This window comes from Antechinus flavipes, chromosome 2 (assembly GCF_016432865.1).
Source record: "Antechinus flavipes isolate AdamAnt ecotype Samford, QLD, Australia chromosome 2, AdamAnt_v2, whole genome shotgun sequence".
Taxonomy (NCBI): Eukaryota; Metazoa; Chordata; class Mammalia; order Dasyuromorphia; family Dasyuridae; genus Antechinus; species Antechinus flavipes.
This window is the reverse complement of record NC_067399.1, coordinates 578,266,430-578,391,727: the sequence shown is the minus strand read 5'-3', so window position 1 is coordinate 578,391,727 and position 125,298 is coordinate 578,266,430. Positions and strand designations below refer to the sequence as shown.

The following is a 125,298-nucleotide window of genomic DNA, read 5'->3' as shown; positions in this document are numbered from 1 at the left end:
AGGCAAATCATTTCTGTTGTCTAAGTCTGTTACCTCATGTGTAAAAATGAGAAAGTTGGAGCAGATATTTTCTAAGGTCCCTTTCAACTCTAAATCCTATGATCTATGAATGCCATGCATTTGTGAGCTGCGATTAAAAGTATAGACTGTCAATGGATAACAGAGTTTTCTTTGTGCAGAGCTAACTAGCTTTTTTAGGAGTTGAGTTTATGCTTTCACTGCACTGCACCCCTAAGTAAGCTAACAATCCAAAATGAAGGCTTAAACTTTGAAAGGGAAGAAGGGAGGGAATGTTGAGTTATCAAAGCCTAGAAAAACATCTGAGCCAAAGGAAAAAAAAACTGAAACAAGGGAGGTCAACAGGGAAAAAGGAAGAAAGGAAATTCTAAAGTTGTTGGCTTTGCTGTTGGAATATGTTTAAAGAATAATATTTTATCATTCCTTCCCCTCGACAGACCATCTCTGGTACATTGTGTTCAATTGTCAGGGCTCCAGTTGAGAAAAGACATTGATGAACTGTTTAAATCAAGAGAAAGATAATACAGGATGGTGAAGGGAGCTCAACATCAATCACATAAGCATTGTATCTGACCTTTGTATCTCTTCCTCCTCCCCTCAGGCAGCCTACTGCCCAGTACAGAGATCTTCATGGGCTGGCCTTTAATAAATATTCATTGATTTGAATGATGGCCAAAGGTATCCATGAGTTCACTTCCAACTTTGAGAGTCTACTGTGATGAGATTCTATTAATATTCCTGGCAAGAGAAGCTGGGGTTGTCCTTAGCATTTAATCTGACCTTTGGGCATAATTTCCTGACCTCTAATCTCCTGACTCGATGAGAAGTACTCTGTGTTCCATATCTGCTCAGTCATGAGAGGCCATGTGGTCAAATAGTCCTGTTCTTCACTTCTCATAAATCCATTCTTCCCTCTTAGCGTGACCTTCACTCTGCAGTGCTTTACCTGCCCATTATCCATGTTCGGGCTTCACTCTTCCCTTCTCAAACTTGAGCCTTTAGTTAATCAATTCAATTCTACAATGTCTTCTACTCTTGAATACTCTGTCCTCTTGACTTTTCCCTTCTTATATTTTGCTAAACCCCAATATGAATGATCTCTACCATTTGCCATTCTTTGCTTTATTCATATGCTACTAAATGTCATTAGTAGGTCTACTGTAAATTGGTGCTATTTAATCTTAACTGGGCATTAAGTGATACTAATGGACTATCTAGTGTATATATCCCATTGACTTTTCCAAACCTTCTTTCTCCCTAAACTTCCTGTATCACCTCTGTCCCTTGTTTTGTACTTTACTCTGAAAATAGTGGCCATTTCTATTAAATTTCCTCTTTTTCTCTATTTTATATCTTAAAACCCCTCAACACTACTCCATTATTTCAGTCTTTGATAAAGAAATGGTACTTCTCTTTACCAAAGTCAATTCCTTTCTTTGGGCCCTTGATCTTACAACTCTTGTGTGAACATGGTGGCATATGTATCATTTGGATCACAGCAGTAACGGCATTATGGTATAAGCAGCCTGAATTCAGAGAGGAAGGTAGTATGTCGCTGTATTAATTATCCAGATAGGCAAAGAATATGAACAGACAATTTTCAGATGGAGAAATTAAAATGATTTTTAGTCATATGAAAAAAATAATCTAAATCACTATTGATCAGAGAAATGCAAATTAAGACAACTCTGAGGTACAGCACTACACACTTCTCAGATTGGCTAAAATGACAGGAAAAAATAATGATTAATGTTGGAGGGACCGTGGAAAACTGGGACACTGATGCATTGTTGATGGAGTCATGAAGTGATCCAACCATTCTGAAGAACAATTTAGAATTATGCCCAAAGAGCTATCAAACTGTGCATACCCTTTGATCCAGCAGTGTTTCTACTAGGATTATGTCCCAAAGAGATCTTAAAAGAGGGAAAGGGACCCACATGTGCAAAAATGTTTGTGGCAGCCCTTTTTGTAGTAGCAAGAAACTGGAAGCTGAGTAGATGCCCATCAGTTGGAGAATGGCTGAATAAATTATAGTAGATGAATGTTATGGAACAGGATGATTTCAGAGAAGCTTGGAGAGACTTACATGAACTAATGCTAAGTGAAATGAGCGGAAACAGGAGATCATTGTACATGTCAACAAGATTATACGATGATCAATTCTGATGAACATGGCTCTTTTCAACAATGGTTTAGACCAGTTCCAGTGATCTTGTGATGAAGAGAGCCATCTATACCCAGAGAGAGGACTGTGGGCACTGAGTATGGATAACAACATAGCATTTTCACTCTTTTTGTTGTGGTTTGCTTGCATTTTATTTTCTTTCCTTTTTTCCCTTTTGATTTGATTTTTCTTATGCAACAAGATAATTGTATAAATAGGTATGCATATATTAGATTTAACATGTATTTTACCATGTTTAACATATATTGGATTACTTGCTATCTAAGGCGGGGGGAGAAGGGGAGAAATTGGAACAGAAGGTTTTACAAAGGTTAATGTTAAAAAATTATCTATGCATTTCTTTTAAAAATTAAAAATCTTTAACAAAATAAAAAAAATTTAAAGTAAAAGCAAAAAAAAATTATCCAGACAAGAAGTATAAAATTTGTCATCATGTGTCATATTTTTTGAGTCACCAATCAAGAACTTTTATCACAGTCTCATCAAAGGACTGAGTATTCTAATTCTCTGCATGGAAACTTTCAAATCCACCTCAAATTATGCAAAATTCTCTTAAGGAAATAGTAGTAGCCAGAGCAATCAACAGCTTCTGTCACCAGCCCAGATAAAAGGAAGTTCCAACTGAAGAGCAAACTACTGGAAAGGAGAACTCCAGATTCATGTCCATGTTCAGACTTTGTGCTTCTATAACCTTTCTTGATATTTCCTGCTCTAAAGAACACTTTTGAGTTTCCTGGTGAAGGAAAATAACAATTGCCAAAAATGTCATTTTTTTGCTTGAAAATTCCCTTAGTCTTACTGCCTTCTCAAAACTATTTTCCCATATCTTCCCTCCCTTCAATAAGTGAACTCTTAGAAAAAAATTATCTTTACTCATTGTCTCTATTTCTTCTCCTCTCATTTATATCTCAGCCTCTTGCAATCTGACTTGTGAACTCATCAAATAACTGAAATTATTCTCTCCAAGGCTAACAATATTTCTTATTTGCTAAAATGTTTTCCCTTTTCACATCTTTCTTGACCTCTCTGAAACGTTTGACTCTATCGGGCAGTTTTCATATTACTTCTCTGTCTTGATTCTCTTCCCACCTGTCTAATTGCTCTATTTAGTTCTTCTTTGCATTTCTATCCCCAATGCCTAGTACATATTAAGGACTTAAAATGCTTGTTAATTGATTGATTCAGTTACTAAATCATCATTCATGTCCCACTTGCTATGCTTAGGTGCTATGCTGTATTGGTTCTCTTTTTGCTTCCTTTACCCTCTTATTCAGTGTTCCCATCAGTTTCCATGGAGTCAAATATCATTTCTTTTTTTTGCTAGATCCTCAAGAATTTTTAATAGTATAAAAATACTGAGAACAAAAGTTTGAGGACCACTAGCATAGATTTAGGTTAGAGGTGAAAAACATCTTAGAATTTTAATTATTTTATTTTTTTATGGAAGCTTTTTATTTTCTAAATATATGCAAGGATAATTTTTCACCATTGACCCTTGCAAAATCTTGTGTTCCAATTTCTCCCCTTTCCTCCCATCCCCTTTCCTCAATGGCAAGTAATCCAATATGTGTTAAACATTGTAAAAATATATGTAAATCCAATATAAGCATACATATTTATACAATTATCTTGCTGCACAAGAAGAATCAGATCAAAAAAGAAAAATATAAGAAGGAAAATAAAAGGCTATGTTGTAACCACTCAGTTCCCACAGTCCTTTCTCTGGCTATAGATGGGTATAGATTACAAGATCATTGGAATTGGCCTGACTTGTCTCATTGTTGAGAAGAGCCATGTTCATCAGAATTGATCATCTTATAATCTTGTTGTTGCCGTGTACAATGATCTCCTGGTTCTGCTTATTTCACTTAGCATCACTTCATGTAAGTCTCTCCAGATCTCTCTGAAATCATGCTCCTGATCATTTTTTACAGAACAATAATATTCTATAACATTCATATACCACAATTTATTCAGCCATTCTCCAATTGATGGGCATCCCTTCAGTTTCCAGTTTCTAGCCACTATAAAAAGAGCTGCTACAAACATTTTTGCACATGTAGGTCTCTTTCTTTCCTTTAAGATCTCTTTGGGATATAAGCCCAGTAGTAACACTGCTGGATCAAAGGTATGCACAGTTTGATAACTTTTGGGGCATAGTTCCAGATTGCTCTCCAGAATAGTTGGATCATTTCACAATTCCACAAATCCAATGTATTTGTGTCTTAGTTTTCCCACTTCCCCTCCAATTTGTCATTATCTTTTCCTGTCATTTTAGCCAATCTGAGAGGTATGTAGAGGTATCTCAGAGTTGTCTTAATACAATATTATTTCTATACAGATGATATCTAGATCTTCATATCCAGCCTCATTTCTCTCCTGAGCTCTAGTCTTACATTATCAACTTTCTATTGAACATTTCCAATTACATGACCTGTAACTTGTAACAAATTGAACATGTCTCAAAGAATCCTCATTATCTTTCTCACAACACTAGTTCTCTTTAGTCAACAAACATTTAATAAGGGTCTACCATGTGTGAGCCACTGTGATGAGCACTGAGATCACAGAGAAAGGTAAAAATAAACAAACAAAAGTAGCCCCTGCTCTTGGAAGGGGGAGCATGGAATTTAATTTAATGGAAGAGACAACATGCAAACAATTATGGGAAACATACAGAATAAAATGGAAATAATCTTAAGGGAAGACACTAATGTGATACTGTAACCTTCACTGCCTTGGAAAAGACATATTTATTCCTCCCTAAGTGTTCTCCATCAGGATGCCAAGGTCACCTTGGCTAGAGCTAGTTCAAGTGAAGATTTCTACCAGTGCCAGAAATTGAAAAAGATAAATAAAGCAGAGCAGAAACAATTCCCCCTACTTCCCAATCCCATTTTTTTGGGAGCTGGATTAAAAGAGAGCTGGGGATGGAAGTCTTTCCCCTTTCACTTATTCAGTTCATGATACCTATGATGTAGGTGAACTGGGATCTTCATTTTCTGGACACAACAGGAAAGAGAAGAACATAGGAAAGGACTCTGACCAGAAACAGCAGCTGTTTTAGTCTCACCAGTTTTTAAAATGCAGTCTGTTTAAGTTAAGTCAAAAATGGCTACCCTGACCCGTGTAGTAGAGTTGAAATGTGGCTCCATTTTAGGATATCTCTGCATGCCCTTAGGGGTGCCACCATTAGAGGTAAACTGGGAGTGCTTCAAAGGCACCATTACACTAAAAATAAAGACTGAGAATGGCTTCTTGAAGAAGATGGAGCTTTAGCTAAGACTTAAGAGATGCTGGGGAAGGTAGATGCCATAAGAGTTCTAGATGTGGGAGATAGATAGCAGTCTGCCTGGTCTGTAGGAGGGGTATCATGTATTTGAGGACAGCAAGAATATATGGAGGTAAGCAGATGACTGGAAAGATAGGAAGGGGTCAGTTTATGAAGGGTTTTTTTTTATGTTATAATAGCTATTGCTTTTTTATTGAAGTTTTTTATTTTCAGAACATATGCAAGGATGATTTTTCAACATTGACTTTTGAAAAATATTGTGTTTCAATTTTCCCCCCTCTCACCCTCTCCCTTCTATGTCAAGTAATCTAATATATGTTAAACCTGGTAAAATATGTATATGTTTATGTCAAGAGGAGAGAAGAGGAGAGGACAGGAGAGAGAGGCGAGAGAGAGAGAGAGAGAGAGAGAGAGAGAGAGAGAGAGAGAGAGAGAGAGAGAGAGAGAGACGAGCCAAGAATGTTATCTAGGTTGTGATCCTAAGTGACTGGGGCAATAATACTAAATAGGAAGAGAGGGAAAGATAATGGGTTCACTTTTGGACATGTTGTGTTTAAGATGTGTACAGAACATCCAGTTCAATATATTCATTAGGGAGTTGAAGATATGAGACTGGAGGTCAGAAGAGAGGTTAAAACTGTTCAAGTAGATCCAAGAATTATCTGTAAAGATTTTATAATTGGATCTTTGGGAAAGAAAGAGAAGATGACCCGGGGCAGAATCATGCAGGACACTCATGGCTAGGGGGCATGACAAAGATGAATATATGGCAAAGAAGGCTAAAAAGTAGTCAGGTAGGAGGAGAACCAGGAAAGTGGTTCACTGCTTTTCGCAGGAGAATTAGTATCACTAAAACAGAGAGAGAAAAGAGTATTAAAAAGAAGAGTGTGCTCAATGGTGTCAAAGACAGCAGAGAGAGGTCAAAAGGGATAAGGATTGAGAATAATTTCCCTATTTTTGTCAAGGGCACCTCCATCTTTCCAGTAATCCAGATTTACCACCTTATTGTAACTCGATTCTTCACTCTCCTTCACTCCATATAGCCCATGGGTTGCCAAGTCTTGCCAGTCCAATCTCTACATCTCTCACCAGTCACCTCTCTGCATTTACCAGACCACCACCCTATTTCTAGCTCTTATCACCTCTCACCTGGACTGTAAAAATAATTTCCTCTATGCCTCCAATCTCTTCAGTGACTCTCTATTATCTCAAAGATAAAATTCACATTCCTCTCAGTACTTAAAGTCCTTTACAATCTGTTTCCAACCCATGAAACTCTATGTTTCAGGCAAATTGGCTTTCTTCCTATTCTTTATATGTATGTGATATCATGTCTGTCTTTGCACACTATTCTCCATGCTTGGAATGGATTCCCTTTCTAATTTTGTCTTTCGACATCTCTAAATTCCATTTGGAAAAATATTCCTTTCAGTTCAAATAAATTCTCATCTTGGAGGTTTTTGACATTTCCCTCTCCCTATTCTACCAGACAGTACTTTTTATTTAATTTATATATATTCCTTGTTTCCTTTTTATTTATTTATCTGCACACACTTGGATTTCCTATCCCACCCCCAGTAAAAATGCAAGCTCCTCGAGGGCAGGAACTAATTTTTTAAAGACTCTTGCCTTAGGATACAAAGATTGATATTTAATATATGTTTATGTCAACAAATGAATGAATGAACACTAAACTGGAAATAAACCTTGGGTTATTTCCCTAATTCTATCACTCATTAGCTGTGTTACTTTCAGCAAGTCATTTTACCCATCTCACCTTCCTCATCTGTAAAATGAGAGGATCTGACTAATTGTTGATTTCTAAAATCCCTTCCAAATCTGACATTATTTGACTTTTTGATAATACTGTTCTAGGAAGGGGCAGCCTAATGTAGCAGATAGTGGACTAGCCTTGAAGTAAAGGAAAACCTGAGTTCAAATTCTACATCTCGTTAAAAACTGTGATTGTGGCAAATCATATAACTGCTCAAGGCCTTTAGACACCTCTCTAAGATTCTGAAGCAGTTACCTAAATGGTGTCAGACTCCAATAGAAAAGGACTCTGCTACTCTCCTACTGACTTAGTAAATCATAAGTTAACACTACCTATGTTGTGTTGTATTTTTATTTATTTTGTTAAACAGGTTCTAGGCAGTTTTTCAGCAACTTTCAGAGTTTGACATCTCTGCTGTAAATTACTGGAGTAAATCCTTCATTCAGATTTCCTTACATTAATGGAACAAACCCAAAAGCCATGTCCTAGAATCTCCTGTTCACAATAATGAGCTGAAGCCCATCCATTCACTTCAAGAGCCTTCAGTATCAACCCAGAAGGAATTGCATTAAATATAGTTGAATGTTAAATGTATATTATAGTATTATAATTGTGTGAAACACTGACTGAGTGCTCTTAAACAATTGAATTCCACCAATCCACTTGAAAAAAGCACTGGCTATAAATAGCAAGTAAAAGGGACAATGGGATGTAAGGACACTCACTTTCAGATTTTGAGTTTTGGTATTTGCTGATTGTAAAGATGTGTCCTTTTTATATCTTGAGAGAACCATATTGATTCATACATAAAGTTTAGGAAATTGGGCTGAGAATTGGCAAAAGACAATGGACCTGCCTCATGCCCTTTTCCTGATCATAAGTGACTATAGAAGTAGAGCTATAGACACTGTGAAGAACAGAATCTCTTAGGAATACTTCAAGAAAAGTACAGCAAGTTGAGGAAAGGGATCTTTCTGTCTTCTCCACTCCACAACAGTGATTTTTTTCATTATTTGTAATTATGAGTGACTTGGAAACTTTCCCCATACCGCTGAAGAGCTGAAAAGACAAAGCAGGAGGTGGTTTGAAGAGGTAGTTAGAAATGGAAAATTCCATGTAAACATCCTTTTTTCATATTTTAAATTTAATCTGAATTATTAGCATTTTTCTTTATCTTCTTAAGCTAACCAATCAATAAAGCAGTAAATCAGACCTGATTTGTAGTATTTGCTGATTGCAGAGATGTAGATGCCCACACTGAAAACTTAACAATTATCTCTCATTTCAACTTGAAATAGCCTGAGAATTGATAGTATAATGTAAGTATATGAAAATTAAATTAAATGTACATATACCCTTCCAAAAAATTCTCAGTGGCAGCATTGAGTGGCAAAAATACCAAGTCAGTGGACTTGAGTTTGAATCACTTTATCTTTTCCTACTTATATTTTATAATCTTTCTGGGACTCAGTTTCCTGATCTAAAAAAATGAGAGTATTGGGATGGAAAATCTTTGAGGTCCTGTCAAATGTGAAATTTATGATCTCTGAATTAGAATTTTCTACTTCCATCTGTTGGACTGAATAATGGAAATGGAAATACCTCTTTTCCTAGGCACAGGGAAGGGAAGAAAAGGAAATAAACATTTATATAGCACCTCCTGTGTTCCAGGTGCCATGCTAAATGCTTTATAAGCATTAAGTAATTTCCTCTTCATTAGAACCGTGCTATTATTATCCTCATATTACAGTTAGGGAAACTTAGGAAAACAGAGATAAAGTGACTTGGCCAAAGTAGTGTCTGAGGCTGGATGTGAACTCCGATTTTCCTGACTTCGAATCGAGAGTTCTATTATGCAATCTGCAAACAGTCTTAATCTTTTTCCTTTCACTTTTCTTATATTTAACAAGCTATGTGAGTTTATTAAAATTAACGAGTTTATGGAATTAGGGAGGAACTGGGTTAACAATCTGTCAAGCACTTGTCTTCAGTGAATATAGGGGACATTAACATAAAAAAGAGATTCTACATGCGGAGTGGGTCCCTGGGACTATATATTTCCTATCATTAATAGTTTAAAGCAACATTTCCTATAGTTTCCTGATTAAAATCTAAATCTAGGCATATTGAATTTAAATGGCTTCCTAAGAATGACCACTTCAAGCTTTGAGCTTCATAGTCAGGGAGTATCATCAATGTATGCAGGCTGAGTGTCCTCTGGTGGCCAGTGGTGGTACTATAGCTTTTTGGGGGGAGGCTGCTTCTTGATTAACCAGATAAAAGTAAAGGCAGCTACTGGGCTAGTGATTCAAAGATAGCACTCCCTAATGGACAATTTGAATAATGCACCTCCTTTATGAAAAATTGATTGCCTTTCTATAGGCTTAGGGAAAATAACACATAAGCCAATTTTGACTTATTACTGTGTACACACAAAGCAACACATCCACACATCCACAATTACACATAAAAGTAGGATGGAGATGGGATCAGAATGCTTATTATGGAGATAGGAAGATCTGGATTCAAATCTCATTTATGACACTAGCTATGTGGACCCTGGACAAGTTACTTAATCTCTCTGCCTCAGGCAATTAAATCTTGGAAATCAAGAGATCCTTATGATGACAAAATTATAGATCCTAATATAAGGAGGATTGATTCCGTTGATCTCTCTTAGAAAGATCAGAAGTCTTTTGCAGAAACATATAGAGGAATAGGACATATATATACCCACTTAGCTTGAGAGAGTCATTTACAGACATTGTTTTTTAACTCCAAACTCCTATATGGAGACAAAATTTGATTTTCCTAGTTAGTGTGGGGTTAGTGAATCTAGCCTACTAGAGAGGTTCAGTATTGGCAGTGCTAACTTTTTCTGGACTTCCTAGAGAAAGAAAATGATTGTCTGATACAATATGTTCCTTTTGGGGATAGGTAGGGAAGGATACCCCTCCATATAGTTCCTGAACAGGATTGTACTTTGAATACAAAAGTCAGTGAATTATTTGACAATGCAAGTCTGATAGAGGAAAAATAATTATTCACCAACCTCAGAATAAACTTGTATTCTGGCGCAATCCGTATCAAAGGATGACACCAGGAGGCTAGGAAGAACTGTGTGGAATGTTGTGATAATTTTGAGAAGGAAACAAGTATTTATTAAGTACCTACTATATGCCTGGATCACTGTCTTGTCATAGTGAGCTGTACTGTGCAGGGTTACTTAAGATGGACAGGTTATAGTGGATAATATGGACAAAAGGTGATCCATGAAGAAGGAAATGAAAAACTACTCTAATATCTTTGGGAAAAAAATCTCCTGGACAATATTAAAATGACAAAAGATATAACAGTAGAAGATGAGCCCTGAGATCAGAAAGTGTCCAGCACTCTACTGGGGAAGAATGGAAGACAACTACAAATATCTCCAGAAAGATTGAAACAGCTGGGTAAAAATCAAATGGAAGAGTCTATAAAAGGATAATAAAAGCAGTGCTGGGCTATAATACAAAAAAAAAATCACACAATGACAAACTGTTCAAATATAAGGCAAATAATTTAATATCACAATACAAGTCTATGCTGAAGAGGCCAAAGTTGCTTAGTTCTATGAAGACCTATAACATCTTCTAGAAATAATACCAAAAAGATGGAATGCTAAAGTAGGCAATCAAAAACAGAATAACATACAGATTTGGCCTTGGTAGCAGGGAAGAGATGAATAGAGATTCATCAAGATAACTCATTAGTCATAGCAAACACTTTTTCAATAACCCAAAAGGTGATTTTACACATGGACATGTTCAATATTGAAGTAGAATTGACTAATATGTTTTGCAACCAAAGGCAAAGAAGCTCCATATAATAAGTTAAAACAAGATCTGGAGCTGACTATGGCTCAGATCATGAGTGTAGCTCAGATCATGAGCTTCTTTTTGCAAAATTCATACTTAAATTGATTAAAGTAGAGAAAACCATCAGACCATATAGGTATGACCTAATAAAACATACCTTATGAATATGGAGTGGAAGTGATAAAAAATGTAAGTGATCAGATTCGTTAGAGTACCTGAAGTTGGACAGAGGTTTACAATACTGTACAGAAGGCAGCAATCAAAAACATTCAAAAAAAAAAAGAAAAGAAAAGCAAGAATGCAGAAATGGCTGTCTGATGAGGCTTTACTGAGGAGAAAAAAGGAAAAAGGGAAAGCTATATCCAAATGCATACAGAATTCCAGAGAATAGCAAGGAGAGATAAGACGTACTCTTAAATAAAAAATGCAAAGAAAGATAGAATGGGAAAAACAATAGCACTCTAAAGAAAATTAAAGATGTTAAGAAAACATTTCATGCAAAAATGGAAATGATGAATTGCAAAAATGGTAGAGACTTAACAGAAATAAAACAGAACTTTTTTGCATCCCAATCTTAAAGAAGAATTATACCAAAAAATGTGCTAATTTCTGAACAATTGTACTCATTCCACATGCTATCAAGGTTATGATTAAGATTCTGCAGGCTAGGCTTCAACAATATATGAACTGAGAATCGCCAATTTTCAAAGAGGCAGAGGAACTAGAGGCCAAATTGCCAACATTTACTAAACTATGGTGAAAGCAAAGGAGTTTCAGGAAAAAAAACACTTCTGCTTCTTTGATTACAATCAATCTTTTGATTTTGGGGATCACCATTTTGTTGCCACAGCAGAATATGGCAAGTTTTCAAAGAGATGGGTTTACCAGATCATCTTACTTATTTCTTAAAGAACCTGTACATGGACCAAGAAGCAATAGTTAGAACCAAATGTCAAACAACTGGTTAGTTCAAGATTGGGAAAAGAGTACCATAAGGCTGTATATTGTCACTTTTTAAATTTAATTTACATGCAGAGTACATTATGCAAAATGTCAGGATGATTGAATCAAAAGCTAGGATTAAGTTTGCCAGGAGAAATATCAATAATTTTAGGTATGCAGACAATACCACTCTCAAGGCAGAAAGTGAAGAAGAATTAAGAAGCCTCTTGATGAGGGTGAAAGAGAAGAGGGTTAAAGTTGGCTTGAAGCTTAATATTAAAAGCAAACAAACAAACCAAGATTTTGTCAACTAGTTCTATCACTTTCTGGCAAATAGAGGGTGAATAAATGGAAATAAGGTCAGATTTTATATTCTTGGACTCAAAGATCGTGGCAGAAAGTGATTACAATCATGAAATTAAACGACACTTGAACCTTGGAAGGAAAGCTATAGCACATGTGGATTGCATACTAAAAAGAAGAGATCAATTTGCCAACAAAGGTATAGTTAAAGCTATATGTTTTCTTGTGGTAATGTATCGCTATGGGAATTGGAATATAAGAAAAGCTGAAAGCTGCAGAGTTGATGTTTTTGGATTGTGGTGTTAAAGAAATCTTTTGAGACTCCTTTAGGCAGGAAGGAAGTCAAATCAGATAATACTTAAAGAAATTAATTCAGACTGTTCCTTGAAAAATCAAATTCTGAAGTTGAAATTTAAATACTCTGGCCATGTAATGAGAAGATAGGACTCATTGAAAAAGATCTTGATGTTGTAAAAGACTGAAGGCAACAGGAAAAGGGGATGGCAGAGAATGAGATGGACAGTGTCACAGAAGCAACAAACATGAGTTTGGACAGACTTTGGGAGATAATGGAGCATAGAAGGGCCTGACATTTTGTAGTCCATGGGGTCATGAAGAATTAAACATATCTGAGCAACTGGACAACAAATATACCCGACACTATGTTAAGCATTTTACAATTATTTTCTCATTTGATCCTCAGGGTACGATAATTATTCTCCATTTGACAGTTGAAGAAAGCAGGGCAGGCATAGTTTAAGTGACTTGCCCAGGGTCACAAACTAGTAAATAACTGAGGCCAGATTTCAATTCAGGTCTTTCCAACTCCAGTCCAGTACCCTGTACCACCTTAACTACTTCTGTGCTTGAAGATCCAGCAGCATGCACAGAGGGTAGCTCTAAGGTCATTTTCTTTTTGAGGGGAATTGATGGGCTATTTGAGTCGTTTATGTGTTCCTATGTCTATTTGGAGACCCCATGAGGTCTTTGCATTTTCTGCATGGTGAAATAAATTCCTACCCATATACATTACTTCTTGGAATGCCTGTAGAGGGGATAGGACTCTGAGGGCCATACTAATAGTGGAACAAATGTAACAAATGTAAGCTATATTTAGAAATTTTCCTGGAGTACTTCCAGGTGGAAGAAATCAGCCAAAGAAAAAATTATCCACATGGATCAACTTCCAGGTTTCGATCTAGTCTGTGAGGGGGGACTAGAAGTGATAGGAAAGAGGAAATTTCTCAATCTCAGGGTCCTAAATTATGGGTTATATCATAAAAGACTGCTTAGTTAACTTGACCATTCAATTAATCAGAATAATCAATTCTTCTATTCCTCATTTGATAAATTGGAATCGACTGTAATACCATTTCACCTTAACATCTCTGTTGATTTCTTGAGCTCGTGTTACCCATATATCAATATAGAATTTCAACAAGAATATATATTCCTTTCCTGATATGTGGGTCTTTGTTCTTTTCCATCTTATATCATCAATTCTCCAATTCCTTCTGATTTGCTTAATTTATTCCCCAAAGAAGATTCCATATTCTGCATGACATGGCCCAGAGTCTGTAAAGTATTTTAAATAACCCTTTCAAAGCAAGGGGCCTTTGTGTCCAAAATAATGGATTGGTGCTTTGTTTGGGAAAGTTGCTATTGGAGAAGCATCACAAACTCACGTGATACAGTTCCACAGGGCTCTTGAAATGGTGCCCTCATTTGAAATCACTGATAATTTTTATCAATTATTTATGATTTATCTCCCTTCCAATCGCTTTATCATGTATTCCACCACAAATATAGAAATATGTCTGACAATAGAGTTATCTTGATAGGGTAAAAAATAGGGGTGCAAGCTCCCTTATTTCTAGGACAACAGGACTCATTGTACAAAGACATAAAAAATTAGCTTTTTACATTTATGGATATTACAAAGCTGAGAAGAAAAAAACCATAACAGATGACATAATAAGGATCTAAAGTAATCTTGACAGGCTGGGATGATAGGATATAGCTACTCAGAGGAAATTAAGTAAAACTAAAAACCAAGTTTTTAATAATCTATTGCAAAAATATGGGAGGGACCTATGATGTCATCAGTGGAAGAAATTCTCAGTATGGAGATCACCTCCAGTGATCAAAATCTACTCTGTCACACACAATCTTAGAAAGCTTCAGGGGAGCATGAAGTTGTTTAATGATTTGCCCAGAGTAAGACAGATAGGGTTTCAGTTCTATGAAATGAGATACCCCTCCAGGATAAGCTTCTCACCCCTATTCTTGCCACTATGCTGCTAACTCAAGTCCTGGTTGACATAGCCTCTCTCAGCCTCTTCTCTTGTCTGTCTTTATGAACTTCCTAGAATCCGAGGGCTGTAAGAGATTTCCTTAGGAATCCTTCACTAGAAGGTAAGTTAGCCGAGGACAGGAATTTTCTCCATCTTGTCTTTCAATTCTTGGGGCCTAGAGTAGCTCCTAATACAAGCCCATAGGAGGCATTTAATAAAAAAAATCCATCTAACCCAACTCCATCTCTTTATTGGTGAGAAAAGCAAAGATCCCAACAGCTGAAAAGCTTTACCCAATATTACACAGGTAGTAGTGAGTGGGGCAAGACCCTAACATATGTCTTCAGATTCCAAATTTAATATTCTATATTGCCTTCAGATGGGTCCTTGCACTAGGCAAGTACTTGACTTCTTTTAGAGCCTTACTTCGATGATTTATTTTCAGATAAATATGCTTTCATATACATGACTTTATGAAAGTCACAGAATTCTAGAGCCAAAAGGGACCTTTGAGACCATTCAGTCCAATACTTTCATTGTACTGATGAAATAAAGGGCTTGACTATGAGAAAGTAACATATTATGGTCTGCCCCTACTTGCTACATCACTGCCTTGTTGTAGCAGAGGGACTTAGTGGCTTAATAACTCTATGAACTAGGCCATTTGGAATTACCCAAGATGGACAAATCATTGCAGATCATTTGGGCAAAAGGTGATCTACTGGAGAAAGAAATTAAAAACTATTCCAGTATCTTTGCGAAGAAAACTCCTTAGATAATGTTAAAATGACAAAAGATATGACACTGGAAGATGAGCGCCTCAGGTCATAAAATGTCCAGCACTCTCCTAGGGAAGAATGGAAGACAACTACACATATTTTCAGAAAGAATGAAACAGTTGGGCTAAAACCAAATTGAAGCTCAGTCATGGATGTATCTTGTGATGACAGGAAAGTCTGACACTATAAAGATCAATATCACATAGGAATCTGGAATATAAAATCTATAAACCAAGGTAAGCTGGATGGAAATGGAAACAAGAAATGGAAAAATATCAACATCTTGGCTGTCAGTAATCTTAAATGGAGGAAAACGGGTGACTTTAATTCAGGTGATCACTACATCTACTACTGTGAGTAAGAATCCCTTAGAAGAAATGGAGTAGCCCTCAGAATCTTTAAAAAGGTGAAAAAAGTAGTGCTGGGAAAATCACAGAATGATAATCTGTTCAAAATTAAGGCAAACAATTTAACATCACAGTAATATAAGTCTATGCTCTAACCACTAATGTTTTCCCTAGATTATGGTTTTTCCCTTTTTGGTCAAAAATTTCTTGCGCAATATGACAAATGTAGAAATATATATTTTTTAAATTACACATAATTTAATTTATTATATTACCTGCTGTCTTGGGGTGAGGGAGATAAAGAAGTGAGGGAAAAATTTGGAATACAAAGTTTTACAAAAGCAAATGTTGAAAACTATCTTTACATATATTTGGAAAATAAAATACTATTGAAAATTTGAAAAAAAAACCCCTAAATTTTGTCAACTAGTCTTATCACTTTCTGACATGAGAGAAGAAATGGAAGGGTCAAATTTTGTGTTCTTAGGCTCAAAGGTCATGGCAGATCATGATTACATCCATGTAATTAAAAGATACTTGCTTTTGGAAGAAAGGAAGGGAAAGCTATGGCAAATTGGGCCATACCTAAAGGCAGAGATCATTTTGTCAACTAAGTTCTTATAGTCAAAGCTATGGTTTTTTCAGAGATGACATGTGTCTGTGAAAGTTGGACTATAAGGAAAACTGCATACTGCAGAACTAGTGTTTTTGAATTGTGGTGCTAGAGAAGACTATTGAGAGTTCCTTGGACAGCAAAGAGATTAAATCAATCAATATTTAATGAAATTGCCTATTTCTTGGAAGGACAAATACCAAAGCTAAAGCTTAGATACTTTAACCACATAATGAGAAGACAGGACTTATTGGAAAAGACCCAGATATTGTGAAAGACTGAAGGCAAAAGGAGAAGGGATAGCAGAGAATGAGATGGATAGTGTCATGGAAGCAGTGAACATGAGCTTAGATAAACTTCAAGGGAACAGACGTGCTTGACTATGGTTCCATTGAGTAACAAAGAGTTGGACATGACTGAACCACAATGATTACAGTCTAGGGCAGAGGAAAGAAAGGGTTAGACTTCCAGAAGGACATGGTTTCAAATTTCATTTCTAGCACTCCCTAACTGTGTGACCATGAGCACTCACACTTTTTGAGTTTGTGTTTCCTGATTTCTAAAATGGGGATGAAAATACCTGTAGTTACCCTCTTTGAGGGTTGCTGTGAGGCACAAATGGAGATAATTTTTCTTGAATGCTTTGCAAACTTGCAGCATGATATAAATGTCAGTTTTCATTATTATTGACCAAGGTCAGTCAACTAGTTAGGACAAGAACAATTTGTTTCAGCCTTTGTGGCCATGGTCATAATTATGTGTTTCTTCTCTTGGCTGAATTAAGCATGGCTCAGTGAGTCAAGCCTCAAGCCAAGCCCCAGAGTATGTTCTAAACCATCATTCTTGTCCTGGACCAGAATGGACAATGCCCAGTTACAGAACTTGCTGTTCCTCAGCTCATTTCTCTGAATAGCTTTTGTGTCACATAGTAGGCTTGACTGGGCAGACTCACTGGGCAGAAGACAAGCAGGAAAGAGAAGGAACAGTTCTATGAGAGAGAAACAGACAGAAAGACAGAGACAGAAAGAAAGAGAGACCGAGAGAGACAGCCAGAGAGAAAGAGATGCCTCCTTCAAAGGAGATCTGCTTGAAATTATTAGGATCTAGAGAAGAGGAAAAAAAAGATTCCATAGTCTTGACAAAACTGGAAACAGATATATTTTCAACTTCAATGAAGTCCAACAAACCTTTGTAGAGAATCTTCTGTAAACCTTTTAAAGCACTATGCAAGTGGAAGAACCTCGTGGGAGGACATGGATGACAACCAAACAACAAGCATTGATTAAGTATTTGCACTGTGTTCAGTGCTGGATAACAAAAGAGAATTCCAGATCTTAAGGACCTTACAATCTATTAGACAGATTGCTAATAAGAATAATGTAAAAGTATAATGAAGAGTTTTTTCATTACACCTTAGTTTGCAAAGCACTCCACAAACATCTTACTTGAATGTCATAATAACCCTGTGAATTTGGTACTATTTGTTTTTGGTATTTATAGGTAGATTTTTATTGATATTTATTGTTTTTATATCGTCTAGATTTCTCCGTGTTCCTCTCTTACTCTTTTCCAGAGAATCATCTCTTATCACAAAAAATCTAAAAGCAGAAAGCAAAACAAACCAACACAATGAAAAATATCTGACATCATGTGCAATGTTCCAAATCAAGCTAGGCAAACATGTCTTCTTCAAGGTCAGGCTTATTCTTAAGGATTTTGAAACATTCATTTTCAATAATTTTGTTGTATTGGTTCATCCCATTTACATTGTTTTGTCATTGTGTCTATTGTTTTCTTGGTCTTGCTTATTTAATTTTGCATCAGTTCATGTATATCTTGTCATAGTGATAGCATCAAATATTGATTGGAGTGAGGAGAGAGTGGAGATGGCTATTGTAGTAGTCTTATCATCAGAAATTAGTTTCCAGGGCTGGGTTTAAAGTCAGGTATAGCTTTCCCAACAATAATTTAACTTGAAATATTGTTAATTCCACAACAAAAAGATGTGTTCACAAAAAGAGAAAATAAAAGACGTTTCTCTTCCATCTTTGCAAAGATTAGAGAATATAAAGAGGACTATATACACTGTCCTTTATAGTTTTACTTTGAGTATCCACAGTACAACTCCCGTAGCAGAATAGACAACAGATGTTGCTTCCACATAATTTTGATTTACCCTAGGGCTCTGTGTTTTGAAAGCTTTTTGTTCTGTATACCTTGGAAATTATGAATATTTGATATGGAGACATCTATTAAAATATTGTTCTTAAGATACATAGATCAATGTTATATCCAAATGATTTGGGGCAATAGTTATTATTAATGACAGATGTACTATTATTATTACTGTTGTTATTATTAATGACAAGTCCCTAAATTCCATTAGTTTGCAATTCAGTGTGTGAAGGAATATTTAATTTTAATTTGGCTTGACACTTCTTCCTTCAAAATACAGGACTTACAGTTGATTGTGTGGTGCTATCTAGACCATCCCCACTAATCCAAATAATTGACTCAATTATTTAATTGGTTGCCCAATATTTGATCATGTAGAAACAGTCTACAAGCTAAGTAGTAATTATTACTGAAGCCTCATGAAACTTTGCCTTTTCTATTTCCTCTCTCCATAAGTCTCAGAAATTATTAAATATGAAGAGAAGGGAAATTGCCATGGGGTTTTATCTTTTCAATTAATTATGTCTGACCTCCTCACTCTTTATACTCCTGCCCCTCCCCTTTAGTTCTAACCAAACCTATAGAAAAAAAATCACTTACCCTCTTCTCTCAACTTTTTGTCAGCTCTAATTAGAAGCTACATTTTGTTAAGCAAATTAGGAGTTAAAATGAAGTGGAAGGAACGTGTGAAATGAATAATTAACATTGTATAGGCTTCAGCATCATAATTAAGATTAAACACCACATGTATTCAAACTAGATTAAGGCAACCGTCGAAAACTACAGTGTGCTCAAAGAGACTGTGCATTTGTTAAATAATGTTTTATGAAGAATGCTTTAAAAGCATCAAACATAAGGTTGTCATATATACAGTGATTAAAGTTTTATATAAAGATACTCTAATTCCATTAAATGACATTGTCTGTAGTCCGTTATTGTCTTCACCTTTAGAAATATAGTGTAAATGCAAAGTGGCTCAGTGGGAATTGCTTAATAAAGAGGATGTGAATAAAAAAAAAACAAACAGTACCTCCTTTAAAATTCAAGAAATATCTGTATTCTAGGATTTGTTGGGGTGGGGGTGGAAATCAACATTCTGTCAGGCTAAAAATATTTCTGTCAGTTTCACAAGCTCACAAAATGATAGAGCTGAAAGTGCCCTGAAGAAACTATATAGTTCAGCTACTTCATTTTACAAACAAGAGAACTGAGATCCAGAAATGTTCATTGACTTTTCCAAGGTCACACTCCCACTTAGTGGTGGAGCCAGGATCTGAAGCCAATCTGAACTCCCTGGATCCTCTTAATTGATTTTCACTCTCTGAATAGTTTCCAGCTCTGTTATCTCTTTTTTGAAGGTTTAGACACCAGGATGGCAAGCACCAAGTACAAATAATTATCCTCAGAAAGTGTGCTTTATTTGAGCTTCTGTCATTGACAAGTAATTGGTATATGTAAACTAATTGCAGGTTACTTTCCTTCACAGAGAAGATGGGACATGTTTCTGCTCTTTAGGTTATCCCAGAAAATCCCAGAAATGGAAGTGTTCCTTGAAATAATGAAAGAGAGACTTCAAAAGGTGTAGCACTAGGCTTCATTACTCTAGTCCCCTTTTCTGCTATATCTAGGGCACTGGTATCACTAGAATGTTTGTCTATTCACATCCATAGTTCATTAGCCTATATTGATATTTTTCTTATCACCAGATAACCAGAGATTCAAAGCAAAGATTTTTAATGAAAGAGAATAATAAAACAATAATGAGGAACTGAATCAGTTATTAATCACTCTCAACAGCCATTCCCAAGTGGCTGCAGTTCCAAAAAATGTCTACCAGTACTATTCTTGGCTTTCAGTTAGCTACTCTCTCTCTTTCCAACCCAAGGAGAAAGAGTTTCATCAGTCATTCATGGAAAGGTACTGGGGGAATACCATTCAGTTATAGGATAGTATGGCCTTCCTAGTAAAACCCTGGGAATACTAGCTGTCCAGTTACAGGGATGGCAGGCAAGGAAAAGTTGAATTTCAGATGGAAAATCCCAAGTCAAATTCTCCTCCTTGCCAGTCTCCTTGTCAGTGAGTTCCTTACTGAAAAATGCCATAGATTCTTGATATAAAGCAGCCACTGTGTCCTCTAGGGAGTCTTTTGTGTCCATGTGTAACACAAAGGTTTGCTAAGATCTACAAAAACCAATCTGGGTATAAGTATGAGATACTTAACCAAGTTCTTAAAAGCCTCATTCAGCAATCTCTAGATGACATGCCAGATTTTACCTCCTTTTTCTCATTCTCTCATTGTTGAGACTGCTGAAAGATTTAGAAATTTTGGCATCATTCCTTAGATTTCTGTAGTAGCTATAGAATCCTAGAATAGTTACTTCTCAAAGATTCTTCAAACATAGTCCAGTAAGCAGGGTTTTGCTCCCTAGGGTTCATACTCATAACCTGATGAGACAGTCTATGATTCAAATTAGAGGCTCTATAGAACTGATCTTCATTCAGGGATAAATTCTGACCAGTGGCTTCTAGAAACTTTTCTTTATATTCTTCTAATATATTTCAAATTCAATCAACTTGTGCAGTTTTATGAATTTTTCCAAATAAATCATGTTGCCAATAACTTGTGGATCAATCATATAAGCATCCTTCATAAGTGTATTGGAAAATAACTGTCACTTGAAAGACATTGCCCAATATAGCAAGACGTTCTAATTTTTCAAATCTCACTGTCTCTGGAACAGTAATTAAACACATTAACTTTTAATATAGCACTATTACTGCTAGAACTATACCTCAAAGAGATCAGAGAAGGAGGGGAAAGACCTATATATGCAACAATATCTATAGTAACTCTATTTGTTGGAGCAAAGAACTGGAAACTAAGGGGGTCCCCTCAATTAGGGAATGACAGATGAAATTATGGTATATGTATATAATGTAATAGTACTGTCCCATAAGAATAATGACAAGAAACTTGGGGAAATATTCATGAGATGATGCAAGACAAAGAGAGTAGAACCACAAAAACTATTTATAAAAACCTTTTAAGAAAAAACAACTTTGACAGAGTTAAGAAATTTGATCAATGAAATGACCAGTGATGATTATAGAAGATTAATGATAAACGTGCTTCCTACCTTTTGACTAAGAGGAATAGATTCAAGATGCCAAATGAGTCCTAAATTTCCCACTTGGTCAGTGTGGGAATTTGTTTTGCTTAATTATGAATATTTGTTACAAAGATTTTGCGTTTCCTTTTTTTTCAATTTGAGGGATAAACGAAGAAAAGGAAACTAGCAATAATAGTATCAAAAAAAGAAAGAAAAAAGGAAGAAAATGGGTCATTTAATAACTTTAAGGGATTTTTTTAAAGTAAAAGATTATAATTTTCAACCATTTTCTAATTGATAAGTAGCCAAGAAATATGAAAAGGCAGTTTTTAGAAGAAAAAAAATCAGTTATTAATAGTCATATAAAAATGCCCTAAATCTCTATTGATTAAAGAAATGTTATTAAATGTTATTAAAGAAATATTAAATGTTATTTACATAACACTTATATAATAAAAGAAAAATTAAATGTTATTAAAGGAATATTAAAGAATATGTTATTAATAAAATTATTAATAAATATTAAAGGCAATGTTATTAAAACAACTCTGAACATCAGTTGGCTAGTATGACAGAAAAGGAAAATGACAAATGTTGGAGGGGATGGAGAAAAACAAAAACACAAATGCACTTAGTGGAATTGTGAACTGAATCAACCATTCTGGGGATCAATTTGGAACTATGCCTAAAGGACTATAAACTGTGCATACCTTTTGATCCAGTTATACGCCTATTAAGTCAGTATCCCAAAGAGAGAAAAGAAAAAGGAAAATTATCTTTATATACAAAAATATTTATGGCATCTCTTTTTATGACAAAAAATTGGAATTTGAAGGGATGCCCATCAAATAGGGAATAGCTTAATAAGTTGTAGTATACAATTGTGTTGGAATGCTAAAAAGGATGCTCTAAAAAAGGATGACAAGTTTAGGTTCCAAAAACCCTTGGAAGATTTATATGAACTGATACAAAGTGAGCAGAACCCAGTAGAGCATTGTATACAATAACAGCAATATTATACAATGAAGAATTGTGAATGATTTAGTCTCAGCAATAAAACGAATCCAGACAATCCCAAAGAATTCGTAATGAAAAATGCCACCCCCCTTTAGAGAGAGAACTGGTAATCTCTGAATGCAGATAGAAGCATATTTTTTTCATATTATTATTCTTTTTTTGCAACATAGCTAATATGGAAATACGATTTGCATGACTTCACATATATAATGGGTATCATATTGCTTACTTTATTAATGGGTAGGAGAGGGCATGGAAAGGAGAGAATTTGTAACTCAAAATAAAAAAGAATGTACTCAAAAAAAGACTTTAATCTTCTCAACTTTGTTTGATCCAAAAGACTACACACTCATATTAAAGAGTACATTTACTAAATGAAACAAAAAATAAGAGATACATTAAAACTCTCAAGATGCTGAACTAAAGTTTGAAATCTCAACTTCCTTTCAGCAGTTGCAGCTGATTCTCATCTCCACTTTTGCCAAAAGAACAGCCCCCACCCAGAGGTGGCCTGCGGAAGAGAGTCATAAGCATCTCCATAATCAAAATAACAAAGAAGGTAGGTGATAATTTTCTCCCCAACTCTTACAGAGATAGCTTTACCAAGGGAAATGTGGAGTCAAGGGGTTAAAGAGTTCTTTAAAAGGTTTCTGAAATCACACTGTACTTTCCTCATGATCCCATGTTCCACATCTAGTCTCTCCACACTGCCATTTCAATGCCCATTCTAAAGCAAGGCACTTTACATATATAATTTCATTTGATTCTAATGTCCCTGCAAAATAGATAGTGTTATTATTCTTATTTTGCACATGAGGAAATTGAGCATAAGAGAGGTTAAGTAATTTACCCAGGGCTATACATAGGGTCATTGACATACAATGAAGAGAGGTGTTACATATATGTATATGTATATAAACACATATATTTATCTTCTGTGAACCAAGTAATCGTCTTTTTAAAAATATAAGCTGGTATATAACATCATTACATGACCTTTTTGGATGTTCCATTTATGCTAATTCCTTGAGGTTATATGAACCACATAATTTCCCTTTTGGGCATCTTCAGGACAGTAATGATACAACAGAATGCTAAGAAAATAAAAACCTGGAAAAACATAGTTTATACTACTTCTAGAATGTTGGCAATGAAATGGGAAACATGGATGACAGTTCAAGATGGACAGAAGGAAGGGAATGAAAAGAACTTACCATGTGTTCAGGCAGAAAGTGAAGGAGCCAATGGGAAGGAGAAAAGAGTAGAAAAATAATACTGAATGAATAACTATGAAACTAGAAAAAATAGCAAGTTCAGTAACTGGAATGATCAGGGAAGCCTTTAGATCCAGGTTTGTATATGGTCATCATTGTCTCTAAATGGGTTTGGTTTCATCCACAAAAGGACTCCTTAGTTTCAGGAGAAGAGAACCAAAATCTTGAGGAATTCAAAGAAATATGAGAAAACTTGTATGAACTGATATGGAATGAAGTGATGAGATATAGAAAAAGAATATTCATAATATTTATAATAAAACAGATAGAAAGAAACTACACTAAAAAGAACCCAACAATTGTCAATGGCCAATCTTGGCCCTGGAAAAGAAATGAGAAAATGTATTTCTTTCCTTTCAGTAGAGAGGACTATGGTTACCAGACGTTTCATTCACTATGTCCATTGATTTTACCTGTTTTTCCCTGTTATAACTAAATGACGAGATAGATAGGTATATCTAGAAATGATAGTGACATAAAAACAAAATGCTTGAATAAAACTTACTATTTTAAAAAATGAGTCAGTGATAGCGGCAACCTTTGCTAATGGGGGAGGTGAGATTGGGTGAATTCATTGAGTCCAGGGCATTCTGAGTTATAGTAGCTAACACAAATTTGACACCTCTTTAAGGTTTTTACCAGGCCAGTGAAGGACATATGAACAGTGCAAACTAGGCCAGGCCCAAAGTAGTCCAAAGCTTCCAGGAGAATCAGCAATGAGATGAAGTCAATGAGTGACCATATTTCTAGCCTGACTAGAGACCTAATCCCCGCCCCACCCCCCAAAAAAGCCAAATAAATAAGTAAGCAAGTAAATAAATTGACAAATAAAAAAATAAATGAACAAATAATTAAATTAATTAGTAGATAAAGGAGAGAAGCAAGGTGTTAACATTTAAATTTACTACAAAATTCCTTTGGGTCTGAAGCAAAACTTTGCAAAGATTTCCCATTTTCTTCTCTTTACCTCTTATCTCTTCAAAGCCCAGGTACATTTTTAAAAAATCTTTGCAGGCCAGAAAAACAGTGACTCACCTAAAATATCTCATCTCGACAATTGTAATTGTCTCATAACTGGTCTCGCTCCGTCCAGATTCTCTTTTATCCAATCCATTCTTCACACAGCTGCCAAATTTCTATTCCTAATGCATAGGTCTAATCATGTTATTGCCTTGCTCAAGAAGCACCACTCCTCCTTATTTCCTTTAAGATAAAATACAAATGTTTGTTTTTGACATTTAAAGACCTTTGTAATCTGGCTCCAGTCTACCTGACTAATATTAATGCTAATTACTCCCCTATGTGCACTTTATGTTCCCTGCAACCTAACCTACTTGTTCCCTCTATAGAATATCGTATTCCCCACCATTCTGCCTTTGTACAAGGCATCTCCCATGCTTGGAATGTGCTTCCTCCTTACCTCTACCCCTTAAAATTCCTAACTTCTATCAAGTCTCAATTCAAGTACTTCAAAGCCTGTCCTGGTTCCTCCAGTTTTTATGGTCCTACCATACACACATATACTCAAGACAGGTTTGTGTATATGTGTGTATCTATATATGACATATACATATGTGAATGTGCTTGTGCCTGTATGCATTCATTCATACACATGTGTAATGGTACATATGTGCATGTAGACACATACATGTAAATATACATATCATAGATAAACAGGTAAATAAACAGATAGAGAGTATCTCCATATCAGTCACAATTCCCAAGGCTCATATAGACATATATTTAGTGTTACATGTATATAGTTTGTATTTATTTATCATTGTCCCCAAATAGAAGGTAAGCTCTTCTAGGATAGATACAGTTACATTTTTGGGAGTATTTGTATCCTTTGAGGTTCATATAGGGCCAGATACTTGATATGTGCTTTATAAATATAATATATTTATTATATATTGTTTATATATGTAATATATTACTTATTATTATAATTAATTATAATATAATTTTATAATATAATCTATAAATAAATATATAATATAATATAATTATAATTATAAATAAATATAAATTTTATTAAATGAATGAGTAAATATTCAGGGAAACCTACAATCAAGTTATTAGTGTCTTGAAACAAAGCATAAGATTCAGAGACAAAGAATGTGGGTTAAAATGCTGGCTTTTCCACTTAGTTTCTGTGAGATTGAAACTATGTGACAGGGGCAATTTATAACCTATGTAGACCTCAGTCTCTGCAATTGCAAAGAGAAGGTTGGACTAGTCCAGAGGTTCTGAATCTTTTTTGGAGTCATGGATCCCTTTGGCAGTCTGGAGAAGCCTATGGACTCCTTAGAATTATGTTTTTAAATGCATTAAAACAAACAAACAAACAACCCACAGAATCATCCAAGATGTTAATAAACATGAAGATGCAATATTTTTCCCATTCAAGTTCATGTACTCCCTGAAGTCAATCCATGGATCCCTTGTTTGTGAACGCCCATTAGATGATTTAATTTCTATAGATCTTCCAACTCTAAGGATATCCTTAGAGTTGGAAAAGTCTTTAGAAATTATATACATATATATGTGTGTGTGTATATATATATATATATATATATGCATGTATGTATATAATCCTATGGCATCTCACATTATTCACCTATAGATGCCGTAGCTTCAGTATCATAATACAAGAAAGTGCAATGATACCACCTAATGCTTCCACCCTGTGGCCACAATAGAGATTGCACCCCCTGGAGAACAGTGCAGTTTGTACCTGACATCTGTTCAGACACTCCTGCACTCCTAGTTCTAACCCAGAAACACTGTCTTTCTCTTCTCGTTCCTGCTTTCCAGCCCAGTGCCCTCCTGCTTAAGGACTCTGCAAACTGTACAGCAGTTAGGCATTCTATCAAAGAAGATGTAAAAGACAGGGTGTGCATTCTATAAGCTTACTGTTTTGAGTAGAATGGGGAAAATGAGACATTGATGGATAAAATAAAAAAAGGGGGAAGAGATTTATTGTTTCCCCTAACACTATACCATTCCACCCCAATTTGAATTTAGAGGTTTCTCTGGGGCACAAACCTCAGGGTTCCTATAGGTCTCTATTCCTGAAACCATAGCCCCACTAGTTCACTCACATGCAACTGACAGTGAGTTCAAAGCAGAGACATTTACTGAAATATCATAGTAAGAATTGTAGTTAGAAAACATGTCCTCTCTCTGTTTCCTATCAGCCTAGAGAACATTCTTCCAAAATACATATAGCATCAAGAGGAAGAAAACTGAAACAGTGGATGAAGATGCATATATATAAATAAATATATATATGTTACACAAGTAGAGACACCCAACCATGGAGAGAGCATGTGACCAGGGTAAGCTCCCCTGCCTAAGTTACCCATTGGAACATACCAGTCTGTCATCAGAGCATTCCTGAAGTTCCTCAGGATTACTTTCTAGTTAGGTGATAAAGAATTATTGTGCCCTTCAAGCATAATTCCAAATTGCTCTCCAGAAGGGTTTGAACAGTTCACAATTCCCTAACAATGCATTAGTGTCCCAATTTTTCCATATCCCTTTCATTTGTCTTTTTTTTTCTGTCATATTAGTCAATCTGATAGATAGGTGTGAGGTGGTATCTCAGAGTTGTTTTCACTTGCATTTCTCTAATCCAGTGATTTAGAGCATTTTTTATATGATTATAAATAATTTTGATTTCTTTTTCTGAAAATTTCCTATTTGTATCTTTTGACCATTTATCAGTTGGTGATTGATTTGCATCCTTATAAATTTGACTCATTTCTCTTTAGATTTGGGAAATGAAGCTTTTATTAGGCTTGTTATTAAACTTGCTATTAAAATGTTTAAAATGTTTTCCTAGTTTTCTGCTTACCTTCTAATCTTGGCTGCATTGGTTTTATTTATGCAAACCTTTTTTACTTTAGTGTAATCAAAATTATCCATTTTATATTCCACCATGTTCTGTATCTCTGATTTGTTCACAAATTTTTCCTTACCTATAGGTAAACTATTATATGTTCCCTGAATTTGCTTATCAACCGTTATGTCTAAACCATATAGTACACTGCTATCCACTTCCATTTTATTAGTGAATTCATCTCTTTCACCTTCATGAGTTATGCTTATTTTCTTTTATCACTATTTACTCCTGTTTATCATTCTTCCTCTCTGCTTTTATTACATATTCATACTCAGAGGTATCTTGATTGTGACTATAACCTCCCCCAATCTGTCTTCTATTCTTTCATCTTTTCATCTGTTATCACTCTCCTATAAGGTAAGACAGATTTATATATCCAATTGAAGGTGTATTATTATGTCTTTGGGCCAATTTCAATGAAAATAAGCTTTAAGCATTGCCTTCTTCCTCACCCCATCTTCCCCTTCAATGTAAAAACTTTTTTATGTGACATTATTTACCTCTTTTTACATGAGATAATTTACCCAATTTTACTTTTCCTTTCCTCCTTCTCCCAGTGTATTTTTTTTTATGCTTCTCTTGAGTCTTGTATTTTTCTAAAAGTCAAATTTTCTATTCACTCTGATCTTTTCATCAGGAATACATGGAAGTCTTCTATTGCATTAAATATCCATTTTTTCCTCTGATGAATTATACTCTGTCCTCCAAAATATCATATTCCAAGACCTCTGATCCTTTTATGTAGAAACTGCTAAATCTTGTATTATCCTGACCATGGCTCCACAACACTTGAATTGTTTCTTTCTGGCTGTTTGCAGTATTTTCTCCTTGACTTTGGAACTCTGAAATTTGACTATAATATTCCTGAGAATTTTAATTTTGGGATCTTTTTCAGGAGCTAATTGGTGAATTCTTTTAATTTCTATTTTATCCTCTGGTTCTAGGATATCAAGATAATTTTCCTTAATAATTTCTTGAAATCTTGAAATCTTTGTCAAGGCATTTTTTAAGGTAGTACAATATTCTTAAATTATGTCTTTTCAATTTATTTTCCAGATCAGTTGTTTTCCAGTGAGATATTTCACATTTTCTTCTTTTGACTTGGTTTTATGGTTTCTTGATGTCTCATGGAGTCATTAGCATTTCTTTTCCCAATTCAAATTTTTAAGGAATTATTTTCTTCAGTTAGCTTTTGTATCCTCTTTGGTCAATTTTACTTTTTTTTCCCAATAGAAATGATTGAAAGTCCCTTACTTCATTGAAGATCCATCACCTCCCTTGAAAGATGATGCTGAGTATCACTAAGTAAATTTTTGCTTGTAACCCTAAGTCCTTTGCCTTTTGGAATATAGTATTCCAGGCCTTCCAAACCTTTATTGTAAAAGCTGCCAGATCCTGGGTAATCCCGACTGTTGTTCTTTGATATCTGAATTGTTTTTGTCTGGCAGCTTGCAGTATTTTTACATTGAGATTGTAGTTCTGGAGTTTCACAACAATGTTCCTTGAGGTTTTCCTTGTGGGATCTTTTTCTGAAGGTGATCAGTGGAGTCTTTTTTTTTTTTAATTTTTAACACACATTGTTTTATGAATCATCTTGGGAGAGAAAAATCAGAGCAAAAGGGAAAAATCATGGAAGAGATAAAAAACAAAACAAAACAAAAAAGAAGTGAATATAGCATGTGTTGATTTTCCATCTCTTTAGTTCTTTTCCTAGATACAAATGGTATTTTCTATCCAAAGTCTGTTGGGATTGCTTTAGAACACTAAACTCCTGAGAAGAACTAAATCTTTCATAGTTGATCATCGCACATTCTTTCTGTTATTGTGTACAATATATTCCTGGTTTATCTTGTTTTGCTCAGCTACAATTCATGTAAATCTTCCAGGTCTTTCTAAAATCAGCTTGTTTGTGCATGCCCATCAATTAGAGAATGCCTGAATAAGTTATGGTATATGAATGTTGGGGAATATGATCAGCAGGATGATTTCAGAGAGGCCTGGAGAGACTTACATGAATTGATGCTAAGTGAAGTGAGTAAAACAAGGAGATCATTATACATGAGAATAGCAAGATTATGATGATCAGTTCTGATGGATGTGACTCTTTTCAGCAATGAAATGATTCAGGCCAGTTTTAATGGTCTTGTGATGAAGAAAGCCATCTGCACTCAGACAGAGTACTATGGGGATTGAGTGTGGATCACAACATAGTATTTTCACTCTTTTTGTTGTTTGCTTGCATTTTGTTTTCTTTCTCATTTTTTCCTTTTTTGATATGTTTTTTCTTGTGCAGCATGATAATTGTGGAAATATGTATAGAAAAATTGCACATATTTAACATATATTGGATTACTTGCCATCTAGAGGAGGGAGTGGGAGGAAGGGAGGGAGAAAAAAAATGGAACACAAGGTTTTGCAAGGATGAATGTTGAGAATAAATTGAAACCATTTCTAGCCATATGAAAAGATGCTCCGAGTCATTATTAATCAGAGAAATGCAAATTAAGACAACTCTGAGATACCACTACACACCTGTCAGATTGGCTAGAATGACAGGGAAAGATAATGGAGAATGTTGGAGGGGATGTGGGAAAACTGGGACACTGATGCATTGTTGGTGGAATTGTGAACACATCCAGTCATTCTGGAGAATAATTTGGAACTATGCTCAAAAAGTTATCACACTGTGCATATCCTTTGACCCAGCAGTGTTACTATGGGGCTTATATCCCAAAGAGATTTTAAAGAAGGGAAAGGGACCTGTATGTGCAAGAATGTTTGTGGCAGCCCTCTTTGTAGTGGCCAGAAACTGGAAACTGACTGGATGCCCATCAACTGGAGAATGGCTGAATAAATTGTGGTATATGAATATTATGGAATATTATTGTTCTGTAAGAAATGACCAGCAGGATGATTTCAGAAAGGCCTGGAGTGACTTACATGAACTGATACTGAGTGAAATGAGCAGGACCAGGAGATCATTATATACTTCAACAACAACACTATATGATGATCAATTCTGATGGATGTGGCCCTCTTCAACAATGAGATGAACCAAATCAGTTCTAATAGAGCAGTAATGAATTGAACCAGCTACACCCAGCAAAAGAACTCTGGGAGATGACTATGAACTACTACATCTATTTTTGTCCGCCTGCATTTTTTATTTCCTTCACAGGTTAATTGTATACTATTTCAAAGTCCAATTTTTTTTTGTACAGCAAAATAACTATTTGGACATGTATATATATTGTATTTGACTTAGACTTTAACATATTAAACATGTATTGGTCAACCTGCCATCTGGGGGAGGGGGTGGGGAGAAGGAGGGAAAAAGTTGGAACACAAGGTTTTGCAACTGTCAATGCTGAAAAATTACCCATGCATATATCTTGTAAATTAAAAGCTATATAATAAAAAATAAAAAGGCTGAATGTTGAAAATTATGCATATGTTTTGAAAATAAAGAGCTTTAATAAAAAAATAAAATCAGCTTGCTTATAATTTTTTATAGAACAATAATATTCCATTGCTTTCATATACCACAACTTGTTCAGCCATTCCCCAAATGATGGGCATCTCCTCATTTTCCAATTCTTTGCTACCACAAAAAGAGCTGCTACAAACATTTTTGCACATGTGGATACTTTCCCCCCCTTTATGATTTCCTTGGCATATAGACCTACTAGTGGTACTGCTCAATAAAAAGGTATGCAGTTTTATAGCCCTTTGGGCATAGTTCCAGATTGCTCTCCAGAATGGTTGGATCATTTCACTTCACCAGCAATGCATTGGTGTTCCAGTTTCCCCACATTCCCTCCAACATTTATCATTATCTTTTCCTGTCTTGATGGATTCTTTCAATGAGTATTTCCCCCTTCTGTTTATAGAATGTCAGGGCAGTTTTTCTTGATGATCTCTTGAAGAATACTATTCAGGCTCTCTTTTTTTGGTTATGGCCTTCAAATAAGCCAATAATTTTTAAACTGTCTCTTCTGGATCTGTTTTCCAGATTGATCTTTTTCCAATGAGGTATTTCACATTTTCTTCCATTTTTAATTCTTTTTAGTTCATTTGACTGATGCTTGCTGTTTCATAGAGTCATTAGCTTTCATTTGTCCCAGTCTAGTTTTTAATATGTGATTTTCTTCAGTTAGCTTTTGTATCTCCTTTTTCATTTGGTTAATTCTATTTTGAAAATGTTGCTTTCTTCCATGGATTTTTAAAAAATATTTAGCCAATTGTATTTTTTAAGGAGTTGTTTTCTTCAGTCAATTTTCCCCCTCCTTTCCCAAACTGTTTGAATCTCTCTTGCGTAACTCTCATTTCTTTTCTCATTTTTTCTTCTACCTTTCTTATTTGCCTTTTAAAGACTATTATGACAGAACATATGCATGGGTAATTTTTCAACATTGACCCTTGCAATCACTTCTTTTCCAACTTTTCCCTTCCTTCTCTCCACCTCCTCCCCTAGACAGCAGGCAGTCTCAAACATGTTAAACATGTCCAAGTATATCTTAAATACAATAGATGTGTACATAGTTATGTTTTTGTGTTGCACAAGAAAAATCAGATTTAGAAAGGTAAAAATAACCTGGAAGAAAAACAAAAATGCAAGCAGTCCACAGCATTTCCCAGTGTTCTTTCTCTGGGTGTAGCTGGTTCTGTTCATCACTGATCAATTGGAACTGAATTGGATCTTCTCATTGCCAAAGATATCCACTTTCATCAGAATTGATCCTCATATAGTATTATTGTTGAAGTGTATAATGATCTCCTGGTTCTACTCATTTCACTTAGCATCAGTTCACGTAAGTCTCTCCAAGCTTCTCTGTATTCATCCTGCTGGTCATTTCTTACAGAATAATAATATTCCATAACATTCATATACCACAATTTACCCAGCCATTCTCCAATTGATGGGCATCCATTCAATTTCCAGTTTCTAGCCAGTTTTCTACGAAAAGGGCTGCCATAAACATTTTGGCACATATAGGTCCCTTTCCCTTCTTTAATATCTCTTTGGGGTTTAAGCCCAATAGTAGCACTGCTGGATTAAAGGGTATACACAGTTTGATAACTTTTTGAGCCTAGTTCCAAATTGCTCTCCAGAAATGTTGGATCCGTTCACAGTTCCACCAACAATGCATCAGTGTCCCAGTTTTCCCTCATTCCCTCCAACATTCATCATTATCTTTTTCTGTCAAATTAGCCAATCTGACAGGTATGTAATGGTATTTATGAGAACTTCCAAGAAGCCTCTTTGGATTTGAAACTAATTTACACATTGCTCATTGAGATTTTCTTTTGGCCTTATTTGAGTTAATGTTTTGGTCTTCTCTGTTCCCATTATAGCTTTCTATGATCAAGATTCTTTTCTGTTTCTTGCTCATTTTTTTCCCTTTTACTTTTGGTATTTCCTCTTTTTTTTTTTAACTTTTATGGTTGAGTTCTGCTCCTGGGGAAAAGGGGACACAGTCCCAAGCTTCCTGTGCAGCTCTGAGCCTTGGTTTTGAGTACAGGGGCTCCTTGTGTTTGCAGGGGGTAGCTTTGCCTGCTCTTTTCAGGAAACAGTCTGCTTTCCCCAGAGATTGCCTTCCCGACCTACGACTGGAGACTTCCTCACTGATGATCTCTTCTACAAGCCAGGACCATGGGTCTCAGTTGCTGATTTGTTATGATTAAGAACCTTTCAATGGCTTTCCCATAGTCTGAGCTAGGCTGAACACCTTTTTCACCCTGATGAAACTGACCTTTCTTGAAATTTTTCCAATCTATCTTTTAACTTGCAGAACCTGGTTTTATCCCTCAGACTGTTCAGAGACTTGGTTTCATGTGGTTTTTGAGGGAAACTTGGAAAGCTAGAACAGCTTCCTAGTTTTACTCTACTATCTTAGCTCTATCCCTAGAAGCCCCAATTCTACTTTTTAAGTTCTTCTCTTCAATGGATTTCTATGCCTCTTTTATTATTTGGTTTATTCTGTTTTTTTTAAGTAGTTATTTTCTTCAATTGTGTATGTGGACTTTTTTCATTATTTTCTTGCATCACTTTCATTTATATTCTCAAATTTTCCTCTCTCTTATTTGATTTTTAAAATTCTTTTTGAGCTCTTTTGGGAATTTTTTTTGGGTGGGAGAATTCACATTTTATTTTGAGCTTTGAATGTAGCAAATTGTTGCCTTTCTCTGAGTTTATATTTTGATCATCCCTGTCTTCATAATAACCTTCTGCAGTTAAGTTCCGTTTTTGTTGCTTGCTTTTATATTAATTTGGACTTTCCTCCTTGGAATAAGAAAGAAAGCTCCAGGTTTTAATGCTGCTGTTTTCAGAGCTAGCTTGGAAGATGGGAGGGGTCTGTAGATTTTTGGTTCTTCCAAGATGGTATGATACAAGGAGAAATATGGTCACTGGTCTCTTAGCCTGTGCTCTGGTCTGAGAATGACCACAAGCACTCTTTTCTGCCCTGGAAATTAACCAGAGTCCCTGATTCTTCTAGAGCTCTTCCTCATCCTAACACTGTGATTCAAATCCTGTATGGGCAATGCAACAGAGTCCTGTTCTCAGAAAAAGACAAAGGATCCCCTGTCATTTTCTTCTAACCAATTGTATGACATCACACCCTCGCATACCATCTGTGGGCTAAGAGATCCTGAAGGAAGCCCCTGTCCCAGATTCATTCTACTAAATCCTGCTGCTAGCTTACTAGGGAGTGATCTGAACTGGACTTGACTCCATTCTCACCTCAATGAGACAGACCTTTCTTGGTGACATCCTGAGTTGTCTTGGGCAGGAAAATTGTTTTGCTCTATTCCTGCTTTCTGGTTTCTGGTTTCCTGATTCTGCTGCCAAATTATGTAAAATTTGTTTTGAGGAACTATTTTAAAATTCTCTAGAGGACAATTTGGGAAAACTCATGTGAGTCCTGCCTTTCCTCCACTATCTTGGTTCTGCTCAGTTCACTATGCCTTTCTTAGTGAAATTATGTTTTAACTTTTGCTTACCATGTCATATTTCCTCCTCTTCCTTTGGAGGATGAAGATGTGGGAAAGTGGAGTGGAGGATGGGATATTCAGAAATCAGGACCCAAAGGAAGTCAGGCAAGGAGCTACTTCCCTAGGATCTACCTGAAGCAATTCAAGCTCCACTTTTTTTTTTTTTGGTGGGGGGAGGGTTAAGAGAATAGAAAGGGTTTAATATTACTAGTGAAATTTGCTACAAAACCAGTGGTAGAATCATGGTAGCATTTGAGTAAAGATCAATGGAAGCAGAAATAAAATTAATATTGTTGCCGAGTATACTATAGTTATCTGGGCAGAAGGAGAAAATAGAACTGTGCAGTTCTGGAAATACATAATAATATTCACATTGGGAGTAGAGAGGAGGATGACATGGTGACCTAGGAATAGCCTGTGCAAAGACATGGAGGTAAGAGATTGAATGGACTCCATAGAAAACAGTGGGTTCAATTTGATTAATATGGAGAATACATGAGGACAAGAATATTAAAAAAATCAGTCTGAAAGATGTTAGAGGCAGTTTATGAAGGACTTTAAGTGACAAATAGAAGAGTCAGTATTTTATCCTAGAAAAAAGGGAGCTAATCAAAGTTCTAAAATGGCTGAATGTCAGACTTGAGTTTAGCCATATCATTTTGTCAACTGTTTGGAGAATGAATTAGAGAGAAGAAAGGTTGGAGGGAAGGATACCAATTGGGTGGTTATTGAGGTAGTCTGGATGAGAAGTGATGAAAACTAGCTTACCCTGGGCTGAGACTATAATTGTAGACAGAAAGGGATGTGGAATCAAGAGTAAACAAGACCTTGCTGAGTGAAATGAGCAGAACCAGGAGATCATTATATACCTCAACAATGATACTGTTTGAGGATGTATTCTGATGGAAGTGGATTTCTTTGATAAAGAGACCTAACTCAGTTTCAATTGATCAATGATGGACAGAAGCAGCTACACCCAAAGAAAGAACACTGAAAAATGAATGTAAACTATTTGCATTTTTGTTTTTCTTCCCAGGTTATTTTTACCTTCTGAATCCAATTCTCCCTGTGCAACAAGAGAACTGTTTGGTTCTGCATACATATATTGTATCTAGGATATACTGCAACATATTTAACATATATAGGACTGCTTGCCATCTAGGGGAGGGGGTGGAGGGAGGGAGGGGAAAAATCAGAACAGAAGTGAGCACAAGGGATAATATTGTAAAAAATTATCCTGGCATGGATTCTGTCAATAAAAAGTTATTATAAAAAAATAAATTTAAAAAAAAGAACTTCAAAAAAAAAAAAGAGTAAACAAGTCCTGGCAATTCTGATTGAGCAGCAGTGTGAGGGAGATTGAAAAGTCAAGGATAACTTCAAGGTTACAACCCAAAGTGATGGATATTTCATGAACATAAGGAGAGGTGAGGTTTCCAGCTTTTTACCATGTATCATCAATCGTTACATTCACATATCTATTGCATCCCTAATTGGACTATAAGTTTCTTGAAGGCAAGGACTCTCACTTTTGTATTTGTATTCCCAACATCTAGAACAGTGCCTTGACACATAGCAAAAAAGACCATTATTCTTTAGATGAAGAAACAGACCCAGAGTGGCTAAATCATTTAGGCAGGGTCCTGCTGGTAGCACAATCACAAAGAACATTTATCTAGTGCTTTAAGGCTTACAAAGTATTCTACATACATGATCTCATTTTAGCTTCATAATCTTTTTTAAGGCAGGTACCACAAGCATCATTGTCTTTATTTTAAACATGATAAAAGTAAGGTTTGGGTAGGTTATAAGGTCCTAACTTTTCTTTTGGCTGCTAGGGTAAGTGTTGAAATCAGCAAAGTTTTAGTTCTAAATCTGCCTCAGACACTTATTAGCTGTGTGACTCAGAACGATAATTTAATTTCTCTTAATTTTATTTTCCTCCTCTGTAAAATGAGGACAATAATAGCACCTATTTAGAAGAGTTGTAGTGAGTGAAGTGTTAGCGATGGTGGTGGTCATACAACTAATGTCAAACACAACTAGAATCCAACTCTGATCCTGACTCCAAGTCCAGAATGATGTCCCAAAGTGATGAGATGGCACTTGTCTTTTTTTTTTTTTTTTAATCAGCCCATAACTATTTCTGGGTCTCCATACATAAAGGAATTTCAAGAATTAGCTAGCAGGTGGGGGAGATATTTTCCTGGGGAGAAAAGGGGCCTCTGAAATTACAAAATTAGACAGCTGGCCCTGCCAATGAGATAATCTGAGCCTGGGATTGGATCCCAGCTTCTTAAAGAATCCCTATCTCAATCACCAGTCATCTCCAGTTACCGAGCTTCCCAAGCAGCTGCTCCCTTGTTTTTATAAAAAGTGAGGGGACCCTAGGGAAGGAAAAAATTTGGTCTTTCTGTCCAGTGCGTGTCCAAGAGACTCTGAACCGAAAAAATTAAGGTATTTTTCATTCGCTTATTTCTCTGACACTGGTTTGATCTAACAACATTACCGGAGCTGCTTGACCCAGCATTCACAGATACTGGGGGATTGAAAGGCTGTTTAGAGATAACCAATGACTCCAATTCACGTGTCACACTTTAAGATCTATTACATTAGATCTGGAAGGATCTTTAGAGATCATCTAGCTAGATCCGCTCATTTTATGAAAGAGCCCTTTATGGAGGGTTAGAGAAGCAATATTAAGTTGCCCCTGATCACAGAAGTACAAGGGTAGGATCTGAACTCAGATCCTAAGCCTAGAACCAGCGCTCTTTCCACTACACTAAGCTGATAGGGAACCTGAAACATAATCAGGGAAAATATTTTGCCTCGGGAAATTAACTGCTCGGTAGTGGATTCTATAAACTCCTCATTACCGGCAGTCTCATTCAAAAAATGACGAGCTTCAGCCTCAGAGCCCCGACTACAACTCCCATAATACCTTACCACAACGCTAGTCAATTCCCTCCCTATCCCAGACCACCTGACAGTTGTTACTGCCAGTAGCTGGGGAGAGTTCCCAGGGCCGCCTTCGCGAAGACCAATTGCGGGAGGAGATGGGCGGGTTTTTCCTGTCCATTGTTCTCGGCGCCGGAGCGTCCAGCCCGAGCTGGCCCGGGAGCTCCGCTGAGCCCGGGGGCGCGCGCCACCTCCGTGTCCGCGTCCCGGGCGCCCTTCGCGGGGAAGCGCCCTTAGTCCCCCGGCCCGCCGGGCCCCTCGAGCCACGGTGAGTCCGGAGGCGCCGGGAGCGAAGGGAAGAGCGGATCCCTGCGGGGGAGGTGTGGGGATTGAAGGAATAACGGGCCCGGCAGCTCACCGGGGGCGGGGGTCCTGCGGAGCCGCTGCCCACCCCTAGCCGGACCGTTTCGCTTTGCGTGACTGCCCTCTGCGCCCCGTGCTGCTGATGTTCCCAAGTCTCTTCTCTGAGCCTTTCATTAATAAGGGACTCCCCATCCCTGCAGCCTCGCTTTATGTAACTGCTCCCCCGGATCCTGGTGTCATAGTGGTGCTCCCGCACCTGGAGCATCGCAGCTTCCTGGCCATTTCCTTAATAACCGGAATGAGAGTTTGTTCCTAGTTGGGCGTCACCTGCACAAACCCCCAGGGGTCTGCGAGGTCCACCGAAGTTTGGAGCTAAGGGGCTTGAAACGTCGGCCGGACCAATCTCCAGCCTTCCCTTCTTTTTACAGGTGGTGAAATTTGAGTTAACAGGTTGAGTGACTTATCCGCTCCATTAATGGCAGAGCCACACTGTAGACACACGCCTGGTCTCTGTTCTTTCTATTACTAGCTACCCTTAGCTTTCAGCAATTACCTCTGGTGCGGGAATCTGCTTGAGCTTTTCTCTGCTCTGATTTTCCTCTTTTGGCTCCTTGATAACGTTGCAGGGCTCTGTGGGCTTTGTAGAGGAGCCACGGGGCTTGGATGTTTTCTCTCCTTTTGTATTGTTCCGATTCCCTTGCAAGTAAATATTATCATCCGTGTATTTAAGAGGTAGAGGAATGAAGTCACAGAAGTTTGCCGGTGGTGAGCCGCAGTAACGGGTCCAAGGTCACAGGCTAAAGTGATAGGTGGAATAAGGACCGGGCAGTTCAGCCTTGCTGTCCTTAGACTGCCAGAGAATGTGTGGTCATGGCTCCTTTCCACAGGAACCATCCTTTAGCCTTGAGGGAAGAAATACGGTCCGTAGTTTGAAAAGTGGTGGTTGCGGTGCGGAGTTTTAAACTTGACTCCCCACAGGAAAATACATTTCAATTTAGGATCAGATCATTCTTCTCTTACTGCTGAGAGGGTACTGTTGGTTTGGTGATTATTTTGTGGCCTGTGTGAGTTGTTAGTATCTATACCTAAGGATTCCCTTGAATCAACTTGATATCTTGCATATTTATCTATATGTGCGTATTGTCTTGAGGGGTTATTTTCACATTTTCTTTGTATCCCTAGTGTTTAGCATCGTGCCAGGTATGTAGAGTTGCATAGGTGCTTACTGATTGTGGAAATGATTTATTGTATAGCACTGCTGTTAACAGACTCATTCTGTCAAATCTCTCTTAGAAGTGACTCACCAGAGAAGATCAAGGTTTGAGCCTTCAAGTGCAAGCAACAGTTAGAGGGACATCTTCCTCCAGAGTTGGACAATGGCTGGAGAAGTCCCAGGAATGACTGCCACCTTGGATTCTTTGGCTCAGGCAACAGAAGAGGAGGAGGAGGAGGAGGAGGAAGAGGCCTCTACAATGATACTAGAAGATGAGGATTCCTCCTGGAAGCCTGGCTTCGCCCTGCAGGGGGACAGCTGTGACACTGAATCCTTCCATCAGATTAAAAGTAAAGTTGAGTATCAGGAGACTGCTGAGCCCAGGGAATCTCTCAGCAGACTGAGGGAACTCTGTCAGCGCTGGTTAAGGCCAGAACTTCGTACAAAGGAGCAGATGCTAGCACTGCTGCCTTCGGAGATTCAGGCTTGGTTGAGGGAGCATCGGCCAGAGAGCAGCAAGGAGGCGGTGGCTCTGGTGGAGGACTTGACCAAAACTCTTCGGGAGAGTGGTGAGAATCAGAAGTTTATTGGGAGAGGGAAAGAGGTTTCCTTAAAATTGGAAGCCAAGTAACTAGAATGGAAAGCAATAATTAAAATGATTTCATTGGCATCAACAGGGTGGATTGATGGCTGAACATTGAGTAGTAAATTCTGAGAGAGCTCACATACTCACTAGAAAATTCAAATTCCTTTTCCTGCTTGTATCCTGCTTGAATGACAAATGAACTAGGAGAGGCAGTGGGACATAGTAAAATGAGCACTGTATTTGGAATCAGTGGGCTGCCATTTACCGGAGAAGTAGGGGAGGGGAGGGCGAAGGATGGAAAGAGATGGATGATATTTGTGTAAGTGACAATCTCTTTTTAGTCTCAGTTTCCTTCTCAAAAATGAAGAGATTTGATTAGATAGTCCCCAAGACCCTCCCAACTCTTAAGCCTCTAATCGTCAATATTGTAATTTGATAATCAAGTTTTCTGAAGTATATATTCAGCCCCCTAGTTATTCCTAACCTGCTTTGATAGGGCTTTAAAATGGGTACCAATGAGATTTTGTGACCCCAATAACAGGTAACACATACTTTTAAAACTGATGAAATTTACATTTTAGAAAGGATTTGTTTCCCTAAGAATGTAATCCATTAGCTAATCCAAGATGGCACATGTTTCTGTACCCACCTTCCCCTTGGCCCCAGGCAGGAAGGAAACCCATATGGCTGGGGCTGCCTTGAAAGAGCTGATGATCAGTACAGCTGTTGGGGAATCTTCAGGGTAGTGTTGTTGGTAACTAGGCTGTAAAGATTTAGTAAGCATTTATTAATTAAAGACTTGTGTGCTGAGCACCATGCTAGGTGCTGGGAGAGATAGTAAATGAGATGGAGTTTGCCATTTAGCAAAGGAATGATTCCATTTAGAGGCAGCTAGGTATCGCAGTGGATAGAGCTTGGCCCTGGAAACAGAAGAACCTGCCTATGTTCAAATCTGGCTTTAGACAATACCTTGCTGTGTGACCTTAGCCTAGTCACTTCACCTAGTTTGCCTTAAGTTTCTTCATCTGTCAAATGGCCATATTAAAGGCAGCTATATAGAGCACTGGGCCTGGAGTCAGGAAGATCTGAGTTCACCTCAAACACCACTGTGTGACCCTGAACAAGTCACTTAACCCAGTTTGTCTCAGTTTCCTCACTTATAAAATAAGTCAGAGAAGGAAATGGCAAATCACTACTCTAGTATGGTTGCCAAGAAAACCCCAGTTGGGATCATGGAGAATCAGACACAGCTGAAAAAAAGTGACTGAACAATGATAGCATCTACCTCCCAGGGTTGTTGTGAGGATCAAATGAGATCCCATTGGCAAAAAATACTTGTACGGTATCTGACACATAGGCATTATATCAGTCCAATTCAGATGCATGTAAGGCACGACGTCATACGTAAATACAAAGAGAGGTGCAAAACAAAGTGCTTCATGAAGTCAAAGCAGGGAGGAAGACTGGTAGTGAGCTGAGGGGACCAGAGGAGCCTCTTCTTTTATGCTAAGAAGCTTTGTGTCAGGGGCAGTTGAATGACGAAGTGGGTAGAGCACCAGCTCTGTAGTCCAGAGGACCTGAGTTCAAATCCGGCCTCAAACACTTAACACTTCCTAGCTGTATGACCCTGGTAAGTCACTTAAACCCCTCCCCCTCCAAAAGAAGAAGCTTTGTGTCCATTGCTATAGGAGATACAGATGGAGTCAGATCAGAAGGTATGGGTCCTGCCCTTCATGAATTTTGAGTTAGAGAAAGAAAAATGCCAACAATGAAACGGAATAATTAAGGGCCTAGCTGTGTGATAATGGTGGGACTATAGTTCAAAGAACAGAGTTTTTTAATGTAAGCTCTAGTTTTTGGTGAATGTTTCAGGGAGGAGGTGCTGCTTGAATTAGGCCTTGAGAGATGGTTGGTATTTGGACAGCTAAAGGGGAGGAGTATGCAGAATAGTGTGAGCCAAGACTAGAAAGCAGGAGCAGTCATAAGTCACTTTTACCTTCTCCTTGACTGCTTGATCCAGTTTTTATTTGCATTCGTATACCCAGTAGATTGAACAAAATGGCTTTACCCATAGTGGGCAGTGAATAAATGCTTGTGGGTTGCATCAGAGCAGATTGGTGAGGACAGAGAAGTTACTGGTCTGATTGGAGTATGACATGTATGTTATCTGTAAAATGAGAGAACTAGGATGAGATGCCGAATAAGGTCTTTTCTAGCTTAGGAAACCTGTGATTAAAAAAACAAAAAGTAGGAAATATGGATAGGGAAAAGTAGGACGAAATTCTTATGTTGTCTTGCAAAACCACAAAGAAGAGTTTGACAGGGAGCCATTACTAGAGGTTTGTTTTTGTTTTTTAACCAAGGAAAATTACTTTGGAAACTGCATACAGGAAGGATTTCATTTGTGGAGGAGAGTATAAGGTGTGAAGGGGTAGGGACTAGGGGGATGGAAGAAGTAGGGAAAGAGAAAAATGTATGAAGCTGAAACATATTAAAGAAAATAATAACATGATGTGACAAATTAAAGGCATGGGGGAGAGAGTCAAGGGTGATCTTCCAGGTTTTTAGTATGGGAGATGGCAATAATGGTGGTAGATCCAATACATGTCAGAGAATTAGTTTGATTATAAAGATGAGTTCAATTATAAATAAGTTGAATTTGAATTCACAGCAAGAGAGGTTCTCTAAGTAGCTGGAAAATCTCAAAATGAAGTCAAGATGAGAAGATAGAGGTTAATCTCTAAGGCTGCGTGGGAACCTGAGAAAATCCATGTATTTGAGTCCATATGACCTTTTTTATACATGAGAAACAGCTGTTTATACACCTGAAAAACAAGAACACTCAGTTTATACACGTGTAGGAGAAAGTAGAGAAGCAGCCATTCTTTGGACTCAGTATGCTCCTTGAGATCCTGACCTCTAGGAAAGAAAAAGAAAGAGGGTCAGGGATTCCTCTTCATTTTCCCTTTCTGTTTGTTTCTGCCTGACTTCCACATTTATCCAGCTGGGTCTGGGAGGGCTGTGGAGACCATTTATTCTTCTTCCTTGATGGGGAGGAGCAGTGGTGGTAACATGTTTTACTGAACCCTGAGACCTTCTATTCCCTGGGTTTAATGAAACATTAGGATGAAAAGGCAAAAGGCTGGAGCAAGGAGGGGAATGGATTGAGATCTTTCACATGAAAACTGAGCGATCCAGGCCCAGGGGATTTTTTGGGTGTGCCCCCTCAACATCTTTGGCATCATTCGTTAAGCAGGAATATTTCACTTCCTTTTCAAGGTTTTTCAAAATTTGTAACTGCAGCTGAGCTTATTTCCCAAGGGTTTCTCGCTACTTTTATTTTTTCTGTAAAGGTCAAAAGGGGGAAAAAAGACATTTAAAAAAATAAGAGAGTGCTTATTCTCCCTGGTGTAATATCTGCCAGCATTTAGGAACAGGGCCTTCTTTTTTCATCTTTTTCCCAATGATCTGCCAGATTTGCCTCCTCCTTTAATCTCATTTGTAGTTCCCTTTCAGACTTCCCTCCCTCCTCCAGCTCCTAGTGGCTAAAAAAATGGGAGTACCAGACTGATCCCAGAGGGAAGCAGTTCAAGGAGAAAGACGTGGGTGTGGATTTGTGAAAGCTGAAGGGGGTGGGGATGGGGAGGACAGCCACCCTTTTTGCAGGTCCTAAGTTCTGCCTTTAGAACTGGGTGCTGGGTGTATTTCTTGCTCGGGAATCAGAAGACTTCAAATCTTGCCCCAGACTCAAAAGCCTGTGTGACCATGAGCAAATCATGTAACTTCCCAGGACTACAATTTCCTCATCTATAAAATGAGATGATTAGGCTAACTGGTCTCTTGGATCTTTTCTGACTAGATGATCTATCTCCAGACAGGGTTCATATCATAAGTTTCCCATGCAACTAACAGTTTTCTATTTATTCCTTGATTTCCCTGACCTTTTTATCAGGAAAAATTAAAAACCACTTTAATTCATGAGAAAGCAGTCCCCCAAAATTGAGCTATGTCTGGTATTAGAGAGAATAAATGCAACTTGAGTCATTTTGACTCTTTCTTCTTTCTATCTTTGGCAGCTAGATGGCACAGTGGACAGAGCAGTGGATCTGGAGTGAGGAAATTGAGTTCAAATCTGGTCTCAGATACCGTGTGATCCTAAGCAAGCCGTTTGACTTGTTCAAGTTTTTTAAACTTTAAAATGGAATAATAATAGCACCTACTTCCCAGAATTGTTGTGAGGATGAGTTATCACTCTTTGCTTCAGTTTCCTCAACTGTAAAATGGGAATAATAATAGCACAACAATCTTGAAGATCATTGTGGGGATCAAATGGGATATTTATAAAGCACTTAGCACAGTCCCTGGTATATAGTGAGCACTTAATAAATGCTTACCTCCCTTTTTTTTCTTCAGAATCCCCTGCTTCCAGTCTAATCAGTTCCCAAGTCCTGTTTTCGTTCTTTCCTTTCTTTCTCAGTATTGCTTCTATTCCTTTTATACCATTTCAACTTATACCAGTTGTTCAGGTCCTCATTTCTTATTTTCTGGACTATTTCAATAGTCTTCTATCTGGCCAATCAACAATGCCTACTAAATCAAGGCATTATGCTAGGACTTGGGATAACAAATATAAAGAATGAAACAGTCAAAATGCAGAGATTACATCTTATTGAAAGAGACAACATATGTCTCTATACAGAATAAATGATATCTAGCATTTATATAACATGTGTCTATACAGAATAAATGATACCTAGCATTTACATAACATGTGTCTATACAAAATAAATAATATCTAGCATTTATATAGGATAATTAAGGCTTTCAAACCTGCTCTATAGGTTGTCTTTTTTTTTTATCTGAACAGCAAGAAGTTGGTGTTATTATCTTCCCCATCATATTGATGAAGAAACTGAGGCAGACAGAAGTGAAGTGACTTTCCCAGGAGAATCACTGTGAGGAGAATGGATTGGAAGGGGGAAAGAATTGAAGCAAGGAGACCAGTTAGGAGACTATAGCAATAGCTAAGTCAGAGGTCTTGAGTGCTTGAAATGTGGTGATCAAAACAGTAGAATGACTTAAATTCAAGAATTGATGTGGTTGTGGAAGTGGCAAGAATTGGTAACTTGTTGGATGTGTGGGGTGGGAAGAAAAATTTCTGCCTTTGACGAAAATGAGGAAGTTTAGAAGATGGAACTCCATCCATACTACTATATACTTAAATCTTCCCCAGGTGTAGCTTTGTTACTTCTATATTGAAAACCTTCATGGTTCTCCCTGTCCCCGCTTTGATTTCATACATTGTCATAGCAAAATTGAACTGTTTGCTGGTCCCCTAACATGCTCTGTATCTGTGTCGTTGCTTGGTGTTTCTTTCCCTAAGCTCTTTCTGTTGAAATCTTGTCATTCTTGAAGGCCCACCTCAGATGCCTCCTCCATGAAGCCTTCCCCATTTCTATCCCTCCCAGCATAGCCATCCCACCCGCAGCAGCTGGACTTTGGTGGCAAAAGCCTTGGCTGGGGAACCAAAGAACCACATTTCAGCTATCAGCTCTTGGTCAAGAGACTGGACTTGTCTGTCTCCTTGTCCATAAAAATAAGATTGGACTAGTGCTCCTGTATACTTGAGCTTGGCTTATTCCAAGTTCCCCTGCACTTTGTACCTCTCTCTTTTTTGCTTTAACAAGCTTTATCTCCCTTACTGGACTTAGAAGTCCTTGAGGACAGTGATTATTTTATCTATTTGTACTCAGTAGGCATTAATAACTATCCATTGATCAGATTAATGAAGTAATGAATGAGCTTTTCTGTCTAGTTTCCAGAAGAAAGCAAGCCGATAGTCACTTACTTATTTAGCCAGGCTGAGAAGGATTATTGACCTTTTTGCTCTGATACAGGCAAACTGGCTACTTAAAAGCCTATTTTTTTCCCCACCAGCAGGATGGCAGGGGCAGACCCAGAAAAATAGCTGGAATAAGCACAATCTAGGTGACTTTTGAATTGAGGAAAGTAGTAGGGAAAATGTGTAACTTAGCCGTGGGGAAATAATAAATTTGGGCTAACTCCCAGCTCAGCTAATTCAGTCTGAAGTTTGTACTTAGATATTTGTATTTTTGTTTAATTTATGTGCCATACTGGATTGTTATGTTTGGTACCTTTAATGGATCCATAATTTTACTCCCTCCACAAACACAAGTCACAATACTTCCCTGCCTCATCATCCAGCTTTAGTTTCATGCTTAGCAAGCAAAATGAATCATTCAGTACTTCTGTTGCTTTACTTATATAGAGAAAGCACAACTGAGAATGGAAGCATGTGTTATTCCTTCATCTCATAGTTAACCAATACTTGTCTGTTAGTCCTATAGGTTTTTAACTTATGTGCTTAATTTAAGCACAATTAAGTACAAATATACTGTTTATTTAGGAAATAGTTCTCCTTGTAGTGGAACTGACTTTGTACGTTTTAGGGATATTAACTTACAAGCAAATATTACAATCCCAATAACTGGATATTTACCTATATGTATTGTGAAATTCAGTCTTTGCAAGGAATTGTGTAGTTATACTGATGGTATGTTGAATTACAGTGTTCAAAGTAAACAAAAGGATACCACGTAGAGGAAAAACTGGGAAAAGGTTGTGCAAAGCTAGGGGCACATGGCCTTAATTGAAGAAATCTTGCTCTGTTTCTTTTCTCAGTTGGTGACTGTGAAAGCCACAAAAAGACAAGGAACCTTGCTTGAGTAGTCTTCTGTCTGAATTGAGGCTGCCTTTTGGGTATAAACACCATTTCATCACAAGAGGTTGCTTATGCTTCTAAAATAATTTAGGATTCAGGATTCTTTAATGTTATGTTTAGCTGTTGTAATGAAGTTATTTTTATTTTTAAATGGATAAAAATAGGAAGTTAGTCTCTTAGTTAACCATGCCCTTCACTGAGGCCTGGTTGTTTGCACTATGTGGCCAAAAGCAAGACCACTGAACATCTTGAGGCTTACTTTAATTACCTATGAAGTGCCTCTGGGCAGTGGGAGAGCAGATCAGTAGTTATTTGTGTCTCAAACTTGCAAACTTCAAAATAAAGTGGCAATAGTGCACTCTTATAGCTTCAACCTGAAACTGGTTCCCCTTCTTGAAAACACTGTTTTTATCATGTTAGATTTCTATTGTTATTGTTGTTTTTGAGTAGTTTTTCAATTATGTCTGACTCTTCATGACCCCATTTGGAGTTTTCTTGGCAAAGACACCAGAGTGATTTCCATTTCTTTCTCCAGTTCATTTTACAGATGAAACAAGGTAAACAGAGTTAAGTGACTTGCCTAGGGTCACATGGCTAATAAATATCTGAAGCCAGATTTTAACTCAGAAAAATGAGTCCTCTTGTTTACAGGCCCAGAACTTTATTCACTACCACCTAGCTGGTACTACCCTTACCACCATGTCAGAGTAAAAGGGGACAAAGCAACCTTGTTTTCATCATGCAAGTTACCATATAAAGTAATTTAATTAACGAGAACAACAATTAATAGCTTTATCAGATAAAGATTAGTAATTCTTTTATATTTTTGTTCACAACTATGACTTTCTTGGTGTAGGGAAGTGTCAGTGAGGAAACTCCATCTAGCAATGCAGATGTCCAAGTATTGTATAATTGATAGCTTGAGAATGCTTGGGATATTGAAGTTAAGTGGCTTAATTTGATTCACACAGAGATGTCAGACTTGAACCTGGGGCTTCATGACTGAGAAGAGGGAAGGAATGTCTCCATCCACTCTGTCACACAGCTTTAGTAAACAAAACATTTTGGTCACTTCAAGGGGTGAGGAGCCATTTAAAGGTAGCAGCATTCAAATCTTTTTCTCTGTAATAGAGCTGTTTAGAGATTCAAATGTTCCTTCCCACATATGCATTGTCCCAGAGCTAATACATATGCTTTCTCCTGGCTTGGAGATGAACCTAGGTTCCTAAAATCCCTGCTTGCTGAACACAAGTTCTGGCAAGTTCTACCATGCTGATTTTTGCTGTCCAATCCACCTAAATCTAAAGAAACTTCAGTAGATTGACTACTTAGTAATGAATTACATAGTAATAATCCAAGGAACAATGAAAAATGGCCCGCAGTCTTCTGTATCTCCCTTTTGCTTCCATGGTGATAGTAATGGAGTAGCAGAGAAGGGAACAGAGAATACTGGGAAATATTTAAATGACCAATTTATTGACATACCATTGGAAGAACTGAACTGTGTCAATATTGCCTTTCTTTTGATTAAGCAATAAGACGAAGTTACAACTAAATGGAAGGATGGCTCAGAGGTTCTTCATGAAGAGGAAAAGGAATTATCTGAGTTATCCTGTAGCCAAAGGCAATAATAAATGTCATTTTAATGGAATACTGGGTCATCTCATTTTGAAGTGTTCATAATGAGTGTCAGCTAAAGGAAAATTATAAAGACATTTGCAACTAGTACACCAGTCTAATAGAGACCTCTCTAATAGAGAGGATTAAGAAGACAAATTTCATAAAGAATTTTACAGGGTCCTCCAAACTCAGTCATTTATACTTTGATACGTAGTGACTTCAGTACAGGGATGATCATAAGAGAGAATGACAAAAGTATGTCAGAATATCTGGTTCAGGTTTAACAAATGAAGTTAAGAGTTTTTAGACTTCTCAGAAGTCTTTATGTTGTGAATATTTTCCTCAACAAGAATCAGGCAACATTGGACATGATGAGCACCAAAACAACGCTTTTCTGGAGCATGTCCAGAAAAGAGGACCAGTGTGATTAGAAAACTGGAGAACATATCCTGGAAGAATCAGCTGAAGAAATTGAGAATGTTTGGCCTGGAGAAGATAAGTTTTAAAAAGGGAAATGATAGCTGTTTTCAGGTTGTAGAAAGAAGTGTGTGGAAGAGGATTGTTCTGTTTAGCATGGGAAGTAAGAATTGGGAGTTGTGATTGACAGTTACAGAAGGATAGATTTGGCATTGACATAAGGAAAAACTTAAGAGGATTAAAAAAAATCATTAGAAGATACAGCTGATAATTAGAATGGAATATGCTGACTTGGAAGGAGATGAGTTTCCTTCTTGCTGAAGATTCTCAAAGGCTGGATAACCACCTGTTGAGGACATTGTTGGAGGTCCTCTTGGGCACAGATTGGACTAGGTGGACCTTTCAGCTTTGATATAAACATATCATAAAACTCCCACATCTGGCTTCTACTCAGACCTGCTTCTCTCCTCTGATACTGCCAAGGTCTCAGTGCAGGTTCTCATCACCTCATCACTGAACTGTTTCAGTAGCCTGTTGATCTCCCTGTCTCATCTCTTGCCACTCCAGTCCATTCTCCACAAAGCTTTCGATGTTACCTTCCTAAAGTACAAATCTGACCACATCTCCTATTCAATAAACTTCAAGGGCTCCTTATAACCTCCAGAACAAATATAAAATCTTCTTTTGGTTTCTTAACCTGGCACTTTCCTGTCTTTATAGTTTTTTATACTTGTCTTCCTTCTATTGATACTACGCTCCTTCCCATGGCTTGCATGAACTATACCATTGCCTGACAATGGAAAATCTCTAGAATGCTCATTCTTCTACTGCTTGGTTCCCATGGCTTCAAGTCTCAGCTAAAATCCCTCCTTTTGTAAGAACCCTTTCCTGATCTTCCTCAAGGTTAATGCCATCTTTCTGATATCCTCTCTGTCTCTCTCTCTCTCTCTCTCTCTCTCTCTCTCTCTCTCTCTCTCTCTCTCTCCTCTCTCTCTCTCTCTCTCTCTCTCTCTCTCTCTCTTCTCTCTCTCTCTCTTTCCCCCTCTCTCTCTCTTTCCCCCTCTCTCTCTCTCTTTCCCCCTCTCTCTCCCTCCCATCCTCCCCCCCCCCCACACACACCTATTCACCCACCCTTGTTTATACATAGTTGTTTGCATGTTGTTTCCCCCTTTAAGATTGTGAGCCAGCTCCTTGAAGTATTGTGTGGGTGGAGTAGGAATAAAGTGAAGAATTTCCAGCTGTGTGAAGTGGAGTAGAGATGAAGTGAAGAACTTCAAGGACGTTTAACTTCCTCTTCTGTATTTTTAGTTTCTCTAGGTCTCTGTGACCTGCATAAGTATGTTGAATAGTAGCCAATATGTACTTAGATTTTAGACATATGTATTTAACCTCGAATGATGACATTTATTGCTGTTCAAGTTATCAACGTTTGGACAATTAGTTGCCTGATATATGGTTCCTCCCAGAACTAGGGAATCTGCTGTTTTTGGCACGAATAACATCCAATTAAGGGGGGAAGGGGCACCTATCTCTTAATGTTCTCCAACTCATGATGTAATTCTTTGTAACTAAAACTATTAAAACTCTTTATCTTATTCCTTTCTTTAGTCCTTCTACTGTGAGCTCTCTCTCTTTCCCTCCTCATGGTGGAACTGCTCATTCTCATAAGAATTTATTAAATAACTTTTCTGCTTTTTACTTTGAGAGGTCTCTGAGTAGTCATTTTTGGATAGGATTTTCTATCCCTCACAGTATGGACTATCTTTGCCTTTTTCTGTATCCCTAAACCTTAGAACCAGGTACATAATAGGTACTTAAGAAATGTTTCTTGACTTGACTTCTTCAATGCCTCTCCCAGATATCTGTACTGAACTTCATGGCCTTTCCACTGCATGTCCTAGTCTGAACAATAATCCCTTTAGTTTTGATTCTTAAGTTTGGTTTCTTTTGAGCAATTATGGAAAAAGAGAGATGGATGAGATGGTTTTTAAAGTATCATCCAACTCTAAATCAGAGATCCTCTCATCTCATGGAAGACACTTGAATGCTTAAAACAAATGGCATAATATTATTTGTAAACAGAAACACATGGATAACCTCAATAATCCAGCCTAGCCACTTACTATTACTCCAAGCAAGTCATTAAACTTGTATCTGCCTTAGTGTTTTCAACTGTAAAATGGAGATAATTGCACCTACCTCCCAGGGTTGTTTTAGGGTCTCAAATGAAATATCTGTAAGGCATTTAGCATGGTGCCTGGCACATAGTTAATGCTTAATAAATACTTGTTTCCTTCCTTCCTTAGGAATCCCTTTTCTATTTGGACCTTGTGCAGGACATTCTGCATGACAGAAATGAACATCTTTAGTGAACTTAGTTCTCCCTGTTTTATTAAAGTTTCATTTCATGTTGATAATCAGAGGGTCACTGTCTTTGTGAATGCACTTATTAAGGAATCTTGTATTAAGATCTTAATATGTGATTGAGAGACTTCTTATTGGAGATAGGGTCTTGAAGGCTACACTTTGCTATGCCAAATCAGAGGTTTTATTTTTGTAATTAGAGTGGGATTTCATTTTCTCTGAAACTTTCAGTTATCTGTGTGATTATATAGACATAATCTATTATAGAAAACTTAGATATCTAATCCCATCTCATATTTTATCAAGGATGTTCTTCAATTTGTGTGTAGATCATTTTTATAGCAATTTTATAAAGATGAAAGAGAAGACATATGGGCATGTAATTACTAAAGTCTTAACTATCATTTTTTATAGACATTAACATTTGATTTTTCCAATTCCTTTTATGTTTCTTATGCCTTGAGAAAATAATCTGTAATATTTTCAAGTTTGTCTTACCTCTGGCTTGGATATCCTTAGTGTGAATTTGATGTGGCCCAGCTGCTCTTTTGAATTTCTTCTTTCTTTGAAGAGAATTACTGAAATGCTGATAAATCTGTTTCATTTTCTACCATCCTGCCCTTTTCATCAGTGCTCTTGGGATACAATCTGTAGGGTCTCATATTAAGGGTCTACAGTTTATGTTATGTTAAGAGGTAATACTCTTTATAAACTTCTGCATTCTCCTGCTCCTCCTACAGTGTTTTACAAATGAATTTGTATTATTGACTGGTACTAACCTTGGCTGCTATCTCTATTTGGCAAGGAAATCAAGGGTATGCTAGCTAAGGCAACTGTGGCTTCCTCATTGTAGTGATAGCTTTATAGAGGTTAAACTTTTGCAAGAAATCGTGAAAGTCAAGGTTAATCTAAGCCTTTTCCCATCTCTCCTTTTTGGGGAGCTCATTTAAATAGGTCAGGTCAAAACTGCTGAAAGATTTTATGGTATTATCTGATTTAGGATTGATTCTTTTTCTAATTGGTTAATAACTAATTGAGCATTCAGTTGATTTTGATATAACTACCATAACAGTAATTAGAAGCAATTAGATGGCACAGTGGATAAAGTGCTAGGTCTGGAGTCAAGAAGATCCAAGTTCAAATCCCACCTCTGACCACTTAAGCAGCTATGTGACCTTGAACAAGTAACCTCCCTTTGTCTCTGTGTCCTCAGTTATAAAATGGAGAAAATAATAGGACCTACCTCCTGAGATATTAGATAAAATATTTTATCAACCATTGCTAACTTTACTGAGAACTATTTCACTTAAATGAATGATTTAGTCAAAAGCCAGACTGCTGGGAGTTAAAAAGTGAGAAGGAAGTAGAGACACCAAGTTATAGAAGATCTTAAGGAGTTCAGTCACCAAAGCAAGGAGAGAGATAGGTTTACAGCTATTAGGGATGAGCAGATCAAGTGATGATTTTTTGAGGAAGAGGAAGACATAGACATATTTGTAGGCAATAAGAAAGTGGCTAGTAAACATGAAGAGATTGAAGATAAGGGAGAGCATGGGGCTGGTAAAAGAAGCTTCTTCCTGGAGAAGATGTTAAGGAATGTGATTATTTATAGATACAGAGGGGTTTGGCTTAACAAGGAGAAAAGACCTCTTCATGTAAGACAGAAGAGAAGGCAACCAAGTGATGTGAGATAAGGAGGGGAAGAAAAGGGAGTTCTTGGCAAATGACCTAAATTTTTTCAGTGAAATATAAGACAAGGTTTTCAGCTAATAGGGTTAAGGAAGGAGGGTCCAGAGGAGGGTCCAGGGGAGGTTTGAGGGATAGGAAAGTTTTGGAAAACTACTGTGGTGAATGGGATAATGAATTGAGTAGGAATATATAGAATTGCTTTGCTGCAGTGAATACTCAGTTGAGCTATGTAACATATTTGTGGTGAACACAATCAGTACTTTCTTAGCGCTATGTAGGATTGTTTTGCTGCAGTGAATATCAATTGAGAATATGTAACAAATTTGTAGTGAACCCAGTCAGTAGTTTCCTGATCTCCAGCGTCATTCAGCAGTATATGAAGAGGAGAGGCCCACAGATGGTAGGAGTCATCTAAGACTAGACCTTGACAGGACAAGATTGGTGACAGGCTAAGAGGAAAAGGGTTTCTTTCAAGGGAATAATTGAGTACATAATTGAGCAAAAAGACAAGCAGGCTATCTGGGGTGTGAAATTGTGCAGTATTTTTTTTTAATAACTTTTTATTGACAGAACCCATGCCAGGGTAATTTTTTACAACATTATCCCTTGCACTCACTTCTGTTCCGATTTTTCCCCTCCCTCCTTCCACTCCCTCCCCCAGATGGCAAGCAGTCCTTTACATGTTGAATAGGTTATGGTATATCCTAGATACAATATATGTGTGCAGAACCGAACGGTTCTCTTGTTGCACAGGGAGAATTGGATTCAGAAGGTATAAATAACCCGGGAAGAAAAACAAAAATGCAAGCAGTTTATATTCATTTCCCAGTGTTCTTTCTTTGGGTGTAGCTGCTTCTGTCCATCCTTGATCAATTGAAACTGAATTAGATCTCTTTATCAAAGAGATCTACTTCCATCAGAATACGTCCTCATACAGTATCGTTGTTGAGGTATATAATGATCTCCTGGTTCTGCTCATTTCATTTAGCATCAGTTCATGTAAGTTTCTCCAAGCCTCTCTGTATTTATCCTGCTGGTCATTTCTTACAGAACAATAATATTCCATAACATTCATATACCACAATTTACCCAGCCATTTTCCAATTGATGGGCATCCATTCATTTTCCAGCTTCTAGCCACTACAAACAGGGCTGCCACAAACATTTTGGCACATACAGGTCCCTTTCCCTTCTTTAGTATCTCTTTGGGGTATAAGCCCAGTAGAAACACTGCTGGATCAAAGGGTATGCACAGTTTGATAACTTTTTGAGCATAGTTCCAAATTGCTCTCCAGAATGGCTGGATGTGTTCACAATTCCACCAACAATGTATCAGTGTCCCTGTTTTCCCACATCCCCTCCAACATTCCGCATTATCTTTCCCTGTCATTCTAGCCAATCTGACAGGTGTGTAGTGATATCTCAGAGTTGTCTTAATTTGTATTTCTCTGATTTGGAGCATATTTTCATATGTCTATAAATAGTTTTAATTTCTTCATCTGAGAATTGTCTGTTCATATCCTTTGATCATTTATCAATTGGAGAATGGCTTGATTTCTTATAGAGTCAATTCTCTATATATTTTGGAAATGAGGCCTTTATCAGAACCTTTGATTGTAAAAATGTTTTCCCAGTTTATTCTTTCCCTTCTAATCTTGTCTGCATTAGTTTTGTTTGTACAAAAACTTTTCAATTTGATATAATCAAAATTTTCTATTTTGTGGTCAATAGTGATCTCTAGTTCTTCTTTGGTCATAAATTCCTTCCTCTTCCACAGGTCTGAGAGGTAAACTATCCTATGCTCTTCCAATTTATTTATAATCTCATTCTTTATGTCTAGGCCATGAACCCATTTTGACCTTATCTTGGTGTATAGTGTTAAGTGTGGGTCAATGCCTAGTTTCTGCCATACTAATTTCCAATTTTCCCAGCAATTTTTGTCAAATAATGCATTCTTATCCCCAAAACTGGGGTCTTTGGATTTGTCAAACACTAGATTGTTAAAGTTATTGGCTGTTTTGTCCTTTGAACCTAACCTATTCCATTGATCAACTAGTCTATTTCTTAGCCAATACCAGATGGTTTTAGTAACTGCTGCTTTGTAATATAATTTTAGATCTGGTACAGCTAGGCCACCTTCATTTGATTTTTTTTTCATTAATTCCCTTGAAATTCTTGACCTTTTGTTTTTCCATATGAACTTTGTTGTTATTTTTCCTAGGTAATTGTGCAGTACTTCTAACAATTCTTAGGCAACCCTTAATTTTAGACTTAAAAAAAATACAAACATTCTCTAAATGATGTTGTATGGTTTGGAATCTTAAAACATTATTTTGTTTCTTTTTTTTTTTTTTTTTTTTTTTTTTTGCTGAGGTAATTGGGGTTAAGTGACTTGCCCCAGATCAGACAGTTAGGAAGTGTTAAGTGTCTGAGACAGATTTGAACTCAGGTTCTCCTGACTTCAGGGCTGGTGCTCTACCCATTGCACCACCTAGTTGCCCCCATTATTTTGTTTCTAAAGAGTCAAAGTTCTAGGTGAATTTCATTTGTAAAACAAATGGTCAAAACCTATCTATCTCCTTCTTATACTTTCTCCAAGGAGGTACTTGATGTCCATCCAAATTATTTTTACAAAATTCTTACACAGGTAGGAAAATAGGCAAAGGAGTCTGTAGTTATTGCTATTCTCTTGATTGACTTTGTTTCCCCACATCTTTGGTTTATTCCTTCATTTATGTTCCCTTAAACACAACCCTTCTCTGTATAACTTTGATCATTCCTAGCTGTCTTTCCTATTTTTGATTTCTGCACTGCTTCCATTTCCTTGGATAGCATAGTATGTATTATGATGATAGAATTTGTACATCATGGTTCCATTCTTGATGGTGAAACGTTTATTTTTATGCTTTTTCATCTATTTGTTATCCTTCTAGTTACATCCTTAAGTGTTCTTGGGATAACTTTGGCAAAGGAGAACAGGAGCTTATTGGCCAAAATCTTCTCATGATGGCAGTTGTTTTACATTGTTGAAATTTTTTTAATAGTTCTAATCTGTGCCCTTCTCTTTTCCTCTCTCCACTTTTTTTTCTTTTCTTTTTTTTTTTTTTGGTGTTGTGTTTTCATTTATAGAAAAAATATCAAGGTTGATGTCAGTTCCTCCTGTTGCATGTTTGTTGTTTACTGGATCAGGATTTCATATAGAGACAACTAATGGCTAAGTTAATGTTTAATGGTGGTCTAAAAAAACATGATTCATAGTTCTCCTTAGTTCCTTTTTTGAGGAACTTTGACCTCATCCCTGCAACTAGGAGAGAGGCCCACAGGACTAAGGGGTATTTGGTATTCATCCACCAAATGACAGCTTATAGTATGGAGACTCTCTACTCAGGCTAATCCTTGGAAAGTTAAGTTATTGCCTGGACCATGCTCGAAATTTCTCCATCGTGGTTAAAAACCTAGCAGAACTTGTGTTTTATAGACTATAGAATCTAAGATTACTGATCTTTTACCACAATAAGGCAGTGGAGTAAAACTCTGTATAGATATCATAGGTGCTAACTAAATTGACTTAAATGAACATAATTCCTTATTGCTTGTATGGAAACCATGGGATCGGACTTAAAATTCCAAAATATAGGAGTAGAGACTAACAAAAGCTAGGCCCTGATTTTATTTTGATTTCTCTTGTACATTAATCAAAATGAACTTTTGGAGATAAAAACTTCAGACTTATTGCTGCTGCTGCTGAAGTGGCTTTCCTGACTAGGAGGTACCCCAAACAAATAGGTAATCTGAAGACCCTTTCTTTCCCTAAGCAGTATGGTTATTGTGACTAAAGCAGCTCCTACCTTCCCATCCTCATTAGAAATATTAGTAGCCCTTTTCTATAGTCAAAATATCTCTGAATACAACCAGTTAAATAATTTATCAATTCTTTTTAAAAAAATAATTTCTCAATTCTTAATGGGCTCTTGAGACAGGAGGAATGAGAATGGACCTTAGCCTTTAATGCCCTTACCTTCTCCTCTTTTAGCTCTCTCTATTGCACGTGTTCCAGCCTTTTCTGAAGAGGACAGTACTGAAGACCAAGTTATAGAGGATGCACTCCTTATGGCCAGGGCTCAGGTAAGTTTGGGGTCCTTCTATTCTTTTAGTATTACTGCTGCTTACTTGTGGCTTACCCATTACCTTCTTTGATAAAAGTGGGGTTTTTTCCCCCACACTAAGATAACCCTGTCAAAACAATTTTATCTGGAAGACCTTTAAATTCCTATTCTAGGGGAAATGAGTATTTTTTCTAGCCTGCTATTCTGTTTCCCAGGCTTCTCCTTTGCCAGCATTGGAATTCCATGACTCCAGAGCATCTAACTTTTTGGAGGCAGAGCAGCTTTACTTAAATATTGTTTGCAAGTTTTGATATCTTTGCAGGTGGATTATCCTCGAGGCAGCAGATAATAGTAAAAGCTATTCTTGTTTCAGGGGCCGGGGACATTTAATGATGGGGAAGTTTCTCCTTCCCAAGAGGAGCAAGAAGGTCTAGATGCTGTTTCGAAGAACCTCTGTAGTGGTGTGATGCAGGAGAATTATGGGAATGTCATGTCACATGGTAAAAAGTTATTTTCTCTGCAAATATTTAATAGGTTTTTTTTTTCAAAATGTGTCCCCATATGAAATTTCATCCCTATATACAGTAAAAAATGACATCTGACATGTTCAGAGTATCAATATTTAAAATAAGTATGTGTTGCATGTGCATTGACTGATAATCAGCCCTGGCTTCAGTTCCCCCAGGGAAGGAAAAATTACCACATTCTCGAATCAGAATTTGTTTTACATTCCTATTTTCATTTTACTAATCTGAATAAGACTGTGTTCATTGAAGGTGAAAGTCATATCTGGATCCCTTACTATGATGTGCCTTACTATAAGATATGTCAAATTTTAATATGTGGGAATCAAACACCTTTCTATTTATTTTTGGATACCAGAAGAATTTAACCATAGCAAAACCTCTTGCCTAAAACCAGCAAATAATGAGTCTTAACATTATAAGTCTATCATCAGAGCTTTAATAATTTTAATTACTCTTCTTACCTAAGAATAGGTACTGCTTATTTAGGAAGTCTGATTTTTCAAAACTCTTGAGCTTAATCAGATCATCATCTTCCTGATCATTAAAAGTGTTCATCAAAGGACATTTTGAATTAGGCACTGTGCAAAGTAGTCTAACTTTTCTAGTAATTTATGCAGATATAAGCAGACAATTAAACACAGTGTAAAATAAAGAGTTAAGTGCAACCCTGGTCAGTAGAAAAGGATTCTTGAAATGACATATTTAAACACAGTAGATTCCTAGTCAGAGCAAAGGGTGAAAATCAAGAAGTCAGAGATTTTAAAACTAGAAGGGATCTTAAATTATCACATCCAAGCCCTAATTTTATAGATGAGAAAAGTGAGCTTCACGTTAAAAGCAAATGCTTTGCAGGATTCAGCTCTACATCCTCTTTCTACTACACCAGGATCTTGGTTCCCAAGTTGGGAGGATGGAAAGGCAAACTACAGATAAGAAAATAGGTCAACAATAGTAGTAAGCCAAGTAGTTCAAGAGAACTTGTGGTAGGCAAGGCATTTAGCAGCCTATAACACAAAACAGAATGACACCCTTGATTTTTTAAAAAGATTATTTTTATAGTGCACATATTTTTTAATGGCCAATCATTATACTGTCATGGTATGTTCATCTTTATTTTATGATGTCAAGTTGAGACAGAGGACTTGGTTGCAAATCTCAGCTCTGGCACTTACTATGTAAACTTGGGCACACCCTTCTTCTCTGTAGCTCTTAAGTTTTTCATTTGAAACAGCAAGATAGGACTAGACAGTCAACCAAATCCCTTTTAGCTCTAAATCCATGATCCTATGATGTTACAGAGAACCTCAAAAACTGGTATAATTTCCATACTTTGTAGCACACAAAAGTCTTTTCTCTGTTCTTAGTTCCAAGAGTGTGGATTTGAGGGCAATATTATATGTCAATCAGCCATTCATTAAGCACTTATTCTTGCACACGTGTGTGTGTGTGTGTGTGTGTGTGTATTTATCTTTGTTGCCTCTGTAGCTATAAACAATAAGAAATGCACCTAAAAAAACCCAGAGATTGAGGGCCAACTGGAACTTAAAGCAGATTAAAAAGTTGCCCAGATAATTTCTTAGTAACCAGTTTTTATAAAATGTAATTTTTTTGTAAGGAGATAGATAAGTTTCCTTCCTTCTCTAATGTCCCACCCTTTCAGTATAAGCAGCTAATTTTTTGATCTTTATAAAAGATGTCAAAGGAAAAAAAAAATCAAACCATTGTTGGTGAGATCAGTATTTTCTTAGAGTCACTGGGGCAAGCAGATCTAGAAGAAGGTAGTTAGGTCCTATGGATGGCTATGAGTAGACAGAGAAAAGATTTCTACCTTCAGAGGAAGATGATGGTACTCTACCATGGAGGATTTGAGCAATACTGAGATGCATATTTAATGAAAACCAAAGGAAAAAGTTATAGATGCTTGGCTTGTCGTTTGCAGGCTAGAGATATTAGGTTCCTAAGTTTACATTTTTATATTTTAGCCTTTTTTAGATTCTAACAGGATTAGAACTGAAATTTAACTTTATTAAGAACATTTTATACTATTTGCTACTTAGATAAATACTGACCAACAAATATGAAATAATTTAATGAAAAGATGACCCAAACAATATCTCATTATGTGGCAGAGAGTTTTGTGGCTCCTAAATCCAGTTTAGTCAGGAACCAATAGAAAGGGTGTGTCAGCTACTAATAGCTGTTTTGTTTTGTTAATAAAGGAGAACAGCATTTTAGTAGGATTCAAGTTTGGCTTCTAGTCTTAATTTTGCTTTGGAGCTAATGTTCCCTTAGATTCAGCTCCTTATATTTACTTTTTATTATTATTATTATTATAGCTTTTTATTTACAAGTTATATGCATGGGTAATTTTACAGCATTGACAATTGCCAAACCTTTTGTTACAACTTTTCCCCTTCTTCCCCTCATCCCCTCCCCCAGGTGGCAGGTTGACCAATACATGTTAAATATGTTAAAATCTTATATTTACTTTTGAAGAGTGCTGATTAAATACAACAGATTAACATGCATGGCCCCAAGACAATTGCTTTCCCTCTTTTTGTTCTGGGTAGCACATTTATTAGAGTTGAATGAGTGATAGCTTGCCCTCTTTGACTTTGCTCACTTCCCTTTCTACTTGATTTTAAGCAGCTCAGAAACATGACCATGTTTTGGCCTGAATTATCACAAGGTATCATTTCACCTCTGAGATCTCCCAATCTAGATCTTCTCTCTCCCATGTTCTTATCTGGAGATTAGTCTCTTCCTGACTAGATCCTTCCTCTGCCCCAGATTTATTCCACTGTTAGCTATTTAAGTGTTTACCTCTCTAGGACTAAAATGTTCCCCTCTGACTTTCCACTGCTCCTGACTAATACTCAACATAGTATCACCTCAGCTTTTTCTCTTCTTTCTCCTAAGCTTTGAGTACTACTTTAGAAAATTGATTAACTATAAAACTAGACTACCACTTCTCCTTCCTAGTTGTTTAGTAATCTGTTTGACCTTTATGTTCTCCTTGCATGTTTGTTACCATAGCTGAGGAGCTAGCCTTTTATTTCTAACATATTTGTTCTTTCTTACCTTCATTCTTCATCGTAGACTTAGCATATAAATAAAAAGAACCCTAATTTTATTTACCTCACTCCAAATTCTTTCCCAACCCTTATCAGGATTCATATGCATTTCCTATGGTAGTTCTGTAATTAGTAATTTATGTCCATACAGTTTGTTGTATTATTTTTCACACATGCATGCACATACACATGCGCGCGTGTGCACGCGCGCACACACACGCGCACACACACACACACACACACACACACACTTTCTTCCATGTGATTCTTCCACCTGATCCATATAACAGCCATTTTAATAGCCATTTTAAAAATTTCCTTAATTTTTTAAATGTTCCCTATGTTTCTCAGAAGAAAACCTATTCTTCTTCCTTTCTAAAGCCAAATCCTTCAGCTGTGCTCAGAATCCTATTCCTTCCTTTCCCACTTCTTCCCTCCATTCATAGTCTTCAATTGTAGAGGCAATATTTATATACCTTTTGAAAAAATCTATTATCTCATTTCTCCCCTTTTGCTACCAAACTCTTTCAGGGAGTAGTTTGCACCTACTATTTTCATTTCTTCATTGACCTTTTGTAATCTAGCATCTGGCTTCAATACTGTAATGAAATTTCTCCCTCTCTGATCCCAAGATTTCCTATTCAGATATACCAGCCCTTTATCATTTGTCTTGATCCCACTGCTATATAGCACTGTGGATCATTTTCATTTTTAAAGATTTTTATACTTATTTTCTTTTCTGTTGGTAAATATGTAATCTTTTTTTGATTCTTAACAATATAATTCATCTTTCAAAGATTGATTCAGAAAGCAATAGTCACTCGTAGATTCATCACCTGAGGTAGCAAACTTATATAAAGTTTTTCACAAAACATAATTTGGCAATACACATACCCTATTTTTTAAAGTCAGATATTATTGCCCCTTCTCAATTTTTACCATTTTCAGAGGGAAAAAAATGTATATTTAAGAGACAACTCAGTTTTGTTTGGAGTAAGGAGCTTCCTAGAAAATTGAGAAAATCCTGGTTTCAAGAAATTGTTCTGTTATTATTTCTGTTGTTCCTTATTCTTTGTGTAATTTTCTCTCAGATCACTTTATTTTCCATATATTATTTTAGCAAGTGATAGACAAAACGTTTGTACAAACTAATGTCTCTTAGAATCTTCAAAATTTCAAGACTAGACATCAGGAAAAATGGCTAGAATGGCTACTAAATATGTAATTACAGGCATTTTTCACAAAAATGATAACTCCCTCTAATAAAACTTTAAACAAAAATTAATCATATTTACAGTTCAGAAGTTTACAAGCTCAGAATTGGAAGGAATTTCAGAGGCCTTTTGGTGTAGTCTGTACCTAAATAAGACTCCTCTGTAAGATACACAAATAATCACCAGGCAAAGGTTGGAGGGCCAGTTATTGTATATGTTGCAGAGGGAACTCTTATTACTTGCAGCATTTATTTTACTTTCTTCTCTCCTCCCATTTTGTCTTTACTTAATTCTTTTGCACTATACCTATGGATGTCTACCATCTTTCAGTCCTTACTTTTTCTTTTCTCTTACTCCCTTAGAAAACTCAACAAGAGTTATGCTTGAACTTTGAGGTCTTAGTAAATAACTCTTAATTCATATGTCTACCACTGACTCTCCTATCCAACTTCTAGTCATGTAGTTTTGGCTTCCTATAGGACATCTTTTTCCATGTTAATTTCCCACTATTAGCTCAGATCTAATATATCTGGAATAAAATTCAATTCTCCTCTCCAAATCTGTCTCCCTCTCCAACTTTTCTTAATCAATGGTGGTACCATTCTATCAGTTATATAGGCTCAGAATATTAGAATCATTCATTTTTGACCATATCTAGTTAATCACTAAAAACTGCTCTGAAATGTCTCTGAGATTTTTCTATTTCTTTTCTAAAATTCCTGCCACCACCCTATATTATTGAATAATTGTTCTTTTTGATTCCAGTCTCTGTTTCCTGATGCCAAATTAAGTTTTCTTAAAAACTTTCAACACATTCCTACAGAATACCTAACATAATAAAATTAAACTTAGCTCCTCAGCCTGGAATTAAAATTATTTTTGTATTTATTCTTCTCATAGTCCCCCTACTACATTAAAACCTCTTTGAAATATCTTACGTATCTATCTATCCCTGAAGTACCTAATACAGTGCTCAGTAAATATTCAGTGACTTATTGGAAATATAGTTTAGTCTCATCTTATCTGTTTAACTTTATCTCCTATTGGTTTCTAGTATGAACCTTCCTATTTATTACTCCTATCTTCCCTCTAAATGTGGCTTGTCAGGTTCACAGAACAACATAAAGCAAACCTGAATTTATCTAAGTACTTTATTAAGCCTGCATGGTTCCAGGTAAAAGATGTGGGGAATGCACTTGCTGTACATGCATTCAAGTCCCACATCTCCTCTGGATACTGGACCATACTCATTAAGCCACATCTCATTTTCCTCCCATTCCCAAGATGTTCACAGACATAACTTTTCCCTTACCATTCCCCAAATGTCATTCAAGCATCAGTTCCAGATACTGGATGTCTGTTGTTTTCTACAGTATCCATAGCCTTGTACCTGCCCAGTCCAAGACCCAGTGGGAGTGAGGGGTTGCTCTGCTGTCCTATTGCACCTTCAGATCATTGCCTCAGTTCATTCCCAGGTTTTTTTTTTTTTTAATCCAGGTTCTTCCTGATTACCATGCATTCTTGGGGTCTTCCATGAGGTTCTTTTCCTGTTGTGTCTTCCCTTAGATATCTTGTATATCTTGTGTGTCACCTTCAAGGATAAAGAACTCCCATTTGTCCTTTCTGGGTCATATCTCTTTTATCCTTGAGATAGCATGCTTACAATAATACATTTTTAACATGGAGCAAGCAAGGTTATTGCACATTCCACTGAGAATCCCTCTCCCTCTATCTTGAGCTTGGACTGGCTTCTTTCTTAGACCATATTCACCCCCAGCCCTTAGCCAACTTTATTCCCCTTAGGCATAATAACATTATTTCTCTTAATTTCCATACATTTCCTTCACTATTATGGTGCTCACTTCCAAATCTATTTCTGTTACTTCTATCCCTGTTACTTATGTCCCTTCCTCCATATAACATTTATTTCTTTCAAGACCCAACCCAAATCCTATCTCTCCTAAAACCTTTCTTCACTCCTCCAGTCCATATTGAGATAGCCTTTCTTTGGATTCCCAAGACATTCATAAGCTTTATCAGCATTGCACTAGATACTGTAATGTCCTTTACTTAACATGATTATATTATTTTAAATATGTGTGTGCTCATACATATGCTTGCATAATTTCCCCTTTTCTCTCCAACCAGACTATAAGATCTAACAGGAATTGTGTCTTCTATGTTCTTTGTATCTGCTATAACAGAGTTGGCAATCACTCAGTCATATGTGGTCTATAACATTCCCAAGTACTGCCTGAACCAAATTAAAATGTGATCAGGACATATTTAACAAAATAAACAAGAATGATAAAATATAAATAACATTACATTTTAAAAATAAGTCTATAAATGACCCACAGAGATTTTTATGTATGAATTAGTGGCTTCTGCTTCTATTTGAGTTGTTAAATTATTGGGCTCAGGAGACTTTATTACTTGTTGACTTTTATCATGAGTCCTCAAATGATTATGTGCTTCTGACTAGTTCTATCTAGCACTAAGCTATAACTTAAGACACCATCAGCAAAATAAGCCTCAGACTTTGGCCTTTCTGAAGAGAACCATAATTGCAATTAAGGTTAAGGAACTGCCTTCTCTTGTTTCTTGAACCCCAAAGAATGTTGAGGTCCTCACAGATGTAATGTTTTTAAGACTGCCAGGGTTTTCTGCCCTTGGTTTACTTCATGGATATAGAAATTGAAACAGGACTTCCTTTTACCCCATCATATAATCTATGGTTATGAGACCAAAATATTTCTTGAACCTTTTACCCTGTCCTACAGATTAAATTTTTTTTTTTTTATTTTTAACCATGAACCTTGTAAGTTATGTAAATGCTTTAGGGACCTGGTTGTGATTATTTGATCATCTCATATGTTGTTAAAATGCCAGGTAAATGATGGTGGACCCTAGATAGATGCTAAATTAAAATGTAAATATGCCTGATACTCCAGTATTGATCTTTGGATTTTATCTATGGGATCAACAAAAGATTTGTGTACCCTGTTTGCTTCCTGGTAATCAGATTCCCAAATTCTAAACCTGACTTCACTTTTCAGCTGAAGTAAAAATTAGAGCCATATACCAATATTTCTAAGCTTTGGGAAAAAAGGAAGATTCTGATACAGTCATTCTACTCAGGTGAGATGGTTGTGAGAATAGTTGGAGCTTAAAGAAAATAAAGCAGAGATTAAACTTCGTGAACTCTCAAAGCTTTTTATTATCATCAGAAACTTAATTTTAGCTTTTCTTTCTTTTTTTTTTTTTTTTTTTAGTTTGTTTCCTTTTCAATGAAAGAAATAGTTTTTAAACATGTTTTTTCTTGGTCCTTTCAGATTTTGAGATCCAGAGTGAAAATGAAGAGAATTCAAATCAAGAAATGTTTGAAACAGTGGAAGAAAATATGTTATCAGGAAGGCCTGAAGGGGAAGGCATTCAGCATTCTGCTTGGGGAAGTGACTTTGAGAGAGACTTTGGGTTAGAAAAGCCTCAGGGAAATTCCCAAGTAGAGAAATATGGGGAAACTATTTCACAGGACAGGGAAATAGGACAATTCATAGGCCTTCAGGGTACCTATTTAGGTGAGAAGCCCTATGAATGCCCTCAGTGTGGGAAAACCTTCAGTCGAAAATCACATCTTATTACACATGAGAGGACCCATACAGGAGAGAAATACTATAAATGTGATGAATGTGGAAAAAGCTTTAGTGATGGCTCAAACTTTAGTAGACACCAAACAACTCATACTGGGGAGAAACCTTATAAATGCAGAGATTGTGGGAAAAGCTTTAGCCGGAGTGCAAACCTAATAACACACCAGAGAATCCACACAGGGGAAAAACCCTTCCAGTGTGCTGAGTGTGGGAAAAGTTTCAGCAGAAGTCCCAACCTCATTGCTCATCAGCGAACCCACACAGGAGAAAAACCATATTCATGCCTGGAGTGTGGAAAGAGCTTTGGTAACCGTTCTAGCCTTAATACACACCAGGGAATTCACACTGGAGAGAAACCCTATGAATGTAAAGAGTGTGGTGAAAGCTTTAGTTACAACTCTAACTTAATTAGGCACCAGAGAATCCACACAGGAGAGAAACCATATAAATGTACTGACTGTGGACAAAGATTCAGTCAGAGCTCAGCCCTTATTACACACCGAAGAACTCATACAGGAGAAAAGCCCTATCAGTGCAACGAATGTGGAAAAAGCTTTAGCCGGAGCTCAAATCTGGCAACACACCGAAGAACCCACATGGTGGAGAAGCCCTATAAATGTGGTGAGTGTGGGAAAAGTTTCAGCCAGAGTTCTAGTTTGATTGCCCATCAAGGAATGCACACAGGAGAGAAACCCTATGAATGTCTGACATGTGGGGAAAGCTTTAGCTGGAGTTCCAACCTTATTAAACACCAGAGAATCCACACAGGAGAGAAGCCCTATAAGTGCTCTGAGTGTGGGAAATGTTTCAGCCAGCGATCACAACTTGTGGTCCATCAGAGAACTCACACAGGAGAGAAGCCATATAAATGCCTCATGTGTGGAAAAAGCTTCAGCCGGGGATCAATCCTTGTCATGCATCAGAGAGCTCATCTAGGGGACAAACCTTATAGATGTCCCGAATGTGGGAAAGGCTTTAGTTGGAATTCTGTTCTTATCATACATCAAAGAATACACACAGGAGAAAGGCCCTACAAGTGTCCAGAATGTGGGAAAGGCTTTAGTAATAGTTCCAACTTTATTACACATCAGAGAACTCACATGAAAGAGAAGCTCTATTGATGTAGCAAATATGGGAAAAGTTTGCTGTCAGGAAACTGATAGAGGAAAGCCACAAGCATCCTAAAGGCAGTAGTTTTACCAAAAAAAATGTATCTAACATCCCATTGAGAGGTCTACTCACTTTAAAGTTCTATAGAACTTTTTGCCAAAATTTTAACATTGCTCATCCTGGTATTTGCCACCTTGTAGTTTGAAGAGCTCAAAAGAAACAAGACAGGAAAGTCAGGCAATATGGATCATGTATCTGGTTCTGCCAGCAATTCACTGCTTAAATCCCTGTCTGCTTCCTTGTGCCTAAGATTTTCCCCTTGATAAAATAGGGAGACTATTTCCACTTGTGAGGAAAAAAACATCTGCAAAATGGGTCAGATTGCTCAGAAAAAGGCCAGAGGTTCAAATGAATGATTTTTCTTTCTCCCAGGTTAGTTGTTGCTATGGTGCCTTCATTCCATTCTGTTGTGTTGCCACTATATATTTTCTTCTTGGATTAAGTATATTAGGCTATGCTTCTAAGATCAAAGATCTTAGATAGGGCAATACCATCTTGTAATGAAAAGAGGAGGAATAGATAGCCCTTTTTGTTTCTGTAATATGTCAGGAGCACAGAGAAAGCTGCAACTGAAAACCAAGCTGCAATGCACTGAAAGGGGCTGGGCCTCCCAGATCTAGAAATTTATGAACTGAACTGAATTTAACAGTTGTCCATTAAGCTAATCATGTAGTAGCCTTGCCAGAGTAAGAAAGCTACATTGGGGAAATAGCATTTGTTGTTGAGAATATTTATCTCCAGGGGTAGAGGCCCAGTTGAGACCTGGTAAATTCTACTATTGGTGGTTAATGATTTTCTTCCTCATATAGTGGGAGACAGTTGATACTTCCCTCACTGCTGAAGGAAATTTTTTTTCTCACTTAACCCTACACAGATTGTAGCCCTATAATCATTTTATAGTAACTCATTCTATGCACTTGTATTTCCCTATAGGTTATTTCTCTTGTATATCCAGCTCTAGCAGTCTATCAAGTAGTATATTGCATACTAAAAACTTATTTCTAAGGAAGTACTGGTGTTCATGTCATCTGGTCTGAGTCTTAGACCCTTGTGGGAGGTCATTCTATGGCTTGTCCTCATTTCTGTTTGACACTGCTATGGCTTTGTGCCTGTGGTCCCTGATTCTTTCAGCAGTGAAGACAGTGGGAGAACAGCTGAAGGGGGTTATTAGTGGGGCAGAGGACAGGCAGAGAAAGTGTTTCTGGGAATTAAGTGTTTCTCCTCCCTCTGTCCATGGAACCTAGACTCAAAATGAATCTTTAGGTCCCATGGTCCTTCATTCTTTTAATAAAATATTCCTGTCCCTCTGCTGACTCAGTCCTTTAACTTGTGTGGTTCAAAATCATGTGTTTCTATATCAGGAAGTCCCACTCAGTGGATTAAGATTGAAAGTCTACCTAATAAACTAAGCCAGTTGTCACAACAGTTGTCACTGCTGCCAGTCACAACTGTCCAACCTGTGATAGTTTGCCAGAGACCTGATAGAATGAGAAAGACAGCTGGTATTTATCTCCTTCCTTTTTGAGGACTTGAATTGTCAAAATGCCTCATCCCACTCCCAAGTTCAGAGACTTTACCATCATTCTTCTGCAACCTTTCCTCTCTCTCCCTAAAAATGATTTCACTAGTACCTCAGAGAAATAAAAGATAGTTCCAGTTTTGGGACCCTCTGTTGTATATAGGATTTGCCACCAGGCCTATTGTAGCCCCAACTCATGAAACTGCTGGGCAGTTGGAGAGTATGTTCAGCCATAGCTATTCCAGAGCCCTACATAGTGCCTTGCACAAAATAATTGATCAATATTTGTTGGCTTATAGGTCTCTTAATAGTTTTTAAACAGCAGGAAAAAAAATCTTCAAGGACAGGACACAAACTTTCTTTAGCTGTCTGATCATGTAACAGAAATGTTCATTCCCTTAGATAATGCATACTTCATTTGTCATTGTTTCATCTTCAGCTACAATTTAAAATTGTATCCTGAAAATTGATTTGGGTTTTTAAAAATATTCTTTCTTTGAATGTGATTTATTTGGCTTTTGTGAGACAGCTGGCCCTCAATATTTGTTCATCTGACTGACTTTAACATTACATTCTTTGTAACTGGCCTTAGTGAATGTATTCAGACCTAAATATACTAACCAATAAAGGTTCATTGAAACAATGTATTTTAAACAGTCACCCTACTATATTCTTAATGGCCAGTTTGACCATTTATCATTTTAAAAATGTAACTGACAGTATAAGTACTTAGCATTTATTTCTCTTCTACCTTATTTAAATAACCAGTCTTCAGATGACAAGATTGAACTAGGTAATCTCTAAGCTTTAGCTCTAAACCCTCTATATTAAATCTATAGATCTAATAGAATCCTCATAGTTATAAAGAAATGTACTCCTAAGAAAGTCTACCCTCATTTTTATTAGTTTTTAGGATGAGGCATGTCCTAGTAAGAGTGTTTAATTATAAGTCATTTTATATCACTCCTGGTTGATTGTGTCAGGTGAAAAATGTTTTCAAATATTGGTGGTGGTGATTCACTGGCCTGGATACTTTACATATAATTGGAAATGGAGCTTTCTTAACCAGAACTTAACTTGCATATTTATAAAAAAAATTATAATTGCACATAAAATGAATTATAGTACTAAATCAGTAAGAAAGCATAAAAAGCATGAAATACTAACTGAAGCATATGTCTGCTTAATTTAATCTGTCAATTTTAGTTTTCTGACAGGTTTTTAACAGGTTTATCCACAGTTCTGTCAAAACTATGCTCCACAGCTTATGCTTACAAGATTTCACTCTTATGCTTTATCTTCATCAACATATTTTCAACTAAGATGTAGTGCATCCCAAAGATTGTTCTTTGACAACAAATCTATTGCTCTTATAATAGAGGAACATCCCATTAGTCCTATAAGAAGAGCATATTTGCCCAACTACTTTAATAACAAAATCATTAAATCTAAACAAATTGAGTTTTTCATTCCATTTTACATACTGCCATATATAGTGTCTCCAAATCACCTCATGGTTCTAATGAATCTGAATTCTCAGTCTTTCACACAACCTCTTCTTGACCCTTATCAAAACTTTTTGTTGAATCTGCCTTTCTAGCTGCCTTCTATTGCTTCAGCTCCTCTTAATATCAGAGAGATTAGTTGGATGTTTTCTTCCAAATAATCCCCTATTGACAGTGATATCTAGTCTCCATAAATACCCAGTAGCTGGGAGCAGGTAAGTTATGTTCCACAAAGATGAAGTGTCAAGGTTTTGTTGAGAAGCATCCTTTGGGATAAGGAAATTGCAGTTCACTTTTTAAGGTAGAGTGAGCCTTTTTCCATGATTGTTTAAAAGGCCAATCTGTACAAACACTGAAGGTACCCAGTGTCTCAGGTATTATGCTTCAAAACATAACTTTAGAAATTGTATCTAACTATCCTTTTCCCTCAAGATAGAGGATGAATGCATATATGAATTGTGTGTGAATCTATAGTCTCCATGTTTGACTTTGTTCCCTATCACAATTCCCATTTTCTTTAAGACTTCAGAAGACCCGAGGTGCCCATGCACCAAAAAAGGCTGAATGACTGGGGGAAAGACAGAACCCAGTGCTGGTTTCTTCTATTAACCATGTTCTACAGATGTTGGTTTTACATAGCAAAGACCTTAGAATTCAAAGGCTACATCCCATCCATCCATAGAACTCATAGAAATCTTAGTCAAAAGTTCCAAAATGAGAAAACTGAGCTAGCCAGAGGATGTATTTTGTCGTGGTTTTCTCTGGTAGGGGTAGGTAGGTGCCTATCACTAGATTGCATAGCACCTGATGTTCTGTCCAGTGCCCACTTCCATAAAAAAGGACTCCACAAGATTACAGGTTTCAGAATTGAAGCGGATCTTAGGGACCACCAAATCCAACCCTTCACATTCCCAGTGAAGGAGGAAAGGTCACTCACAGTTTGCAAGACAACTTCTAGGCTCAGAGGAGAGTAACGATAGTCACATGCGCTTAGCGAGCACCTGTGCTGTGCCCAGCCTCCCTTTAAGTGCACAGAAATGAGAGGAGTCCCGGGCTTGCAACGAGAAAAGGAGGAGGAAAAAAAAAAAGCAGTCCAACTTCTTCTCATTTCCCAGTAATTTTGGCTTCATTTGTTTAAGTTAATACTCACATCCGCTATCTCAGTGACCACTGGCTTATGTGGGAGGCAGAGGCAGGGCTCTGCGAGCCCTCAGCATGGATGCGGAAACTGAGGCTCAGAAAGGTGAAGATCTGCTTGCTCAAGATGAGCACAAGTTAATGGCAGTCAGGATGAGAGTTCAGGTGTCCTGAATCCCGGCCTTGTGCTCTTCGCACAGGGCCAACCTGTCACTTTCTGCTATCCATCCTCAATCCCCCTTTTCCTCTCTCTCGGTCAAAAACGCACTGCGGGGGCAGGACTTTGCCCGGAGCGGCAGCTTCCCCTCAGCCATTCAACCTGGATCCTAGGATTTAAGTCACCTCAGGGGTCATTTAGTCCAACCCCAACATTTTACAGACGAGGAAACGGAGGCCAGAGAAGTGGAGCGACTTGCCCGTGATCACACCGCGAGTTCGTGGCGAAGCCGACGTTCCAATGCAGCGGTCCGGTTTCTAGATCGGGGGCGTTTCCTCGGTAGCCGGCTGTCTCTGGGCACAGCAGGCATTCACATCTCGGGCCAGGGCTGGGGCTGGGGCTGGGGCCCGGGCCCGGGCCGGAACCGGGCCGGCAGTCCTCGCTAGTCGCCGGCGCCATGCCGCAGCCAGTCTTAACTAACGAATGAATGAAGTCGTTACTGGGCGGGGCTCTCGCTCTCTAGGCCCGCAGCTCTCAACCCCAGACTCAGAAGGGGGGACGGACCGAGTCGGGTCGACCTCGCCCCCTACGAGGCCCCGCCCCGGAGTCGTCGCTTTAGGCTTTTGCGCGCCCGCGGGGTGGCGGACGACTCTTAACGGCCCAGTCCACGAAACGGCCTCCAAACACTGGGAACCTTGAAGTAAGAAGTGCCCACTCTTCTCCGCCGATGATAGGTCCGTGAGAAGTCGCGCCCTAAGTTACCCTTTTTCCATTGGCTGATCTTGCGGGGCGAGGAGAGCGCGAGGAGGCTTTTGGGAAACGTAGTTGTTTTGACTCAACTTGGGTCCCTGGTGGAAGGGTTCGCATTTCCGCTTCCTGTATGGCTGTGGTTGTGTCTGCTTGTCGGCTCGGACCCTTAAACTGAGGCGATTGAGGGGTAGACTAGGAGGCCGCGGGGAACGCGGACTCCCCGAAGAGCTGGCGATCCCTCGGGAGTGAGCAGACCTTCCTGTGCAGTGCGGGGCTCCGGCAGCAGCATGGGAAAGGGGCCGGGTCTATGAGGGCTGGACGCTGCCCGAGGCCCTCAGGCCTGCGAAGGGAGGGGATGGGAGGTGGGCTTCTCCGCCCGCCGGGCTTCGAGACTCGCCGGCCCTGGTGGGGAAGGGTTCTCAGGGACAGCATCCCTTCTCAATCTTACTTCCCGGGCCCCGAGAGGTCCCCTCCCCCTTTTCTTTCTTTTCCCCGTAGTTTGTGCTGTGGCCGAGGCATGGCCATAGTCCCCGGAGTGTTTTGCTTGTGTTGCCCGCTTCACCAGAGTTGATTGATGCTCAGAAAGAAGTGGTCCCAAGTGTACACCCAAGAACTTTCACTGGAAGTGAAATGGCACATGTTAACTCAGGGAACGTTTCTGTTAGAATTCTCGAGTTTGAATCACCTAATTCAAGTTTAAACCTAGAGCTCTTTTTGTGCCATTAATTTATTTGTAGGATCTTAAATCACTTGACTTCTTGACAAATTTTTCTTACCTATAAAAGGAGGGGATTGTACTCTTTCCAAAAGCTCCTTCCAACACTAAAAATCTATGATTCATTGGCTCGGTCAGAAAACTCGGGGTCTAAGGAGAACAGGGTATGGAGAATAATGGGGAAAACAACCATCTTACCCTTTCCTAAAATCGCATGCCCCAGCTCAGATGTTGCTAGCCATGGTCCTGTCTTGTATGTCCTCTCAACATTGTTCTGGGTCCTAATTTGTAGTTCTGGGGACATACATAACTTGATATCCTAATGGAAGGATAGATAGGGATTGATCTTTCTCTGTTGAAGAATCCTGGGAAAGGAATAAACAAGGAGATATTTTATGTTACTGGGATGGATGGATTAATATCCCTCAGGTAACATCTGTTGATGTTATTGTTGTTTTTCTCTATATCTAGAGCCCTCTGGAAGAGTTCCACTCACTGGTCTCTAACCAGACACAAGAGTTAGCTTGCCAGGAAAAAAAAGGAAGAGATCCCACCATAAGAACAAAACCTCTTCTTTAACTGGACAATGGCAGTAGTTTTGGACCCTCAGATCCAGGCTCCTCAAACACAAGATGGAGTCCTTATAGTGAAACTGGAAGATGATTCCCATTGGCATCAGGAATCTTTCCTTCATGGAAATGACCAAGGTCCTGAGGCTTCCTGTCAGCATTTCTGGCAGTTCAGATACCAGGAGGCAGCAGGACCACGTGAAGCTTTGAACCAACTCAGAGAACTCTGTCGTCAGTGGTTGAGACCAGAGAAGTGCACCAAAGAACAGATTCTAGAGCTGCTGGTGTTGGAGCAGTTCCTGACTGTTCTTCCTAGAGAAATTCAGTCATGGGTTAGAGAACAACATCCAGAGAGTGGAGAAGAGGCAGTAGCCCTGGTGGAAAATTTGCAAAGAGAACCTGACAGGTCAGAACAGAAGGTGAGAATTGGATACCTTTGTTTCGTGAAAATAGAACTATGTGAAGTACAGCTTTTACCTGACAGCAATGTGGCACCTTACTGTTGCTAAGGTGATGGGAAATTTCCCTTGCAGTATTAAGAGAATATGTTCAAGAAATAAATAGCTCTTTCTTGCTAACTGTTATGGAATGGAAAAATAGTTTGAAAGATCCCACATGCCATTGCTACCAATGAAAATATAAATTCCCTAAAGCAGGGAGTATTTCATTTTTATATCATCAATGTTTAGAAATATCTTACAAATAATTCACTGAACCTGTGATTTTGTTGATATGAGTATTCCCTTCACTGGTGTAAATCACAACCTAACCCTGTCTTATTCTATACTACCCTTGTTTATATCTTCCCACAAGGACAGTGGGTAGTGCTGAAGACCTATTGCAGACATGCCACAGGAGCAGATGAGTGATCATTGTTTATCTCTTGTTCTTACTATATAATCAGTTCATTTCTTTTTTTAGTAACACATTTTTTTCCCTCTCTTTTTTTTTTTTTTTTTAAAATAACTTTTTATTGATAGAACCCATGCCAGGGTAATTTTTTACAGCATTATTCCTTACACTCACTTCTGTTCCGATTTTTCCCCTCTCTCCCTCCACCCCCTCCCCCAGATGGCAAGCAGTCCTTTACATGTTGAATAGGTTACAGTATATCCTAGATACAATATATGTGTGCAGAACCGAACAGTTTTCTTATTGCACAGGGAGAATTGGATTCAGAAGGTATAAATAACCCAGGAAGAAAAACAAAAATGCAAGCAGTTTATATTCATTTCCCAAGTAATACGTTTTTCTGATGATATCTTTTTAACTGCTTTGTTTGAACAATTCTTCACTGGTAACATATTACCGAATACTTATATCTACCATGTCTCTCCATGTCTTGCAACTTTTAATTCTTTGAAGACTGGTATTTGGAGACTCCTATATACAACAATACCAGAAGAATATATGTCTTAAAAAGAAAGACCTTTTTTTTTTTCCCTCAGGGAAGATCATGGGTTTATTAAAAGCATTTCCCAATTTTCCAGATGCAGTCCAGCCCATTTTTCCTCTTCCTGTTCAATTCTGGAATCAGTTCCTTGTTCTCCTTCAGTGAGGATTTTTTTTTTTTTTGGCTGACGCGATTGAGGTTAAGTGACTTGCCCAGGGTCACACAGCTAGGAAGTGTTAAGTGTCTGAGGCCAAATTTGAACTCAGGTCCTCCTGACTTCAGGGCTGATGCTCTATCCACTTCGCAACCTAGCTGCCTCCTCCTTCAGTGTTTTTTAAGATGCATGGCACTGATGAGCCACTTCTGTTGTTCATTTGTCTGGACATTGAGCATTCTTCATTTAGTTTTTCTTATGTTAGGCCAAACACTTTTGAGTGATTATGTATCTCATTTAGGAGGCTCTGCGGTTTTTCTAGGTTCGATATAACCATTCACAAATAGGAACATATAGAAGACTTCACTATCTGTAGGGAATCTCTCTTTCATTTGGACTTTGTACTAGTCATCTTCCATAATGATAATACATTTGGCAAACATAATCTGCTTTTTGATGCTTCATTGCAGTAATCATTTTATGAGTAAATTTTTTTCCTGATCTTTTGCAACAGATATTGGGAGAGAAGCTGCAGTTATTATGGTTGTGTTTTTACAGATACTTATCATTAAGGCTGCAAAAATGAATGACCAAATGCTTATGAAATATTTGTTTCCTTTGGATTCATGATAAAACCAATTTGGTCAACTTCTTTACTTAGCTTTCTAAGGAAAACCTATGCACAATCTTTCCATTTGATTAAAACTTCCTTTCATCTGCTTGTTTCCTTGATATTGAGTGTGTCAAGATTGGCATGATTGAGTTCTTTCACAAATGTGATCATTCATTTGCTAGACAAATTTCACATTAGGAGTATCAATAGCTGAGTTGATTTTTATAATTTAAAGCTATATAATTCTACCTACTATCACTGCTGAAGAAGAGCATCATAGGAGTAGGGCCCTTTTGTAATGTTTCTTTATTTCCTAGGTAGCCATGGAAAAAAGAATTTATTATATAATGGTTGGCCTATTAGCAATTGGTCAGTTTGATCCAGGGAAAGTAGAAGGCCTATTGTGGGGATCATTTATCAAGCTTTTCTAGCCCAGTAGAACCTGCCAGAACTCACTGCCATAATTTTTAGGAACTCAGGGTCACTCCCTTAGAACAGTGAGACATCACAGTAGTTTTTTAAGAAAGATCTTACCCTTTGGAGGCCCTTTCTAAATATTAAACTGAATTGAAGGAGAACTTTGTAAATGGCAAAGAGTCCATTTCTTTGGGCTATCTATACAGGTGAACTTTCCGCCACATATAACTTGAAAAAAACTTGAAAGGGAAGCTAGGTGCTTAGTGGATTCAGGAACACCTCATTCAAATCTTACTTCAGACATTTATTAGGTAAGCCCTGGGCAACCTTTGATTTACATCACTTTTTCCATCTATAAAACAGAGATAATAACCCCTAAGTACAGTGAAAACACTGAGTCCCACCAACATTCCTGCAAATCATTTTACTGTTATTGGTATGGTTGTTTAAAGAATGTTTAGGTAGAGATGGTCAATGTCTCAAGGCGTTAGGAGCAGATGTCAGGAAAACTGGGTAGACAAGTTGCATGCCTTCCGATAGCTAAATCTGATTCTAGCAGAAGTGCTTGGATGTCTCTATACTATTCACTGATAACTTGAAGAATTTCAGTAAGCCTGGTTTTTTCTTTGTATCCTAGGGGATCCTAGAACAGTTCGGATGATTATATTTTAACTTACAAGATTCTGCCCACTTTTAGCAGGCTGTGCAGTGACAGGAATTGTGGGCTTTTCCTAGGTCCCAGGCGTTATGAAAGGGCAGGAAGTACTCACAGAGATGGTAACAGCTGCAGGATCAGTACCCAATTCACTAAGTATCCAACTGAAGCAAACACAGACAAAATCCAAATGTACATTCCAGGAGAACGCAGAGAGATTACACCTAGAACCAGAGAAAGAGCTGATCTGTGATCCTAAGATAGAGCCCCATTCCCTTCAGGAAAGTGGTAAGTAACTAGAAGGAAAGAGGGAACACTTATGGAGTTTGGAAACCTGAACAGCTTTGAGAGCAGAAAAGATGTTATAGGACATTTTTCAGCCTTTTGGAAAGGCTTGTGTACAAAACTAGTACCTTAATTTGAATCTTTAGAAATTCTATTTGTAGACATCTTAGTAATTTCTATAGATGGTTAGAGGAAAAGTTATTCTTTAGTCTCATAGAATCACTGTGCAGATTGGGAAAGGGGAGTGGGAGTTGTAAGGGGAAAGAAAAGGGTGGAAAAGGCTATATAGTCCTAATAGATGAGGGTGGGCAGGGACCCAGGCCTGGTTATCACAAAGGATAAGCTTGGATCCCTGAATACAAAATAATTCTCAGTCATGTGTTACAGAACTATTTAAGTGACAAGTGTGTCACAGAGCTTGGGGGAAAAAATCGGTTAAAAACGAAAGGACAAAATCTTTATTGCATTCCTTAGATATTTCTCATTTCACTTTTTTTTCAAATCTCTTTGACAGAAAGACAGACAGACAAGAAAAGACAGAAAGACAAGAAAGACAGAGACAACAGAAATAACGTATCTCCTTTACTCATCTAGAAGTATTGCCCTATAAAAAGGTTGGAAACAGTTATGATTTGATGATTCTTTTTTCCTTTAGCTCTACCTACTTCTCAGGTGCTTAATCCTCCTGTGGAAGCAAGTAGTGGTAACCAGGAGATAATGAACAGGTCCCAGGTAAGCTGCTATTTCCTTTATGTCTTACCACTCCTATATGAATATAGTCCTATGCCATTCCTCCATTTAGAACTATTTAACCCATGAAGAATATTGCTCCATTTTCCCTCTTTCCACCTTCCCCAGCCAATGATTATATCTAGCAGACAAGACTAAATATCTTGGAAAATAGGCTTCAAAATTCCATTAGCCTACAGAATGTGCCCTGAACCCTCTGACATAGGTCCTAGCTTCTTAAACTATGGTCATGACCCTAACTGAATGTGTGAGGTCATGAAATTATGTTTATCAGTAAGTATTTGATTTATAAACCTATTTTTGTATCTATGTACCTGGAGTCACCTAAACATTTCTCCGGTGGAAAGGAGTCTAAAAGGAGTCTAAAAGGAGTGGAAAAAGTTTAAGAATTAAAAAAAAACATAATCCAGGGCTAAGGAACATGTTTTTACTTTTTTTTTTTTAATCCCACAACTGCTTAGGTCCTAGGCTTGTGCAAATTTACATGATTGCTTTAAATTACTAGATGCTTCTTCATTCTTTGTGTGTTTTTTCACCTAGCAGGCTTTGCCATCTTCAGAATTGAAAATAAATTTAGAGCAACTGTATTTTTCTAGTGTTAGTCATTTCAGAATGAGACAATTTTTTCATTATTTCAGGAGCTGATGACTTTTGGAGATGTGGCCATATACTTCTCTCAGGAAGCACAAGAGCAGTTATACCTAGCTCCACAAGATCTCTGCCAAGATCAAACTCAGGAGAATAATGAGAATGGTGTGTCACAGAGTAAGAACACTCTTCCCTGTTAAACTACTAATCTATTATGCTTCAGTAAGATTGCTTTCCTTAGAACTTTGACAAGTGTTTTTCTTTTAATCACAAATAACAAATAGACTTCCTTTTTCTCTTCTTCCTTTGACACAGGAAAAATAAAAAAATCCAGTAACTTCTTAATCACAAACCACTATGCTCTTTGTTTTCTTGTGAACAGGATTTATAATTCCCAGATCCAATGTGATCTCCTCTTTAGAGCAAGAGGAAAAACAGCAAAATCCAGATCTTCAAGGCTTTAAGGAGAAGGAAAATTCAGGAGATTCTCGAATGAGTGGAGAACGAGCAAAAGTTGGTCAAGCACCAGTAATGAAAAAAGTCAAACATTGGGAAGATCTGGAACGTCAGGGTTTGGAAGATGAGAAGGTAGCAGGTGTACACTGGAGCTATGAAGAAACCAAAATTTTCTTAGGGATTCTCAGTGAGTCTTGGATTTATGAAAAACTTCGAACTTGTCATCGAAATCGTCAGGTATACCGGATTGTAGCTGAGCGACTACGTGAGCAAGGTTTCCTCCGAACCTTGGAACAATGTCGATATAGATTTAAAAACCTTCAGACAAACTATCGCAAAGCAAGAAGCACTCACACTCCAGGAACTTGCCCATTCTATGAAGAGATGGATGCTCTGATGAGCCCCCGGGTTGCTGTCACTGCCCCAGAGGTGGAACGGAATCTCCTTGGGCAAGGGGACCATGATATAGAAACTGAAGAACTTGAGAGGGATAGTTGGGAACATGAGGAAATAGCAATGGCAGGGGTTGTGTTAGAGAGTGGATCCAGAGAACTGGATTTGGACCATCCAGCAGCATCTTTGGAAGAGCTGCATTCAGGAGCTGTAACAGAGGATTCTGATGGTGATGAATTGGGCAGTGATGAACCATCTGAAAGTCCTGGTACCCCACCCCTTTTTCGGAGTGCCACAGGTAACAAGATTGTGTCAAAGAGCAAAGATAGGAATTCTTGGGTTTTTGTGGAATTTGATAATAAATTATTCTTATAACATCTCATTCTGAAATGCCATAGAATCAGGGCATTATAATAGTAGGCAGCATGTGGCCAGGGTTATAGACATGTACAAAAGTCCTCATTAAGACTAATCAGAATACCTATTACAAGAGAATAATTTATTTAAGTAAAAACAAATTCATGTTTTAGACAGACTACTAAAAATCTTATCTTAGGGAACAATCTCAAGCTGATTGTTTTTTAGGAAGTTGCTACTTAAAAAAATTAAAGAGGAATTGGAATAGGGGAAAATTCTGAAAACATATATTGACCAAACAGTATGTAGCCCTTGTTTGACAGGTCTAAACTTTTCTTCAGGAGTGCACTGGGGATATGAAGAAACCAAGATTTTTTTGGGGATTCTTGGTGAGCCTCGTATTTATGAAAAACTTCGGACCTGTCATCGGAACCGTCAAGTATACAGGATTGTGGCTGAGCGACTTCGTGAATGTGGCTTCCTCCGGACTCTGGAGCAATGTCGTTACAGATTTAAAAACCTTCAGACACACTACCGAAAAGCAAGAAGTGGCCATACCCCAGGGATCTGCCCCTTTTATGAGGAGATGGATGCCCTGATGAGCCCATGGACCACCATTACTCCCTTTGATGTCTTAGAGATGGCAGGAAGTCTTCTAAAGGGGAAACTTGAATCCAAGAAGAGTATTGACTGGGAGAACCAGAAGACAGTAGTAGAGGATGGTAATCATATTGAAGAGGAGGTATCACCAACAGAACTTAAGAGCTTCAAGTCACACGGTCTATTTCAGAATTCCAATGGTAAGCAATTCTTTCTATGGAACCTTATATCCATTTCCTTTTTTTGTTTGTTTCTTAATAGTATTTTATTTTTCCTAATACACACAAAGATAGTTTTCAACATTCACTTTTGCAAAACCTTGTGTTCCATATTTTTCTCCCTCTCTTCCCACCCCGCTCAAGACAGCAAGCAACCCGATATAGGTTAAATACACACAATTCTTCTAAACATATTTCCATATTTGTCATGCCATGCAAGAAAAATCAGATCAAAAAGGAAAAAATACAAAAGAAAAACAAGCATACAACAAAAAAGGTGAAAACATTATGCTTTGATCCACCTTCAGTCTCTATAGTTATCTCTCTGGATACAGATGTCACTTTCCATCACAAGCCCTCGGCTATATGAGGCCTATAAAATAATTGTTCTGAGCTTACCAAGGCAATTTCATTCGATGAAGAGATGAAAACTAAGTACAGCAACCTCTATTGCTTGAGTTTTTAAATTGATATGGGCTACAAATGTTATAAATATCCAAATGACCCTTGGCAGAAAATGTTTCCCCCTCCCCCATCTAGGCATTAGGAAATTTTGATTGTAGTCCTTTCTATACCACTGATTTATGTCAAAAACACTATCTGTTTATTGTTCAGAAAACTAGATTAGTACAGTTTTCCTGATAATAACTATTGACCTCCCATCATCAAAATATTCCATATGCAAATCTTTCTATTGACTCAGGAACTATGCTGGGTGAATCACTCAGATAATTAGGTGCTAGGGCTATGAACAGTTTGTTACTGGAGACAAATAAGATTTATTTTTCTCAGTTCAAGAGCATGATATCATGCCTACTATTGATAGAAATGAAAACTACAGAAGCAATGGGGAATGGGTTAAGAGAGTCACTTCACTGAGCAGTGATAGAAATTTGCAGTTCCTTGTTTCCATACTGCCTAAGCACCATTATAAATAATATATTACATAAATATATAATCTTCCTTCATCTCCTAAATCCTAAACTCTGCCTATATGCTTATTTGTCTTCAGAGTGCAGACAAAATGCAAATTTTTGCTACATCTCTAATCATAGAATCTATGAATTTTCTATCTGCATGCTAAACTTTGCTCAATTTTCCTAGATTTTTTTCTTAAGCTTTTTCATTCTTTCTATAGAAAGGAAACCTCAGAATAAGTTCTAGAGAAATTTTATGGGATTCATTTTCTTTTTCTTTAGCAGAACTTCTCATTCCTAAGCCAGATTCAAACTCCAAGCCAGAGAGTGGGGAAGAGCTGTGGAATGTCATGCTCTCTGATTCCAAGGATATTCAGAGAACTTCCCATACAAGTAAGAACAAAGAAACAATCAAACTTGTGATTGTGAACACAAGAGAATGAGGAAGTGTTGGGAACAGGGGAATCACAAAGTAGATTTCTTTTATAGTTGGGCAACAGTTATGTTGCTTTACCCCACTAATGCCAAAGTAACATAGGAAAAAATACTACAGGAGAATGGAGTTCCTAAGAAGACCTACTCCACTATTCTTGAGGCTTATACCTAGGACAGAGGCTGTAAATAGAAGTTGGTTGAATTTGTGATCATCTACTTATCATTGAGCACTAACTGAGCATTCATTGGACTCATTCCAGTGTTTTAAATGCTACATGCTTCATCCATAGACTGTTTTTATTCTTCTCCATTTAGGAGATCAATAATACCTATTTTCTATGCTTTTTTTTTTCTTCAGATTTTGAAATGAGCAAAGAAAATGTGGAGAATCCAAGCCAGGAAATTTCTGAGGAAATAGAACTACAGGCAACATTACTAGGAAGCTCCAAAGGAAATGTTTCTCATTATCTTAATTGGAGGAAAGCTTGGGAAAGAGAATACAGAACTGAGAGGCAATGGGCAATACTCCCAGGGGAATCACAAGGGCCACCATCTCCTCAGAAAGAAATTTAGGCAATTTTATAGGACTTCAGGGAACCTATATAGGAGAAAACCCAAACACATGTTCTGAATGTGGAAAAAACTTCAATCAGAACTCACACCTTGCTGTACATCGATTAGCTCACTTTGGGGAGAAGAAATCATATAATTGTGATGAATGTGGCAAAACCTTTGGTCGAAGTTCACATCTTATTTGCCACCAGAGAATCCACACAGGAGAAAAACCTTACAAATGTCCTGAGTGTGGAAAAGGCTTTAGTGATCACTCTAATCTCACAGCACATCAAAGAATCCATACAGGAGAAAAACCCTATAAATGTGGTGAATGCTGGAAAAGCTTCAATCAGAGTTCAAGCCTTATTATGCATCAGAGAATACACACAGGAGAAAAACCCCATAAGTGCAGTGAATGTGGGAAAAGCTTCACTAATAGCTCACATTTTAATGCTCACTGGCGGACTCATACGGGTGAAAAACCCTACCAGTGTTCTGAATGTGGGAAAAGATTCAGTAAGAGTTCTACCCTCACCAGCCATCAGAGAATACATACAGGAGAAAAACCCTATGAATGCCTTGAATGTGGGAAAAGTTTCAGTGATCGTTCAAATCTCATTACACATCGACGAATTCATACAGGAGAGAGACCCTATAAGTGTGGTGAATGCGGGAAAAGTTTCAATCAGAGTTCAAGCCTTATTATACATCAGAGAATACACACAGGTGAAAAACCCTATGAATGCAGTGAATGTGGCAGAAGGTTTAATAACAGTTCACATTTTAGTGCACATCGGAGAACTCATATGGGTGAGAAACGCTAACTAGCACCAAATGTTATGGTCAATAAAGGTTCGAGTTTCAAATACCAGGTAATTAACCCCAAAAGAAAAGTTTCTATTATATTTAATTCTATACCACATTTGAAAAAGACTATAATAGTTGAAGTTCATTACCCAACTGAAATGATGTTTGTTTTATTAAAATGCACACTTGTCTGAGAAAATATCCTTCAGATTCTCTTCTGGATGTATTGCTGAATGGTTCCTGTGCCTTAGCTCCCACACTTCAGAAATAGGAAGAGGGCAGTCCTGTCCTTGAATACACTCCCTAGCATTATCACCATCAGAGTAGTGACAAGTATAGTCTTATAACCTGGCTGCAGAGAAGGGATGTCAACCCACAGCAAGTGGGCAGTCATCACTGCACAGCATCATTTGAGGACATGAAAGAAGAAAGACTACATTTCTTAGACTTTCTTCCAGGGAAGGATGGAAGCAAAGATTAGTCTCTAAACCAGCACAACCAACATTTGCCAGCTTGGTTTATCTTTATTTAATGAGGTATGATTATGAGTGATGGTACTATATTTAATTCAATTTCATAGCCATGATATTAAATGCCTACTACATACATAGGACTACACTATGCACTCTTGATAGGGGATGGAAGAAATACAAAAATAATTGTTTCAAATTACATCTATGCTTCCATAGTGTTAAAGAATTACAGTCTTTGATCTGAAATTAGGTATTGTGTATAAGAAAATGTAACTGGGTTATTTAGAAGAGACAAAACAGATGGTTTCTTGAGATGTGGTAAAGAGTCTTGAGAATGTATCCTGAACAATAACTAAAAAATAGTGTCTTTAAGAATTGACTTAGTTTGGAGCAGCTAGATGGCGCAGTGGATAGAGCATAAGCCCTGAAATCAGGAGGGCCTGAGTTCAAATTTGACCTCAGACATTTTAACACTTCCTAGCTGTATGATCCTGAGCAAGTCACTTAACCCCATTTGCCTCAGCAAAAAGCAAAAAAAAAAAAAAAATAGAATTGATTTAGTTTTAGGACTAGCCTCTAAGATCCCTGAATTGAAGACAGACTGAACATACTCCTTTTGCTCCCTCATCAAATCCCACAATTTGCTGTCTGTGCCTCATTTCTAGTCCCACAAAACATCAAGATGAAAAGAATCCAGATGGGCTCAATGCTTTCAAGGTCAGGTATCACTTCTAGAAAGATGAAAAATTATAAGGTTGAAGGTGTTTCCATACCTGCCTCTTTGAATCCTAAAGATTAGGAGCCTTCAGAATTATCAACAATTTCCTTTTCTTTTAATAAGACAGAATTCTATTTTCTTCATGGTTCATTTCTCTATTCTAGTGCTGCTTTAATCAACCATAAAAGATAATCATCTCCATGAAATGTTTGTCCACATCTCTCAGAGCATAGGCGGCACATTGGATAGGATACCTGATCTGGAGTCCAGAAATCCTGAGTTCAAATCCAGACTCAGACACTAGCTCTGTGCCCCTAGGCAAGTCATTTAACCCCCCCCCCCCAAATTCCAAAGGGATCATGAAATGAGTTTGATAGAACTGAACAACAAAAAATAAATTGGTATGTCTCCTACCATTCTTCTCTTAGTATATTATGCTTCATTTCACTAACTTAAGATATCTGTGAATATTTGTATTCTCAGTTATCAGTTTCTTTTAGGCCGTTAGGCATATTTGGACAAATGTTTACTTTTTTTTTATTCTGGCTTTTAGTAATCTTAAAATGTCTCTCTTTACCTGGAATGTGGAAAATCAGGGTGGGGAGGAAGGGGGCACTGGGGATCCCAGAAAATGTGTATGTTTTCCAACTTTTCTACTATTGTAGAAGCAATAGTCCTATGTGATCTGAGAAATTCCATGAAGGTCATTAACATTCTTATCTATCTTGTAATTATATTAAATGGCCTTTGTGATGGTGACATGAGAAAACAAACCACATTCTCAAAGAAACAATCTGGGGCTGCTGACTAAAATTAACTAGGAAAAACGAAAGGAAAAATTATCTGTGAAAAATTACATCCTTCAAAGAAGTCATATGCTATGTATTTTGGAAAATAAAAAGCTATTAAAAAAAATAAGATGTACTTACCCTGTAAAGAAAAAAAAAAAGAAATCGTATGCTTACCACCTAACTGAAGATGAAGCAGTGATAAATCTGAAAGATTTGTAATCTGCAGAAATAGTGTGATGGGTTCCATTTTAGCAAGGTAGATACCAAGTATCCCTATTTATGGGAAACTTAGAGTGCCTGGGAAATTAAATAATTGGTCTGGGCAGAATAATTTAGTTAAGTGTTATACAGTTCTCAATCTATACAGTTTTGGGATAGGGATAGCTTCATATTTTATTCTTAATTCTCTTGATTCTTTCCTGGAAGGGTATGCACTAAGCCAGGATAAAAAGGTTTAGACGGGAAACAGTTTTGTTGAGTTGGTGTCCCTACATACCCAGGATTCAAAGAAGGGTCAGAAACTAAGTGAAATTTTTCTAAGTGTAACAACTGATCAATCATCATATAGCTCTAATAATGCTTCAACCATAACTTTCCAACATTGTTCTATCCTGGTGAGGTAAATATTTCACATTTTCAGAATTACCTTGGTGCTTCTTAATATCAGAATTCTGGCTCCCTTTAAAATAAGAAAGGCTAAATGAGGTCTCCCCATAAAAAACTGGTAACAGGGACTTTACATTTGGGAATCAACCTATTTGTTTTAATGGTTGACCCTTGCTTTTTGCCTGAGGTTCCTGAATAGTTTCACCAATCTCATAGTTCTGTTGGGGACTATCATTCATCCTGATCGTCATTTCTTACAGAACAATAATATTCCATATATATGTGTACATTAAGTATTAAAACAAAGTGACAATGCTTTTTACTATTAGAAATACAATGTGTAAATTATATCCTTGGGGAAGGTACTTCATGTTAAGTTTATATGCATAGTACTGTCCATAGCTAAAACAGCCTCTACTATGGATAATTTTGTGTTTGAAATCTTCCTCAAAACCCACTAGAGACTGAGATGTTCTTTAAAAAATTTAACATAATAAAAAAAAAAAGCACCATATTTTAGTACAGAGCATCTCTTGGTCAAAAATAGTAGGTTGAAGTAGTATTAAAAATAGAGAGAGAGAGAGAGACATGTCTGTGCATTAAAAACCAATTTATCAAATAAGACTAAAAGAGAACAATGAGGATATAAAGTTAAGTAAGCTGATTTCTAATTGAAGGAAAGATTAGGGAACTTTCCAAATTGTAAGGGAAAGAGTGAACTGGTACAAGTCCTTGAATTTAGAAAAAGGTGTCTCCACTTCCCCTAATGTATTCAACCAAAGGAATATGGAAACAACTGGTCAGGAAGAAGCTAGTTTTCAGATAAAATATATGAGTTGCTTGAGATGTATAATTGTGGAGGGAAAAAAATATGCACCAATCTTTGTTTCTGATAAATATAACCTAAGTTTTTAGTTAAGGATGTCTATCTTTCTGTGTTAAATGTGGTGCATAAATGCATAGAAGCCAAGAGCAAGGTCAGCTCAGTATCAGCTGGTGTGGTCTTATTTGGGATAAGAATTCATTATTTGATAATGATAGTGATTTTTAAAGTAGTTTTCAAATTAGTAATAGCACTGTTAATTTAAACCCAAGAGGGAAAACTGAAGAGAATTTCAAGGAAGTTTAGATAGGCTGCTCACCAACGAATGTGCTAAATTGGAGGAACTGACAAACCCTGGAGATTAGGAACACAAGAATCACAAGGGGCTTTGCCTTCTACTGCAGGAAAACACCAGGGACACAGATAAGTGAATCTGAAATAGCTTGGCTTTCTCTGGGAGGCAGCACCAAAGCTTGGAGTAAGCAGGATATTCCATGAGAGAGTACGGGGGGAGTTGTAGGTTGGAGCACGGCTTGTGCCCGGGCCACAGAGGTAGGGGTTCTTGCCCGTTTAACTGGAGCGTAGAGGAATGTCAAAGAAAGAAATCTGGCAAGACCGAAAGCAGAGTTTGTCAAGGTTTTATTTTCGTTTCTTAACATTAAATTTTAAAGACTTTTAACATTTATTTTTTAAATATTCCAAATTCTCATCATTGAGATGCAAATAAGCCCATTATATACACCTGAAACTATGCTAAACCTATTGATATATTTGCCATGTTGCAAAAATAAATAAACACAATTTTCTTTTAATAGGCGTTTTATTCTAGATCTGGTGGGGTTACTGAAATTTCATGAATTTCAGGTGGTTTCCCAAGACTAGATTTCTATTTCAGAGGAGTCTTCACTTTGACCACCGCGAGAGAAGGGAGAGCAAGCGGGAAGCGAGGAACAAGAGAAGTCCGAGTGGCGAAAAGGGGCCCCGGGGAAGGGGGCAGTCGAGAAAACTGGAGAGCAAAGCGGGCACTATTCTTTCCTCCCTCCCCCGGGTAAGCTCCAAGCTTCGCAGGAAAACATCGCAACTTCCGCTTTCTCAGAAACTTCGAGCGGAGAAGGCTCGAGACTTCCGCCGCCTCTAAAAACTTCCGGGGCGGTGGCTTGGCCCACCAGTCCGAGTTTGCTTCCGTAGTTCTGGCTTCCCTCGGCCCTGTATTTTCCCCTCCCCTCAAACCCACCCAATCCCGAGCTTTAGGGCGGTGCCATAGAAAAAAGGACTCGGAAGAGATTCTCTTGTCAGCTGAGCCTTTGCGGCCGCCGTTCTCTGCGAAGGTGGGCTGGGCCCCGAAGCGCGGTATCCGAGGCGCCGCACCCGAAATCAGCTTAAAGTCCCGTCTCCCCTATTTAGTAGCTGTGTCTCTGACAGCCCACCAAGCTTTTCTGAGCCGCTAGCCCAGCTTCCTCATGTATAAAATGAAACCTAATGAGGTAACGTACTAGCTTCACCAGCTGTCCCCAGGACATTTCTACTTCGTTGTTCTGCGAGCATCTGAAAAGAAACTCCTTTCCCCATCAAACCTACTCCTCCTCCGAACTTCAGTCAGTCAACTTTCGTATATTAAACGGTTACCTTGTGCGAGTTTGTAAGGATTCCAACAACCTTGTGTCAGGCGCTGTGATAAGGGATGGAGATAGGCATAAGTACTGCTGCTTACTTAATGGGGGCAGCCACGGCACATACAAGTACATTTACAGAGCAGCTGGAAGTAGCCTTAGCAGGGAAGACCCTAGAATACCCTCATATGGAGGAATAACTGAATGAAAACATTTATTAGGTGTTTATCATATCCAAATCACTGACTTGGAAGATACAGATGGAAAAAGAAGATAATCCTTACTATCAAGTAGCTTAAATTTTAATGAATGAGACACCGCCTAAGACTTCAGTTACGAGTCAAATGGGATGGGGAAAAGTCTTCTTATGAATTAGCATTTCCTAATCTTTTAAGGAACCCCGGCACATCCTTATTAATGTTTATGATTATAAACTGGATTTAATTAACTGGAGTTTATTGAATAGAAGAGTTATCATGGTTAATGGCTAAGGAAAATGATCACTTTGGAAGCTGTGTAAAGGACAACTTGGAGTGGAGGGCAGGGGAAAGGGAGAGAGAGAAGCAGTGAGACTAGTTAGGAGACTTTCAATAGTTTAAGGATACAGGCCTGAACTAGAATGATGTTTGTGTATTAAGGAAAGGATCATTGAGCGAAGAGATATGAAAGTAAAAATTACAACATTTAGCAACTGAACGGATATGTAAAGTGACTATGAAATTAAGGGTGACCCTAAGCTTGCAGACATGGACATTATATCTTTCACATAAATATGTCCTTCATAGGATATTTATGTCACATAAATAGATCATTATATCCTTCACATAAATAAGGAAGGTTAAGGTCTAGGTTTGAGCTGAACAATAATGACCTATAATATGAACATACTGAGTTCAAGATGTCCTAAGATGGGAGCACCCAGTTGGAAATGGTCTGAAATCAAGTAATTCCTTTTTACCTCTATATTCAAACTTAGAAACTTATTTTTACCTTTACAATTAAACTTCTCTATTTGATATGTAAAATCCTTCACAAACTGGCTCCTAGATACTTCTCTAACCTTATCATACATTACTCCCTTCACACACTTTTTAATACAGCCAAAATCGGTGGCCTTCTTGCATTTCTTCACATGCAGCTTTACACATGCCCCTTAGTTCAAATGCCACCTTTTAGTTGAGACCCTTTCGGATTCTCCCCACTCTCTTATCATTTCCCCCCCAATTACCTTATATTCGAAGCTATTTTATATAGATATATATTTTATATATTTATTTTATGTATACTTAATTTTTACATTTTTAAATATACTTATATTTTTTATATATAGTTTTTTATATTTTATATATATATGTATATATTTTATATATGCTTAATTTTTACAGCACTTAAATTCTCTCTTAGAAGAGAGGGCAAAAGCTGGCCTATTTCTTGTGGGGTAATTGAAGGGCTCTGCAAACTTTAAAATGTTCTCTTCATCTCAGCTCTTATTATTTACAGATCTGGTCAAATGACTGCTCAGAAAAGTCATTTTCAAATTCCAAATCACTTATGTGATCCTAAATCTGTTATTGTGACTCCTCAAAACCTGTGACTCTTAAGTTTAAACGTCCTGATTCCTTGTATGTGACCTAGAAAAGTCATTTCAACTTTCTATTCTTCAGTTTCCTCAACTGTTTAAAAAAAAAAAAAAATAGAGGGCCCGGACTAGATGCCTCTGAAGTTCCTTCCTACCCTAAATCCATGAACCCTAGATCTTTCCAGGTACCAGCCCCTCCACACCCTTCCCCCTAGTTCTCGGGCAAAGGGCGCTAGAGAGGGGTCCAGAGGGCACGAGGTGAGACGGAAAAGGCGGAGCGCACCCTGGACGAGCAAGGACTTTGGCGGGGAGCTGCCGGAGCGAGCTGCAGTCATGGCTCCTCTGCGCTTCGCAGCCAACCTGTCGTGGTTGTTCTCGGAGCAGGGCTCGGCGCTGAGCGCGCGCCTCGAGGCCGCAGCCCGGGCTGGCTTCAGGGTGGCCGAGGTTGCTTGGCCATACGAGGAGCCCGCGGCGCAGTTGGCGGTTGCCTTGAGGACAACGGGGCTGCGGCTAGTGTTGCTCAACACACCGCCAGGGGCTACGGATCTCGGGGAGCTGGGGCTGGGTGCCGTGCCCGGGCGCCAGGACGCCTTCCGAGAGGGGCTGGAGCTGGCGGTCTCGTACGCACGGGAGCTCGGCTGCCCCCAGGTGCATCTGATGGCAGGTCGCGTCCCGCAGGGTGCTGAGCGCTCCGCCGTGGCCCGGGACATGGAGGCCGTGTTCGTGGAGAACCTGCGGCACGCCGCCGACGTGCTGGCCCGCGAGAACCTCGTGGGGCTCGTGGAACCCATCAACAGCCGGCTCACGGACCCGCGCTACTACCTGGACACGCCGGAGCAGGCTGCCTCTATCCTGCGCCTGGTGGATCGGCCCAATCTGCGGCTGCAGCTGGACATATTCCACTGGCAGATCATGGGAGGGAACCTGACTGCCAAAATCCGTGCCTTCTTGCCTCTGATTGGGCACGTGCAGGTGGCCCAGGTCCCCGACCGGGGCGAGCCCGACAGCCCCGGGGAGCTCAACTTCCCCTATTTGTTTCAGCTATTGGAGGAGCTAGGCTACACAGGCTACGTGGGCTGCGAGTACCGGCCGCGCGGAGACACTAATGAAGGGTTGGGCTGGCTGCGGGCCTATTGGGAGAGCCGGGGGCTGGCCCCGGGAAACGCTGAGAGCCCAGCAGATATCCCAACTTAAGAAGTGGCCCCTCCATCCTCCATCTGCCCGTTCCTAAGACACCAGCCCACAAAACATGTGTATCTCTTCTGATAAAATGGAAACTCCTCCGAAACTGTTTAAATTTAACCTTTGTATGCCAGAGCTATTCTTTGCTTAATAAATGCTTACTGTTTGATTTGAATTATTATAAAGTCTCCTAGCCATCTATGTATCGTAGAGTCTTCAATTTTAGAGCTTGGAGGGATCATAAAAAGGTCATTTTGCTAATTTTACAAGCCCAGGATCAGAGGCCCAAGGGCCTATATTATATAAATGTACTATGACTTACAAAACTTCATGGGAAGGGGGGTGCTTTTTCTTCTAACTGTGCATACAGTTAAGAGGAGTCACTCTTCTTCAGGAGTTTGGAGTCTAAAGTGAGTAAAACAGCTGCTTGCTTCTATATGTGTCAGCTATGAGCTTGGCTGCACTTGCCCTCTTTCCCACAGATTCAGGCTCTCTCTAATGGTTCTCTAATTATTTTGTCCTATGGGCATGAATACTACACTCTTGGATTTCCAATTTACTCCACGCTGTTAAATCCCTGCACTGTTTTCAGCCATGTTCACAGACAGCTGATCTTGTCTTGGGTTTGGGAAGCACTGATTGCCATGGTGAGGTCCATTGTAGGTTTGCATATTAGAAATTCTATTTCCATTGACTGAGAAAAATCCACCTAGCTAGTTTTGCGTTATGTCTAGATCTCTTCTGGAAAGCAAATGAAAGGACAAGGAGGTGATGCTCCAGTTCAGAGTCTTGTATATAGGGACTTTGAAAACCTATGAGCTAATTAGTTTCTAAGGGTTCTTTTCTTTCTTTTTTTTCTTATCAGCTTTGTTATCTAAGCTTTTGCCTTTTCAAGGAAAAGAAGTCCAGAAAATGATGGATATTCCTTATAAGATTGAGATTTGGGCATATTTTTCTGATTCCTGAGTAATCATCCCTGAAGCACTTTCTGTATTTTTCTTCTCCTCTGCTACCCAAATTTCTGCATCCTATAATCCCTATCCAATTAACATTCCTTATAAAGTCTGGCCTGTTGACCTTTATACCCCACATGTATAAAAAATTATTTTTGACTGACTTGAAACATTTGCCATGACCTTGCTACAGCCCTTCAACATGGCCTCATTAGAACCCTAGAGTCATTTATAATATAGGCATGTTTGGTGTTAGGTGATCTTTACTACTACTCTTTAGAAAGAAGAAAAACCAAATAAAAAGCTACAGGGGACAGGGAAAACAGCAGTTGCCTTGATGTCAGAAGAACTGGGCTTAACATCTATTTCTGCAATTTACTTTTTTCTGATCAGGAAATTTCTTCTTCATGGCTATTGTGAGAATCCAATCAAATGATTATGAACTATTTAGCCAATATTACATGCTATTAGAAAAAAACAAAACAAAACATATGCTTCTTATAGCTATGGATTTAGGATGGATTCCCAATCAAAAAAGATTGTCAATTACAAAAGACAAAAGAGCTAATTCTGATTTTGCAAAATTGAAAAAAAATTTATCTTCAATAAGATTTTCATGAACAAGATATATACAGACAACCGAAGACATTCACAATAGCTCACTAATAACAATAATTTAAAAAACAGTTCCCAAAAGAACTATAGCAAACTATGAACAAGCACATGAAAAGATGTTCCACGTCATTCGTGTTAAGAGAAATCTGAGCTTGAGACTTCATGCCCAACAAACTGACAAAAATAACAAAAGAAGAGAATAGTCAAAGTTGGAAGGATTGTGGAAAGTAAAGCAACAAATGCATTCATCACTGGCAAAGACATGAAGCTGTGAACTGAAGTGATTATTCTGAGAAATAATTTGGAATTATTCAAATAAAGTGACCAACATGTCCAAACCATCAAACCCAGAGTTTCCACTTCTGGGCAATATATGCCAGTGAAGTCACCACCATTTTTTAAAAAGGCTTTATACATACCCAAACATTTTTAGCAAGATTTTTTGTGGTAACAACTATTTGAAAACGATGTCCACTGGCCAGCCAAACTTTAGTACATGAATGTTATGGAGTACTGTTATGTTAAAAATTAGTTAGCATTTTGAAAATGATGTCCACTGGCCAGCCAAACTTTAGTATATGAATGTTATGGAGTACTGTTATGTTAAAAATTAGTTAGCATTTAGAATACAGAAAAGCATGGAAAAATTTACATGAATTGCAATGACTGCAACAGTATAAATGGAAAGAATAGCTACAAAACAGTTAAAACTAAATATTGCAGAAATATAAACAAGAGACTTGTCTCCAAAGAGATTTAAATACTTTCCCCAATTCTTTTTCAGAAGCCAAGGTCCACAGGTATGGAATATTACACTGTGATGATTTTAAAAGTTCTAGAGACATAATTTCTGGTTAATTTAATCATTTTATTAATGCCAGCAGGGTTAATAATAAAAGAAATGTCATTTGGCTTCTCTTTGAATAAAGTCAACTATGGCAGCAGGCTCACAGTTTATATGCCCTTTGAAGAATAGGTGCTCAATGAGAGATTGAGAATAAATGTTATGCCATCCTTGGATAGACCATCCTCTGCCTTGGGAAAACTAGACAAAAGGATTTATCTCCTCCCAAGTTTTGAGTACAATACAATGGATTTCCTCACTTTAGATTACATTCCTTTTAAAATTGAGAGGGGGAAGGGGTCAGATCAAGATTGGGGAGAATTAATTCAATGTTATTATCACTAATGTCCTTCAAAAGACTGAAGTTAAAATCAAGATTTTGAAAAAGGGGTAGAATTCTGAATCTCCCCAAAATAATCATTATTAACAGTCCTTTCTCTCATCATATAACACAAGATTTTTTTCAGTGTTTATTAGACTTGGTTGATTTTTTTCCTTTTTCTTTTAAAAATTATTTGTTACAAAGAGTGGCTATCTAAAATTGGGGAGGTAGCAAACTTGGGTAATAGAATAATAGTATTAATAAAAACCTATTTTTTGACATTGCAAGTGCTATTAAATGAAGGTATATGATCATTACTATATATGCTTCATTTCACAGATGAGAGGAAAAAAAGTTCAAGACCATATAGCGAAGTGGTAGAATTAGACACTGAACCTAACTATAATTTGCCTTCAAGGTCCTGATTATCACATCACAATGCTTCTTTTGTCTTTGGGAAGTGGTAGCAGAAATGAGATGATTCTAGCAAAATGGCAAACTATGCCCAGCTCTCCTTATCATCTAAAAAATGTGCCAAATAAGGTCAAACAATACATGGAGAAAAGAAGGGAACAAAGGATAATAGATTTAGAATTGGAAGGGTCCTTGGAAACCACTTAGTCCAATCCTAGTATTTTAGAAACGAGATTACTGTATATATGAGGTACAATTTGTACATAATACATCCAGTGTTTTATCCACTGAGTGGATAGAGTTATGCTACCATTCCTAGAAAGGAAAGGAAATCACATTTCCCAAATACAACTGAAGAAATGAGGAGATATGCCTACTAATCCAAGAGAAAAAAGTATTCAGCACACCCTTGAAGTATCTTTTCAAATCAGGATAAGTACAAACACAAGAAGGAACACTTCTTCTTCTTATTATTTTTTTTTTTTTAAAGAAGGAACACTTCTAAAGAGGGTAACTACCCTCTATCTAAAACAAAGGGGTTAATATTTCCTTTAAAATTTTTTTCCCAATTATATGTAAAGACAGTTTTTAACATTCATTTAAAAAAATTCTGAGTCCAAATATTCTCCCTCTCTCTTTACCCAACCCTCCCCACCCCACCATGATAAGCAGTTTTATATAGGTTATATATGTGCAATCATGCAAAACCTGTTTCCCTATTAGTCTATTGTAAAAGAAGACACAGACCAAAAAAACCACACAACAACAAACACACAAACAAAAAACCCAATAAATAAATAAAGAGGGACCACTATCTCTCAGAGAGGTTAGAATACTAGAGGTAACCTTCACCATTCATGTTGAGGACCACAGACAGAAAAGAAGAGATCCAATCAAAAAATATTTTTGAGTGTCTAAACATAGAAACCTTAAGCTGTGATCTATTAGGAAAAAGAATCAAATAGGAAATTTTGTAGATAAAGTTAAAAAAAAATTGAAATAAAAGGAATAGCCAAGAGCCAGCTAGATGGAGTAGTAGACAAAGCACCAGCCGTAGAGTCAGAAGAACCCAAGTTCAAATATGATCTTAGACACTTGTGTCACTGTGTGACCCTGGGCAAGTCACTTAATTCCAATTGCCTCTCCAAAAAAAAAAAAGCCAAAAAAAATTTTAATTACATATGTATATGTATTCAAAAAGCAATGGCCAAAAGGAAGAGGAAAATCCAATCCATAGAGTAATTTTTTCCCTCTGGCAAACAATTATGTTTGATGCATTCATGGTGAATTGTAAGAGATTTGCGAGTTATTAGAACTGTCACCAGTGTGCCATTATTTCCCTAAAAGTTTTTTCCTTAATGACCAGCAGGATGAATAGAGAGAGGCTTGGAGAGACTTACATGAACTGATGCTAAGTGAAATGAGCAGAACCAGGAGATCATTATACACTTTGACAACGATATTGAATAAGGATGTATTCTGATGGAAGTAGATTTCTTTGACAAAGAGATCTAATTCAGTTCCAACTGATTAATGATGGACAGAAGCAGCTACACCCAAAGAAAGAACACTGGGAAATGAATGTAAACTGTTTGCATTTTTGTTTTTCTTCCCAGGTTATTTCTACCTTCTGAACCCAATTCTCCCTGTGCAACAAGAGAACTGTTTGGTTCTGCACATATAGATTGTATCTAGGATATACTGCGACATATCTAACATATATAGGACTGCTTGCCATCTGGGGGAAGGGGTGGAGGGAGGGAGGGGAAAAATCGGAACAGAAATGAGTACAAGGGATAATGTTGTAAAAAATTACCCTGGCATGGGTTTTGTCAATAAAAAGTTATTAAAAAAATAAAAGTTTTTTCCTTGGAATTTTTTTTGGGAGGGTTGATTCTCCTTAGAGATTATTTCGATTAGGAATCATTTAAACCAAAAAAAAAAAAAAAAAAGATGAAGGAAAGCTTAGAATAAAATAAATACAGATTCCCAAGTTTAAAGGTTTGGGAATTAAACAATTGGAATTGGTCAAAAAATCTTTCAGGACTACTAGTAAATTCACAAACACTTTAACAATTCCAAAATGAAATTTGTTTCATACAGAAAAACTTCTGAAGTCCATGGGAATAGGAACTTTGCAAACTAAAAAAAAAAAAAAAACTCAGAATAATTACACCTAGATAAACAGAAAGATACAACGTAGGTATCAACTTCAGTTACTTACTAACAATTATTTGTATACTAAAAATGGCCTGTCATAAATAATTATAACACAGAAACTAAGAAATAAATGAATAATGCCAAATGGTACAATAGTCATCCCTGAAATAGAAAAAGGAAGGCCTTCAACATGTCAGATACTTTGTGGGACACATTAAGAAAAACAGGGACAAGAATTATACAATAATTACAAGAATAAAAGGCCAAGAGAGGTGTGATCAGTAGCAGGACGACCCATACTAATGAAATACCAGAGCTTTCAAAGTAACCAAAGTAATGTGACAAAAGCAACTTATCGTAGCACCATCCAAGCAGATCATAGAGGGGCAAAATGATAAGTGCCTGACCTAGACTGGGGAATCCTTGCAAGCCAGAGGAAGGGTATATGGTGAAGAAAGGGTGTTGTGGGGTGGTACCCTACCAGAGGCTTGGGAAGAGAGGAATGGTGACACCTGAAAGCTGGATGAGAATATTCCTCTTCCAGATGCACTAACATATCATAATACTACTATGGCAGACCATAAAAGTACAAGGATTTACATTCAGTTACTGTATACTTGCTACGGCATGCTACTAATCCTATAAGGCCAAAAGTCAGGGATAGACAGAGGTTTTTGAACCTCTAATTTCCTAGCAGTGCCATGTAAAACACTATCCTACCTTAATTTTAAGAAAAAATAAACCAATGCCCATATAGCAGCCAAAAAGGTCTTAGAATACTTGCCCTTTACATGCAGAGTAAGATTTACAAGTCTTCGGTTTCATTCTCTACAACATAGAAACCTGGGAATGTTTGGGCCTGTTCCTTCCTTTGAATGGGATCAACAGGAGTTACAAGGATCTATCCAATCCCACACATGCAAAGATGCATCAACTGCTGCAGACAACAATGTCCTTGGTTTGTTGGGGTGCCAAGAATGTGTGGTGACCATTGAATGCATATTATTCTCAGTCCCATCCATGAAAAGATGTCCTTTATGGATAAAGAGTGGTTCTACATGGCTCCCATTTTTCTTCCAGGACATGGTATCATAGATCTGGACAGTCCCATCAAAACCTAATGAATAGAATAAAGATTTAATAAACAAACCAGGTAAAACAGTATTAGCAGTATATAGTTACTCAATAATCAACAGTATTAAGCTTTCCTCAAAATGACATAAAGCCAGCCAAGAGATACTGAATTTAAAAATGAAAGATTTCCTAAAGGGGATGTTAATAATATCCTCCCTAAATCAATGTAGTCAATCATCCTGATAAATATATCAAAGCTGGCTAAAAACACTCTTTCACCCATTATCCTAACAAAAGGGCTGAAAAGGACATCTCTCTAACACAATTTCCTTCTCTTGCATAGGAGAAGACAAGGCCTGCCCAAAGTTACCCAGTAAGTAAGATAGTGGCAGGACCAGAACCAAAATCAAGTTTCTTCACTTCTTATCTAGTGTTGTTTCACTATATCAAACTGCCTAAAACGATTAAAACATGGATCACAAGATAGGAGGAAGTGAAAAGCTACAATGACGACCCAATAAACATTTTGGTGATATTCAGGGCATCTATTCCATTAAGACTGGATGATTTTAAAACTGAAAAAGCTGCCACCCATATCCATAACTCAGAACATTAATATGCTGAACTGGGAGTCAAGATATCTGCTAGTCTTTAACGCTTCTCTTGCAATTAAGAAAAATAAAGATCCTCATGGAAAAAACAAAAACAAATTCCAGAGGGTAAAGAGATATAAACTTGTCTCCCAGAAATTATAATAATCCTCATAGTCCAATCATATGGATACAGATATATAGTGTTCCAAAAGTCTCAGTGCAACTTTAAGCTATTAAATCTTAAGTGCTTAAAAGTTTTACTAGCTTAAGATGAAGAAGCTTCTGGGAGCATAAATTACATATATGTACTATGTGTGCGTGCATGTTCCCTGGTTCCTTTGTAGGCTGTCTATTTTTATTTTTATATGGTTGAGTGGTGGGTTAATTGAGAGCTCTTGTAGGTAAATTTCAACAACCAGGAGCAAACTGAATGTAAAACCAGAAGCTTATGGAATCACCTAGAAAGTAAAGTTAAGACAGATATGCAGTTTCAAGGATACCTGAAATGGCTAAGCAGCCATCTAGAGAAGGAGCCCAGGTTACCCTCAGCAACTCCCAGTCTGGACTGGGCATAGAAACCCGACACTGAACTGTTGTCACTGGATGGTCAAGGTCCCTTAAGTCTGTGAGTTGAAGCTGTCCATTTGAAGACAAACTGGCAATGGTGGGGCCTGACCCTAGCCCACTGGTTCGAACTGCAGCACACCACAACTCCCCACCAGGTCCAGGGCTCGAGGTAGTCCTCCCTGAATCACCCCGCTTCTGGCGAATGTCCACAAGCCCCAGTCGTCCTGAAGCACAACAGAAGACAAAGGTATCTGCATCCAACACCTGCAGACTGCTTATCTCTTCTTCACTGTCACTCTCACCTGCAAGGTCAATATGAGAACAGTTCTATTAACAAATAAACCTGAAAGGAAATTCAGTGAATATGCTGTGGAATAGCAGCAAGTCATGTGCCCTTGTTAATTCTCACACCTTAAAGTGGAGGAGGTAAAAACAGATTTTTCCTTCTGGTGCCCTATAGAACACAAACCTGATGTCTAGGAGAAGAAAGGGCCTGAATAGTCTCTCATAAAAATGATACCCAAACTGTGAGCATACTCTCTCCAGCAAGGATGTATCAAATAATCTTCTGGAGCAAAATGGAAAGAAAGTAGCAAAATCATAGCCAAAGGCTTTGGAAGATCAATTCATACCAACCAGTTACTTTTTAGAGATTAAGAAAGAGAGGCCCAGGGAGTTTAAATGATTTGCTCAAAGTCACACAGATAGTGAGTAGTCCTAGGATTTAAATCCAGGTTTGACTCCAAATCCAGAATTCTTTCCTCAGTACTATACTGTATTTCATTCTATAATTGGCCAAGCTTCATCAATTTCAAGAAGTATTTTGAGCATTATGAAGGAGAAATGCCATAGGAAGATAGGAATTAATAAATTAAATAAGGAAATGGTGACTCTATCCAGGACAGATCAGGGTGAGAGTATCATTTCAGTACCTGACATGTAGAGTGTGTTCTGGGACTCCAGCTCGGTAACATGCAGATCATTGACCCTGGTCCCATGAAGGACTTTGGGGACCTTGGAGTTGAGGACTGCAATCCTAGGCCAGGATTTTGCCTCATGTATAGCAATGGTACTTACAGCTTTAATCATATCTGGAGGAAGAGGGGAAAAATATTTAAAAAGATAACTACATTGGAATACTTTTACATTTAACATGAGATGAATTTTAAATAGAAATGGTTTAGATAAAAATAAAGTACAAGGAAGGTCTTGACAGTGATGATAAACAGTGGACTAGTATGCTATTTCCTTCTCTGGAAATCTACACATGTTCAAAGAACCAAAATACATATCAGCTGGATTATGTATCAATCTTTCAGCACAACCTTCTCTTTCCCAGTGACTGTGACAATGACTAATAATTTCAGAACACATGCTATGAACAGGGCTATAAGATGTGCTACTTGTTGATCTGAACTGAATCTAATGAAATTAGAAAAAGGGCTGAAATACAACAGCTGGAATGACAAGTATAGAAACTGTTGGTAGCAAGGAAGATTGACTACAATTCAAATTATTAATAAGAAAAATGCAAATTAAATCAACTGTGAAGTTTCACTTCACACCATCAAATTAGTAAAGATGAAAAATATGGAAATCATGCTGGAAAGACAGGTGTTGTGATATAGAATCTGAGCGCTATTCTATTGCTTCTTGTATGACTGGGGCAAATCATCATCTCTGAGCCTCAGTTTCCTTAATTATTAAATGGAAATAATAGTATTTGTACTATCTATTCCAGGAATATTACAAAATGCTTTGTAAAATCATTTAGAGTTATAATGATATGAGCTCTTATTTTCCATGATCTCATTTAAAAAATCTTCTGAAATCACTTACCGCTATCTTCTGCAACTTGCCATACCTGTAGAGAATTGCCGGGTGGGCCTGTAGTGACCAGCAACCTATGGAAAGCAAGTAGAGATATTATGCCAGACTTTACAGCCTACCCCATTCATCTTCTTTGACTTCTTATACATAATCCATGCCTGCTCCTAATGTACCTCTGAGAATCTCACAATATTAGACATTAGACATTGCTGTTCACTTGTTGTCTTGACTCTGTGACCTCATCTGAGATTTTCTTGGCAAGGATACTGGAGTGGTTTGCCATTTCCTTTTCTAATTCATTTTGTTGATGAGGAAACTGAGGCAAATGGGGATCAAAATGATTTGCCCAGGGTCATACAGTTCATAAGTATCTGAAGTCAGTTTTGAACTCAGGAAAATGTCTTCCTAACTTGAAGCTCAGCACTCTATACATTGTGTCACTTAGCTGTTCCAAGACACTAGAGTCCTTTTATTCCAATTCTTTTTTGTAGAGGTAAAGAAACTTTAGTATAGTGACTGGCCTAAGGTTCCATAGTCAGAGACAGTGCTGGGATCAGCACCATAATCCCTAGTCCACTGCTTTTTTTTATTATGTTAACTATTAACTTCTCCAAAAAAGTAAAAACTCATAAACAAAAAACACCAAAGTAGAATTTAAACACGACCAAGAAATTCTCTTAATTTACAAAATGAGCTAGTCAGACAAACTTTGCTTTAAGTGTTTTCTCAATTCTCATCTCTAGTTGCCAGTAGGCTCTCTTTTCTACTTCTTAGATACGTCTTTAGGTATCTAAAGGATACCTTCCTTCCCTTCTGTCCTGCATTTATTTTCTTTTTTTCTTTTTTTTTTTTAAATAATTTTTTATTGATAGAACGCATGCCAGAGTAATTTTTTACAGCATTATCCCTTGCATTCATTTCTGTTCCGATTTTTCCCCTCCCTCCCTCCACCCCTTCCCCCAGATGGCAAGAGTCCTTTACATGTTGAATGGGTTGCAGTATATCCTAGATACAATATATGTGTGCAGAACTGAACAGTTTTCTTGTTGCACAGGGAGAATTGAATTCAGAAGGTATAAATAACCCGGGAGGAAAAACATAAATGCAAGCAGTTTATATTCATTTCCAGTGTTCTTTCTCTGGGTGTAGCTGCTTCTGTCCATCTTTGATCAATTAAGGCTCTCTTTATCAAAGAGGTCCACTTCCATCAGAATACATCCTCAAACAGTATCATTGTTGAGGTATATTATGATCTCCTGGTTCTGCTCATTTCACTCATCATCAGTTCATGTAAGTCTCGCCAGTCCTCTCTGTATTTATCCTTACAGAACAATAATATTCCATAACGTTCATATACCACAATTTACTCAACCATTCTCCAATTGATGGACATCCTTTCATTTTCCAGCTTCTAGCCACTACAAACAGGGCTGCCACAAACATTTTGGCACATACAGGTCCCTTTCCTTTCTTTAGTATCTCTTTGGGGTATAAGCCCAGTAGAAACACTGCTGGATCAAAGGGTACTGCATTTATTTTCTAAGGCACATTCAGATTCTATCGAAATCAGTTAAAAAAGGTGTATGTGGGTATGGGGGGTGTGGGTGTCTGGCTGTCTGTGTAAGGGAGTTTGTTGTTGTTTTGGTTTTGAGCTAGGTTCTAGTTTTACCTACAGTCTTAGTTTTTTATTGTTTTTATTTGAATGTGGGACATATAGAAAGGAGTACCAAAATCAGAGATGGGATGTACACAGAAACACTTCCTCATTTTCTTAGGCTCTATTTTGACAAGAATGATATTATTACCTCTGTTCCATCCCTTCTTTTGATACTGAGGTAGGAAATTATGAGTGCTGACTGTTGTATATGCTGGCAAAAGTGCCAGCTGGTTTTGCTTAACTGTTTCAAGGAATAAAGTCATATCTAAAAACAAGTGATATGAAAAACAAAAGACATTAATAACCTATTTTTAGAAAAATTAAAATGTAGTGGGGACAGAACTGATTCATACCTGGTCTCTGGCACATGCTTCAGGTTGTAGACAGGCTTGTCTGAAAATCCCCCATGTTTCACTCTGAAATCTCTTTCTGGGCATAAGCTCTAAAACATTAACAGAAAGTCAATTAAATATCCCCTGGTCTTTGGATGCTTTTTATAAATGAGTTCCATGACATCAATAAATTCACAAAAACAAGGAGAAGGTATAAATCTGGAGAAACATTCCTGCTACTTTTACTATGTGCCTTTTTCCCCATGATATCTTATCAGAGGTCTCTGTAGATGGTTAGAGAAAGTCTTAAATATCTGAATGGGGCAGGTTATGGCTTGAAGGAAAAATTAAGTAAAACAGATAAATATCTCTGGAGGAGTTAAGGATTGGAGAACCCTGAGGCAATGTTTGATTTTTGGCTTCCAAAAAGTTAGGAGAAATGTAAATCAGTTTAGGATCTCAGAAATGAAAAAAAGCTAAGAAAGTTACCTGGATGATAGTAAATGGCTAATTAGTATGAAAACTTTCTCCATCATTTAAAAATGCTGAAATTTGTATTCCTTATCTTTCTTGCCCTTGCAAAAACACATCAAGAGTTCTTTGATTCACATCCAATTAATTCATTTCCCCAGCCCTTTCTGATGTAGTATAAATTTTATATTCCAAATTCCTCTCTTAAGAGCCATGAATAAGTGAGCTACTTTCTATTATCACACCAAAAAAAAAAAAAAAAAAAAAGGTACATAAAGGCAAGCTAACAAGACCAACTCTACCCTATCCATATCAGAGTAAAAGTTTACAGCCCAATCAATTTGAAAAATTTGGAGACAATCCATAATAATAATGTTACTTATGAATCAAGGTCAGAAACTGAAAAATATAGTCTCTGATCTCAGGAACTCATATTCCAATGTGGGACCCAACATGCAAACAACTATATACATACAAAATCTATCTATCTATCATTTATTTAGCTATCTATCTAGAAAAAGAAATATAGACAGATGGAGAAATACAAATACAAAAGATAGGGGAAAGAGAGAAAAATATAATCTCAGAACACTGTGTGAAGGGGAAGGGACAACGGAGAGTAAGAAAGGTCTCTTACAAAAGAAGACAGGATTTGAGCTGAGTCTTGATGGAAGCCAGAAGACAGAAATAGGGAGGGAGAGTATTCCAGGCAAAGGGGATAGATAATGAAATTAAAACATACAGAGCCAAGGGATGGAGAATCACATATGAAAAATAGCAATAAGGTCATAGTCACTAGATTATAGAATACATGGAAGGGAGTAGAATGAAAGCTAATCATTCCAATTGTTGCTTGTGCTTGTACCAGTTGTCCAGAATCAGAATTGTTTTCACTATTACTAAAAAGGAAAAATATATATGCATCAGTCCTATCCTTGAGTCCCTAGTTCTATATTTCCCAAAGTTGGAGAAAAAGCCATTGGTTAGTTGGATGAAAAGACAATTATACCTGATTCTCCCCTCAAGGTGCTCTTTTCATTACATTAACTTCTCCAAAAAAGTAAAAACTCATAAACAAAAAACACCAAAGTAGAATTTGAACATGACCAAGGAATTCTCTTAATTTACAAAAAGAGCTAGTCAGACAAACCTTGCTTTAAGTGTTTTCTCAACTCTCATCTCTAGTAGCCAGTAGGCTCTCTTTTCTGCTTCTTAAGTAGTCTTTAGGTAGTCTTTCCTTCCTTTCTGTCCTGCATTTATTCTCTAAGGCACATTCAGATTCTATTGAATCAGTTAAAAAAATCAGTTTTAAAAAGTGTGTGTGGGTGTGGTTTCCAAAATGGAAACGGGAGATGTGTGAGAATGCCATGAAGAAGAAAACCTAGGCCGGCAGGCCCAGTTCGGAAGGATTTCATTATTGGCAGCCAGACTGGTGATGAATGGACATCTAGGACAGGCGATATGGAATTTGGGAACAAATATTCCCTAGGACTTCATATACATTTAATGACCATTCTTATTCACAGCCATCTTCATTCCATGCTCCAGCCTTTGCCTGAGACATAGAACTCCAACTTTCACCCTGACATCTCTGGCTCCTAAATAGAGAGAGTTTTCTATCTCTAGGCTGGACCCAACACTGGCTTTCCAAGATCTTCATGCTTTATGACCCTTCTTTCATACGTATTTCTAGCTCTTGTAAAGACTTTCAATTAATTACCCTTTAGCTCCATTCATCATCCTTTTATTTTTCCAGATCAAAACATCTTTCCCTTTTTTATGTGCTGTCTTCCCGTTTTAGAATATAAACTACATAAAGGCAGAAACTTATCTAATTTTTTTTTAACATTTGCATACCCAGCATTTAGCAGAGTACCTAGTATATACAGTAAATCAAATGATGATTCATTTAAAAATGAATGAGAAAATCTTTATTAAGTGATTTACTGAATACTAAATCACTTTAAAAAAGACTTTTTCATACATTCAGGCCCTAAAGGCTGCCTTCTATTTCTACAATCATTTTGAAGGTGAAGGAGCAGTTTGACTTCCAATATACCTGGTTTTCAGCAGAAAGTTTGGGAGGTAAAAGAAGATGCAGAACTTCATTTTTTTTCTGACTTTCATAGCCCGCAACATAAACTCCTATAAGATGAAACAAAAAATGTCAGCAAACTGATATCTTCTAGATCAAAGGCAAGTACAGAAACACCCTGCAAAACCTTCCCATTCTGAATAGGGGCAGCCTCTCCTGTATAACCTTATCCAGCAAGCTATGACATTTAGACATAGAAAACACTGGCATCACAAAAGCAGTAGCATGAATCTGCTTTCAGGACACTGGTCAGGAAACTGGGTCAGCAGAGTTCTTTGATTGGGCTGGCAAATCAGCACCTACTGGTTTCTTTAGGAGGCTACCTAAGGGGGACTTACTCCCTTGGAAGGCAAAAGGGGATAAAGTCACCTTGGCTATCGGTCCACTCCAGGACTCTGGTAGGGCCTTGCAACTCAAATGCATGGAGATCGTGATACCTAAATGGGGGGAAAAACAGTATTATGCTATGAAAAGGATACTGTGTGCAGTCAGAAGACCTGCCTTCATTCAAGAGCCAAGTGTGGCTTTTCTAAGCTTTGTGCCCAATAACAAGTCACTTCAACTGAGTCTGGTTTCCTCCCAGGATCAGCCCACGGGAAGCACCTACGAACCTCATAAATGCGAACTACCATGTTTTGGGGTTAGTATTAGCTTTATGCACTTCCACCGCCATTAACTTCACGTCTACAAAGCACTTTTCAGCGTCCGGCGGGGCTTTATTTTATGCCCATCGAACAGATGGGGAAATTGAGGTTCGGGAGGTGTGCTGGGGGAGGGATAATGGGCCCAACCCCGGGGCTTCCGGCCTCTCGGCCCACGCAGAGGAAAAGAGCCTGCGGGCTGGAAAACGGCCAGTCCGCTCCGTTCAGCGGGACATACCGCAGGGCTCTGGGCCGGCCCCCGGAGGCCCCAGGCCTACCCTCCCTCCCCGCCCCGCCCGCTTCCCCGCCCGGCTTACATGCGGAGAGAGTCCACGAGCCAATCTGCTGCCTCGTCCATGCTCCTCGCCGTCCGAAAGCTTCCTGCCGCTCCACGCGGAAGCGGAGCTCCGTGGCGGAGACTTTAAGCGTGGGCGGGGCCCCAAGGGCGGGGGCGGGGCCCCAAGGGCGGGGGCGGGGCCTCGCCCGCTGATTGTAACCCCGCCCCTTCCCCCCTAGCCCGGGACCGGAGGAGCTCGGCGGAAGGGAGCGACGCTTACGTGGATAGAGAGAAGAGTCCCGGATTGCCAGAGGCTGGAGCCTCCGCGGGGGCCCTCCCCTGGAAACGTCAAATGAGCTGGGGGAGGGGCCCCGGTCTTCCCTGGCCTGCAAAGATCCCGGGACTTAGAATCGGTAGGGACATTAGCGGTCACCCAGTCCAACCCCATCGCGTCAACTGAGTAAGTTGAGAAGGTCACAACGTTATTATATTGGCAAATCATGGGCCCCTTCATTCCTCTTTTAGGACTGGATCACTTTGTCTCTGTTCCGAGATTGATAAAATCTTGGCGTGCTAAAGGACCCTTAGAGACCACGCAGTCTAACTTATTTTGCAGTTGGGGAAACTGATTCTCCGGGAGGAGACACACACACACAACTTGCCCACCATTGCATAATTTGGGGCAGAGGTAGGAGGAAAACTCAAACCATTGCCTCCCACTGGGGTATCTCTGCTTTTCGTTCAGTTGTTCAAGGTAACTCTTCATTACGTTGTGGAGCAACTAACTGTCCACTTGCCAATTGCTAAAGATACCGGAGAGGTCTGCTCTTTTCTTCTCCAACTTTATGCTGGCAGGGGGTGCCGGGATACTGGCGGGTTAGCACCCCCCTTCCCCTGCCTGAGGAGCGACCTTTCTACTATACCACAATTTTCATTTTTTTTAGAAAACTATTTATGCAGACCAAGCCTGACTGATGAGGAGAGAGTCTGGTGTCCACTAAGGTCCTACAAGGGTGGGGGGAGCAAATCAGAGCTTAGCAAAGTGCCTGGCACACAGTATCAATGCTTATTGGCTGACTGACATCACCCTCCATCCCTCAGTAGAAGGGCCATGAAGCCCAATCAGGCACAGGAGAGCAACAACCTTCCTCTGCAAGAAACATCCTAGCCAGGGAGAGTCAAACAAAGAGTTTCACAGAAAGCCATAGTGGGGAGGGTGAAGTAGTGGGAAGCACAGGAGCCAGTTTGACTTAAAAAAAAAAAAAAGGTCCATGGTCCTCCTCTCATCTCTCAGCCCCTTCCCCTCACCCCCCTGGTGAGATTTCTCACAGGAACGGCGGAAAGGAGAGGCCCACACATTCTGTGCAAAGAATAAGGTTTTATTCACAACGTCATCAAGGATGCAAGGGAAAAAATATGCTGAAGAGATACCACTTGTGTCTTGAAGAACAGTGTTAACAGTGAGTAACTTCAGTCAAAGATGATAGAAATGATGTAACAACAAGGACCTGAAACTACTCTTCATCAGATTGTAGCAATAGCCCCCAGTGGCCATGGTCTCAACTCCATACAGCTTCATGGTCTGTACAGTGTGAGCTGTAGCTATTGGTGGCCTGACTACTTCTCCAGCTGCTGAAGCAGCATCCATAGATCCTAGGAAGGGAAAAATAATATCAAGAATTATCCTTTGGAACACTTCATCAGCCCCAGCTATCTGTCATCAGGAGGGGATGGAGATGGATAAATAACCCTGTAGGGGAGAATTGTATATCTTCAAGTAAAAAGGGTAGAACCTTGGAAGGAATCACAGGAAAGGGATGGAACTATTTTGTTGGGAAGCGCCTAATTGAAACCTTGAATTTTACCCAGAATTCTCATCTCTCTAGACCCTAGAGGAGCTGAGTGCTATGTTTCTCTCTCTGCTCTTATCTGTGAAGTGAGAAAAAGGAATAATTAAGAGGAAGTGACAACTAATCTCTATTCACTCTTCTTTAGTGGAATAGACCTAGGCTGCAGATGATCCATGGACCATTTATGCCATAGACCATGGCATGCAATATAGCAGCATCACCCTGCATATCCATACTAACTAAAGCCTCACTTCCCAACACTCCTCTCCTTCCTTCCCCCTCAGAGACAAAGAGAGAGAAAGAAAAAAAGAGAAGAGAACTAATGGAGAGAAAATTGAGAGAAAGGCAGTTAAATGAGAAACAATGTGGGCTGATGGAAAGAACACTAGATTCAGATATTTAACCTGCCATACACAAGGTAGATGAATCAAGTTAGTTGGAGCAGCAGGACATTTTGAGGGCAAGAGAGGAAGCAGTATATTCCAGGCAAGTCAGTTCTCTCTCTATCTCAATCATCATCTATCTTCCCTTACATCCTAATAGAGACAACTATCTTCTTGTCTTGGGAGGTTTAGGAATAGCATTGTCCCATAAACTTTCAGACCTACTTCCAACTTAGTGCCCTCCGCTATTATCTTAGGAAACAATTCCCATGTAACTGCATCGTGATACCCACTTCTGCACATGCTACAGCCTTAGGTATTGAAGACCCATGAAGACATGATTGAAATGACTTAACAACAAAATGTGATCACTAATGAATACCAACCTTCTGGCATTGTAAAGAGCTTAATACAATCCCTGGCACATAACAATCCCTATCAATAAATCCTTTTTTCTTCCTCTTTCCTTTCTTCCCTCTTTCTTTCCCTTCCTTCTTTTTCTCCCTTCCTTTTTTCCTTTCTTTCTTCCCTTCCTCCTTCCTTCCCTCCCTCCTTCCTTCCTTCCTTCCTTCCTTCTTTACTTCTTTCCTTCCCTTCTTCCCTTCTCCCTCCTTCCTTCTTTCCTTTCCCTTCTTTCCCTCCCTGCCTCCCTCCATCCCTTCATTCTTTTTTCTTTCTTTTCTTTCTTTCCTTCATTCCTTCTTTTCTCCCTTCCTTCTTTCATTCATTCATTCCTTCTCTCTCTTCCTCCTTCCCTCTTTTCTTCTTTCCTTCTCTCTTTCACTCCTGTTATGGATTTATACTATGTTTGAATGGGATTATTCCACTATTTTTCTGTATGACAAATAACAAAGCTTTTGGCTAGATCCTGAGACCCTTTCATATGACTACAAAAGAGAATTCGCTTTTCACTCTCCAGGGGGGATGTAAACTCCCAGAAGGCAGGAACTGTCTAGTCTTTTTATTCCCAGAATCCAAACACGTAGCTTGTACATAGTAGATGCTCAGCAAATTATTATTGGGTTGGATTGGGAAAAACAACATAGCAGTTATTTGCCTGACCAAAATATGATGTTATTCTCCTCACCTGGTATCCCAGGGACAAATCTCAAAGAGTACAGGGCCAGTATAGACAATACTGCTGTAACAGGGATCATTCTAACCCCTCATCCAGGTTCAGGATGAGAAAGACAGAGGAGTTTATATAAAATCAGAGATCCCAAATCTTGAGCGAGTCACTTAAATATTCTGAGCCTTAGTTTCCTCATCGGCAGAATTTAGGGGTTATGATAGATGATCCCTATAGTCCTTTCTAATATAGTAGCCTATGATTTGATGATCTGTGGAAGGTAGAGACTGTCTTGTTTACCTTTAGATTCCTCCCAATGTCTACCATAGTACCTTACATAGAGTATTTCCTCAAAAATTAATTGTAGATTTGAAAGGAAATTGAATATGTTTCAAGTAACACAAGCTATTTGAGGGGAAAGGTTGGTTAATTTTATCATTGTATACCCAGCACCCAGCACTCAGTAAATACTTGATAAATATTTGTGGAGTTAAATTTATAAATGACTTGTATTGAAGAATTGAAAAATTGGAATGAATACTCCAAAAATAGTATTGATAAAATTAATGTGATTATTTTGTTGGCAGAAGAAGCAAAGGCTATCTTCCTAATTATCCTTTATGTAGGTCAATATTAAAATTAGTTATATGTTACAGGCTTAAGTGGCATTAGATATTATCCCTAGCTTTCATGGTAGATAGCAGGTTCTCTAAAATAAGATATCAATTTTAGGAAGGCAAATGATGTAATAGAATATCATTGTTCAAAGGCAGAGGACCTAGATCACTTTGATCAGCTTCAGTTTCCCCTTCTATTAAATAAGGATAACAATACTTGTACTACTTACTTATCTCAAAGGGTAGTCCTGAGACTTAAATAATAAAAGTTCATGTGTATGTAGGGTATCCCCAAAATTTTAGTGCAGTTTTAAATTTCTAAAACTTAAAATTCCACTGTGCTATTTAAGTTTAAACAGTAATACAACTGCACCAAGACTTTTGGGACACCCTGTGTGCCATTTTAAGGTTCACTTGAACCTTAAACCTTAAACCTTAAACACCACTTGATGTTTCACATAAACCTCATTTGATTCTCATACCAACCCTGTTAGGTAGATGCTATTACCACCATTTTAAATCTTTTTTTCTTTTGAGAGGCAGTTGGGGGTATTAAGTGACTTGCCCTGGATCACAAAGCTAGGAAACTTTAAGTGTCTGAGGCTGAATTTGAATTTAGGTCCTTTTGATTCCAGAGCTGGTGCTCTATCCACTGCACCATCTCTCTGGCCCTATTACTACCACTTAACAGGTAAGGGAACAGAGGCTCAGGGGAAGTAAGTGATTTCAACAAGGTTACACAGATAGCAAGTATCTGCAAACTCAGTTCACTCTGACTCCAAGTCCAGGGGCTGCTCTGTTTGTAAAGTGCTCTGTAAATCACAAAATATGTTATAAACATGAGATATTAATATGAATGGTAGAGAGGGCATTGGGCAAAAAGTCACAATGCCAAGATTCAGACTCTGGCTCCACTAACTAACCTGATTTAAGCCACAGGTTTTCATCTGGAAAATGTTCCACCTATTTCCCAGAGTTGTTGAGATAGAGAAATGGAAATGGGAAATAATTGTTATTAAGCCCTTACTATGTGCCAAGCACTGTGCTAAGTGTTGTTCAAATGTCTCATCTGATCTTCACAACAACCCTGAGGGCTCATCACAGCAAAGCCTCTAGCTCTGGGAACCTGAGAATAGAGTTAACCAAGCGTGGAGGTGATTGAGATCCTACTCTAGGGAGGACCTGCATCCTTTCCTGCTATAGGAAAGGCACTCAAGAATATAGGGCTGAGGCTTCCATGTCATCACAAATGTTCATCGTTCCCCCAACCACATTTCTCCTCTGTCCCTTTGGGCTGTGGGCAGGGTAGTGGGGACAGATCACCTGGGCACTCACTGCAGGGCCCTCTTCGTTCATGCCCAGGGATTTCTTTAGCTGGAGGATCCTAGCTAACTCATGACTTAGCCGATCTTTCATTTCCTCCTGGGTAGTGTGGGAAGTTGTCTCAGGAGATGAGAAGATCAGGGGCTCCACACTTTTCTTGCCCATGAAGTGGCCTGGAAAAGAAAGCAGAGATTTTGGAAAGGTCAAGGGATATAAGGTAGCAAGTTGGGGAAAGAGAAAATGAGAGGGGTGACCTGAGGCTAGGTGATTTGAAAGAATGACCACTGACCTGAGATTCTAGAGATCTCAATTCCTCCTTTTGATGCATAAATTTGGTCAATTCAGATAACTTTCAAATTTCTCTGTGGTTTAGCTTTTTTGTCTATAAAATATACATATGGTTGAGGTGGGGATGTTTGGAAATATATATGTGCCTCTCTTTATAGCCTTATTTCTTCCTACCACAGCTTTTCAGCACCCAGGGTATGAATAACCAAAGGATCATAGGATGAAAACTATCTGGATGTAAAGTGACTTTACAAACCATCTAGGCCAGGGCTTCTTAAACTTTTTCCATCAGCAACTCCTTTATGCCTGAAAAAATTTTTATTTGATCCCAGGTATATAGATATATAAAATAGGTATACAAATCACTGATAACAAATCACAATCTCACAACTCTCATATCAGTTATACAGCCCCATATGGGGTAGCAACTCACAGTTTAAGAAACTTTGATCCAGTTGAAGTCCTCATTTTACAGAAAAAAGCCCAAACTTCTGAAGTGCAGAGGGTTTCAGAGGTTGAGCTAAGGTTATGCAGGGGAGCAGGGAGCAGAGCTGCATTTTAAATGAATATGCTCTAATTGCAGCCCTGCTGAGTGCTCTTTCCACTGTACCACAAGATACTTTAAGAACCCTTAGCCAATTCTTCATGCCCTCACCTCCTCACGATGTATTGGGGAATGTGAATATATTTGCTAATCTCTTTGTGGATCTGTCCACATTTAGTGTTTTTCCATGTGTGCCTGTGTCTCTGGGTATTAAAGCTAGACTGGAGAAAGCATCTATTTCTTTTCTGTCTAACCAGGGCAGGAGAAGAGGAGAGAAATTGATGAATAGGATGTTGAAAGGAATAAACAGATGGGACCAAGCATTAAGAAAGTAGTTCTAGGTCGGTTCTTTGCTAGCTGTATCTTCCGGGGTAAGTCATTCAAGCTGAGTCCTAGTTTCTTCCCCTATAAAATGGAGGTGACAACAATGCTCCTGGTGTAGTGGAGGAAACATTTGATTGGGAATCATGGGACCTGGGACTGAATTTATCCCAGGTCCAGCAAGTCATTTACTCTTTCTGAGTCTGTTTCCTTATCTGTAAAATGAAAAGTTGGACCAGATGGACTCTATGGTTCCTTTCAGCCCTGAATCTATGATCCCATGATGCTCTTCATAGGAATATTATAAAGACCAAATATTGAAAGAACAGCTTGGAAGGCATTTATACAACTTTGAAGGGTGAGCCAGAATAATCACTGGAGAAAAGAGGGAGCATGAAGAGAGGACAAAAATGGGTGCTCTGAGAACAAATAACAGAGGGAAAGAGGAAAGGAATGAGGAGGGTAACTAAAGAAGGGAGGAGGTAAAGGAGAGAAATGGGAAGAGGAGTCTATGGAAGGAGGAAAGTCAGGGAATTATCATTTGGAGGTTCATAGAACATTCACCCCTGCCCCATCTACAAAACTGACACCCCAGACATTTACTCAAACCCAATGAATGTACCTGTGGCCCAGAGGTTGCCTCTGGGATGGATTTTGATCTTGGCTGCTTTATTCCGATGTTCTGCAAAGTCCAGGCTGAGTGTAGAAGTGCTGGATAGAAAAGCAAGGAACACCAGGCAACTCAGGAGCCGAGGGTGCAGGGGTCGGCAGGTCAGCTCAGAGGACATGCTTGTCTTGGACCCAAATCCCACTCTGAACCACTTGTAGGACTTGTCCCTGTCTAGTTGCTTCCCCAGCTCCTTGTGCTCTGGGATTTCTCTCAAGCTCCCCTCTGCGCTTCCTTCCCTCAGCTCCCTTTAAGTCCCTTGGCCCTGGGGGGTGGAGTCTTCCCTATGAATAATGCACAGATCTCTATCTACACTCTCTGCCTCTGCAATTCTTCTAGGCATCTGTGTTAACCTGTCCCTGACTAAGCAGCTGTATCTGAATGAAAGGCAGTGAGCTGCAAAGCTGAGAGTGGCTCTGGAGCCAAGAAGCCCTGGATTCAAATCCACCTCGTGTCCTAGGCTAGCATGAGAGACCTACGACAAGTTACTTGACTTGCCTGTGGTTTTCTTTCTGTGGCTGTGAAAAGAATAAAATTTAAAAGTTCTTAATCTGGGGTGTGGGAATTTGTGTGTGTGTGCTAATGGATTCTTTGATCATTCATACATTGGGTGCTGAAAACCTGGTGTGGGAAAGAATGAAGCTATAAAGATAGCTCTCTCTGTGTGTGAGTGTGTTGGGAAAATGTGAAATTCACATTTCAGAGCGTGAAGGGGTCTTAGAACATAATTCTATGTATATGTATATACAATAGCTTCATTTCATCATATTTTTTCTTCTTAATATGGTATATTTTATTTTATGTATTTAAAAACATGTGAGATGGGAAAAATAGGTTTCATCCCACTGCTATATCAGATTGTATCTACGCCACAAACATCTTGCACTAGAGGATGCCTAAGGTCCTTTCTATATCTGTGATCTTGTGACTCTCCCCAGGAAGTCTGATGTCCCTTGAACTGTAAGGGAATCACATGGAACACAAATCCGGGAATAATCCTCTTTGCTCCAGGAATTTCAGACTCATTAACAGATTCAAATAAGAGGCACTTAATACGTGCTTATTAATTGATGCTTAGTAGTAAAATGAGTGCTCCCTCTTCTTTCCTAATCTGTAAGAGAGACAAGTTCATTCATTTGACAAATAGTTTCGGATTTCCTAGACATACTAGGGTGCCTGATCTCAGAGAATTCACAATCTATTTGGGAAGGTGATACATGTGCAAATAATGATAATCTAAGGTAGGATATGGTAACTGCCCCAAGAAAAGTGGAGAGGGAAAGTTCACTCAAGTATTAGAGGAGGGGAGACCATGTCTAATTAGGAGATGATCATAGAATGAAGAAATTTCTCATCAATAATTATCATAGACTTAGATGAAGGTATCACATGAGATAATATAACTTGACTATTAAATGATGTCATGCATATGAAGTAGTTTTGTAAATCTTAAAGCACCGTATCAATGTCAGCCATTTATTTTAAACTTTTAAACTTTGCAAATGACCAGATAAAATTAACAGCAGACCTATGGCATAGCGAAGACATGACTAGGTAGCAATTCATGGAGAAAGTTCTAGGGGCTTTAGTTGGCTATAAGTTCAGTATGAGTAAAAGTGTGGTGTGTAAAAATTTTTAAAAAGAATGTTAAAAATTGTTTTTACATATAATTGGAGGAAGTATTTTTTTAAAAAGATGTGAAAAAATAAGAAAAGTTCACATAATCTTGGGCTGAATTAAAGTAAATATAACATCTAGATCAAAGCAGACCATAATTCTGTTATATTCTGTAACAGAAAAACAATACCTGAAGTATGAACTTCAGTTCCAAGTGCCTCACTGAGAAATGAGTAGATTCAGAGGAAGATAATCAAGACTGGCAAATGAGAAGGGAATGGGAGAAGTGAAGAAACATTTATTAAGCACCTACCATATACCACACTAAAGTGCTCTTGTTTATCTCATTTGATAAGAGGTCTCAAGAATATGGCAATACCAAAATCAATTAATGTACATGTATAATCAGAAAAATAAAAAGGTTTGGAGATTTCACTAAGAATAGGAAATCTAGTAAGAAAACTTTCTCCAACAATGTAAAATCTGAAAATGTTTTTTCATAGGTAGTCTTAGAAAACTAATTGGATCCTAAGAGGTTAAATGATTTGGCCAAAATCACACTGGTATGTGTAAAGAGATGGGAGTTAAGCTCTAATTTTCTTAACTCTGAGTTGTCTTTTTTTATTATTTATTTTTATTTTTTGATCATGATCTTCAGTTGCTCCCATTATTCTTTTTTTATTTCTTCATTTCAAGCCAATGACTTGAGCTTTATTACTTATTTTTATTAAGGATCACAGCTATAGTTAGTCTCCTTGCATCATGGATCTAATTGGAATGCAATCTTTTTTTAATTGAAGTTTTTTATTTTTCAAAACAGATGAAGGGATAATTTTTTACCATTGACTCTTGAAAAATCTCATATTGCAATTTTCCCCCTTTCTCTCTACCCTCTTCCCTAGATTCTCATCATTCTTCCAATGTTGTTTTTCCAATTAAGTATTTTACAATTTATTCTATTTTTGTTTTTAAATTTTGTTTGACTGATTCGTGATATCTTATAGAGTCATTAGCTTCCATCTGCTCAATTATAATTTTTAAGGAATGATTTTCTTTAGTTAGCTTTTGTACTTCCTTTTCCATTTGGTCAATTCAACTTTACTTTTTTAAAGTCTTGTTTTCTTTTTTTTTTTCCTGGTTATACATGTACATTAATTTTTTAAATACACATTTCTATATGAATCGTGTTTTGGGAGAGAAAAATCAGAACAAAAGGGGAAAACCACAAGCGAAAAAAAAAACAAAAGAAAAAAAAAGAAATGAACATAGTATGTGTTGATTTATATTCAGTCTCCAGAGTTTTCTCTCTGTATACAGATGGCATTTCATAGTTGATCATTGCACAATCTTGTTGTTATATGTATAATGTATTCCTGGTTCTACTTGTTTCGCTCAGCATCAGTTCATATAAATCTTTACAGGTTTTTCTGAAATCAGCTTGTTCATTTTTTATGGAACAATAATATTACATTACCTTCATATACCATAACTTATTCAGCCATTCTCCAATTGATAAACATCTACTAATTTTCTAATTTTTTGCCACTACAAAAAGAGGTTCTACAAACATTTTTGCACATGTGGGTCCTATCCCCTCCTTTATGATTTCTTTGGGATACATTCCTAGTAGTGGCACTGCACAGTTTTATAGCCCTTTCAGCTGAGATCATCTTTCTATCCATTACACCAAAGATATCAAACAAACAATACTCTTGAGTACTGCTAAATAGGATTAGAATGTAATTGAAAAATATTTAATAAAATAAATTAAAATACAGTAATACAGAGATAATATTAAGTTTTAAGACGAAGTCAATATGTTGCTTATAGCAATTCTTCTGTATGGATTAATGCCCCCTATTTTTAAAAAATGAAATTAAAAAATTTTTTGCACTTAATTGTATTTTATTTTTTCAATTACAAGTAAAGACAGTTTAAAACATTCATTTTTGTAAGATTTTGAGTTTTTAATTTTTTCCCCTTTTCTTCCTTTCCCCCTCCCCAAAATAGTAAGCAAGTCAATATAGGTTATACAAGCACAATCATATAAAACATATTAAAGAAAATGCCCCTTATTTCTATTTCAGTTTTATAGTTCTGCATCAGGCTGCCATGTGAGGTGTGAATGAGACAGCAAGTTTACTTGCCTTCAAATAGGACTAGACTCAATTCAAAATGGTTCCAGGAGTCAGAATTAGAACCAATAGTTATAAATTATGGGGAGCCAGGCTTCCCTTCAGGCAAGCAGGATCTTAATTAGAACTGACAAAAAAATGCCAACAGCCTGTGAGTTCTCCATCATGGAAAGCATCTGAAGAGAATCTGGATGACTATTTACCCTTGGGGATACCATAGAGAGGGCTCTTGCACCGATTAGGAGCATGTATTACATGATCTCTAAAATTCTTTTCAACACTAAAATTATTACACCAATTTTAGGGTGGCGTTTGATGGGCTTAAAAGGATGTGTAGGGTTTTGACAGGCAGAAATTGTGTAGGGAAATAGAGAAAGGAGGACATTATAAACAAGGAGATGCCATGAGAGAACAGTATTAAACAGTTTTTCTTTCCTGACTTTCATTGTTATAAGGGAGGATATAAATGGGTAAGGGAGAGAGGGAACATATACTGGGAAATAACTGTAAACCCTGAAAGCATAAGTAAAATTTATTTTAGAAAAGGTACTGAAGGGGGAAGAGAGTGGAATATTTGCATGAAATGATTACTAGTTTGATTTGGCTGATGGAAAGGCTATTTGTAGGTGAACAGTGGAAGATAAATCAAGAAAGAAAGGCTGAAGACAGAGCATAGGAATCCTTGGGTGCAAGGCTATTACATTCAACGAATTTTATTACATAAACAGTGAAGAGCCACTGAAGACTTTGATCAGAAAAGTGATATGGTCAGATGAATGCTGGTCACAATACTAGGAAGGATTATTGAGTGAAACCAAAGGCAGGGAGATTGGCTAGGAGGTTATTGCCACTGTGTAGGCATAAATTAGGGTGAAGGCAGTGGAAATTTTAAAAAGCCTTTTTTTTATGGAGGTTGATCCTCAGTATTTGGGTGGAAAGGAAAGGAAGAAGCTATTCCCAATTAATTCTAAAAACCTTTATTCCATCTGGATCTTTCCATGGTTATTCTTTGGAATGAACTAGCTAGTAGTTAGAATGGTGTTTTAGAGGTCCTGAGGTACCCAAGAGGCAAAGGAAAAAAACAAAGAGACATAGTGCCATTCTGGCCTTGGCATCCACATCTGCCAGCAAAGTAAAGTGCCAGTAATTTCAAATTACTCATTTTGCCTAAAAACTTATGGAGCCACCATGAGTTCTGGAGCAATGTTTCAAAAGGGATCAATTCCTTTCAACAAATATTTTTAAATACCTGTTATGTGCAAGATATTGCTCCAAGTAAAGGGGGTAGAAAGAGGAAATAGCAACAACTGGACCTTCAAGGAATTTACATTCTGATAGAGATGAACAAAATGTACACAGACCAATATGATAGAAAGTAGAAGAACCAAAGTACAATAGAAAGATTTTTTGGAGGAGAGAACATTCAGCTGGGAGTAGTTTTTCAGACAGTAAATAAGCACTTATTAATTGCCGTTGGGGATACAAAGAAAGGCAAAATACAGGCCCTGACTCAAGGACTATGAAGTCTAATGGGGAAGATACCCTATAAACAACTATATTCAAACAAATTATATATAGGAAAAACAAAATAATAGATGGGGGAATGCATTAGCTCAAGGGAAGATCAAGAAGACTTCCTGTGGAGGTCTGATTTTAGCTGGGACTTGAAGTCAAGGAATCCAGGAGATAGAAATGATGAAGGAGAGAATTCCAGGTATGGAGAACAGCCAGGAAAAATGCCTGGATTGGGAGACTTGAGTGTGGTGATTGAGGGACAGCAAGAAGACCAGTGCATTGGATTGCAGAACATATAGGAGGAATGAGGTGTTAGAAGACATAAGAAGGAGCCAAGCCATGAAGGAATTTCAATGTCAATCAGAGGATTTTATATTTTATTCTGTAGGTGATGGGGAGTCACTGAAGTTTTTTGAAGGGGAGGGAGGGTGACATGTTCAAAATCAAATTTTAGGAAAATCATTTTGGTAGATGAGTAGAGAATGGATTGAAGTGGAGAGAGACTTGAGGCAGGGAGGATAATCAGCAGGTCATAGGGATGGTCTATGAATGAGATGATGGGGACTTCTACCAGGGTGGTGACAGGATCAGAAGAGAAAGGGGGGCAAAATGAGAAATACTATGAAGGTAGAATTGACAGGACTTGGCACAGATTGGACAACGGGGTGGGGAGAGAAAAAAGGAGGAAGAGAAGGAGAAAAAGAAAAAGAAGAGGAGGAGGAAGAAGAAAAGAAGGAGAAGGAGGAAAAGGAAAAGAAAAGAGTATGTAATTTGGGAGTCTGGATGATTGGGAAAGATTGTGATACTTTCAACAGTAATAGGGAAGTTAAGAAGAGGATAGGGCTTGAAGGGAAAGATTTTAAATTCACTTTTTAAACAAGTTGAGTGTAAGATATATAGAGGACATTTATTTTAAGATGTCCAATAGGCAGTTGGAAATTTGAGTCAGCAGAGAAGTTAGAGTAGATTTGGATGAATAGATTTGAGAATCATAAGCATAGATTATAATTTGAATCCATGGAAGCTAAGATCACCAAGCAAAATGGGAAGAAGAAAAGAGGGCCTAGGGTAGAGCTCTATGGGATCCCCACAGTTAGTGGATATGACCTAGACAAAGATTCCACAAAGAAGACTGAGAAGAAAATGTTAAATAAATAGGAGAACCAGGAGAAAGTTATGGTATGGAAATTTAGAAGAGGTATCAAGGAGAAGGTGATCAGAATTGTAAAAGACTGTAGAGCCATCAAGGCTTGATGACCAAGACTTAGATTTGGCAACTAAATGATCACTGGTTACTTGGAAAGAGCAATTTGGTTGAAATGATTAGGTCGGAAGCTAGACTTCAGGGATTTAAAAAGAGAGTGAGAGGAATTGAAGTGAAGGTGCCACTTGCTGAAAGCCTTCTCAAAGAGTTCTCATGGAAAAGAGGAGAGATATAGGATGATAGGTAGCAATGGCAAATGGACCAAGTGAGTTTTTTGAGAATGTGGGAGACATGGACATATCTATGAACAGTGATGTATCAGATAGACTTCATGGAGGAAATAGCCCTTGAGCCAGTCCTTGAATGAAGGTCAGAGAGAGAAATGAAAATGTTAGGGATCATGGGTTTTAGAACTAGGAGGATTCTTTGAAAGGCTCTTAGAGATCAGCTGGATTCATGCTCTCATTTTGCAGATGAAGGAACTGAGGCCTGGGGAATTAAAAGTGGCTTTCTAAAGGTGATATGAATAATAAGTTGAAGATGTAGGATTTGACCCCAAATCTAGTACTCTATCCACTAGCAACTGATATTTTGCTCTCTGCACCATACTTTGGATTCAAGTCAACCAATCACCATTTGGAGCACCTACTATGCTGGTGCTGACATTTTACAGCACTTGAGAGTTTACAAAGAACTTTTCATACCTTATTTCTTTCGAGCCTCACGACATCCTGCATATCCGGCACTATGTGGGGCCCGCAGGGGATCCAGATGTTTAAGGCATGAGCTACATCTGCCTTCCAAGAATTCATAGTCTCACGGGGAAGAATTGACTCACATACATGAAGAAGGCAGAGAAAAACAGAGATGTCCTAGCCAGTGTCTGACAAAGACAGGCAGTTTTCCCTGATTTTGGCCTGAGTGAATTGTCTCTGGCTGATCTCCCAGCCTCCCCCATTTCTTCTCATTCCTCCCCCTCCTCCGCATTTACACCTCCTCACTTTCCTGTTAGCCCTGCTGGGCAGATTTAGCTTCTTTTCTATCACCCTCTCTGTCACAGTCCTTCGCTCTGCACACAGCATTATTCCCATCCCCCCAACACCCAGTTTATCTCCTCCAGCCTCCCTCTCTAGCCATTAACCCTCTAGTGACTGGATGCTTAGTTTTGAACAGAGGGGATTTTAGGGAAATGGGGGGAGACCAGCTGTAGGTGATTGATTGTGAGAATACTCACATAGAAGACAGGATATTAATCAAATCCCCCGATTTCAATTTTCTCATTGGCAAAATGGGGATAATAGTCTTATAAGAAAATCCAACTTGTCACTTTGAACCTAAATTCAATTACTTTCTCCTCAAGCCCATCTTTCTTCCAAACTTCTCTGTTTTGTTGTTAGCCCCACCATACTCTGTTACTCATATGGTATCATCTTCCACCCTTTCCTGATTCTCCCTTTCCAATAACCACAGTCATACATACAAATAGCTCTAGAGCCGGAAGGGATATCAAAGGCTAACTTGTCCAATTCCCTGACTTTACAAAGGAGGAAACTGAAACCAAAGGACTGAAAGAACTTGTCCAAAGTCATATCTAAAGTGAATATTTCAGAGGCAGGATTTAAACCTGGGTCCTCTGACTCAAAAGCAAGTGTCCTTTCTCCTAAATTGACCATGTTGCTTCAAATTACTACTGATTCTTATTGATTGGACTTCCAAAGCATCTTCTATATCCCTTTCTTTCCCTTATACTATTGCTACTACTTTAATTTAGACTAACATTACTTCTAAGCTGGATCATTATAATAGTTTCCTATGTGGTTTCCTTACTCCTCTCTCCAATCCCTTTTCATACCCTGACAAAACTTTCCTAAGGAATGATGATCCAAAGATGTCATTCTCCTGCTTAAAAACATTTTGTAGCTCCCTATTGTCTCTAGAATAAAACACTAGCATGTCTTTCCCTTCTCTTATCCCCATTCTGCCTCCAACATTTCTTTCTAATTTCATATTATTCCTCTTTATATACTCCGTATTCCATGGGGGTGAGGTGTTGGAGCCAGGGGGTGAGTACTGATTTTGGATTTTCAGTGTTAACATTTACACTTCAAAAAGGGACAAAGATACAAACTTAAGTGTTTCTTATGTTTTTGTGGGTTGGTTGTTAAACATTTATTAGTAAAGCACTGAACCTTACCACATCGAATTACTAGCTATTCTTTCTTCTACCTCTCTCTCTATTCTCAGAAGTTGTCTTCTGTGCCTAGAATATAATGTCTCTTTAGCTCTACCTTTCTAAAATCTTTCTTTTCCTTCAAGGCTCAGTTTAGATGTCACCTCCTCTGGGTAGCCTTCCCTTATTTTCCAACCTAAAAATGTTTCTTCTTGAAATATTCCTATAGCACTTTCTATTCTTTGTCTCAAATATATCTACAGAACTTTCTTTTCTTTGTCTCCATCATTCATATCTTTTTTTAACTCTCATATTTTCCTTTCCTTCATTGGAAAGTAAACTCCCTGGGGGCTTCAGTATGATTTTCATTATATCTCCAGAGCCCAGTATAGTACCTTGCACCCCTGTGGCTAACATTCAAGTCAAACCACTCGGGAAACCATGCTACATTTTTAGTTTTATTTTCTTTTGTTCCTCCCCCATGTTCTCCAATTCAATCATATTGTTCTATTGTCTCCCCCTGGAATACCTTAATTGTACTGGTATAGGGAACTTTCAGAAAACTTCTTTCTACCAAAATAGATCTATAACTCTTCTGACATTTATTGTCCTGAAGAATGGCCTGGGTATGTTACTGAAAGACTAAGTCACTTGTCTAGGTTCACATAGCCAATGTGTACTTATACTCATGTCTTCTGAACCCTTAGACTGAAACTCTATCCACTAATCTAGACTTTTCTCTGACTTTATTCATAGTCAGTGATTAATAATAAATTTTTGTCAAGTTGACCTCTAGGGGAAGACTAAACTATTCCTCTCTGGGATATCTGCCTCTCTGAGAGCAATAGAAACTATCTGAGTCCAGGAGAAGAAAATGGAAAAGATGAAAGACTAATAAGCCTTAGGATTCCTCCGAGATCCTATTACTGGGAGTACCAAGGCATGACAGCAACTTCACGATTGATTGCAAACTCCCAGGCTGAGTTCCAGGGGCTGCAGGAATTACCCAAGAAGAACAGAATGAAGTGGATTAGGTCCCCTTATTACAGCTGTTTGGGGAAGAGGGGAAAAGAAGGAATATAGTTAAACTGCCCATAGTAGATCGAAGAGACCAGAGATGTTAAACTTTTTCCAACTTTGACTCCTTTTCAGCTGAAAAATTTTTATGTTAACCCAAGTATATGGGTGTATAAGACAAGTACACAAATCAAACATTTATTGATAATAAATCATATAGAAATGCATTTTAAAACAATTCTTTGGTATGTATATAATTTTGCCATTTATTAAAGATGAAAGCAAATTTGTGTACTAATGAGATAGATGTGCTTCTTTATTTTACATAAAGAATTAAAATGTAGAATATTTGATACCTTTTACTGTTGCCAAATTTTTCCTGACCCTCATATTCACTTATGCAACACCATATAAGTTTGCAACCCACAGTTTAAGAAACTTTGACATAAACCTATCTGGCAAAGGGGCAAGCTAGATTTTAAATAGGACTTCATGCCTCTGCTTACCATATTTTATTTTGTATCATAGTTATTTGTGTATATATTTCATCTTCCCCTTTGGATTAAAGGCTTCTCAAAGAGAAAGATTGTATTTGCAATCCTCAACATTTAGTACAGTCCCTTGGGCTTCAATATGACAAATATTTTTATTTTATTCATTTCTTGATGGTTAACAGTTTTATCTTTTGATATGTCACATTCTTCTTCCTCCCCTACACAACAATCCATCTTTAAAAACAAAGGCTAATAGTTCTTATCTTTCTTTTCCACATTTAATTCTGTTGGCCATCTTTTCTGGCTTTCTATAATTTCTCCACATTAGTTCTGATTCTAGGCTCTGAAGCCATGCTGAAAGGGTCTAGTTTTTCATAAAGATGATAAGAATGTGTAGACATCATCATGTCTTCCCATCCATACCCTAATGGCTCCATGGTAAGAGGAAAGAGCTAGTGACAGAGTCAAAAAGACACAAGTCGAGATCCTGCATCTGACATAGAGTGGCTGTGTAATCCTGGTCATGTAACTGAGTTTCCTAAAGCTCAACCACAAGCCAAACATCCCCAGTTCCTTCAGCTGATCCTTATCTTATATGGTTTTAGATCCCTTTATCAATCCTTCTCACCTTCCTTTAGACATGCTCCAGTACGTTTTATTGAAGGATGCACCTTTGTGCACCTAAATAATTACAATTTGAGGAAGGAGGACTTAACTGGGGAGAATATTAAGATGATGAAGATAAAAGCATTTGGGAAAATATAAAGCACTATCCAAATGTGGGATGATGATGACAATGGCAAATAACTCTAGAACCACAGTTCTAGATTCATGAAGGTGATGTTCAGTCTTGAGGGCATTGTGTTAATGATTCCCTTTGGCTTGTGCCTAGAGATGTGCTGAAGGCATCTTGACCCCTGTTTGGGCCTGTAATCAGAGTCTTCTCTGAAAATAGCAGATCATAGTTTGTGTTTAAGTAGACCAAGTAGTAATGCAGAGCAAGGTATAGATGTGTTCATCTACATCATGGCTCTTTGTCTCTTGCTATTCCTTAGGTGTTGCTCCTGTCTGGTCTAGAAAGCACTTTTCTTTTCTCTGGAAGACTTTGTTCAAAAACTTTTCTGCTGGTTGTTTCTCATTCAGGAACTCTTATGCCAGTCTTCCACTGCTTCTTTCAGGTATTATACCCACTCTGGGACTATAAAGTTGTGTTGGTGGAGTAGGGATGATGTATAGATGAGTAGCCTTCTCCTATTCCATCTTGACTTGCCCTGGGATCCAAACATGCTGCTTACATGCTGCTCCTTTCCTAATTTCTTATCTTAACCAAATATTTGTTTCTGTTGCATTGAATGAGTTGAATGGCCTGAGGCAGTCTACTAAAGCTATCTGAAAATGGAAAGGCTGCCTTGGAAAGGTAGTGTTTCCTTTCACTGAAGGTCTTTAAAATTAAAGGCAAAAATTTACCAGAAATATTACAGTAGAGATTCTCAGTTGGGGACAGGTTGGATTAAATAGATTCTAAAGTTTCAACTTTAAGAGTCTCTGAATTAAAGGGGAGACATTACTCTGAAGCGTCTATGATGTCTGATTCCAGCTATGTGTTTTTTTTCAGGGCAGCTAGGGGTTATAGTGGTGGGCTTCTTCGACTTTTTCCACCTGAAACTCCTTTTTGCTACCCCAAGTATGTAGGTATGTAAGTATATAAAGATATATACAGATATAAGATATCAACATAAAAATCAAACATTTAGTGATAATAAATCATAAAGAAATTTATTTTAAAACAATTCTTTGGTATGCATATAATTTTACTATATATTAAAGATGAAAAAAATTGCATACTAATAAGATGCTTGTCCTTATTTATTTTTATATAAAGAGTTAAATCTTAGCAGAGTATTTGATATCTTTTACTATTGCCAAAATTTTCATGATCCACAGTTTAAGAAGCTTTGATGTAGTAGATAGAATGCCAGACCTGGAGTCAGAAAGACTTCAGTTCAAATATGGCCTTGGGCACTTATCAATTGTGTGACCTTGGACAAATCCCTTAACTTCATTTGCCTCAGTATTTTTGCCAGGAAAAATCCAAAATGGGGTCTTGAAGACTCAGATATAACTGAAACAATTGAACAACAACAACATTTGTCTTCTTCTAGCAAGGTCCATGATCACCCACTTTTAGTGTACAGCTCTCAATTTGATTAATAATATTCAAATGGCTGTGGGATTTAGTCAATTCAGAAGTTCTCTCCAACATTGCAGATTGCAACCCATCCATACCTATTGATCCTGTATGACTTGTCCAAGTCTTCCTATACATTCACCACAGAGAAGGTGCTAGAAACCATACTTTCTCCCAAAATGCTGATGCTGTGTTTATTTGTGGGAGAGTACATCCTTGGTTTATGGAAAAGATTTTTTGTGGTTATTTTTATTTTTATTTTTTGCTATGCTATTTGAGGAAGAACTTTTGCTTTAAACTCTGGACTATAAGACTGTCTTACAGTCTTTTAGTCTTGGCTGACTAGTGTCAAAGTAAGCACAGTAATGGAGTATCATCAACTATAATTTTTGGAATGCAAATGCCCAGAGCACCTTGAACCTAGGACAGTAGTCCCATGGGTTTCGAATGTTTAAATGTAAGTGATGGAATAGATACTACATAGAAATCAGTTCTTTATTACTAATTCCTCCATTCTTCAAGTGTTTTTGAATATTTATGAGCAGTCATTCAGGTTGCACAAACCTGAACTCATGGACAGTCTTTTCTGAGGACTGTTTGGGAAAGGCCCACAAGCCTAACTCAAGAAAAGTCTTTTCCACACATAGATTGGTCTTTGAGGCAACTCACACTGAACATATATTCAACACCCACAGTTCTCTTTGGCTTTGAGATTGGAGAGGGGGGTGGAAAGGAAAGATCTAAAATGGCCTGGTACTCATAATTAACTTAAGGATGATATATAGTGAGTGACATTGGGAGGTGG

General features: G+C 38.0%; 5 protein-coding genes and 1 long non-coding RNA gene across 6 annotated transcripts; 4 read left to right on the top strand and 2 right to left on the bottom strand.

The window, feature by feature from the left end:
* The first annotated feature begins 37,980 nt into the window (after positions 1-37,980).
* ZSCAN2 (zinc finger and SCAN domain containing 2) lies at positions 37,981-67,832 on the top strand. Its single transcript, XM_051981218.1, has 5 exons — positions 37,981-38,109; positions 39,438-39,926; positions 56,809-56,900; positions 57,255-57,381; positions 65,032-67,832. Exons 2-5 carry the CDS (start codon positions 39,521-39,523, stop codon positions 66,468-66,470), a joined length of 2,064 nt encoding a protein of 687 aa, XP_051837178.1. The 5' UTR covers positions 37,981-38,109; positions 39,438-39,520; the 3' UTR covers positions 66,471-67,832.
* A 3,889-nt stretch (positions 67,833-71,721) lies between these two features.
* LOC127551472 (zinc finger and SCAN domain-containing protein 29-like) lies at positions 71,722-82,663 on the top strand. The gene is given in 10 exon segments (XM_051981217.1): positions 71,722-71,832; positions 72,774-73,290; positions 76,184-76,391; positions 77,044-77,120; positions 77,777-77,903; positions 78,109-78,873; positions 79,274-79,732; positions 80,950-81,060; positions 81,461-81,655; positions 81,658-82,663. Coding segments are annotated over 9 exon segments (3,168 nt in total). The 5' UTR covers positions 71,722-71,832; positions 72,774-72,888; the 3' UTR covers positions 82,482-82,663.
* Positions 82,664-88,884: 6,221 nt separating this feature from the next.
* HYI (hydroxypyruvate isomerase (putative)) lies at positions 88,885-90,431 on the top strand. Its single transcript, XM_051981215.1, has one exon. It carries the CDS (start codon positions 89,398-89,400, stop codon positions 90,256-90,258), a length of 861 nt encoding a protein of 286 aa, XP_051837175.1. The 5' UTR covers positions 88,885-89,397; the 3' UTR covers positions 90,259-90,431.
* Positions 90,432-91,691: 1,260 nt separating this feature from the next.
* On the bottom strand, positions 91,692-105,218 carry WDR73 (WD repeat domain 73). The gene is made up of 8 exons (XM_051981213.1): positions 105,132-105,218; positions 104,543-104,610; positions 104,138-104,223; positions 101,629-101,717; positions 99,628-99,692; positions 98,721-98,879; positions 97,722-98,090; positions 91,692-96,671 (listed from the first exon to the last, which is right to left on the bottom strand). Exons 1-8 carry the CDS (start codon positions 105,170-105,172, stop codon positions 96,436-96,438), a joined length of 1,113 nt encoding a protein of 370 aa, XP_051837173.1. The 5' UTR covers positions 105,173-105,218; the 3' UTR covers positions 91,692-96,435.
* Positions 105,219-105,229: 11 nt separating this feature from the next.
* On the top strand, positions 105,230-112,703 carry LOC127551471 (uncharacterized). Its single transcript, XR_007951096.1, has 2 exons — positions 105,230-105,551; positions 112,493-112,703. It is a non-coding gene; the product is annotated as an uncharacterized LOC127551471 (long non-coding RNA).
* NMB (neuromedin B) lies at positions 106,450-112,486 on the bottom strand. The gene is made up of 3 exons (XM_051981216.1): positions 112,109-112,486; positions 110,334-110,506; positions 106,450-106,744 (listed from the first exon to the last, which is right to left on the bottom strand). Exons 1-3 carry the CDS (start codon positions 112,272-112,274, stop codon positions 106,709-106,711), a joined length of 375 nt encoding a protein of 124 aa, XP_051837176.1. The 5' UTR covers positions 112,275-112,486; the 3' UTR covers positions 106,450-106,708.
* Positions 112,704-125,298: the final 12,595 nt, after the last annotated feature.

What these genes read in the sequence shown, in the direction of transcription:
- ZSCAN2 (XM_051981218.1), top strand. Translation starts at nt 39,521, where the DNA reads ATGGCTGGAGAAGTCCCAGGAATGACTGCCACCTTGGATTCTTTGGCT. An exon ending in CAAAACTCTTCGGGAGAGTG is followed by an intron (nt 39,927 to 56,808) that starts GTGAGAATCAGA and finishes CTCCTCTTTTAG; the next exon opens with CTCTCTCTATTGCACGTGTT. An exon ending in TGGGAATGTCATGTCACATG is followed by an intron (nt 57,382 to 65,031) that starts GTAAAAAGTTAT and finishes TGGTCCTTTCAG; the next exon opens with ATTTTGAGATCCAGAGTGAA.
- HYI (XM_051981215.1), top strand. Translation starts at nt 89,398, where the DNA reads ATGGCTCCTCTGCGCTTCGCAGCCAACCTGTCGTGGTTGTTCTCGGAG.
- WDR73 (XM_051981213.1), bottom strand. Translation starts at nt 105,172, where the DNA reads ATGGACGAGGCAGCAGATTGGCTCGTGGACTCTCTCCGCAT. An exon ending in GGAGTGGACCGATAGCCAAG is followed by an intron (nt 104,224 to 104,542) that starts GTGACTTTATCC and finishes TTCATCTTATAG; the next exon opens with GAGTTTATGTTGCGGGCTAT. An exon ending in AACTTTCTGCTGAAAACCAG is followed by an intron (nt 101,718 to 104,137) that starts GTATATTGGAAG and finishes TTAATGTTTTAG; the next exon opens with AGCTTATGCCCAGAAAGAGA.
- NMB (XM_051981216.1), bottom strand. Translation starts at nt 112,274, where the DNA reads ATGTCCTCTGAGCTGACCTGCCGACCCCTGCACCCTCGGCTCCTGAGT. An exon ending in AGGCAACCTCTGGGCCACAG is followed by an intron (nt 110,507 to 112,108) that starts GTACATTCATTG and finishes TTTCTTTTCCAG; the next exon opens with GCCACTTCATGGGCAAGAAA. An exon ending in GCCCTGCAGTGAGTGCCCAG is followed by an intron (nt 106,745 to 110,333) that starts GTGATCTGTCCC and finishes TTCCCTTCCTAG; the next exon opens with GATCTATGGATGCTGCTTCA.